A 135,927-nucleotide genomic window follows, 5' to 3' on the forward strand; every position below is an offset into this window, starting at 1 on the left:
TTGCCCCCTCCACACTTTTTGACGTTGTAAGGTCGACCACAGGCACATTGCGGGATTTGGACAGTAAATAAGCTTTTTTGCTTGTCAGATAATTTGGGAAGTCCCCCCCCCCCCCCAACTTTTTTTTTTTTTGCTTGTCAGATATTTTTGGGAAGTTGGCACCCCCACTTTATAAACCTTATAGAGAATGATCCTTTGAATATTCCGTCTCCGTAATTAATATATAGGGCTCTCGGCGGGTTTCACTGATCGACGGGGGATGCTTACTCCTCCTAGGTACCTGATCCCATCTCTGGAATTTCTGGGAATCCGTGATTTTTGCCCTGTTTACAGCTCTGAAACGAAGGTCATAGGCGTCAGAAGCAAATTGAAAGGGGGGGGGGCTAATTGAAAATTGAAGGGGGGGGGGGCTAAACCAAAACAAAAACGTTTAGGGACTAAGCCCCAATTTTCAATGTCTATATTATGTCTGTCTTTGCCCAAAAAAGTGGGGTGGAGGACAAAGCCCCCTAGCCCCCCACCCCCGGTTCCGACGCCTATGAAGGTTCAAAAGAGATTTTCTGATCACCTAATTTTCGTCCTCTGACCGTCTGTTTAGCTGTCTGTCTGTCCAATATAATTAAACTTCACATTTTTGTCTTTTTTCTACAAAACAGTTGAACCAGTTTTAACAAAACTTGTCACAAAATATCCTTGATTGATGATTATTCAAGTTTTAAAAGAATAAAAAAAAAGCTCTGTTAAGGGTGATTATAAAGAAATGGTATGCGAAAAGTCACTGGAGTGGCTATTATTGGAGAAAATTCGAAGAACTGTTTTGTCTTCATGTACTTGGGCTCTAAATCTAAAAAAAAAAATTCTCTGTATGTATACTAAAAGGGAAAAAATGCAGGGCCAACTTTTGATGTGATTTAATGATATTTTTTTTAAAGTATTTTCCAATATTGTTTTCTAACATTTACATATATCTTTAATCAACAAGTTAAGAAAATTTCATTTGATTTAGACGAATAATTCCAGAGAATTTGAAACTCATTTAACGGTACCCCCACAAAAGTGAAATCGAAAATGTAGTCAATATCTCCTATGCCTCTCTTACGCATCGATCACAGCCTTAATACTCCTGTGCATGGAGATCTTCGGTGCATTTATCTCCCTCAAAGGGATATTATCCAATCCTTCCAACAAGGTAGCCCTTAGCTGGTCAAGAGGGGCTGAGATATTCTGACGCATTTTTACTCTACAGTCCAGTTATAATTAGTCCCACAAATGTTCTATTGGAGACAAATGTGAATTGTACAGACACAGTCGGGTAGGTTAAAGTGATTTTTAGCTAGAAAGTCTTAATATACCCCGGCTACATTGGGTGGGGGTAAACATGCTGAAAAATAGGCATACAGCGCTCACGTGCACATTTGAGACGAACACCTCTGTAAAGTTGACAAGCTCGCAGACGAAACTCGCCCAATCGGTTTCTTCCAGTTTTTTTTTTTTTGTTTTTTTTTGGGGGGGGGGGGGGGGAGAGAGTGAAGATTGTGATTGCCTACTATATTATAAGCGGTTTTGGTGGTATGACGTCGCGATTACGCATGTGGTAGGATAGAAAGCCCTGTCTTACGCGCTGACTTCCCGTCGCCGTTGGTCAAAATCCCTTCCACTCTTTCTCTGGGGAATATGTCTTATGGTAGAAATTCACAACAAAATTAACAACAACCTATTGTTGCCTATGTTTGCTCTCAGGCAATGCAAAAGGCAGACAATACTGAACTTCCGTCAGCCATACCAATATTGAAGAAATTCAAATTGACTTTAAACAGCGAAAAACAATATGTATACTTCCAGAGTATCAACTTGTATTACAAATTTGTTGACATAACTGTCATCGATTTGGTTTTTTACCACTTTCCCTGCCTGAGTGATGTCATACCTTTCACGGTTGAGTAATTTTGAACACCAATTTAGGTGCAAAATGACCAAAATACTTCCCAGACAAATTTTCATAATTTTCGGTCAAGTAGTAAAATAATTATCGAATATTATGTTACCCTGCGTTTCTTTTTCCTTTCAGTATATTTTTTTTACATTACTTTGTTTTTCAATAATTTATTCCTACATAGCCTGCAAGAAATGATTTTTAGCCGGGCTCATTGCTCGAAGAGCAATGGCCGGCTTATGTTACGGTGTTCAACCGGAAATGCTGCTTCCTCAGCGCCAAATCAAATACGAGTAAGAATATAGTACGTATGCTCAACCACCTTTGAGGCAATACAAACACTAAATTAAACAAATTAAACTTAACTAATAAAGAATTTCTCTACACAAAACATGCCAAGGAAAGGTACGCATTCTAGTTTTAGAGCGAACTCAATAAAAGCGGAATTAGCGTTAATCTGTGATTTTTCCCCAGGGAGATGTGTGCGAGGCAATTAATGTCAGCAGTTTTGAGGGAAGGATCTTAAGTTTTACTGGTTTGAAATTAAAGCTAGAATACTTATTATTTAGAAGCCTTTGCACCTTTTTACCTGTTGTTTGTTTTTTTTTTAAAAAGGGGGGGGGGATTTTCCATGCAAATCATATGCGGTTAAAAAAGTAAAAAAAGAAGAAAAAGAAAGTGAAATAAATTGTAGTGAACTAATTAATTGTTCAGTAAAAATTAAACGCCTTTCAAATTTTTCAGTGTTTATATATCAAAATATCGGCCACGACAGACCTAAGTCGATAAAAAAATAGGTAGCAACTGTTTCTTCGCCATGCGCTCGGCACTTTGGAGTGAAAGTTGCGGGTCTTTCGGATGAGACCTTAAAAACCGAGGCCCCGTGTCACGGCAGGCGTTGGCACGATAAAGATCCCTCACTGCTCAATGGCCCTGAGTGCCGAGTAAAGGTCAAAATTTGAAGCCCTTCACCGGTATATGGTGACGTCTCAATATGAGCGAAAAATTCTCGAATGGGACGTAAAACAATATACAATCAATCAATCAACCTAGTATAAATTAACATCGGGCACGATGAACTTGGTTGTTGTGGAAGTCTCGCGCCTTACTTTAAGGTATCATACCGGTAATTGACCAATGAAAATGAACTAAGTCAATTGTAGTTCCATACATATAAAATTATTATTTTTTCCTTTTGAATTTTATTTTAATTTCCTTCCAGTCTATTTTTACAATTTTGGTACCTGTGTCTAGTGCATTTTACATATTTTGTAAATAAATAAAGGTTTTTGACAGGAACTATTTTTTTCAGGGCATAGGAGGCTACTTCCTGGGGTAGAAGTTTATTTTTCTTTGACTAAGAAAACGGAAAACTTAGGATCCACTCCCTCAAATCTGCTGCCGTTAATTGTCTCGCCAGCGTTAGGGGAATATGGGTGATTTGCATCAATTACACTTTTATTGACTCCATCGCTGTGGAAAAATGGACGGGATTTCTTGGCATGCAAAACAAAACATTAATGGTAATATACTTTCTCCATATTTCTTCGATTAATTATTTGTTAGAAATTTTTCACCAGATCTCCTTGTCTGGGTCACGTTCTATAAATAAAGGTTGTTGTTACCAGGCTAACACTGATGCGGGGAGCATGTGACCCGACATACACCTGGATGCAAAACTCCCCACTGAGGACTCATCTGTACATAAACGTTTGACCTTCTGCATCAATGTTCATTTACTTATGTAAGTGGTATAAGACCCGAAACAATAAAAAATGTTAAATTCAAACTGCGTTTTATTAATTTTTTTTAAACATTTCATATTTTACTATATTATGCAATATATTTTTTTTTGTGTGTTACATATTCTTCCAGTGTCTGAACTCGTTGTTGTTTATCTGTTATTACAATGTACATATATGAGGCGCCGTTTTGGTATTTACTGCCAAAAAGTGATATCACCTATTCGAATAGGTGATATCACTTATTCGAATAGGTGATATCACCTATTCAACTTGAATTGGTGATATCACCTATTCGAATAAGTGATATCACCTATTCTAATAGGTGATATCACCTATTCGAATAGGTGATATCACCTATTCATTTTGAATTGGTGATATCACCTATTCGAATAAGTGATATCACCTATTCGAATAGGTGATATCACCTATTCGAATAGGTGATATCACCTATTCATTTTGAATTGGTGATATCACCTATTCGAATAAGTGATATCACCTATTCGAATAGGTGATATCACCTATTCAAAATGAATAGGTGATATCACCTATTCGAATAGGTGATATCACCCATTCGCATTTCATATTATATTAAATAATGAATGGTCCCTTCTTTGAGACAAACACTCGGTACACCTCGACCGATTCGTGAAGGAAGTAGAATTATCCGCGGTTTGCCTAGTGCAAGACTAATATGGCAGCTGCGGAAGCAAAGGATGACATCTTAAAGAGTATTCAGAGAATAATTCTGTCTTCTCAGCGGTGCTTCAATAATGAGGACGTTGATTGTCAAATTATTTTACAAAATTTACAAAATGGAATGCGATCGCTGAATTCTATTAAAGAATCTCTTGATTTGTTGAACTTTAGAGCCATACACAGCGCCATTTCAGGATTAATAGATCAAATACAGTTAAAGATGCGCAATAATACAGAAAGCTTCTCATTTTCGGCACCAAGGGGAAACAATTTGGGTAAGTTTTACACATAAGTTAGTAAACAGTCAGTGGTAAAGGCTACCAACAAACCATTTTCAACAGGTCCATGTAATATTTTCATTTCGTAAATACTGAGCAAATTCGGACTGGACATTTACATGCACACGATCGCCACATGTCAATTTTGCTATATTATTTATATACAGAGATGGAATACTCCTTATACAGCATCTATATACGCTTGCAGTGCCTGCAAACGTGTGAGGTTTATAATTAATCTGCTTGTCATTCTTATAGTAATTCTCAGGCATTGTAAATTATGTTGAATTTACGAACTTCGAAGCTTGATTGAAGGTAAATAATATGTAAATCTGAGAGATATATTTACTCTCACTCCAGTAATCCCAGGATAAGTTAGTTTACTGAGAAATTGTCACTTAATGCTGATTCAGAAATTGTTCGATTTAGATTTATATCGATTTCGCGTTACTTTTGACACATGTTTAAATTTCTGTATTTGTCTGTTTGTAATAAAAATTTGTATGCATTAAACCAGGAAATGGTGGAAGACCAAAAGTAAACATCACAGAAGACCAACTGAAGATGTTGCATAATTTGAATTTTACTGCAAAGCAAATGGCAGAACATTTTCAATGTTCTCCTGAGGTTGTTTACAGAAGGCTGAAAGCAATTGGGCTGCACCAGAGGGACAAATATTCTACGATGTCAGATGAAGAGCTAGACATAGAAGTTCAGGAACTCCAAAAAAAATTTCCAAATGCTGGAAGTGTGGTATGTCTTTGATTACATCTTTTTTTTTTTTTTTTTTTTTTTTTTTTTTTTTTTTTTTTTTTTTTTTTTTTATACATATATTAATTTTAATTGAACATTTATTGTCTTAAAAAAAAATAGCAGTATCATGATATTAAAGCAAGCAAATATCAGGGACCTATATACTTATAGTTAGTATATAGGTCCCTGCAAATATATAACAGACTAAATGTATCGAATTGAAAACATCATGCATGTATGTCACTTCCATACAAAACTGGGAAGCCTGTTTTGTCATAATAAATGGACTTGGCATTGCATTTTTGGTACTTTGTTTAATATTAATTTTAGAAATTATAATTAGAGTATTTTCAATCTGATTAAAATCAGCTGTTCTGATACCCTACCGCTTACTTTCGTAAGGGGTAGCGTATCAGAACAGCTGATTTAATCAGATTGGAGTATTTTTGTTCAGCATTCTCCTAAAATAATTCTCCTAAATAGTTGTGTTATAGTATATGATATCGATTTATGTACTTTTTTAAGCTCACACAAGCCAAAGGATTTTAAAAGTGAGTTTTTCTGATCGAAGATTGTCAGTTTGTTGTATGTCATCTGTAAACTTTTCAGATTTTTAACTTTTTTTCCCCATAACCACTGGACCAAGTTCAACTAAACTTACCACAAAGTATCATTGGGTAAAGGAGTATTCAGATTTTTTTTTCAAATGAAGGGTCGCACCCCCTTTCAAGGGGAGATGCATGATTAAGATGCAGTGAGAAATTGCATGGTTGCATCTTTCAACAAGGGCACCGCAAAGCAAAGCATCCCCTCGAAAAGAGCATATATATCTATAAATCAAAACAGCATTGGACATCGATCCTGATGCAGATTACTACACTTCTGTTTCGTACAGCCCTTTCTTATTCACTCACTCAAAAACTGAACACACACGATTGCCTTACTATATCCCCTCCATGTCCATTGTGAGGGGATAAAAATCTTATTTAAGAACCATTGGCCAGAAAAAACACTTTTGTGGAAGCTTTCTTAACAAGTGTAGATTTGTTCAAATACATGTCATTCAAATCATGACTCCTTTGTATGTAGGTAGGGGCAACAAAAGGGAATCAAAGTTTAACATTAGGATAAATATGAAAACATCTTTAAAATTCTTACTCTCAAGAACAGCAAGGCTATGATTTGGGTTGGGGCAACAATACAAGATCAAAGTTTTTCCAAGATATATTGATAAGCAAGCATTCTCCGGTAGTGCAGATTTAAGTTGGTACAAATAACCCCCCCTCCCCCTCACACACACACACACACACACACACACACACACACACACACACACACACACACACTAGGATGAGGCCAACTTATTAAAGTTTTATTTGCAATATATAAGGGGAAAAAATCTTTAAAAATCTTCTGCTCAGGTGAGCACTGTGGTCCATGGGCCTTTCTTTCATTGTAATGTTATATGTTACAAATTTTACTGTACTGTCACACTGTAAATTTGAATTTACTGCCTCCTGTTAATTTCAGTACATGTACTTAATACATGTAGTAGATCAATAATCTCATGAATCATTGTTTCCAGATGATGTATGGTCTATTGAGGACAAAGGGCATACAAGTTCAAAGAAAGAGAGTCAGGGACAGCATTTCAAGAGTATGTCCAGTGCCTGTAGCTCAGCGTTTGGGAACAACAGTATCGAGAAGACAATACCAAGTTCATATGAGCAACTCCTTGTGGCATATGGATGGCCATATGAAGCTTGCAAGGTATAATATATGAATATAAACTTCAAACCATCCTTATCCCCAAATAGCAATGGTCATTTCTGACATAAAGGAATGGTTTTCACAAAATGTTGAGTTTATCTAAAAATTATGCATGTTGATGCCTATTCCGTGATGGAAATGACAGGAAAATACAAGTTGGTTTTCTTTGTAAGGCATAGACATTAAATATATATATTTAAAAACACTTTTTTTTTGCCAAATTCCACTGATGAAGCTCAATACCTGAAGTTCATTGATCATATAACTTAATTTGTTTTAGATGGGGCATATCAACACATGGATGCATTGATGGCTACAGTCGGATTGTTGTGTTTCTAAAGGCAGACATAAATAACAAAGCTAAAACAGTTCTTCAACATTTTGTAAATGCCTGTGAGCAGTATGGGATCCCATCTCGTGTTCGCTCAGATTATGGCAAAGAAAACATCATGGTATCTATGTTTATTACTATGGTAAACGGACAAGATAGACATAGCCATATCACTGGCAGGTCGGTGCATAATCAACGTGTTGAAAGACTTTGGAGGGATGTTCATTCTCAAGTGATACAACAGTATTATGACAAATTTTACAGAATGGAAGACCAAGGCCTGCTGGATCCCGAGAACAAATAGACATCTGCTTGCTGTCCAGTATGCTTTTTTACAAGATATAAATGCTCAGCTGGAAACCTTTAGAGCAGCATGGAATGACCACAAGTTATCTTCAGAGAACAACTTGTGTCCTCACCAGCTCTGGATAAATGGTATTTTAAAGAATGTGAATTCATCCTGTATGGCAGTAAGAAACTTGTATGGACCTTCACTGATACAAATCATGGAAGACTGCATTTCAAAATATGAGATTGATCCTAATCTCAACATTGAAAGAGATGTGGAGGAGAATGCACTGACTAGAGCACAAGAGGAACAACTAAAGAATAGATTGGAAGGTGCAGCTACACCTGAACAGTGTTTTCAGAATTGTTTAAACTATTTTGATGAGGTCCAAATACTCTAAATCATGTAAATTTGTGCTCATTGTAAATTAACTGAAAAGATACCAATCTATTTTATAGTTAATGTAGCAAAATTCTGGGCTTAACTTCAAAGTAATATTAAAGTTATTTATACTTGTTATATTTGACTACAATGATGTATGTTTTCACTGAAAAATTTATATTTCTTGCAGGAGGGAAAATCATTTCTTAAAATTTGTTATGAAAACTATTGAAAAGATGGAGATAACTCGATCTGTACAAGTGTACAATTTTCATATTTTAAGGAGTGCCATTTTAAAAAATTATAATTTGAAGATATCATCATTTCTTTTATTTGCAAATGGTCAAGAAAAACTGAAATCTTTAGTCAAATTTCTGTGCATGGGCATTAATGAAATTGTTGATAGGATTATGTATTTGCTGAATAATCAATTTTTGCTATCTTCAAATGATTTCACAGTAATGATATCAACAAGTAAATTGATGCGAGCTATACGAATTCGATTAAAGACAGCAATAAAACCATAAATATATGTATTTCTTTGGTGACCATTTCTACTGAATTCCTAATCTTGGTACATGTATCATGTTGATATATATATAATGTTTTTCCATTATGTTGAATCTGCACTTGTGATGTTATTTTGATAAATCTTCTTTAAAGGTGATCTTGAAACTTGTCACATGCATTTCATCTTCATGTATTTGTTAGCTGAATCAAGTTTTTTTTTTTTTTTTTTTTTTTTTTTTTTACTCCTAGGACCTTCAAGTCCTATTTTCATTTTCATCAAGTCACTCAGACAGAGATAGTGGAACTCTTATGATGAGGAAATTTAATTGATAGAAACAAACTTCTTAATATCAATATAAAGATTGGTTGTAGCTGCATAATTTTTAGCATGTTATGGATGAATTATTATTAATTGCAGCTTCATGCTATCTTTCACTTAACTTTTGGCTCTTAATTGTCTTTTTTAGCTCACCTCAACAAAATTGGGGGAGCTTATGTGATATATAAACCCTTGGCTCCCAGATTAAGTTTTGTTATAAAGTACTTCAAAGCCCAACAATAATCAGAGATGCATAAAAGATGCTTATAGCGTGGTTCGTTGTACCAGTCAAGGTTTCAGATGCTGCAATTTCAGCTAAGGAATGACCAGGTTAATGTTTTTGGGGCAGGTAAAGGTTTTTGAGAAGGTTAATGTTTTTGGAGCAGGTTTCATTTCAATTAACTTTGAGCCCTCTGTTGACCAAACTTGCATGAATTAACATCTATTAAAGAATGCAAATTACCAGGCTTACTTTGAATGCTGGATCTGACCTATATTTTTGGATGAGTGACCAGGTTAAATTTTGAGCTGGTTTATTTCCAAGGTAACTATAAGCCATATGTTGACCAAACTTGCATGGATGATACATCTAAGGATGCACAATTGTAGGCTTCCTTTGGATGCTGGATCTGACCTACATTTTCCAGACAACTGACCAGGCTAAAGTTTTTGGTGCAGGTTAATTGCCAATGAAAGCAACAAAAGAGTCATCAATTAAACAAAACGTTTTCTTTGGTTGTTAGTATGGGAATTTATGTTGCAGAAAAAATGCATAACCCACATATGCTGGTTATGTAATTTTTTTCTGCAACATTTATTCCCATACAAACAACCAAAGAAAGACATTTTGTTTATAGATGCACAAATAATCCTCTAAAGTAGGACTTAGCAAATTAAACATTTTATTATTGATGTGCATGTCATTATGTTTCATTAGAGTTATATCCACTGAATATTATCGCCTTTATTTCTTAAGAAAACCATTGCCATTTATCAGTCGGTAAACACCACTAAGTATATCACCTCCACAGATTTCTTAAGCAGTGGCTGATTCATCAATGAAACTCACAATAACATACATAAACAATAAAATGTCACTGCAGCTATTGCCATTTACTTACATGTAACATTGATTATCTCAGTGATACATATAATTAAATAAGCAAAGAAAGATTATAAAGCATTGAAGAGAATTTAATCACTTTATTTTAAACTGAATTAAAACCACAAGGGCCTCAACGGTCACCATAGCTTCTTAATACATGTACTTGCTTGACAAAATGAAAATATCTCTAAAGTTTTCCTCTTTCTAGAGATGTTGCATCTCAAATTGATTAACAACACGATAGCAAACAAAAAAAAAGATAGTAATACATCATGAGACTTGGATGAGCTTGTGAACAAGAGAATACATAAAATTAACAGATGGAATACTGTCTCTCACTTAGGGCCAAGTTTATAAAGTAATGCAATCTGAAGGCTACAGCATACCCTGTAGGAAATGCATTAACTTGCATGCTGTATATATAATTTTCTTGACAATCCTCTAAAATCATTTGCTAAATAGTAGGTAAAATAAAAGAGTAATGCATGATATTCAAATGAGTTCAATCATGACTATACCAAAGCTATATGATGACCTTAACCTTTGATCTGTGACCTTAAGTTTTGAGCCTTCATGATAGTAAACACATGAAGTATGAAAATATACTAAGTTTTGAGCTTTGATGCTAGCCAACACATGAAGTATGAAAAATGTACAGGAAAACGGAACTGCTTTTCATTACCTGGAGGAGAATATTTCATTCATTGATGCATAATAAATAATCAATTTATGTCATTTTGAACATGCTTAAAGTTGTTTAACAATATTAAAGTTAAAGATCAGTAACAACTTTGACCTTTGTTCTTAGGTGGGGGTGATGGCCAATTAAATGGACATTATTTGCCTCAACAAAAAATTTTTGGCACTGCAAAAAAAACACCAAAAAAAAAAAAAACAAACAAACAAACAAACAAACAAACAAAAAAAAAATAAAGAAAATCACCATACATTGGTATAAAATGCAATTAAAATTGTAACATGAATATTACTGACAAAAATTTAACAAAAACATAATACATGTAAAAAGAAATTCCATTATACTATTCCAGGCAAAAAATGACCTTGGTTAAAAAGAAAAGCAGATAAATGAACAACTCCCTAAAAGTTGATAAACAAGCAGGCATAAAAAATAAGCTTCTGCACTAGCATTTTGATTTCAATGTCCAAGTGGCAAGTGTAGAGACCCATGGGCCACAATGCTCCCCTGAGTAAATATGGTCCTCCTTGTTCTTCATCAGTATTCTTCTTTCTATATACATTGTATTCCTATTTTAATCTACACTAGCTGAAGATGCATTCTATTGGTATAAGCTGACAGGTTCACAATTCCAACTCTGTAGTTCTTAAAATGTATGCATGTAAACCTTAATTTGTTAATTGTAAATCATAATTTCGTCAATTGTTCTATCAATATTTGACAATATGAAACTATCCAACATATCTTGAGAATTAAGTGTGAAATGTACAATGCTCAAGTGTAGGTTGATCGTATACTTGCCATTTGTCAACTTGTGAAATGTAAATTGTATTTTTGAACTATGCAAGGTTGCATTATGCTAATGCCTATCAAGACAAAAGATGGTGCTATTAGGGTGTCATGTTATAATCAACTCAAAGCTAAAAAATATACCGGTACTAAACTGAACTGAGTTTTGTAATAAGCATGCATATTATGCCTTTAATCGGTTTCTGGCCCCATGCTTTTTGAAATTTTAAGGTATTTCAACCATCCTGTGATGTCATAGGTTTTTTTTAAATTTTATGTTGTGATAATAAATTATTACTCTTCCTATTCTCTGTGTAACCAGAAGTCTCTGATGAGACTGTAGCTCTACTGCTCTGTTTGTATAACAAAAGAAAAGTAGCACTTGGATTTGAAACATTGCAACATGCAACAATAAATAGAATTATGTATCTTAATGTAGTCTACTTTTGTGACAAGTTATATTGAAATCAAATGAAAACTAGGAGTAGTAGCGTTTTGAAAGTATTTCACGGAAATTTCTATTTTTAGTAACCATGACAACACCATTCACCCAAATAAAAAAAAAACAGAAATACATATTATGTATCGTAGTGTATTCTAACTGTGTGCCAAATTAGATTGAAATCAGACCAAAATTGTAGGAGGAGTAACGTTTAATGGGAATTTCACAAAAATTTCTATTTTAAGTAACCATGGCAACACTGTTCATCGAATTCAAAAACCAATGCAAAAAATTATGTATAGTATAGTCTTCTTGTATGCCTATTTGAAGCAGACTAAAACTGTAGCAGGAGTAGCGTTTTAAAGAAATTTCACAGAAATTTCTATTTTTAGTAACCATGGCAACACCGTCCATCGAAATCAAAAACCGATGCACTAAATTGTGTATCTTAGTGTAGTCTACTTGTGTGCCAAGTTATACTGAATCGGACTAAAACTGTAGGAGGAATAGCGTTTTAAAGGAATTTCACAGAAATTTATATTTTTAGTAACCATGGCAACACCATCCATCGAAATCAAAAACCGATGCACTAAATTATGTATCTTAGTGTAGTCTACTTGTGTGCCAAGTTATATTGAAATCGGACCAAAACTGTAGGGGGAGTAGCGTTTTAAAGGAATTTCACAGAAATTTCTATTTTTAGTAACCATGGCAACACCGTCCATCGAAATCAAAAACCGATGCACTAAATTATGTATCTTAGTGTAGTCTACTTGTGTGCCAAGTTATATTGAAATCGTACCAAAACTGTAGGAGGAGTAGCGTTTTAAAGGAATTTCACAGAAATTTCTATTTTTAGTAACCATGGCAACATCGTCCATCGAAATCAAAAACCGATGCACTAAATTATGTATCTTAGTGTAGTCTACTTGTGTGCCAAGTTATATTGAAATCGGACCAAAACTGTAGGAGGAGTAGCGTTTTGAAAAATTGTTTACAGACGGACGGACGACGGACACCTTACTATCGCATAAGCTCTTCTGGTCTCTGACCAGTAGAGCTAAAAATTTCTTCATATGATCTACCCTAAATATTTTTTCTGAAGAAAAAAAGGTGCTTCATACCTCATAGAATTTTTCATTTGAATCTAATTCTATAGTTCTTGATGAATTATGATGCGAATAGTAATTAATTTAAACTATATTCAGTGAAAATCTTTTTTTCTACTCTGAATCCATAAAATTTTGAGGGTGGAAATACACTGTACCATAAATGACCCCATCCAATTTTACTCAAGTATTTCTTGATTATATCCCCTTGGGAGAGGGTATGTCTCCCTTCATTTGAACAAACTTGAATTCCCTTTGCCCAAGGATACTCTAGCTGTTTGGTTGAAATTGGCTCAGTTGTTCTGGAAAATGTAAAAAAAACAAGAAGTCTGTGAACCAATGCTCACTAATAATACCCCTACTCTCATGTGGATACACAAGTTCAGTTATGGACAGACACAGTGATAAACAGGAAGTTGACATTGGACTTGTACAAAAATGAATACCACCATATGGCATGCCTAAACAAAGAATGTACGTGCTAAAATTTCAAGTATCTGCGATGAGTAGTTGCTGAGAAAACTGCCACCAAAATTTGTTATGGACAGACACACAGAAACACAAGGGTAAAACAGCATATCCCCTTCTCCTTCAGAGCGGGGGTATAAAAATGTTTACAATGAACTTATCTACAACAATGACAACAGACAATTGACAAATTTTGATCTAAAAAAGAAATTTGTAATCTTCAATACAGAGCTAAAAAAAAAAGCAAAGTTCACTCCAAAAGGAACCCTTCCTTATTTACTCCAAAAGGAACCCTTCTGTATTGAGGATTCCAAACTCCAAATTGAAAACAAATTCCTCAAAGTCACATGTTTGTAATGGAAGTATTAAATTGTTTGTGCAGGTTATTCCTTTTGGAAATCTTTGGTAATGAAAAGATATGGTAGGTTTCGGATGAAACCCCAAAGGTGGAATAACTTTGGACCCTGTACAGAACTGTAGTATTTTGGAAAAGGTGACTTTTGCTTTACCACCTGTAAAAGAACAACATGTGATCTATCACTATCTTTAAAGATTAATACTCATTTTATTTTTTTCTTGATAATGCACATTCCACTTACTTTCTACGTCCTCTAAGAAGTCTCGCCACAGGGCGACAATTGCAGTTTCCCTTTGTCTGGTGTTGCTCATTTCAGGAGATAATGTATATGTAAAGATTTCCTCAAATATGACCCTATTCAAAGTTACATTCTTCTCCAAGAACAGTTCTTTCAGACTGCTCAAATTTTCCAGGACACCCAATGTTTGCAGTCCACATCTAAATCTTCACACATAGAAACTAACTATAATGACCATATTTTACATTGGACAACATTTATATCTGTTTTATGATAAGAAAACAATCATGGAAATTTTAAAAATTTTGATATATGTTCCATATTATAGCTCATTGAAAATTACATGAAAGGAAAACTTTAATAGTCTCAGAACATTTAACTTATCTTGAAGTGAAAAGTTGCATTAAATTCAGTTCTGTCCAAATATGAAATTTTCAATTTACCATTTAATTTTTTAAAGTTCAATTAATCAAATCAGGTTACCTCTCAAATGATTGACTTGCTCTGTCAAACAGGTATGCATGTACAACTTTGCTGACAAGAGAGTTGGCCTGCTCAGGGGAACAAGTATAATAATCAATTCCTGCATAATTTAAAAATGGTATATCCTCCAATGCCTTGTGCAGGTCTTGTTGGGATCTAGCATCAAGTACCTGGAAAAAAGTTCATTGCAAGTTATTGTTAAGCTACCTACATCTCAAATCCCTCCCTTCTCCATAAGCTTGGAGACCCAAGAAATGCCAACTTCTTCCATCTAAACTTGAAAATCTTCAGGATTCAAATCCCTTCATAAGAATGTACATGTATGTTAGGTATTTGAATTATTGGAGCTACATTTAGCTCGAAACTTCAGAAAGAGTCAAATATTATACACTTATTTCATAACTGCGAGGGGAACTGTCAAACTGTTGTCCCGAGGTAATGGGGCAGACCTGGGAAACTGTTGCCCGAGGCCGAAGGCTTGTTATTGATTCAGCAGTTCAGAGAATAAGTTGAAAATGTTCCAATGTTAATGCAGGACATGACATTTAATTTTAAACTATCTGATGATGCTTCCATGTCAATATAACAAATGTCAAGTTTGGTTGAAATTGGCCCAGTGGTTCTGGGTACAATCCTACCTACTTTGAAATTGGCCCAGTGGTTCTGGAGAAGAAGTCGAAAATGTGAAAAGTTTACAGACAGACGGACGGACAGACGGACAACAGACAAAATGTGATCAGAAAAGCTCACTTGAGCTTTCAGCTCAGGTGAGCTGAAAAGGTGTTCTTGTCCTCTTCTTTCAAAGGATATTAAAATTGAATACATGTTTATATGGGTATCAGGATTACTCTTCAAATAATAATTTCAAATTTTTTGCCATGAAAATGCTTCAATTTATACATGATTCAATATTATAGCTGTAAAGTATGGGAAATTAATTATGACGTCATAATGGATTAGTTCAGCCATGCAACAGTTCATTCTGTGACCAGATAAACAGTTTTGACTGTTTCATGATGTGCAAAAAACATTTAAGTGAATCAGGAAACAGTTCAAAATGCTTATAATTACAATTTAAACAGTAGGTTAGGTAATAATAAGAACTATCATATACATCATGGAAAAACATTTGCCAGTGTTGCTTTACTTCTTTTGCCCCCCTCCCAATAAAACCTTGGTCTATAAAAGGCAATAACCTTTTCCAATTGTGTCTTTAACTCAGGATCCGGCATATCCTTCAAAAAAACCTTTGTGTGCATGGGTCCTTTCTCCAAGGCCTCTACGAGACATGGGGCAAAACAGTGTGGTGCCGGTCCCCCATGAACTAAACAAACTGCTATCATTAACCCAGCATAGAAGTATTCATCTTTGTCATTTGCTGCAAGGTAAAAAGAAAAATAGATTACAGCTAGTGCTGTAACTGTAACGGATTTTATTACAGATGTTCCACATAGGCTCCCCTTCTCACTTTTGATGGGCTATTCCCTATATAAGCTCATATCTGGCAAAATCTTAATTTGTATAATAAACTAAAACACACTGCATTTATTTCAAAAATGAACTAAAACACACTGCATCTATTTTATAGTTTTTTACGAAAAAAGAATTTAAAGGTCAGTGGGATTTACAGATAATTTTTTATCATCAAAAAGTGTTCAACAGATATAATACACAGTACAAAAGATGGAATTAAAATAAATCAAATGAAACTAGAACTGTCCAAAAGGGACAAATACCCCCCGCTGGGTTTTTCAGAGAAGGTACCAAATCACTACTGTTTTCTAGATGTGAGAGGTGTTCACAATTTGCTAAAACATTTAGAGTGAAAATTTAATTACTCAGTATTTTTTTTTTTAATGAATGAAACTAAGGTGCAGCCTAATAAAACATCAATACTAGTAATTACAGTGTTTTTTTATTACATTGAAAACATAGTTTGCAACTATCTGTCATCTTTGTGAGACATGACACTCTGCAAATTGATTGTTGAAAAAAAAATATCATAATTAATTATACAAAATCAAATTGATCTTAATACCTTTATATCAAACTCATTTTAAAAATAAAAGGCTGGTTCCAGTAACTATGTATTTTGACAGACATAAATTACAATTAAGAGACTTAGACAACAGAGATCTTTATTTCTTTCTGCCCAATTCCCAGGAGATATAGATAAGAGCTGCTTGATCAGAGATGCCCTAACAGCTTCCCACACTGAACTCATTAATTAATCTTTAACTGGATGCATGTCCACTCATTACTCCCAAGGGACAAATGGATTTACACTATCTGCTGTGTAATGTAAAAACTGTTTTTAATACTTTGTGATTTTTTTTTAGTTCTAATGAGTAGTTTTAAGCTGTAGTTCACATTTTTGTTCAGATGTTCTAGATTCTATGTCTCAAACCTTAGACATGAACCCGAAATGACTAAGTCAATAAAAATGAAAAAAAAAAAAACACCTGCAAAATGCAGAAAAATTATCAAATAATGTTGAAAATACCAGGTGCACATCTTCATAAGGTAAATAATAAGTGTACAAATTTTCATACAAATCTATGCAATAGTCTCTGGGAACAGATCCAGACAAAACAACATAACAAAAATGAAAAAAACACCTGTAAAATGCAAAAAAATTATCCAATCATGATGAAAATACCAGGTGCACACCTTCATATGGCAAAGAATAAGTATACAAATTTTCAGACAAATCCTTGCAACAGTTTCCAAGAAATGGTCCGGACAAAATCTCGTCTACAGACAGACGGACAGACAGACAGACGGACAGACAGACGGACAAGCTGATTCCAATATACCCCCCCTAAACTTCGTTTGCGGGGGGTATAATTATATGCATAACTTGTTTGATATAATTTATTTAGCTAACTGGGTATTTACAATGATATTGCCTTACTAATTGATTTTTCCCATTATGTCCAATTTTTTTTTTAAAGAATGTAAAAAAGCAGTGGAGTACTTGTGTTTAGAATCGGAATGTTTTTAACAGATGACTATATTCAAAAAATGTAACAATTTCCGATAATAGTTCTCACCTGATTTGAGCCAAGAGAGTGTCTTACTATTGTCTGGTCCTTCAAATAGTTTGGAATTCATGATGTATTCCAGAATAAGACTTAAATATTCCCTTTTAGGGCCTCCTTGGTCAATTCCAACTTCAGTGGAACCAAAGTCATCTGAGAATTTAATAAGTAGTTCATTATTTGGGTCAAAGTCTTCCCTCTTTAACTTTCTCAGGGTACACTCCCAAATTGTTGGTCTGTGAATGTTAAATCTGGTGACTTGATCTTTCTTGATAGTTGATGATAGCTTTGTCAAGACAAAAGACATATCTTCTCTGAAAATGACAGTAAATTGACTGAAATCAAATGATTAAATTCTCCTATATGTAACGTATTTTTGGCGTAATATGGAGAATTTAGCCTCAGAAAGAAAAGTATAAAAAGTTAGTGCTTAGCATATTTTGGTAGAATTTAAATATTTTTATTACAAGTATTCATTTCACTGAAATTGAATTCTTTACTGTTTAAATGTTTCATCCATCTCTAACAGCTAATTTTTCTGCTGAAAAAAAGCTCAGTAAACAATATACTATAAACAATGTCAGACTCCTCAGTCCAACACCTCCTCGACCCATTGACATTTGGCCCAGTGACATTTCCGCTCAGACAGGTCGGACCATACATAAAAAACCTCGGCCCAAGCAAAATCTTACTATGAAATGTATATATCTTTATACGATAAATTATATAGACATATAGATCTACATGTATATAAGCAATAAAATGTCTTTCTTTCTTTTTTTGTTAAGACAAGATTAACGGTCGCAACCATGATATTGCAGAAAAAAATTTACTTTTTCCAAAAGAAATAGATGTAAATGAAAGAATGATCTAGATAAGTTGGAAAATATAAAACTGTTATCTATCAAAGAACTCCCCACCATCCCCCATTTTTTTTAAATTGTTTAATCATCAGAAAGAATAATTACACCATTACTAATAAAAATTCAAATGATGGGTTAAACTATTTTTTTTCCATCATAAAAAATTTTGCCTGGGCCAAGGGGTCTTTTATATGGGCCAAGATGTCAACAATCTTGGGCGAGATGTCGAGCGTGACGGGCTGAGGTGTCCTTAGGTCGAGATGTCCACTTACCGAATTCATCACCTCATAAATAAATGTCCAAAAAAACTGTTGTACACAGATACAGAACTGATGGGAGGCTTTACTTCTTGCTATGCATTTAAGTTAGCATCAAAAAATGATCAATTTTTCTCCTAACCTGACAAAATTTTATGGAACCACCTGTGGCCAGATTTGGCAAGGTAACTGCTACTAAGTATTAAGAACCTACATTTCTTGATTGTCATCTTGAACATCCCTAGATTTCTCCATATCAAATTCCTCCTCTGATTCATCAATACAAATGACATTTTCTACATAGTTTCTGAAATGCATAATCATTTTATATCAATGAAAAATAATCAACAGTGTGAATGCATAAACAACAAAAGTGTTATGTACAAACTACACATATAAATTAATGGACAATTCTAGAAATGCAATTAATATTTTGAATCCATAAAAAAGTAAAGTAAAATAGTACCAGCAGGGTTGTATAGCTAACCTGTATGTATCAGACACAACTGCCTGTGTTGCATGTCCTGGTATGCTTCGTTCTGCATGACTAACATTGTTATTTAACTAGAAAAACATTTAATCTAAAGTTTAAAGAATGCTGAATTGTAATAAATACAGATGTCCATGCATGTAAATGGATTTTCTCTTACATGTATCTAACATTCTTACCACTGAAAAACTTGCATTCTCTTCATCAGATGAGACAGGAAGTACTCTTGAAAGTTCATTTGTTCCCTATTATGAATATATAAAAACTCAAATCAATCTTAACTTTCTCTGATAGAATTTCACATGCACATGAAATTAACACTTATGCAGACAGGATGGGACATGGAAAAGAAAAAGGAACAAGAGGCCCAGGGGCCACATCGCTCACCTGAGCACTGTGGCTAGGAAAAAAGGAAAAATCAGTTCAGTATTGAAAAGCTTAAATGCATAAGTGGTCCCAACCTACCCCTAAAAGGGAGTGGGGGGGGGGGGGGGTACGATTTGAACAAAATTAAATCTACTCTAACTAAGGATGCTTGCATAAATTTTGACTGACTTTTTTCTCTACAAGTTTGAACTTTCATTGTGGCCCCACCCTACCCTTGGAGGTCACGATTTGAACAAACTTGAATCTACATCATCTGAGGATGCTTCCATATAAGTATGACCAATCAAAGCTTTGCTGTTCTTGAGAAGAAGATTTTTGAAGATGTTTCCTATATATTCCTATGTAAAACTTTGATCGTCCATTGTGGCCCCACCCTACCCCCAGGGGTCCTGATTTGAACAAACTTGAATGTACACTACCAGAGGATGCTTCCACATGAGTTTCATCTTTCCTGGCCCTGTGGTTCTTGAGAAGAAGATTTTTCAGTATTTCCATTTCTATTTGTTTTCTCTGTGATAACTCTTTAAAAATTAGGAGAGTTGATTTCTTGATCATTCTAATGGAATGCAAATTTCGCCAAGCGAAAGGTCAGGAGCTAAGAAGGCCTAATATGCATGTAATCCTCGTGCGGCTGTCTTTGTGTTTGACGTCAGTGGGCGGGGGCTATTGAAATTGACATGTGAGGCCTCGTATAATTTAAATCTATTAGTCTACATTTTTAAAATCTAAATTTACAATTTTATTTCACAATGAAATGGAAATATAAGGAATCACTATCTAGTTTGTAGAGTATGCCAGGGACATCAACGATAGTTTGAAACGTGGGATAATTTATGCATAACGGGCTTCGTCCGTTATGCAAATTATCCCACGTTTCCAACTATCGTTGATGCCCTGGCATACTCTACTAACTAGACAGTGATTCCTTAAATAATGCCATTAATTTTTTGCCATTTCGTAATTATCTCCCCTTGGAGGAGGGCGTGGCCCTTCATTTGAATAAACTTGAATCCCCCTTACCCAAGCATAATTTGTGTGTCAAGTTTGATTGAAATTGGCCCAGTAGTTCTGGAGAAGAAGATGAAAATGTGAAAAGTTAACGACAAAAACAACAGACAAATTTCGATCAGAAAAGCTTACTTAAGCCTTCGGCTCAGGTGCGCTAAAAAAACCTATCATTTTCTACAGGTAAGGAATCTAGGGGGGGGGGGGAGGGTATCACCCAAGGTCTCCATTGAGTTAACTGCAATACTGCCAGGACTGCTGCCAACTTTGACATGGAAAAGTATTTAAAGTCAAAAATATTTTGATTCTGTAAAACTGTCATCTTAGTAAAACATGAATTTCTACAATTTGGTTGCTGAGATCTAAAAATTAAATAAAATAAAAAAATATTACTTTAAACAATATCTAACTTAATATCATAAAATTTTATAAATAAAGGCTAGTCAACAAAAATTATTTCAAAATCACAGATACTAACAACTCCAATTAAGAGTCTAGATTCCTCTGCCCTTTATTCCCATGAGATATAAACACAAGCTTGATCAGAGATTCAATATACTACAGTTCAACTTTGTTATCTCGAACAATGATATCTAAATTACCATGAATATGTCAAAGAAATTTTGATGTCTCATTACTAATAGAAGTATTTTATTTTTGATATCTCGAATCCTAGGATATCTCATGGTTTTCTTCTCAGTCCTATTGAGTTTGAGATAATGAGATTTGACTGTATATGACACTGGGTACAATCCTACCTACTTTAGCAACTTACTCTGTTACACCATTCTCTAATGTGAGCACGGGCTCTTGATGCTGCTCTCCTCCTTCTTCTTTGTCTCACTGTCATTAACGGAAGATCTGCCTAGTAGTAAATAAATTAATAAACACAGACTGTGAAAATTGGATCTTCTGTATACCTCACTATCCTGAGAAAAGAGAACACTTCTAATGCAGGATAGAAAATAAGCTTTTAACAAAGCTAAAATATATTTACATGTACGTCTTGCTCAGTTGTAGATAAGGTGGAAAGTCCTGGATTACAATCATTGGTTGTATCCTGTTTTAAAAGAAAAGCACTGTAAATTTCACTATGAATAAAAGATTTTAATAGGAATTTATTCCTGTAATTTTTATCTATAAGAATACATAGTCATTTATAAGGATACTTGTATAAGATATACAAGTACATAGCTGGTCCATAACCTTAATATTATCAAATTGAACTTTCTTACCACTGATAAACTTGCTTCAGAAGAGATGGTGGCGGGAGGTGCTCTTGATATTTCAACCGTTCCCTATTTTGAAAATATAAACACCAAAATCAACCACAATTTCCTTTTTTTTAATCATATTTCATATTTTAGTCTACTTTGAGAAATTTTAGTTGTTAATTTGTCTGTTATTTCAATTTGGAGTTAATTCCTAAAAGTTTAACTTACTATTGAATTACATCAAGTTTGGTTCAAGTTTCTGTTAATATTTGGAGTCAATTACACAATACAAAGTACCACATGACAAAATCACTTTATGGTACAGTATAAGCCTGCTACAAAGCAAGCTAAATTAAGTGAAATGAAAAATAAAGATTTTCATAGCAAAATCCCTGATACCTTTGGCAGCCATTCAACCTGTATTACAGAGTTACTCTTGAGCCATTGAGAAAGTGTTCCTCTAGATGAGTGATCAATTTTGGATTTGTCTGGTAGGATAAGGTTAAAAAACTCAAATGCCTCATCAGAACTTCCCACATAGTCCAATACTGCCTGAATAACAAACAAAACTTTTTTTAACTGCATTTAACAAAAAAATGTACACTGCCTTATACATATTTTACAATTGTATGTTTGTTTTATGAAGAACTATCTACAGTTTGCAAATCCCTGTCACTTTCTCCCATAATTCATTAGAAAAGTATGTGTTAAAACAAGAGGACAATAGGCTCTAGCAACAAAGAAGTCATGCTATTATACTGAAATTTTTTGAAAATATTAACATTTAATCTGTGTGCAAGTCCCTTTAATGGATGACAAAAAACAAGGCTATATAAAAATAGTTCCTACTTAAGTGCAAGTTTTAATTCTTCATGAATTTGAACACCTTAATTGACAAGGGAATTTTTTTTTTTTACTTATTCAACTTGCATTTGATACAGTAATTCATTTAAATCTAGGTCAATCTAAGTAAAATTTTAACTGCATTGTGATTCTACGCTGAAAGTATAGTTAATATTAAGCTTTTATCCCTACATCTTGAAAAAACTGAATGGTATTTTTTTTCCTATCTGCAACTTGCCTGCACAGAGTCTGTGAGGTTAAATTTCCTCGTCTTTATATCCCAGCTTTTGCTGGTTTTGAACTTTAGAACAATGCCTTCTCTTGGCTCCTCCATAACTCTACCTCTTCTTTGTCTCCTTACCTAGGTTGAAATATTTTTACTTTTATTCTAGTTTTAGTCTATCTGTACTCAAATGCTCTATGTGATAGAAAAACGGCCGTTTTTCACCTGTTTTCTTCTTCAGTACATCAATAAAATTAAATGTAAGATTCGGTGAATATTGTTTAATTTTTTATTTTTAACATGCAAATATATGTGATATTTATTCTATTTTAATGATTATATTAAGATAATATTCGCTGTTAAAGTAAAAATTGCATTGAAACAAGAAATATGTCTATAGGACATGAATGCCCCGCTGAGGGTATATAAGTAATGCAACATGTGAATTTGTATTAGTGTATGAAATTGATGAGAATATCTTGAATAGTTTCTTTAAAATTGAAACTGAAATCTAAAAAGTTGGATATAGATGATAAATTCTCACCAAATTAAGTACAAGTGCATAAACCTACAAAAACATGTCTTAAATGGTTTCTTTAAAATTAAGCAAAATGAAAACCTAAGAAAAGTGAAGTCAAGGTCACAGAAAAGTTCAAGGTCAAATGTTTTTGATGCAGTTGAATACTTCTCACAAATACGTATCAGCATATTTCAGTTTCATAAAAATATTTTGAATGGTTTATTTAAAACTGAGCTAAACACTAGTTTAAAATAAATGAAGTTAAGGTCAAAGGAAAGGTCAAGGTCAAAAAATGTTGATGCAATTGAAAAAGTTACATCAGTATGTATTAGCATATGAAGTTTGATAAAAATTATCTTGGATAGTTTCTTTGAAACTGAGCTTTGAAGAGAGCTAAACACGAAGCGTGACGGAAAGACAGATGGAAGACGGACATGACAAACACTATATGCCCCGGCCATATTCATGGCGGGGCATAAAAACAAGGATTTTGATTTTACTGGTCGCTTGTTTATTGCCATGACGGCCGGTAAAATGGGTATGCAGTAACAAACACACATTTGAATATGGTATTTTTGACAGTTGTTGCAATAAAACAGTAAACTTTTGAATAATTCCGATGTTTCACTTGTGTTTTACCAGCTATGAAAATACATTTTTTTCAATAACAAGTGTTATTAGCTTGGTATGCCTTACAATAATCCCAGAGTTTTCAATTTGCTTGGGTTTGCTTACTCAATGTAATAGTTCACTTGTTTACAATCACTAGGGACTAAAACAGAGAGAAAAAGATTTTTAGTGCGCTGAAAAGTCGAGCAGACTATTCAATTTAACAAACACCGAAAATGGAAAATGCCGCCGACGGTCAATTTATTGCAGAGGAAATCGGCAGAAATACATGTAGGATAAAACTGTGTGCTAGTCAACTATTCAACAATATAAATATACCGTCTGTGAAAGGAATATCACGTGCTGAAAAATGATTTTATGTTGTTTTTTTTTTAAGTTCAAAAAGTCTACATCAGTTTTCAACCATCAAACATGGCAACTGGCTAGGCCGTTGGATGCTTTCCAACTATATATAGGCAAAGGATACCATGAGAGAGTGGGCGGGTCCTAATCAACCAATTAAAACACATGTTTTTAGGAATGTAACACGTGATTCAAATTGTTCAATTGTCAAATCCAATAGTGTCATCACTCAACAACAGTGTAGTGTATACTTCAAGCAAGATTTTCGATAAACCCCCATCGCCCAAAACTCTCACATACCTCATCTAAATGGGCATCTGTTTGACTTTCAATCTCTCCATCCTCCAAATATTGCAATGCCTAGTTAATGAAATTGTAAACACCTTTATTTTTTAAATTAAGTTTCATATCTTTAATATTTACAATTTAGGAATAGAAAACAAAAAAATTCAGTGTATATAACCAACCTTCTCCTGATCTCTTCTTAAAGACTCTTCAAATTCACTGTTCTGCTTGCAGATCAAGCAGAACGGTTCTTGATTTTCTAGTGTATGATGACACTGGGGACACTTCAAAATCAAAGTCAAAAATTTTACAATACAGAAACAAAATGCCTATGGGCCACAATGCTCACTTGAGTCACTTTAGCACTGTTGTTCTGCATAAGATTTTTTCACAATATATATGTATTCCTGTGTCAAATTTTGATTGCCATGTGGTCGAACAAAGGGGCCATGATTTAAACAAAAATGATTCTGCAAATCAGAGAAGGCTTCAATTATTATGATTCATCATGGCTTGGCTTTTTTTTTTTAAATAAAGCTGAGTTTTAAAGACTTTTCACCAAATAACCCCTATTTCCCCCCCCCCCCCAACAAAAAACACCGGGTAACAAAAATCTGAAAATTTATAAACTACACTACATCAGTATGGTTTTACCTAAACTTCATCTTTCCTGGTTTAATTGTTTTTTGAAAAGATTTCAAAAATATTTCAATGTAAAACTTTTGATTCCCTACTGTGGCCCCATCCTACCCTAGGAGACATAAGGTGAACAAATTACAATATAAACTACACCAGAAAGCTTTCACATCAGTTTCAGAATTTCTGGTTCTATGGTTCTTGAGAAGATTTTAAAATTATTTCAATGTAAACCTTTGATCCCCTATTGTGGCCCCATCCTACCCCTGGGAGGTCATGATTTGAACAATTTAGAATTCACACTTCCTATAAGTATCAGCTTTTCTGGCCATGTGATTCTTGAGATTTTTCTTTATATGATACTTCATTATCAATATATTTAACATGGCCTTGCTACTATTCTAGAAAAGATCTATAAAAATATTTTCCTTTATACTTGCATGCATCTTAAATAATCTTTCAGGTAATTTTAAAAAAATCAACAATTATAAAGTAAGCTGTTGCTTTACTTACAATATTCACAGTTGATGGTATGCTTTCAGTTTCATCAGATCCTGAACTTTCCTAAAATATTTTTTTTTAGATACTTTGAAAAATAATCTATTTTTATTGCAACATCCAGCCCCAAAATGAAATAAATATATCACTACAACTAAGACTGTCAAGGTTCCAAAATATTATGGATCCATTTTCATTAACAAACTTCTATCGTATAGAAAAATAAAAAAAATTGTCCACATTACAACTTATAACTTCCTAGTTTTCCTGTCGTTGTGTGCAAGACATTGCAATGTTTGGAAAATAGTCCTACAGTAAATTTGCCTAACAATTTTCCTGCTCAGATATACAGCTGGCTCCGGCCTTTGCACAGCCATTGTTTTCAACGTTGCTTGAGGTATTGATTGTGACTTCACAATGCCGCTGCACGCACTGACCCTTCAGTGAATACGGCTTCAAATCCAGTGAATATATAGTATTATGAACTGTTTGCGTTTGTATAGATTATATAGGGACTATTCATAAACTATATAATAAAAATCATTATCAAAAAAACCTGATTTGTTGCACTGAAATTATCAACTTTGATTAAGCCTGGACATTGGTGGTTACTACTAAGTCTACATATTAAAGACATGGCCCCTTTTGGTCATTTTGACACTTAATTATCCCATCCTTTCGCAACAATTGTTTTGTTATAAATGAAGTAGATATTGTTTAATATTTAGTTGTGATATATTTTACATAATGTGAACATTAATTGTCATTAAGTCCACACTTTTGTGATACGCATGTAATTTTTTTTTCAAAATGATTTTATAATTAATACATGTAATACAAACCAGACCTAAACTGAAATTTGAAAATGGAACCAAGACTGAACCGAAAAACTTTAACGGCATTTTTTAGTCATTTTTGGGAACCGTGACTGCCCTAACTGCAACTCCTTTCATGATGTAGGAGCTAGAGGCTGTAGATGACAAACAATATATCAAACAATAAATGTCCTTTACAGATGAAAAAGCAAGAAAATTAACTATGGTTTTATCATAAAATGCAATTTTTTTCCTTTAAAATTTTAAAGAAGAACATTAAATCTAATTCTGTACACATTACCTCCTCAGAATTTTCAATCTCATTTTCCATCTCATGATCTGAAATCTATATATAAAACATGTCGGCTAAGATCATACCATTATTATATATTTACATTTCCAAATGTGTTCTCTCATATAACACTACTTGAACAAGCGTTTTTACACCTGTGTAAAACAAGTTCGTTATGTGACCATAAATTGATTGTTTATATAGTCATAAACGATCTACGTAATTTCAACACATTCAATTTATACCGTTAAGTTTTGAAAAAATAAATCAGTTATAGGTTTAAAACTTTAATACATAATTATTTGTAATAAATCAGTCACAAATGTTAATAAAAGAAATAAGGTATCATTTTAAAAGTTTGATTGGGATATAAATACGAGTTGGCATGTGATCAAATCTACCATAAAGCCCTTCGGCTTTATGGGATATGATCACATGACCGACCCTATTTATATCCCAATCAAACTTTTAAAATGATACCTTATTTCTTAAATATTAATATTTGCCATGCAATTATATGGAGACAATATGTCTATTCAACATAAAACACTGGTACATATCCTATTTCTATTCTAAAATGTGTACTTACATCTGGCAAATCATCCTGGTAACTTGTTTCAGGCTCCATCAGAGTTCTTTTGGGTATAACAAATAATTTCCCCCTACGTACACTTTTTTTCAGTTGACTGACGGACTGAAAATCTACCTTTTCAATTTTCCTTGTTTTTGATGCCTTCCCCAAATTAAATCCAACCAGGTTTAATGGGATTCCTTCAAGACATAAATATAAAACAAAACTTTATAACTTTACTAGTATAGTCTGTATTTAGTAATGCAGTTTACCCTTTGGCAAATTACCATTTGCTTCAGCCTTGACAAAAAACAAAAAAACCACACACACACAAAAAAAAAAATGAACAACAACAAAAAAAAACAATGAACAAACAAACCAACACACAAAACTAAAAAAAAAACCCACACACATTAAAACCATACTTTAACCCACATCATGTAAACACTGTCAATTTTATAACAAGAGGCCCATGGGCCACATCGCTAACCTGAGCACAATGGCTAGGAAAATGCACAATCCAATTCAGTATTGAAAAGTTTACCGGGGGGGGGGGGGGGGGGGGGGGGATTTGCTGTTCTTGGGTAGAAGATTTTTAAAGATTTTTTCCTATATTTATATTCCTTTGTAAAAATTTGATACCCCATTGTGGCCCTCCCTACCCCCAGGGGTAATCATTTGAACAAACTTTAATCTACACTACCCAAGGATACTTCCATATCAATATGACTAAACATGGTTTGCTGTTCTTGAGAGAAAGATTTTTTCTTTTATATTCCTATGTAAAACTTTGATTCCCCATTATGACCCCACCCTACCCCTGGGGTCATAATTTGAACAAAATTGAATCTACTTTACCTGTCAGAGAATGCTTCCATATCAATGTGACTAAACATGGCTTTGTTGTTATTGAGAAGATTTTTAAATTTTTTCCTATATTTATATTCCTTTGTAAAACTTTGATTCCCCCTTGTGGCCCCACCCTACCACCAGGGGTCATGATTTGAAGAAACTTGAATCTACACTATATAAAAAAGGTTTCCTATAAGTTTCAAGTTTTTTGGGCCAATGGTTCTGGAGAAGAAGATTTTTAAAATATGCCACAAAATTTTCACTATTTCTGAACTATATACCTCCCCTTGAATGAGGGCATGGCCCTTCATTTGAACAAACTTAAATCCCCTTCACCCAAGGATGCAAGGAGGCAAGTTTGGTTGAAAATGGCCCAGTGGTTCTGGAGAAGACGACGACAACGTGAAAATTTTACAGACGGACGGACAGACAGAGGGACTGCAGACAAAATGCGATCAGAACAGATCATTTGAGCTTTCAGCTCAGATGAGCTGAAACCTGGTAGTAAATTAATTAAAGCCATTTTGTTGATTTGTTTAATATAACATTATATATGAACCCTTCTTTAATGCCCGTTAAGGTCTTTTAATTAAGACAGAGACCTGAACATATTTTGTTACATACGGAAATATGTACAAATATGAGCTGACAATATAAGCTAGCTGAAATTGTTTTTTCTGGATTTTTTAACGTGGCTTATCTCCGTTAGTCAGTAAAGCCCCCTCGCTGTTCAGATTTTTGACTGACCCTTGTAAATTGAGGAAAGAGTCTTATTCATTTGCAAATTAAAAAAATGTTGAAGTAGAAACTTATCAAGACTGTACAATGAATATAGTATTCTATCCTTTGTTTTACCTGGATACAAAGAAAGTATGTAGTCTTCAAGTTCCTTTGTTGTCCATGATTTTCTCAGTGAGCACCATTTTTCAGCATGTTTTGGTGAGCCTAGTATATGCAAATATTGCAAAGCATGATTATCTTTACAAAAGGCACGGTTGTTGAACCAGAAATTTATTACAAAAGGATCCCTTAGCTACATGTATTTGGATAAGGATGATTGGAATATTTCTGTAATTTTCAAGAATATATAAAACAACAAATTTTTAAACTTTGAATTGCTAGAATTGGTAAATTTCATTTTTAGTTATTTACCCATTCCTTGGTCTTTCTGACAACTTTCTTTGCAAATTTGTGGAAGGAAGACTGTCTGTTGGCTCCCCAAGAAGAAAAATTTTGAATTTTAACACTGCTTTGTGATGTCCTCTTCCTTTTCTTAAAGGTCCATCTGGACAAACAAAATCAAAAGTTTTACAAGGTAATTAAAAATTCAAATCATATTAATTTATTTTGAAACAAAAATGTTACCAAAACCTTAATGATGCAAATTAAATATCCAGGATTTAATGGCATAGAAAAGTACAAACACGATAAAGATACCTACATGTAGAATTTAGAAAACGTAGAAAGCATTCTCACTTTCTCCCCAATAGATGACTCTCACATTCTTATGAGTTATCTCAGATTTCTGGCAAAACACTCATTTTTCTCACTATATTTGTAACATGCCTGTAAATATTTTCAACCTTTAAAAGTGAACTATCCCTGTATTGCATGGCTTAATTGACCCTTTTTTGGTACAGGGTCCTGTGCCCTTTCAATTGAACAATTCGCAAAACTTTTAAGTATTGATGTACGTATCATATCAATTTTAATGTTTAATAATGAGTTAATTTGAAGGCTTATTCCCTATCCACATCTCCAATAATCATTAAAATCTCAAAAATTTAGTTAATATTAAAAACAATGAAAAATTCAATCTGCATGTCATTTGAGAATTTTTACCTAAATTTTGGGGGAAAAGAGAGTAAATTTTCAACTGGGAAAGGGTCCTTTCACAGGGCCTGGATGCAAGAGTTATTAAGCCCTGTATTGCCATGACAGACCTCATTTTAAAGTGTGGACACTTTTTTTTAATATAAATACTTTTGTCCCATGCAAGAGCTATGTTTGGTGAAATAATTGCCAACTTCGCTTTTCAAGAAGGAGAGAAGTTTCAGCTGCCATTCTATTTTCATTTACCATCAGAAAATCATCTTCCTTAAATTAATTAGAGAGAAGTCTTGAGAGTATAATAGATTCCCCCCCCCCCCCCCAGCCGTTTTTGTAGCAGCAGTTCTGAAAATCGTATCTAAATTAGTGATGCAAAACATATGGTATACAGTTGTTATTGAAGTATTTCATGCCATTTTGAGACACTTATATGATATAGCACTGATCAAGCAAAAAGAAAAAAAAAAGGAATATCATTTGCACAAAAGTATTCAGAAACAGTAATGTTTAAATGATGTTTGATTAAAATTGCTTTTTTTATTGGTCCATTATACAAATACGAAGAGTCACATACTTGCGACTTAAAAAAGCGATAAAGGCATAGGCCTAACGCTGCACAAATGCTGATGTAGTAGACCTACTTATTATTTATACTTTACCAGTGTTCAAGCTAGGGTGAAATGGAGGGGCTCCGCGCCCCACCCTTAAATCAGTGCACCCCTCTGCCCTCCCAGGTGCCCCTGTGTCCCCTACTAGTGGCCTGCATAATTCTGACTGTCCTTTTCCCTCATTAGATTAATTAGTGTGTTCTAATTAAAGTAGATTATCTATGGACAATCAGCAATGCACACCTCCTGCCATGGGTGATATTACGTAATGAAACTCGCATTAGGGTACCATGTACTATACAGGTGCCCTTTTTCAATTACAGGTGATTAGGTAATTACTTTGATCACTTGGCAGTCTGAATAGGGGTTAAAAGCTGAAATACTTTGAGAATGTCCAAGCTATCTGTTTTAATATAAAACAAGAGTCTTGTCTTATAGCGTTCTAAAAATAAACACGCAAGTGTAAGTAGCATTAACATTGACCTTTAATACTAATTATAAATTGTTGACGTTTTCTGAAAAATGAAGGAATTTAATATCTAAATAGCACAGAAAACAAGTACCGGGATATTATTTTCTCATTAATGAGGTAATTTGACACACTGAAAGGAATTTTAAAAGATTACAGATAATATGTAATTGTGTTCCATTTCATTGCAAAAGTTTAAAATTAATTAAATTAATTATTTGCCACCAACCTGATCAATATGAAAAAACAAGGAATATAACCTACAAATATTTAATCAATTTTAATACATTTGCCAGAAACATGCATACTCATTTAGCTATAGTACATGTATAGCTACATGTACTGCAATGATATGAGACACCAGCTAGTTTATATGAATTATGGTGCTATTATTGAAAATAGGAATCAAGAATAGAAGATGATTCAAAAAGAGAAAGAAAACTTACGTAACATTTATCCTAAGACGATCTTTAAAATTCTTTTTTTTATGTTTACATATTAGCTAAAATTAGTATGTGTTTATGTATCTTTCAAATCAATAAGGTTAAATAAATTAATAATATTGAAGGAGTTCAGTAACAAGGTATAATAAATTGATCATATTTGTAGGAGTTTAATATTATGAGGGTGAAGTAATGAGATAGGACTATGTAACAAAAGCTCGCGACAACGGTAAGTCGCAAAAAAGTGCCCTTCTCTTGCACCCCTCCATTTTCAGATCCTAGCTGGAACACTGTTTACCTTTAGGAGTAAAAATCTTAACAGTCTGTTGATAAAGATTTTCAGCAGCATCCACTGAAGTCGATGTTGTGGCATTTTCCTGGCCTCTTTCCGCCGTAATAGCGGAAAGGGCAGTTGACACCATCTCATGCAATTGCGACCTTCCCGCCATATTGTTTACAGTTTCAGTAGCTTCCCGCTCTTCTTTAAGGCCCCTGATTGGCGTACATATATTGATTAGAAAATTCTAAAAAAAAAATATCTATATATATATACTGAAAAATAAGGTGCTAATAATTCAGAATTATCCAAATTAAAAAAAAAATAAAATAAAATGCAACAGTGAAGTGTCTTTATGATCGAGATTAAAGGGCGGCCACTCTAGGAACATCATTCCTGGGAGCAGTAATTATTTCAGCTTTAGTTTGAATAGGTGATATCACCTATTCGAATTGGTGATATCACCTATTCATTTTGAATAGGTGATATCACCTATTCGAATAAGTGATATCACCTATTCGAATAGGTGATATCACCTATTCATTTTGAATAAGTGATATCACCTATTCGAATAGGTGATATCACTTATTCGAATAAGTGATATCACTTATTCGAATAGGTGATATCACCTATTCATTTTGAATAGGTGATATCACCTATTCGAATAGGTGATATCACTTATTCGAATAGGTGATATCACCTATTCGAATAGGTGATATCACCTATTCATTTTGAATAGGTGATATCACTCATTCGAATAGGTGATATCACCTATTCGAATAAGTGATATCACCTATTCAGAAGCTGAATAGGTGATATCACTTATTCGAATAGGTGATATCACTTATTGAATAGGTGATATCACCTATTCAAATAGGTGATATCACTTTATGACAGTAAATACCAAAACGGCGCCTCATATACATATATGTTTCATGTAAAACGGTCTTTGTTCACTGCTCTGTAAATGAGCCCGGCTCTCTGTACTTCTGAGTACTTTGATTTTTTTTCATGACACAATCAATAGTTTTGTGTTTAATTCAGTTTTGTAGATTTGTATATTTGATCAAAATATTAAATGAGATACAATATTATTTATGCAAAATTCAAGCTAATATATAAGAGGAAAAGTAGAAACTTCATTATGACTCTTAATGTAAAAAGGGTTTTATATTAAGGGTATTTTTAACACTTACAATTGCAATGTATAAAATAATTAAACTGAATACAATGAAATATGTTTTGAGTTTTTAGCTCACCTGAGCTGAAAGCTCAAGTGAGCTTTTCTGCATGATCACCCGTTGTCCGTCGTCCGTCCGTCCGTCTGTCCGTCCGTCTGTAAACTTTTCACATTTTCGACTTCTTCTCAAGAACCACTGGGCCAATTTTAACCAAACTTGGTACAAAGCAACCCTGGGTGAAGAGGAGTTTAAATTGTTTTAAAAAATGAGGGGCCAAGTCCCCTTCAAAGGGGAGATAATCAAGAAAATACAAAAATTGGGTGGGATCATTAAAAAATCTTCTTCTCAAGAACCACTGGGCCAGAAAAGCTGAAACTTATCTGGAAGCATCCTAAGGTAGTGTAGATTCTAAATTGTTCAAATCATGACCCCCGGGGGTAGGGCGGGGCCACAATAGGGAATCCAAGTTTTACATTGAAATATGTAGTAAAAATCTTTAAAAATCTTCTTCTCAAGAACCACTGGGCCAGAAAAGCTGAAACTTACTTGGAAGCATGCTGGGGGAGTGTAGATTCTAAATTGTTCAAATCATGACCCCCGGGGGTAGGGCGGGGCCACAATAGGGAATCCAAGTTTTACATTGAAATATGTAGTAAAAATCTTCTTCTCAAGAACCACTGGGCCAGAAAAGCTGAAACTTACTTGGAAGCATTCTGGGGAAGTGTAGATTCCAAATTGTTCAAATCATGACCCCCGGGGGTAGGGCGGGGCCACAATAGGGAATCCAAGTTTTACATTGAAATATATAGGAAAAATCTTTAAAAATCTTCTTCTCAAGAACCACTGGACCTGAAAAGCTGAAACTTAAGTGGAAGCATCCTGGGGTAGTGTAGATTCCAAATTGTTCAAATCATGACCCCCGGGGGTAGGGCGGGGCCACAATAGGGAATCCAAGTTTTACATTGAAATATATAGGAAAAATCTTTAAAAATCTTCTTCTCAAGAACCACTGGACCTGAAAAGCTGAAACTTATGTGGAAGCATCCTGGGGTAGTGTAGATTCTAAATTGTTCAAATCATGACCCCCTGGGTAGGGCGGGGCCACAATAGGGAATCCAAGTTTTACATTGAAATATATAGGAAAAATCTTTAAAAATCTTCTTCTCAAGAACCACTGGACCTGAAAAGCTGAAACTTATGTGGAAGCATCCTGGGGTAGTGTAGATTCTAAATTGTTCAAATCATGACCCCCTGGGTAGGGCGGGGCCACAATAGGGAATCCAAGTTTTACATTGAAATATATAGGAAAAATCTTTAAAAATCTTCTTCTCAAGAACCACTGGGCCAGATAAGCTGAAACTTACTTAGAAGCATCCTGGGGTAGTGTAGATTCCAATTGATCAAATCATGACCCCTGGGGATAGGGCGGGGCCACAATAAGTACTACAGGGGGGAGAAATCAGGTGAAAAACAGCAAGGCCAAAGTTACTCAGGTGAGCGCTGTGGCCCATGGGCCTCTTGTTATTATTATTAACTTAATCTACATTTTATTATAGGGTTGTGAAGAAATATCTATATTTTTTGTCGAAATGAGAGAGAAAAATATATATGTAATGTTGTCTGATTTTTCATGTCTTACAACGTCAGATCTAGAAATTGTAATTAACACACTGGTTTCTTTTTTATGGCGCTGTTTGAAAGCCAGATAAAAAAAAATATTTACTTGTTCGGACATTAGATATTCGTTCGGACAAAATAGATATTCGTTCGGACGAATTAGATATTTGCTCGGACAAATTAGTACTTTGAGATAACCAGGGTAAAACGCTTAAAGAATAAGAGGTTGGTACTTATAAATCACTTCGACATACCCATGGTATTCGAGATATCAGTGTATTAACGCACATTTAATTTACAATAACTCTAAAACTATATGTACATAGCTGTCCAAAGTCAAGAAATACACTTTATCCTACACTAACCCGGATGGAAATTGTCAATCGGCAAACCTCGGCTGATTCCGTCACCTTCATGGATGAGGTACGAATCGGCCGAGGTGTGCCGAGTGGGAAATCTGTCTCTAAGCATACATATTATACCTCCTCTCCTAGCAGCAACAGCGCGCTAGACCACTCAGCTGTCTATGCAAATCAGACTTGTTTTCGATGCCGATGGAACTTTTGACTTGCCTAGATAGTCGAGAAGTCTAGCGGGCTGTTCCTGCACTGTTACACAGGATGAACCTACATGTACACCATTCAGTCAACTGAATGGTCACTGAAAGGTCTGGAAAGGTCACTGAAATGCAGAGTTCTGCCATTCAGTCACCTTTCAGTTACTAAGCAACTAAGCAACTGAATGGCAGAGTTTCATCCTGTCACATGTAGGAGACAGATTCCGCGGGTCGAACGTTCAACCACAGTTTGGGGGCGGGGATGAGTAAAAAATATATTTAAAAAATATTAGTTCATTTTTGCACAAACAGCTAACAAGAAAACATTATGCGTACACCTTTGTTAAATTTCAGTCAGGTGAGCTCATTTATGGGTGTTAAGTAGATGTTACGAGATGAGATGTGCTTGCCTTTTGATAATGGACCTGATAACAAAGTTAACGCTATTAGAAGAAATTCTGAAGTGGCTAAAAGATTACTAGGAAAAAGATTATCTGTTTTATGTTGACTAGCGTTTTTTTCATAGTTTGGTATACTTTAGACATGCAGATATAATGTACCGTAACGGTTTTAAATAATATGTCATTGCATGAGACGATTCTCATTGTATGAGATGGCATGTCAGTCAAACAACTAAATATCTGGTTTGTACAACATAGTCTCGTTTCGCCACTTGGAATGAAAAATTCACAGGTACTTGTGGACAAATTATCTTTATGACACATTTTATCATGTGTTCCACAAGAAAGCCCTACAATAATCGTTCCACAACAAAAATTACCCCACTGTACATTATAAGAGAGAACTCTCTCTTAATCTTTTAATACTAGTATATGGTGAGGTATTTTTTGTGGAACGATTACTTTAGGGTTTTCATGATTTTCCCCCAATGTACATCTGGCAGCAGCCAGATAAAATATTTTCAGAACCTGGCACCTACTGGCTTCCGTATTAGTGTGATAAATACAATTGTGAAAAAAAGTCTAACAAGCCCTGGGGTTGATCGGGGGGGGGGGGGGGGGGGGGATATGTTCTTGTCCACAAATAAGAAATGTGGAGAAATTATGTCTGTTACACGTTTTATTGTGTTCGCTCGACTTCTGCTGTTTGCTTGAGTAAAAATTATTTCTTGCGTATGACCTTTTCTTTTTTTGCATGACTTTATTTGCAGCCAGATGATATTCTTATTGCTATAATAAGTCGAAATAATAAATCGTAAGTCGTAATTACGAAATACATGTAAGTTGCACTCGTGATCGACATAATAACTCTAACTTTTAATTACGAGATAATGTGTCGTACAAATGCTATATACTAAGTCTTATGAACGACATTAAACACTGCAAGTTGTTAAAATGAGATCCCCACCCCTGAACTCGATTTCATCAGTGTGCAGTCTACAGAGAAGTGCATTTGTTGTAGGTAATTCAACCCTTGTGTGAAGTCGTCGATTTTTGCGAAATCTTTCATATATTTTACTTAGTGCCCAACAGAAATGAATCTTTTGGAAGAATGTTTTCAAATATGTGCTATTAAAAATATTGTTTAAATATGAAATATTGTTAATGAAAAGATTTTTTTTAAATATTTCCAAGATAAAAATTCAATTATTTTACCAAAAAGTGTGATAAGGGCAATTACTCTTACCTGCTTTCTCTTATTACAAGTACATGCAAGTACATTTCTAATGAATTTAAAGTTACACAATTATTAAAATTCATTATTAAAATTTTGTTATTTGGAACAGTTTGTAAATGATTTTCAATGTGCTTTTTATACAAAAAATGGCATTTTTTTTATCCTAACAGTCAGCAACAGATACGCATTTATCTTTGTCCTACACTTAACAAAGGTGTCAACCTTAAAAATTTTTTTGTAATTAATGATTTTAAACAATGGAAATTAATGCCAACTCTGAACTCATAAAAGTGTGAAAATGGAATCACTTAAAAAAAAACTTTCATAAATCATTATATTATGTATGATAAAAATGTATGATAAAAAATTGGAGGGTGGTGTACTCAATACATTGATAACAATTAAGACTTAAATTAAAATCAATTTTAAAAATCTGTTTTCTGTAAAGTTTCTCTGTTACTTTCCCCATATGCTCAAGATATTATTCATTATTCATCTCTGTCTTGCAACAAGGCTGAAATGACAATTACAAATAAAGTAAAAATAAGTTGTTTTTTCTGTCATAATTTTTATTGGCTAAAAATAATTTACAGTTTCATTCTTTAAAATGATAGAAATATTGAAAGACACTGGGTGTGAGTAGGATTGCTTGAGCCTATGAAATGACCGCTCTGTACGGCCGTATACTGTCCACACTGGGAATGTTCATCTGACATCTCGGACACGAGAAGTTTGGATCAGCCTTAAAGTTACTCTACAAGAAAAGACAACCACAAATATATCAAATATTTAAAATAAACAGTGGTAAAGTGGTTCATTCCAAAATAAATTATTGTACAATAATTATGTATACATGTAAAAAAAAATTATTTTTATTAACATGATTTTTTATTATCATGATGGTAATTAGTTTATAAATTGTTGCTGTTATTTTTATCTTAAATACTCCCTTGAACTGAGAAGTATATTAAGATATAAACAGAGAGCTGCAGATGCATGTATCCTTGAACAGGATGTCAAGTATATACCCTGTTGACCCATTTTTATTTGAGAAAACTTAATTTTCCCATAACTACAAGCCTGTCTGCTCAAAAAAATTTTCATTCTCACATTTAATTCTATTATAAAGATTATATGCAACAATCAACAAAATTCATGAAACAGAATTATCTCGCAGAAATAAGGTGTCAAATAAATTTTTACAATTCAAAGTACTGTAGATCACTAAATTTTCGTGACACCATATTTTCGCTAAGTAGACAATTACTCTTTATTAGAGAGAAAAAATTTTCACGAATTGTAGTTACTGCTCTATATAACCTTAAGGAATGCTATTATACATGAGAATGATATTTTTGTTAGCAAACTGTCTCGCGTAATTACTCGAAAATAAAGTTCTCGCAAATAAAAAGTGATTTAGAGTATATGTACATTATTTGTCCAAGCCTTAAGGGCTTGAATTTTAAACTACCTGATGATGCTTCCATGTCAATAAGACTAAACATAGCTTTTCTGTTTTTGAGAAGAAATATTTTTTCTATATGTTCTTATGTAAAACTTTCGACCCCCATTGTGGCCCGACCCTATCCCCGGGGGTCATCATTTTAACAAACTTGAATTTACAATACCTGAGGATGCTTCCATATCAAATTGACTAATCATGGCTTTGCAGTTCTACAGAAGTAGATATTTTCCTTTATATTTCTATTTAAGACTTTGATCCTCCATTGTGGCCCCACCCTGTCCCCAGGGGTCATGATTTGAACAAAATATAATCTACACTACCTGAGGATGCTTCCACTTAAATATGATCAATCAGGGCTTTGTTGTTCCTGAGAAGAAGATTTTTAAAGATTTTTCCTATATATTTTTATGTAAAACTTTGATCCTCCATTGTGGCCCCACCCTACCCCTGGGGGTCATGATTTGAATAAATTTGAATCTACACTACCTGAGGATGCTTCCATATAAATATGACCAATCAGGGCTATGCTGTTCCTGAGAAGAAGATTTTTAAAGATTTTTCGTATATATTTCTATGTAAAACTTTGATAGTCCATTGTGGCCCCGCCCTACCCCTAGGGGTCATGATTTGAACAAACTTGTATGTACATTACCTGAGGATGCTTCCATATAAATATGACTCATCATGGCTTTGCTGTTCTTGAGAAGAAGTTTTTTCCTATATATTTCTATGTAAAACTTTGATAGTCCATTGTGGCCCCGCCTTACCCCCGGGGGTCATGATTTGAACAAACTTGAATCTACACTACCTGAGGATGCTTCCATATAAATATGACTCATCATGGCTTTGCTGTTCTTGAGAAGAAGATTTTTAAAGATTTTTCGTATATATTTCTATGTAAAACTTTGATCCTCCATTGTGGCCCCGCCCTACCCCCGGGGGTCCTGATTTGAACAAACTTGAATCTACACTACCTGAGGATGCTTCCACATAAATATGACTCATCATGGCTATGCTGTTCTTGAGAAGAAGATTTTTAAAGATTTTTACTATATATTTCTTTGTAAAACTTTGATCATCCATTGTGGCCCCTACCTACCCCTAGGGGTCATGACTTGAACAAACTTGAATCTACACTACCTGATGAATGCTTCCACATGAATTTCATCTTTCAGGCCCTGTAGTTCTTGAGAAGAAAATTTTTAAAAGATGCTATTAATTTTTCACTAATTCTTTATTATCTCCCCTTGAAAGAGGGCATGGCCCTTCATTTGAACAAACTTGAATCCCCTTCACCCAAGGATACTTTGTGGCAAGTTTGGATGAAATTGGCCCAGTGGTTCTTGAGAAGAAGTCGAAAATGTGAAAAGTTTACAGACAGACAGCTAGACAGACGGATGGACGGACAGCTAGACAGACAGACGGATGCTGGAGAAAAAGTGATCAGAAAAGCTCACTTGAGCCTTTGGCTCAGGTGAGCTAAAAATGATTGGCAGATGGTAAAGGTTGAGTTTGGCATTATATTGTTTTTTTTTTTAGTGTGTACAAAAATCTGTTCTAAACATTTCTATTTCTATGATGTAAGTGGAGTGGAGATAAACAAACGGCAACATACCAATGTAACAGTCTATATATACAAACTGATTTATCAATATGTCAATGTTTTGATATATCTCAAATGATAAACACATTGAAAAAAAGAAATCATATCATATCCCCCCTTCCCGGATGAACAATTTACCTGTACACAATAGTAACAGAAGAGGTGGGGACAGCCGATTTCCTGGGGGTTTGTGGGTACGTCCTCACACACAGCACATTCCATCACCCTTAGGCCATCCTGGGCAGGGTCCTCATGTCTTGGCAGGACGTGACGATGCACAAAGTTCTTCACTCGTTGAAAATTGATCAGAGGAAGGGTGAAAAATAGAAATTCCTTTAAAAAAAATAATGAAAATTAGGTTTAATTGGAAAGCTCACTTTGAAAAGCTAGATATACATGTGTGTAGAATGTCTTAATTGTTGTACACTCAGTAAAAGAAAAAAATATGAAACTTTAATACATAGCTGTATTCATTTTGTTATAACTTACAGAAAAACCATGCCAGAGCAGCTCCCGACTCATGTATTCAAAACTGACCTGCAAAAATATTGATATCTGATGGAATGATTGAATACTATTAAAAGACAACATTCTCCTTACCAAAGATTTAATTTTCAACTTTAAAATATACATGTTCATATAAGTCCTATACTTGAGTGATTATAAATTCAAGACATATAATTATATGCAAATCTTTTACAACACATTAGGATATTTCTGTAGAATTTGATGAAGCACCTGTCGGATTCCTTGTCTGTTGGGGAACATTGCCTGGATTCCTAGCACCCTCTCTGCTATTGTCTGATACAATCCTCCCTGCAGGAACACCAGAAAGTTTACAACTGCTGCTACTTTCAGACTAATGTCCAGCCATTTTAAAAATTTTCGTATCTAAAGTGACAAAAGCACAAAATTTATTTTCATTTCAGTGTATTCTTTCATTTGGAACAAAATGTAACAAAAGTTGCCTGTTTGCTTTTCTACATAGATGTGGCACATTCATATGGTTTGAAGACAGTTAAAAAAATAAACCATTACAGTTTCTAAAAACTGTTATTGCAGCAACCAGTAACCACAATATCATATCCTGAACAATTCTATCATGTCATCCTTGCTATTATAAAATATTATCCAAACGCTCACACCAATTTTACATTTATTGATTCAGGTTTCTTAAACACTGAGTTTTTCACACAAATTCATGAAGAAAATCAATGTTTTTTTTCCTTTTAGTCTGTTCATTTACCTGCAATTGATACTGAGATAATCCCAAAACATTAACTAAGTTATCTGCCCTTTCTCTCAGCCATGGACAGAAGATTAGAATGAGTCCATACAGAATTTTCTGTCTTCTGCTCATCCATGATGTCTGCTGAGTGGTACCACTGTACTTCAGGTTCAGAATCTGTTGCCCAATGGTGCTGTCATGTACATAAATAGTGAACTGAAACAGAAAAAATAAGAGTTATTTCCCTTCTTCTGCAAGGTGCACAGAGATTCTTCACATCATTGTTAAAAATATCAATCAAACTCTTATGTGTTGTAATATTTATCATTTATGCACAATTGCTATGATACATTGGAAAAGACACATATGTAATAATTTTTTTTTTTTTTTTTGCATTTTTTTAAAACAGTAAATCAACTGTTACTCAGTGTGACCTTTTTCTTTTTCAAAAATACACTTAAAATCAGGATCACAATCAAATTTAAAAAAAATAATTGGTCATAAAATGTTAAAGCTCAGAAATTGATTTAAATGTCCAGAAGAGTATAGCTGTAACAAGATTTTCATCATCATTAAATTATAGGGTTGAGTTTCAAAGTATAGTATTTAAATCTACCTGACTGCTCTGACTGATTTTTTACAATATCAATTTAAAACTTTTCCCCACATAACTGTGAATGTGGTACTTGTCTGAATTTTTGAGTCATTATTGTATTTAAATGCTTCATTCATTGACAACCATCTTCAAGCTCAATCTTGCCCCCCATTGTTCACCATTACCTCTCCCTACATAACAGATCCCCCATTACTCTTGTGACTTACCAAGCCCATTAAGATTGCTAACACAGTAAACAATTTATTTGATTACCTTAATGAAAAGACCATTGTCAGATTTTTAGAACTTAAAAAATTTAAATCTAACAAAAAAGCTCAGCCTTTCTGTGAAGTTTAACCAATATGGAGAACAGCATCACAAAGAGAATATCTGTGGGGAAACGTCAAACTTTAATCACAAGGACCAGTCAATACCAAAATGATGTCATGGAAACCCAAACTCAGTCCTCTGAATCCTCTAAAACCAGTGGCTATGAAAGCTTTACCAATGGAAGTGTCTACAATGGTCAGCAAAGTACCACCCAATCAGCATCACTTTTACAAGGTCAAGGTACAGATTTGTTACAGTGCAGTGGATTGGACAAAGTAACATCACATGTGAGTAAAACATCACTTTCCAGACCCTGACTCTAATTTTGCTGACTTAGCTATATAGCAGATGTATAATTAGAAACAATGCAAAACAATACTATACTCCCAAGTGGTTGCATGTATCTATGCAAGTTCTGTCTAAAGAATCCCCAACCTCATCTTGTAATCTACCGTAATCTAAAATGTGCTGCTAAAAAGACATCCATTAATTAGAAGTTGAAAAAGAAGTCTCTGATGAGACTGTAGCTTTAATGGTTTGTACTAATATAAAAGAAAGAGGAAGGAGAATTTGGATTTGAAACACTTTTTATTATTTTACATTAATTTTACAGAATTATATATCCTGATGTTTTCTACACAGACTTGTACCAAGTTTTGTTACAATCAAATCTAAATGACAGAAGTAACATTTGAAGGATTTTCCATATTGTGTATCTAAGGCAACAACATTAACTGAAATTAAATGTCTTATTGGTAGCTTAATATACATGTACTTGGTTTTATTGAAATCAGACCAGAACCATATATTTATTGAATAAATTTCACACTTTATTTTTATTAACGAGTTCTGCAACATATTTCCTCCAAATTTCACTTTTTATTATAGTGTATGTATTAAACCTGCATTCAACATCCCTGGAATCAGAATAGTTCAATTTGTAGAAGCACTTGAAAGAATTTCATAGAAATTACTATTTTAGTTATGTACCATAGCAGAACTGTTTGTCTAAATCAAATGACAATTATAAAAGATTTGGGTATTTTAGTGTCGTCTAATTATAGTGACACTGAGTATTAAAGAAATTGGACCAAATCTGTACAAGAAGTAGCATTTTTGGGAAAAAATAATCATAGAAATTTATAATTTTAGTAATAATGGCAACATTAAAGTAGTTCATCAAAATTAAAAACTGATAAACAAAACATGTATTTTGGTAAAGTCTACCTGTGTACAAACTTTTTGAAAAAGAAACAATTTATAAGAGGCAACTTTTCAAAAAAAAAAATCCATTTGTCAAGTTAAGTAACAATAATTTGTAATCAATCAGAGCCCAAGTACAATTTTCATCATAATTTAAAACTAGAGGTACTGTGAGCACTGAGCTCACAAAATGATAACCCCTGCTCCCATATAGGAGTATTTAATGGCAAAATCCATGTTTTGCTACGGAAAAGAATATCTGTCTGATCAAAACATAAAACAGGATTTGCACAATGAAACTATGTAATAAAGATTCTAGGAAAGTATCATTAAATTTTATTCAGTGATATAGGAGGAGTTGTGGATGAGAGATGGGTACCCCCAGTATTATAGAAAGAGTGGCAGTGTCCATGTTTTCCTATGGGAAACCCAAAATATGTGTCTAATTAGAGCATAAAATAGGAGTTGTACATTGGCACTATGTAATAAAGATTCTGTGAAAGTCTCAATAAATTTTATTCATTGGTATAGATAAGAGATGGGTACCCCTAAGCAGAACGGACAGATGGAGACCCCATCACTACATACCCCCACTTTTCAATCAGGGAGTATAATAAAAGCCTTGATTCAGGATAACATCAATACAATATCATAGTAATATCAGACCAAGACTGGAAAAATATGTGTAATGTATAGAGAAACAGAAATGATAGAAATGAAATGACCTAAGCTGCAAGTTGTTATAAGTCAATACACCCTGGCTCTTATCAAAGGTTCATGTACTTTATATAGTGAAACAGGTGTCTAATCCGACATGCACTGGGAGACAAGTTATGTGTTGGAATAGACAGGGTGTCAGATTATACATTGTAAAATGACATGATAAATAGTACACTGCATGGGAATGAAAATAAAGGTCAGAATTCAAAGTGTAACAGATTGCACAGGTGTTGGATTAGATAGTTTTCACTGTATATATATATATATATATATATATATATATATATATATATATATATATATATATACACACATTCAACATGTATTTTCCTTATAAAGTGTGAGGAAAGCTACGGTACTCAAACCACCATAACACAGACAGGGGGTCAAAAGGTTAAAAGTATGCGTTTTATTTTGACGTCACAAACGTTCAACGCCATGGAAGTGCAACGTCATAAACGAAAATCAAAATTCACGCTCACATTGAACAGAAGCTGTTGCAAAGGCTCTTCCATTAATTATAACTTACCCAAAGGATAATACAGGGATTTTGAAATATAAATCACATTTGCAGTCAAGGTAAGGAGTTAAAAAATGTTAATATAAGCATTAAATCATTATTTTTTTAAAGATATAGTCTCATAACTGCAACGGTGTGTGCAAGCAAATTTTCATAACGCGCTAACGCGCGTTACTCAATTTCTTTGCACGCACCATTGCAGTTATGAGACTATACCTTTCAAAAAATAATGATTCAATGCTTAAATATACAACTGTATATGAAAGTATACAGTACATGAATTTACTTCACTTCAAACACTCATGTATATTTATTTGAAAGACACATAAAACTGCTTGCTGGTCTCTCACTTAGAGGATCATGAGGATTGTAAAATCAGAATCGTAAAATATTGATCATTTCCCACTGTTTCTGAGAAAAACAAATAAATTGTATTTAAGACAGGAACAGGATAACCATGTACATTATATGTCAAGATAATTATACACCTTGTACAGGTTAATGATACCTTGTACTTAAAGCTAGTGAATAATTCAAGATCTGGGTTAGGTCTGAAGAAATTGCCTGCACTGATATTCTGGTCAGATATTCATTCTGTATAGTTAATTTAAGTTATTTTGATATTGTTACATGTACTATTATGAGCAGTAAGCTGTATATTTATTAATACCAAATCTAAATTACTGAGAGGTGTAGCAATTCCTACAAACTTCATTAAGCATTAATTGATAAGTCACATACCAGGGTACATACAAGGCATGTACTTTAATACATGTTGAATATCATTTGAGACTGGAATATTAATGAGGTACACTTCCAGTATTTCATGCATAAATCTTGTTGTTCATAAAATATTGATAATGAGCACACACAATAAACCATAACATTTTGCAAAATGTTTGCTTGCACCCCATCATGATACAATGTTATGATTTCGGATTTTTAGAAATGCCAAACATAAATTTTCATCATAGCCGGTGGATATATTTTTTCAAATCTTCAAATCATCTGCTGATTCTTGAAAAATGCCTATTAAACTATTAAAAACTATTCATGTTTTATTTAAAGTACCATAATATTAACTAGATATTGATCAATGTTTGTGCAATGTGACAGAAAGATAGGATCTCAGACACTTAAGATAAAGAAAATCTTTACACAGCTAAAATCGTAGCTAAATCATATCAAGTAGTTCCCAACTACCACCCAGAGCCTTGTCTAAGATATTTATTTTATCCACCACAAATCGTCTGATCTCAAAATACATGTCCTTCACACATTTACTATTCTAATCCTCGTTGTAGAAGAAATGTCATTCAAAAAAAAAAAAGAACAAATACACCAGAACTTTTTTTTCTTTCAATATCTGTTGGAAATTTGTTACATATCTTAAAAGATTTAGGAAATGGCTATAAAGATATGATAGGGATTGAATTTATACCTTTTTGTGTTTATTTACAGTATTTGTCAAAGTCAAGCTGTAAAATTTATTCTCAGTCTGGCTTTGGGGTGTAGTGTTATACATCTTTTATAGTATGTTTCATTGTAGCAAAATGATTGTTGCTCATTTTAGCTGTAAATAACGTTGTCAGTCTCCAGTGTCCAATATGACATTTGTTTAAAATCATATATCACGTATTTTTTATAAGTTCAGACTAGCTAAAATTAAAAAGATCTTTCTATTTGTTTTATTAATTCATATAAGCATAGGACTTTCCTGTAAATTACACAATTTAAATCAATTCAAAGATATTAGAAATTTAAAACAATAACCGATTTATTTACCCACTCCGCATTTAATTAATAGACACAGTTTAAAATCAATTTAACTATGGAAACATGAGGTTATTCAAGTTCAAAATCAGTAAAAATTTTAATTTGAACATAAATAACATATATCATGTTTATCTGCACTCAATCTCGTATTTTTATTTTTTAGCTCAGATACGCCATATACAGCTTTAAACAAATCATGATATTACTAATATGTATAAATTTAGATTAAACATTTGAAAATTATATTTCAAGTTAATATTTTAATACAGTTAACTTGTTATTAGTTCACATCTAAATGCTACAGCTGCAGAGTGCATTCTAAAATGTTTCAACCGGTAAATAACATTTGTAGTGTTTTCTTGTTTTATTATGTTCTTAATCATGATTCAATGTATGCAAATATATTAGCATGCTGTGGCATGAAATTTAGCTATTGAAGTACAAAGACTGTGTATTTAACATTCAGCTGTGCACACTAAGCTCTTATTATTAGTTTGCCGACACTTAATCAGCCGATTGAGCGATATATTTAAATAAACAATTGTGAAGGGTAAAACAGTCTTGATATTTTAGAACATAAGTAAAACCCAGTACAAGGTACCATGATTTCTTGTTAGATATATTCAATTTATTTTCCTACATTTAAGTCTTTTTTTTTTTTTTGTTTATACTCAAACAAAATTAATGTCTGATTTTGTTTGTTTGCATATCTTTATCTACCAGTTGTTTAAAAAAAATCAATTTCAGATATATTATTCAAATTTTCAAATTCATTCCAATAGGTGTATTTCAAGTGTAATGTTTTCTGCTCTCTCTATTTTCATGGTTGGATTTTAAAGATTCAACATATACTGGGTAGCTTTAAACATGATAATAGACAATCATGCTCTAAATTTCAATTAAAATAAACCTATAAAGTATCCTGCTAGAGAACAGTGTTCATTTAAAATGTGCCTTATGGACTACCAATATTTCCTGCTATCGGCAAATCATCAAACTGAAAGTAATACAGATTTCCAACTTTGCATTCTGAGTCTCTCCAGATTTACCTTAATTCTTCACTGATAAGCATGGAGAACAAGATCAATGAATGTACCTGCAGTACACAATGAATCGATTCCTCTACCTTATTGGGAAAAAATCACTTAGAATTGGCACACGGCCATTTATACTGAGGAAACATGTGGCACTTAAAGTGACATAACCTTACATGACTTATTTGAAATAACAAGTGTTTGTCCATTTAAGATAAAAATACAGCATTGTGCAGCATTCAGAAGTGGACCATTTTCATTTTTTTTTAAAAAAGGGACACTGACATTCTTTGATTCTGTGTAGAAAAATTTGCATAATTCTGGAAATTTCAAAAGCTAAATATGGATGACAGAGACACTCAAGAGGCCAGTCAAGAGGTGATGAATGGCAGTGGGGCCTCAGGCAGGGAATCTGATGAAATCCCTGAGAAAATTATTATTGGGAGTGGGGCTACCAGTGGGCGAAGTTCAGCTGCAATAGAAATAGATGACATGGAAAATGGCAAGGATTTGCATGATGAGAAAGAAGACGAAGATACCGCTGAATCAAGAAGTCAGAATGAAAGTGCATACAGGTCACCAATAACTTGTCTTCAGGCTCAGGAAAATGAGTATGAAGATGATTTTGACACTGAATCAGAAGATGAGGAGAGGAGTGATGATAAAAGAAGACAGATGGATGGAAGTGATGATGATGACAACATAGGCAGTGTCAGTGATGGAGATGGAGATGTTTCCATTGATAATATTCAGAATGGGTATCTGGGACTGCAAGATAAAGAAAGGGCTCCTAGCTCTAGCACTGATGAACTTATGGCTGGCTACAAAGATGGGGGCTCTGTGGTTAGTGACATGTTTTCTGACTTCACAGGACGATACCACTCCCAGCCTAACACCTCCAATTCTGACCCCATGTCCACAAATCTTGGATCTAAATTTGACCGTTTGAGGTCAGCCTACACTCGTCCATCAAAGCAAAAACCACCAGCTCATTCAGTTGGACTGCCACAAGTTCAAAGGTCAAGGCCATCCTATGGTTATTACATGGAACCTGATGAATCTAAGGTATGAAAATATATGTAAGAAGAAAATAAGTATGCACTGAGTGCTGGTAATTCAATTAGAGCATCAAATAGACAACATGTACCTATAGTATCATATCTACCAGTACATGTCTTTTTAAAGCATTATGTAATTTTGACTTGGACACCAATACATTCTATTTTGTGATTCCTAGCAATACCTTCATAAATCATATAAATCCAAAAACCTCCTTAAAGCAAAGACAATACTAGGATAGTAAAACAATTTGTTGTTAAGCAGCAGCAAAATATGCATGATCAATATTGCCTTCTCTGAATTCAACACTTTAAGGATGTCTGCTTCTGTGTTCATTGCTTAATATATCAATGAATGCAATTTATACATGTTTAATATTTTGTATACATATTACATGTACATGTATTTAAAATATTTGATTCAAACCATATTTATATTATAATTTTTATTTCTTGAAACTTAGTTTCCCATTCAATGCTCCTCATGTCTATTAATGAATAAGAAACATATAGCAATCTAGCATTATAAATATATGTAAATGCAAGTAGTGAAACACAGGAAAAGTCATGGATGTTTGCACAAAATATTGTGTAACAAGCTAACTCAGAGAATTTGTGTCCCTAGCTTAAGGAAAAAAGAAGAGGGTGGAAGAACTAGAAAAAAATTGCAGATGGAAAAAAAGGGTCAACGTTCAGCTTTCAGCTTTTGGCCTTAAAGTCAATAGGATTCTTTTTAAAGTTAAAGAAATTCATGAACTTGCATTTTGCATAATCTTACAGAAAAACTAAAATCATTATCTGAAAACTCTATATGCAATACATATTTCTGACCTTAACCTTTGCTTTTTTTAAGGCCATGGGGAGCTGTGATATAAAATTTCTTTACAAAATCTCAAAGTATTTATAGAATATAGTTTGGGAAAAAAGTGTAACAAAGACAGAATGAATTTATGACCTTGACTTCTGGCCTTTTTACCATAAAATCTATAGGGTTCTTCTTAAGGCCACAGGGAGTTGTGATATTAAATTTTATCAAAGAAAGCTGAAAGAAAACTAAAGTCATCATCTGGAAAATGTTATTTGCAATATATGAATTTATTACCTTGACTTTTTGACCTCAAAATCAAAAGGGTTTTCTTTAGGCCATATGGAGTTGTGATATATAATTTCCTTTCAAAAGCTAAAAGACATTTTAAGATATCATCCTGAAACAAAAGTATTACACACAAACAGAATGTATGAATTTTGACCTTGACCTCTGACCTTTTGACCTCAAAATTGATAGGGGTCTTCCTCATGGCATAAGGAGTTGTGATATTAAATATTATTGAAGGAAGCTCAAAGAAAACTAAAGTTATCATATGGAAAATGTATATAACATATGATTTTTGACCTTTGACCTTTTGATCTTAAAATCAAAAGGGATCTTCTTTAGGCCATAAAGAGTTGTGATATGAAATTTCATTACAAAAGCTCAAAGACTTTTAAAGATATTGCCCGGAAACAAAAGTGCTATACACAAACAAAAGAATAAATTTATGACCTTGACCCTAGACCTTTTAACCTCAAAATCACTAGGAGTCTTCTTTAGGCCATAGGGAGTTGTGATACAGAATTTCATTGCAAAAGCTCAAAGGCTTCTTAAGATATCATCTGGAAACGAGTGTTGCACACAATCAGAATGTATAAATTTATGAACTTGACCTTTTACCTTTTGACCTTGAAATCAATAAGGTCTTCGTTAGGCCCCATGGAGTTGTGATATGAAATTTCATTGCAAACGCTCACAGGTTCTTGAGACATCATCCCAAAATGAAAGCGTTACACACAGACAGAATGTAAGAATTTATGACATTGACCTTTGACCTTTTAATCTCAATACAAATAAGGTCTTCCATAGGCCTCATGGAATAGCAGCATAAAATTTCATTGCAAAAGCTCAAAGGCTTCTTGAGATATTGCCCAGAAACAAAAGTGTTACACAGAGAGAGAATGTAAGAATTTATGACCTTGACCTTTCAACTTTTGACCTCAAAATCAATAGGAGTCTTCTTTAGGCCACATGGAGTTGTGATATAAAATTACATTGCAAAAGCTCAAAGGTTTCTCAAGATATCATCAGGAAACGAGTGTTATTTATACACACAGATAGAAGTACAGCTAGACAGACGGAAAGACAGACAGACCCAAATTAATACCCCCCCTCCACTTTCAGTGAAAGCGGAGGACAAAAATATTTGCTTTTCAACATAGCAGTGGTTACTGTTCCTTAACAAAACTAGGGAAAATTCTGTAAAGGATAAGTACTGCATGTACATGTACTATCACAATTTTAACATCTACAGTTTCTCTCAAATAATTTTCATGCTTATGATGAATTTCTTCTTTGTGAACACATTTACTTAGAATATTATTCACATGCACATGCTAGGGATATTCAGTCCTCTAGTTTGTATACATGCAATAATATAAATAAATCCATTAAGATTAACCATCCAAACATAGAGTCAGCTCCAATAAGATGTGCAAAAAGTAAGACAAGGTCCTAGGGACCACCTAAGACATACAAGTATGTATAGGATGAACACTGAAAATGATGAGCTTCCTTGCAGCTCAAAACATGAGTCTTATCTTATAAAACATGTATTGTTTTCACTTGCCAATGCATGAACATTTGCATCATTTATAATCTTATCATAGACATGATGGACATATGTACTCAGCAGTTTGAATTTTTTTTACTATGTTGCATCAAGGTATACAGTAATTCAGATTGTTTTATGATCCATTTAACTAGCTACATTGCATACTCACTGATAATGAATCTGAACCACTTTTAAAAAATACTGAGATCTTAAGTGTATTTAATTCTTTATTCAACAGTAATTTGCATGCAATAGAAATACATGGATACTTTTCTTGTATATGTACTGGTACATGTTGTACTGAATTTTTTCATTGTTGAATTATGAGTATCCATTTTCCAATCTACTACTTGTTTAAATGGAAGATTTTTAATTTAGAATATCTGACATTTTAGAGTACGTTCTGAACGATTTTAAGCAGGGTAAAACTGATACAATCTGCTTGGCACGTTTTAAGTTCAAATAGGGTCACCTATCACAGCTTGATAAGAGACTGTTGAAAACTTAACAATGCTGCATTAAATTCTTTGTATAAAAATAATTAAACAGCTAGCTTAGATATCCCTGAGAAACAGCATATATTTAAATCATTAACTGAATTTAAATTATTGCGCAGTATCATTTAAAACTTGTGATTCAGCATTTAATTTTTATTTATTTTTTTTTTTTTTTTGCATGCAGTGAAATAAATCACAGACGTTAAAACAATATGTCACAGACATTAAAACTCAGTTTATATGTAATAAACTAGTATGTGTGTCAAAGTTACAGTATATGCTTACTAAATATTTGTGCCTTTCTCGTACAAGTATACATTTATCATATGACATCAGCAGATAAAAGATCGGATAAAAGGAAACAAATCTTAAATCAATAGACAAGAACAAAACAAATTCTCCTTTTGGTTAGACAATGTTTTTTTTCTTAACTTCATGCAGAATGTGTCTCTTTCTCTCACATTAAACATGAACTTGATGTAACATCATAAACACTGCCTGCAGACTTTTTTTATATATGAGGATAAAAAGGCTATGCTAATATTTTTTGTACACTTGCAAGAAGACAAGTCTTCTCCAACTCAATTACCCCATTTTCTTATAAAATCAATCAGAAATGAGATACCATAGTCAGTAACTTTCAGTTTTCCTGTTCATCAATCAATAGTTAATTGAGATTTTATTGATTACAATGTATGTTATGTTTCTACTGGTTGTTGCTCGCTGCAGTTAAACAATGAAATAACTCACACCTTGTATTGATTACCCATAGCTTTATCTCTTGCATATCCAAAAATTTATTATATATTTATAAACAGTCTAGATATATACATGTTTATATTTTAATGTTGCAATTATAAACAATTCTGCACATAGAAATTGCTGACATGTCTAGGCACCATGATTGATTTGATTTTTCGATGTAACATAAACCATTTCTCTACTAAGCTTTTACACATCTAGCAGTCTTGATAGCACAAGTAATTCAAATGATGTAATATAAACCATTTCTCTACTAAGCTATTACACATCTAGCAGTCTTGATAGCACAAGTAATTCAAATGATGTAATATAAACCATTTCTCTACTAAGCTATTACACATCTAGCAGTCTTGATAGCACAAGTAATTCAAATGATGTAATATAAACCATTTCTCTACTAAGCTATTACACATCTAGCAGTCTTGATAGCACAAGTAATCAAAGAGAAATTGAAGAAGTAAAATATTGTAACATCCAGATTGATTCTTTATCAAATTTTCAGTGGCAATTTATGTAGAATGACATTCTCATTTCATTCACTTTTATTAAATGATTAATTATTCACCTGTATACACATGTATGAAAAATGCATTCTATAGTTTCTAAGATAAACAAAATGCAGAAAATGATCAAATGCATGTACAAGTCTTTCAGTATATCTATTTAATTTTTTAAATTTTGGCTCTTGTAATTTCTATAATCTCAAAGAATAAAATTGTTTCAATATTGATTTTTTAAGCATATATTTTAATATGTTTTATTGTTTAACTCCTCTTTCAATTCTTTTATTTGTCAATCTATAAAGCTAAGAGATTTATCTTTTTTTTTCTCAAAATGAGCACCTTTGTCATATATTTTTCTTGCACTCCTCAATTCAAAGCTTCAAGGGAGAAAACTCACATATATCATTCAATTATCCTCTTATCAATAATTCTTTATCTTTGAAAGCATTTATCAAAAGGTAATAAGTAAATGTTTCTATGTCAAACTAAACAGAAGTGTACATATCACATGAACAATATCAGCTTAGTGAGCAATTACTTAAAAAGTATTTTAAAACTTGTATATTTAAATCAATTAAATTTCCATTTAACCATACAGATCTGACTTTACAAATGGCCTCATTCTAAATTTGAGCAATGCGTAGAGGCTAGATGAAATTTCTTTAGCTTTAAAAGATGTTTATTGGTAAAACCTTTTAGACCTCAGTCCCCTGTGCACAGTACAAACAAACATCTCCACAAGGTTTTATTTTAGCAATTTGCATTTCTAGTCTAGTAAAGTTCAATCAAGATTTATTGTTAGAAGGCCTTCATGGGGACTGTTTGAACACAAAAAGCCACTAAAAGCAAAATTTATTTAAACCAGGGGTTCGACGAGTTTTAAATATATATAGTAGTACCATTTGTAACCAATTTTCTCATGTAGTTTAGCACTGTGACATCACATAATATTGTATTGTAATGATGTTACATAATATTGGTTGTAAAACATGAATATTTAACTTGTATGAATTTTACAGAAAAACTTTATAATATGTATAAGGTATGCTAGGCATGAAAATTTAAATCCAATGACCAGCCCTCTGTAAACATAGGTCATTAAAGATTAGGAAGCTCACCTTGACAAAAGTTATCTATAACTAAAGCACAGTTTCTCACCAAATAAATGTCCTGGGCCCGGTTGTTCAAAAGGTGGTTAAATTTAACACAGTGTTATCTCTGTGCTAACAAGTGTGTTAAATTTAACCACATGATTAAGTGTTGTTCAAAGGTGTGTTTGTGTTAACAAGGTGTTAAATCTGTGTTAAATTTAATCCACCTACGGTAGGTAGATTAAGAAGTTAACACCGTGATTAAATATGGCCGCTAATTTTCTTATTCATCCGCCTGGACCCAGAAAACAGCGTGTTTTTAGACTACACACAAATATAGACGGTTGGTCTGATGAAGAATTAAGAAGAAGGTACCGATTTGGTCAACATGGCATAAATTTTATTGGGGATGTCATCAGAAATGATTTAGAAAGAGCCACTAAAAGGAACAGCGCACTTAGCGTCCAAAATCAAGTAATGATAACCTTGCGCTACCTTGCAAGTGGTAGTTTTTTGCAGGTTGTCGGGGACACCCTAGGTACAATTAATAGAATACAGTACATACACTATGTAAATGTTAAAAATGAAGTTTAATTAAAGTTAAAAATAATAATGACACAGTGCATGGAAAATTTCATGGGTATATATCGCATGTATTAAACGTAAAACGCGGATTAAACAGTCTATCCATAATGAAAAAAATATATACAGATTACTCAAATTTGAACAGGGTTTGACAAAAGTACAGTCTCTCGCACCGTTAAAAGAGTCACAGAAGCACTGGTTGCTAGAGCTGACACATTTATAAAATGGCCCGACGCAACAGCAAAGTCTACTATCAAAACGGGCTTCTACCGGATGGCAGGTTTCCCCAATGTAATCGGGTGCATCGATGGGACTCATGTACGGATCCAGGCCCCTTCACACGACGAAAATTCCTTCGTGAATAGGAAAGGATTTCACAGCATCAATGTCCAAGCTGTATGTGACCACGAAGGTATCTATCACTGACCTTTCAAAGGCCCCTTGTGTCATTTTCGTTCGATGTTTTTTTTTTTTTAATGTCATAAAATTTATAATTTCTAGATACAATGAATTCAGAGGTTTTTCAATCCTCCTTCTACAATCCCTCTTTCATTATTATCGTATTAGTTGTACATTCAATGTTTTAAATGATTTTTTAAAGTGATATATGCATGTAATTTAGATTAACCTCCCCTTCGAAAAATAATGTGGCGGATCCAACCTTTGATTATTTATTTCACTACAATCAAGAAGACATCATTGTATTGGGACTGGACCCTACATGTACAAGAAAATAAATTCAATTTCATTTTTTTAAATAAAAATTAAAAAAGAGATTCATATCAGAATTTAAATATTAAAAATAACAGGGATCTATATACTAACGTTAGTATATAGGTCCCTGAAAATAATTTAAAAAATAATTAAAGTCCTATATGCCTTTCTTTATATACAATCTAGTCTTGATATATTTGTTCATTGAATTTTTTTTAATTATTTGGTTTCTGAATTTACAACATAGAATTTGGGACATGCAAGTACTTTCACATGGAATTTTTAGGTAATTAAAATGGGGTCCTATTACCTGTATAATAGGTATCTGATTATTTATTACCACTGCAATATATCTTGGTAAAATATATAAAATTGACCTTTGATTTATAGGAAAATTGAGAAACTGAATTATTTTGCACATTAATCAGCTCCAATCCCTATACTAGTGCAAGCTTTGAAAAAAAAAAATCCTGAAACATGCATGATCAATAATAATTATTATGTTTCTCTTGACTAGTAGAATGTTCCATTATTAATAATAATATATTGTATTTAAATGAAAAACAGAAATTTTAAAGAATAAAGCCTGTCCTCCATATTTATATTGCTATTAAATCATGCACCACCTGTCCCCCCCCCCTTCCTCACACAAAGTGTGTTTTAAATCAATTCAGTTACATTAAACTGAATATTATAACATTTATTGCAGGAAAGCTTACAAACATCAATGCATCTTGGCCTGGGTCTGTACATGATTCCCACATCTTCAGAACATCACAGGTATTGAAGTAATATCAGGGACCTATAGGTCCCTGGTTATATATTTATGATATTTTAAGAATGTTCTTCACCATGCAACACATGTCCTCACTCTCTCTCTCTCTCTCTCTCTCTCTCTAACTTCCATAATCTCTCATATTAGAGGCACATTATATCTCTTTCATGATTTTTATCTCTCTTTTGTTCTCTCATCATATGCATTAATATTTAGAGTCTAATGACTATTAGATTTTGGAGGTTGATTTGGAATATTGCAATCTAGCATAAGAAAAGCCTGATAATATTTATTTAATTATCAGATCAGAACATATTTGGAGGAGGAGGAGAATGGTCTATTTGAAAATGGAGTTTTGTTGGGAGACAGTGGATATGCTTGCAGACCATTTCTTCTAACTCCTTATGCCAATCCCCAGAATGAACCTGAGGAGAAGTACAATCAAGCCCATGCAAGAACGAGAAGTGAAATTGAGCGCACCTTTGGGCGACTTAAGCGGAGGTTTCATGTTCTCCACTCAGAGGTATCTTAATATTAAACATTCTAGTATATTTTTCACCAACATTTAATAGTGCAATTTATAGTGAAAGAAATTATATTTCATGCCCATTTTTTTTTTTTTTTGTATACATGTAAATTTACACTTCAAATGCATTTTGATTTGTGTAGATCCGAATGAAACCTGACAGGGCATGCAGAATCATCATAGCATGTGCTGTCCTCCACAACATCGCCATCAACCTTGGAGAGCCTGAGGATGAGGATGAAGTTGAAGAGGACCAGCCCCAGATGCCTGCCTTTCAAGGCCCTCAAGATGGAAGAGGAGTGCGGGACTATGTGAAGCAGCATTACTTCAGCTAATAACTGTTTTTTTTAACATTTAAAGAATTGTACCCATAATAGGATTTAAATTTCATATTATTATAATTATCCCTTAGGCCATGAAATATGCTAAAAAATATTATGAAGCATCAATAGTAGAAAAGGAATAAATTACCAAAACAATTCCATGGAAAGAGATTGATTCATTTAGTTATTAAGAGTGTCTGATTTCATTGACCAGTGTTTTTGTATACTTCACTTTCTATATTATGATTAAAATCAAGAGGAGATAACTCTTCAATAACAGGTCAATTTTAAGGTCACCAATTAATGCACACATACTCAAACACTATATACCAATAGTTTAAATGTAAATATTCATATATATATATATATATATATATAGAGAGAGAGAGAGAGAGAGAGTATTGAAACAAGTAGTATATGTCTGATATGCATAGAGTTAATTAAATTTATTTTTTATAGATTAATACATGTACCTTAAATAAGAATGATAGAAAACTTTATATGTAACATTTTATTTAACCAGTGATAATTGTACCAGTTTAACAATTGTATACACAGGTCAACAAAGGTATAAAGATAAAATGGATACCTTAATTAATATAATATTATGCTGAATGCAACAAACAGGTAACAGGTAAACTTTCCACTCCAAATATCACAATATAGCTAGCATGTTCTGAAACAATTAAAATTTGCACTGAATTCATACAGTGAAACAAAGTTTTAAGCACATTCCATAACAATAAACAGTTACTGGTAACTGTAAGGAACAATACAAACAAGCAAATTTAGAGAATCATGGTCTCCCACTCTTGATTTACAAAAAAGATTTTTAAAATTTTGAATTAAGGTACTTATATGTAGTACAAAACACCCATGAAATCCTTTTTACCTCATTTTTTATCAATTACACAAGAAAAAAAAAGAATGATATCACTATATTGTCAATAATCTATGATCTTTGAGAGCATACATGTATTTTGTTTAAAAATGTTAGAGACATTCTATATATTGGTCACTTGGGACCCTACATTTTAAATATGTGTTTATGCAATATAAATGCAGGCCCATAGAAAGTGTTGGGCTGGCCCCCTCACTTTTATCAGAGTATAGTATTTTGCTATAGTAAATTATAGTGAATTTTAGTATACTAAAATTTTCTTGAGATGCTGGTCCCCCCCACCCCCCATCATTTGCTGCTCTATGGTCGAGTACTGGCAAATTCCAGGATTTTGACAGTTCAATGGAAGATCACGTCTGATATTTGGACATATATATAAGGAGTCTTCCTTCTTTATGTACAATAAAGGTTAAGGTTATGTTAACAGATCAAAGGTCAAATATTGTGGCATCAACTACTGAATCTTTAAAATTTTTGGTATTGATTTTTTTGTTTAAACTGCCAAAATATCTGAAAAGAATGGTTCAATTTCCACATTTTGACAGTCATTATAATCTGATATCCATTTCCATCATTTTGTTGACTTTTTATAAAAATGAATACATGTAATACATTTTCTCTAAAGAGAACTTAAAGTGTAGGATATTTACATGTGAATTTTCAATTCTGGGAGAATGTATGTTTCTATTTTTATATCACATTTTACTAAAATTTATCAAATATCAATAACACAAATAATGCACATATGAAAAAAAGTGAAAGGACATCTCTTCTGGAGCAAAAGTTGTGGCCAAAGTTAAAATTTTTGTAACAGACTGACGGACGGACAGATGAATAAGATTCAATTTCCCCTAACCTTTGAAAGTGGGAGGCATGCAATAATGAATATGAATGGAGATGTTTATATACATTCACTTTAGGGTGAAAAATTAATTAAATTAAGATTGGGTGAGTCCTACTCCTATAGTTATATGCAGATATCAGAGACTAGGGGACTAAGTACATGTAATAAATGGAAAGCTTGGCAGTTATAATATTAAAGCATTATTTGGTTTACATGAAGGAGGCAAAGAGCTCTGTCTGGTCATAATCCTGTTTTTTAAGAATTGAATGAAGAAGTTGAATTTGCAGATCCAGCTTTTCCTTTTCCTTCTTGATCTTCTCTTTCTCCTCCTCAAGCACTTCACACTGCAACCTGTAAACATCTTCCACTGACTTTTTCCCACACTTGCGCTTCTCCCTGAAATAATTTTGATTTTCAATAAAATAAATCACTTCTTTTCTTTGAAAAAAAATCTAAATAGACAATGTGTGATTTTTATAAGGAAATGTATTCTGACATTGTATGTTATAGTGAGATAGTCATGAGTACGGTAGATTTAGTCTATTAATTTTTATGACTATTTTATGTACTTTATACAGATACTGCATGTAAATGTATATATGGAATAAAAAAATGTAGATATAAAATTGTCAACATTTTTTTTTCTTTATTTTTTGTGATACTCTTGTACAATTTATATACTGGTCCAGTACAGGTATGAGAAAGGAAAATTTAGAGAGAGAGAGAGAGAGTAACCTTACTTCTCCTTTCCTTGATATGGATACTGCCTTGTGTTTCTACTACAGCTAGGCAATGCTGTTTAAAATAAACATGAAATCAGTCAATGTTTAGCTTCAAGAGGGGATTGGTGCATTTAAATTGCTACAGTTTCATATAAGAAAAATATGAGTATCCAATCTAATTAGGGTCTTCCGTCTTCTGCGGAAGACCCTTCTATTATTCTATTGTTGATTTTTCACTTTTCTTTTTAGGGTCTTCCGTCTCCAACGGAAGACCCTTCTATTATTCTATTGTTTCTTTTTCACTTTTATTATTATTATTATTATTCTTTTTTTTTCTTTACAATTTTTGTGCAGAAGATTTCTCGGAGTTAGCTCGATCGATTTACTTGAAAATTTCAGGGAAGAAGTATCTTTGTCTGAAGCTTATACGTTTTTTTCATTTTTTTGAAATTCACTTCCGGTCGGAAGTTATCGCCCTTTAATCAAAATTCAGAGGACCTCCTTGTCTGCAATGGAACTAAAAAACGATTAAAGCTAGAGCACTGAAATTTTCAGTGATGATAGAGGACATGTTGCCATTGATCACCTGGGTGTTCAAATCTTCCGGAAGTGCCTAGTATGGAAGCTCGGTAGGGGTCGAAATTTAGGACACGAATCATGAGTGAATTTTAGAGACATTTCTTACGATAACTTTTTAACTATGAGTATTTTGTTAAAACATATTGAACAGGAATTGTGTAGAATTACGAGATCTTTTATATGATATCAAAGTAAAAGGGCTGACTCATCACATTAGGGGCTGAGAGGGGCCGAAAGTCTTTCTTCAATAACTCTTTAACGATCAATATTTTGTAATGCATTACTGAAGCAGAAATGTTTATCTCAACAATTTACAACTATATATTATGATATTCACATCATATGTTACATAATTAGGGGCCATAAGGGGCCAGAATGCTAAATATTTGACGCTCTATATCTCAAAAGTGGGAAATATTTTGATAAGCAATATTGAACAAAAGATGTTCAAAATAATGCTCTCAACAATATGCAACCTTTCATTTTTTGCTAAACGTCGCCATTAAGGAATTGAAGGGCCGGCCCCTAAATACTTCTTTTCCAAATATCTTAGAAACGAAAAAGAATTTCTGACTAGTTGTTGAACAAAAAGTGTTCAAAATCATGAGAGCTTTAAAGTGATATGAAGAAAAAGGGGCTGGACCCTCACAATAGGGGCTGAGAGGGGCTGAAAGTCTTTGAACAATAACTCTTTAACGATCAATATTTTGTAATGCATTACTGAAGCAAAAATGTTTATCTCAACAATTTACAACTATATATTATGATATTTACATCATTTGTTACATAATTAGGGGTCATAAGGGGCCAGAATACTAAATCTTTGACGCTTTATATCTCAAAAGTGGGAAATATTTTGATATGCAATATTGAACAAAAGATGTCCAAAATAATGTTCTAAACAATATGCAACCTTTCAATTTTTGCTTAATACCCCCCTTAAGGAGTTGAAGGGCCGGCCCCTAAATATTTCTTATGCAAATATCTTAGAAACGAAAAAGAATTTCTGAACAGTTATTGAACAAAAAGTGTTTAAAATCACAAGAGCTTTAAGGTGATATCAAGAAAAAAGGGGCTGGCCCCTCAAACTATGGACCGAAAGGGGTCGAAAGTCTTTAATCTATACCTCTTTAACGATCAATATTTTGTAATACATTACTGAAGCAAAAATGTTTATCTTAACAATCATCCACAACTATATATTATGATATTTACTTCATATGTTTCGTAATTAGGGGCCAGAAGGGGCCAGAATGCTAAATCTCTGATGCTTTATATCTCGAAAGTGGGAAATATTTTGATAAGCAATATTGAATAAAAGATGTTTAAAATAATGTTCTAAATAATATGCAACATTTCAAGTTTTCCTAAATGCCCCCCTTAGGGAGTTGAAGGGCCGGCCCCTAATTTTTTTTTTTTGCAAATACCTCTTAAACGAAAAAGAATTTCTGAACAATTGTTGAACAAAAATTGTTCAAAATCATAAGTCTAGCTTTAAGGTGATATCAAGAAAAAGGGACTGGCCCCTAAAAATACAGATCGAGAGGGCCTGAAAGTCTTCAATCTATAACTCTTTGATGATCAGTATTTTGTTGTACATTACTGAAGCGAAATTGTTTGTCTTAACAATTTATTTATATCATTATATTTGAACGAAAATCTCAATCAAATTCTTTTCTCATCTTTTCAAAAAATCGGACGGAAGACCCACTCGTTGCTCGCAACGAGATCGCATCTAGTTATTATTATTATTCTTTTTTTTTTCCTTACCGATTTTGTGCAGAAGATTTCTCGGAGATCTCTCGATCGATTTGCTTCAAATTTTCAGGGTTATTGCGTTGCTATCTGAAGTTTATAACACCGCTTCAGTTTTTGAAAAATCACTTCCGGTCAGAAGTTATCGCCCTTTGATCGATTTTTACATAGACCTTGTGTCTGCACAAAAACTCAAGAACGACAAATGCTAGAGTGTTGAAACTTTCAGTGGTGATAGAGGACATACTCTAGATGTGCACCTTGGTTTTCAAATTTTCCGGAAGTGCGATGTATGGAAGCTCGGTAGGGTAGAAATTTAGGATGTGATTTATGAGTGAATTTTAGAGACATTTCTGATAATAACATTTTAAATAGAAGTATTTTGTTAAAACATATTGAACAAAAAGTCTTCAAAATCACAAGACCTTTCATTTGATATCAGGAAAAAGGGGCTGACCCCTCAAATTAGGGGCTCAGAAGGGCCAAAAGTCTTTCATCTATAACTCTTTAATGATGAATATTTTGTTATAAGTCATTGAAGCAAAAATGTTTATCTTAAAATTCTACAACTATATATTATAAAATTTTGATCATATGTTACGTAATAAGGGGCCATAAGGGGCCAGAATGCTAAATCTTTGACACGTTATATCTCGAAAAGGGGAAATATTTTGATAAACAATATTGAACAAAAGATGTTCAAAATAATGTTCTAAACAATATACATCCTTTTAATTTTTGTAAGACATCCCCATTAAGGAGTTGGAGGGCTGGCCCCTAAATAGTGTTATTCTATATATCTCTTAAACGAAAGGAAATTTCTGAATAGTTGTTGAACAAAAAGTCTTCAAAATCACAAGACCTTTCATTTGATATCAAGAAAAAGGGGGTGACCCCTCAAATTAGGGGCTCAGAAGGGCCAAAAGTCTTTCATCTATAACTCTTTAATGATGAATATTTTGTTATAAGTCATTGAAGCAAAAATGTTTATCTTAAAATTCTACAACTATATATTATAAAATTTTGATCATATGTTACGTAATAAGGGGCCATAAGGGGCCAGAATGCTAAATCTTTGACACGTTATATCTCGAAAAGGGGAAATATTTTGATAAACAATATTGAACAAAAGATGTTCAAAATAATGTTCTAAACAATATACACCCTTTTAATTTTTGTAAGACACCCCCATTAAGGAGTTGGAGGGCTGGCCCCTAAATAGTGTTATTCTATATATCTCTTAAACGAAAGGAAATTTCTGAATAGTTGTTGAACAAAAAGTCTTCAAAATCACAAGACCTTTCATTTGATATCAAGAAAAAGGGGGTGACCCCTCAAATTAGGGGCTCAGAAGGGCCAAAAATTTTTCATCTATAACTCTTTAATGATGAATATTTTGTTATAAATTACTGAAGCAAAAATGTTTATCTTAAAATTCTACAACTATATATTATAAAATTTTGATCATATGTTACGTAAAATGGGGTCGCGAGGGGCCAAAATGCTAAATCTTTGACACTTTATATCTCGAAAAGGGGAAATATTTTGATAAACAATATTGAACAAAAGATGTTCAGAATTATGTTCTTAACAATAAACACCCTTTTAATTTTTGTAAGACATCCCCATTAAGGAGTTGGAGGGCTGGCCCCTAAATAGTGTTATTCTATATATCTCTTAAACGGAAGGAAATTTCTGAATAGTTGTTGAACAAAAAGTCTTCAAAATCACAAGACCTTTCATTTGATATCAAGAAAAAGGGGCTGACCCCTCAAATTAGGGGCTCAGAAGGGCCAAAAATTTTTCATCTATAATTCTTTCATGATCAATATTTTGTTATAAGTTATTGAAGCAAAAATGTTTATCTTAACATACTGCAACTACATATTATATAATTTTGATCATATGTTACGTAATAAGGGGCCAGAATGCTAAATCTTTGACACATTATATCTCGAAAAGGGGAAATATTTTGATAAACAATATTGAACAAAAGATGTTCAGAATAATATTCTAAACAATATACACCCTTATAATTTTTGCAAGATATCCCCATTAAGGAGTTGGAGGGCTGGCCCCTAAATATTCTTATTCTATATATCTCTTAAACGAAAGGAAATTTCTGAATAGTTGTTGAACAAAAAGTCTTCAAAATCACAAGACCTTTCATTTGATATCAAGAAAAAGGGGCTGACCCCTCAAATTAGGGCTCAGAAGGGCCAAAAGTCTTTCATCTATAACTCTTTAATGATGAATATTTTGTTATAAGTTACTGAAGCAAAAATGTTTATCTTAACATTCTGCAACTATATATTATAAAATTTTGATCATATGTTACGTAATAAGGGGCCATAAGGGGCCAGGATGCTAAATCTTTGACACCTCGAACAAGGGGAAATATTTTGATAAGCAATATTGAACAAAAGATGTTCAGAATAATGTTCTAAACAATATGCGTCCTTTCACTTTTTACAGACGAATATCTCAGTCAAGATCTTGACTAATCTTATCCAAAATCAGAGGGAAGACCCACTCGTTGCTCGCAACGAGAACCATCTAGTTTATATAATTGTTGTAATTAAACATGCCTCTCACAAGGAAATGGACCTGAGTATCATCCTTGGTCTTTATACCGGTAAATTAATTATAAGTCTTTCTGACTCTTAAATTGTTGTCCCCTTCTTTTACTTAATTTTTAATTTTTTTTCTTGCTTAAGCAATTGAGAGCCTGACAAATATTTAATTATATAGCTGCAATTTACATGAACTTGGTTGTTTTGGTGGACTAGGTGGGGAAAGGGGTTCCTCTAAGGGCGTCTCCATGACAATGAAAGCTTGACTTGCTGAGATAGGGGATTGGGAGGGCACAGGAAGGTCCTCACAAGCATCTTGCCATATGTCCATATCATGTTGATCCTTAGTTACAGTCTGAGTGGGAGATGCTGCCATGGAGGATAATACTATAGAAAACAAATATTCATTATTAGTCATTTTTATACACATGGGTAGTGTGTGGCTTCAGCAGTACTTGCAGCATAAATTCATCAGATTATTTATTTATATATTTTTTTAAAATTATAATTACTTTTTATAATTAGTACACATATATATTGTATGAGTGAAAATATGATTAATATATAATTTTCTATAATCTACACATGTATATTTATTATTCATTTATTTATTTTTCATCATTTTGTTTGTTTTTGATTTCTTTGGGGTTTTTTTTTCCTGATATTTGTTTTTTTTCTTTCCTTCTTTCCTTCTCTCTTTTTTAATCGATACAAACCCACATGTATAAATATGCATTTTTGAGATCAGAAAAATTTCAAAACCTTTTTTGCTTAGAGTGACAGAGTTGTCCTAAGGAAAAGACAAAGCAAGAATTCAACATTGGGGACTCCCCCCCCCCCCCAACCACCCCAAGGGAATTTTGTTTATTAGTTGGGTATTACTTCTCTTAAAATTCATTTATACCCCCTCCATAATAACACCATGTTTACTAAAACATTGGGTGAATGTAGTTTTTGAGGCTCTTCGGATTTAAAAAAAAAAAAAAAAAAAAAACTTGGATCCACTCCGATTCACGAACGTCAACAATCCACGTGTCTTGATTTCGCATTTGATCTCCGTACCTCCAATCTTCACATTTACATAGTTAAATTACTACGAGCACATATTTAATCTTATCTAAAATAATTAAATGTAATCATTCAAGATATAAGAAACATATTTTGTGCGAAGCTAATCAAACTTTTAACATGGAAAAAATTAGAAAGATGAAAGCACATGGTGATGGTGAGTTCGCCTCTTATTTTTCATTTTGACCTTAACAACACAAATGAAAGCTTAAAAAAGAGAATGTTAAGATCATTATTCATTCTTTAAAACTAAAAAACTACATTTTCGTTCACAATCCTACATGCATAGTAAATGTTATGATTATTTTCGATTTGCATATCCCCATGAAAAGGTCAAGGTCGTGTTATTGTGTAAACAAAATCGAAAGAAGGTTAGGAAACTTGTCAATATACCTATTCAAACACATAATTATAAAAATTTATTAGGCCTATTAAAAGAAGAAAAACAACAACAAAAATAAAATACCCAATCATTTTTAGGTCTAAAATATAAATTTTAACAATAAGATGTCATTTCTTCGAGCAGACGAAAATGTTCCTTGTTATTTTGACACATATCACTGTTTTGTTCAAATTAAATTACAAAATTTTAGGTCAAAGTAGTATTTTATATTGAATTAATAAAGTATTATTATATAATGAGTTAAATAGAGTAAAATCTTTGAAATGTGTGTACAGTGTCACAATGTGTGTATAACTGTATTGTTGGTGTAATATGAACACTGTTATAATCTTTTTACTTTATTTTATTATTTAATAAACATAAAATATAGAGATAACGAGCACATTAGATAAAAATTTGTTATTTAACACATAAAAGCCATATTTTACCAGAACATCCAGGCATTGAAGTTTCAATGCCCCCTTCAATCCCGTGGAAGGAACTGGCATCCCTGTACATGTCCACCACATCCTGCATTGTTTGGGAAAGAGGGGTAGGTGGAGGCCCTCCTCCTGTTTTTGTCATTTGTCTCCTGTTTTCCGTAAATTTCAATTTTGCTTCCCGACACATATTACGCCATTTATCTTTGACTTCTGTCAAACTCCTTTTTGCCACCCCCACAGCATTGACTTTTCTAACAATTTCAAGCCAAATGGCTTGCTTCTTAGCATTAGTAACAGTATTACTATGTTTTGCCTCCAGAATAGGATGGAGTTTCACCTGATTTTTAATAATTTCTATCTCTGTTAATGAGAAATTGGTGCTTCTTGCTTTCCTGTTCTTTTTTGAGCAGACGATGTCAGGATTGTCAGCCATGATTGTTTACAAAGGAAGAGAGGTGCATTTTGGGTAATCAAGTGGTTATTGAGTGATTAAGCAGTGAACACAATGTTAACACAGTGTTAGCTAACCATTGCGTTAAATTGCTTTTGAACAACAGAATTTAACCACTGCGTTAGCTAATCAAATGATTAAGGTTTAACACATAGTTATCCTTAACCACTGTGTTAAATTTAACCACCTTTTGAACAACCGGACCCTGGTAGTGTGCTGCCCTAGATGAATCTATACATGAATTGTTGGTCTCTATATGGCTTTCAGTTGCTTGGGAATGAACCTGCTCCAAAAACTTTAACCCTCATCATTCATCCAAAAACTGTAGGTCAGATCCAGCATTCAAAGCATATCTGGTACCATGAATCCCTATATACATCAACCATGCAAGTTTGGTCACTATAAGGCTTTTAGTTACTCTGGAACGGGCCAGCACCAAAACTTTTGGCCTGGACTTCATCTGGAAAATGTATCATGATAGATCTAGCATCCAAAGCTTTTCTGGTATGCATGCCTAGATGCATCAACAATGCAAGCTGAGTCACCAAAGTACTTTGATGCTGACACTGACATTGGAGGGTATACCATAAGCTCATCTCAACTTTGTCAAGGTGAGCTAAAAAGTGAAACATAAAGTCAAGAAACATCTAGAAATATGTCAATAGCAGTGTTTCCCCCATGAATCGACTACCGGTCAATTGACCGCTTCAATTGATAAAAAAAATGCCGATTTAAAATAAAAAAAATTAAATTTAATTATTGGAAGGTCCACAGAGATTTGCCATAAACTTCGACCCAAGCCTGTTACAATTGATCTCTAACCCTTTACTTTGAAATAAAGGGAAAACATTGCACTGGATATGAATGCTCTGCCCAATGGTGTTGCAACATTAAAAAATTGTACATCATTTCTTTGGTCTGAGTTACTAGCAATACATGATGAAAGAAGGAATAATTTTCTAGTTTCTTTGTAAGGAAATGTACAAGTAATCCTTTAAAGGGGCATGGACACACTTGCATTGCTGTTTTGTTAACATTTCTAAATTTCTATATTTATTACAAAAATAATTTTAGTTTAATTTACATGAAAATTCTTTATTTTTAATCACAATAGTTTTTTACAAACCTTTAATCCAACACCTGTGTTTGTAACCATGAGCATTAGCTCTGTTATTGTTTTTATTTAAATTTTACTGGGTGTATTCGATTTGCTAACACTGCACACGTCACTGAACACAAACAGGCAACATTGGTGTGTTTCTTTTGCATTCTTTCATTTTTAGCTGCAATAATGTAGCCCTCTCCGATTTTCTTTTTTCTTTTTTTTTGAGAGAGGGCTACCACTCCTTAGGATCTCCGTAATGGTGCAAGTGTGGGAGTGATTCACTACCGCACAGATTTTGGCTCAAATTATTAGTAAGTGGGTATTTTATTAACATATCTTACCTGAACTCATAAAATGTAGTTATGCAAGACATGAATTGATCCAAAAATATACAGAACAATCCGTATATTGGTTATTTTTCGTGTATGTCAACATCACAACTTGAATTTATCCGCCATATTTACTGACCTTGATCGATTTTATTTTTGGACAACCAATGAGAAATTGGGATCTAGGGGAGTGGATCATTTAGGATTTCCCTTATTTTAAGCATAAATATCACTGTTTATGAAAAAAATATCACATGGGATGCTTTTGTTTATCAATGTTTAGTGATATCATACAACAGAAACATTTATCAACACCGACATTTACTTTATCAAGTGCTTCTAAAATTCAAGCGCAAATCTCTGTACGTCACGCAAGAACTGTCATGGCTGCTGAAGAGATCAACTGGTAAACACGCAGATTTATTTTACTTGGTTTTAGCTTATAAAGAGCTATGATGTTGATAGTGAATAAAAATTCCATCTTATTGGAAGTAAGTTGAATGCAGAAACAATTTATTTTGCCTACAGTCGCCCGTATCTAAAAAATATATTTGCACCATTACGGAGATTCAGTGGAATTGTAGCCCTCTCCTGAAAATACAAGATTTAAAAAAATCAGAGAGGGCTACATTATTGCAGCTATTTCATTTCTATTCTAAATTTTCTTGATTATAGTTTTAGTATCTTTCATTGATGTATAATACATCACAAATTTCTCTTTTTCTTAAATATCAAGGATAAATCTTAGTTTGTGAAAATGCAAGGATTTACTGTAATATTACTTAATATTAAAAATATTACTTAATATTAAAATTTTTCTCTAGAAAGTTATCTCATATTGATAAGCAGGACAAAATTTTCATGAATTCTTGCAATTGCTGTACATAATCCTTAATAATACATACATATGTGAGAATAAAATTTTCGCAAGTAGACAGTCTTGCGTAATTACATGAAAATAAAGTTCTCACAAATAGTGATTTACAGTATTTTAATCAAACATGTCAGAAATTCATAGTTTTTAAAAATTGTCAGATGAAAGAAATTTCTAATCACACTTTTATTATACAGTGTATATCAGTCTGAAACACTCTCATAACACGTAAGATATGGAATTCTGCCAAACATTTTGATGGATATAAATGTCAAACCTATGCCCCTTTAAATATCTAAGACAAAAAAAGGAAGAAAAAGTTCAAGGTCATAGGGAATGTCAAGGTCAGAAAATTTTGACACAGCTCTCGATTTTATATTTATTATCTTTCTGTGAAGTTGGATGAAAATATCTTTAACAGTTTTTAGCTCACCTGAGCCAAAGGCTCAAGTGAGCTTTTCTGATCAAAATTTGTCCGTTGTCTGTCGTTGTTGGCATTGTCGTTGGCGTTGGCGTTGTTGTAAACTTTTCACATTTTCATCTTCTTCTCCAGAACTACTGGGCCAATATCAATCAAACTTGGCACAAAGTATCCCTGTGTGAAGGGGATTCAAGTTTCTTCAAATGAAGGGCCACGCCCTCCTCCAAGGGGAGATAATTACGATATAGCAAAAAATTAATGGCATTATTGAAAAATCTTCTCCCCAAGAATCAATGGGCCAGGAAAGATGAAACTCATGTGGAATTATTGTCAGGTAGTGTAGATTCAAGTTTGTTCAAATCATGACCCCCTGGGGTAGGGTGGGGCCACAATGGACGATCAAAGTTTTACATGGGAATATATAGGAAAAATCTTCTTCTCAAGAACAGCAAAGCTATGATTGGTCATATTTATATGGAAGCATCCTCAGGTGGTGTAGATTCAAGTTTGTTCAAATCATGACCCCCAGGGGTAGGGTGGGGCCACATTGGACGATCAAGGTATAACATAGGTGTATATGGGAAAAATCTTCAAAAATCTTTTTCTCAAGAACAGCAAAGCAATGATTGGTCATATTTACGTGGAAGCATCCTCAGGTGGTGTAGATTCAAGTTTGTTCAAATCATGACCCCCAGGGGTAGGGTGGGGCCACATTGGACAATCAAGGTATAACATAGGTGTATATAGGAAAAATCTTCAAAAATCTTTTTCTCAAGAACAGCAAAGCTATGATTGGTCATATTTATGTGGAAGCATCCTCAGGTGATGTAGATTCAAGTTTGTTTTAATCATGACCCCCAGGGGTAGGATGGGGCCACAATGGACGATCAAAGTTTAACATAGGTGTATATAGGAAAAATCTTCAAAAATCTTTTTCTCAAGAACAGCAAAGCTATGACTGGTCATATTTATGTGGAAGCATCCTCAGGTGGTGTAGATTCAAGTTTGTTCAAATCATGACCCCCAGGGGTAGGGTGGGGCCACAATGAACGATCAAAGTTTTACATAGGAATATATATAAAAAACCTTTAAAAATCTTCTCAAGAACCGCAAAGCCACTGTTTGTCATATTTATATGGAATTATCCTCAGATAGTGTAGATTCAAGTTTGTTCAAATCATGACCTCCAGGGGTAGGATGGGGCCACAATGAAAGTTCACACTTGTAGAGAAAAATGACACAGTAGTCAAAAATTTATGTAAGCATCCTTAGTAAATGTAGATTTAATTTTGTTCAAATCATACCCCCCACTCTCTTTTAAGGGTAGTTTGGGACCACTTATGCATTTAAACTTTTCAATACTAAACTGATTTTTTCTTCTTTTTTAGCCACAGTGCTCAGGATAGCGATGTGGCCCCTGGGCTTCTTGTTTTTTTATACTAAGTAAACCCAAAATATGAAAAACTTACTTCAAGATCATAGGGAAGATCAAGGTCAGAAAATTATTACACAGTAAGAGTTGAATTGCTCTATCCAATAAATATCTTTCAAAGAAGTTTGATTAATTAAAATGTAAAATAAGTCTGACAGTTTATTCCCAATTAGCCAACATTTTGAAAAATCCTATTCCCACATAGCCAACATTTTGATTTTTACACCTGAGTGATCAACAGGCTATAGTCTGTTTTCAGGTATATGTGCTTTACCTGAGAATTACTACCTTTGAAAAAAATAGTGTAAAAATAAATTCAAATGAAAACTTCAGTCAAAACATAAAAATAAAATTTAAATTTAAAAAAAATGAAGTTCTAGAAAAAAAGAATTAATTTATATAAATGTAGTAAAAAATAAATATAAATCTGCATTTTTTTAAAATTAAAAATTGAATATTGATAAAAGACAATATTGAAAATTAATTAAGAATTAAAATATTTTAAATGATACCAAAGAAAAGTGTATATTACATTGTAGAAACAATTTTGAACATTCTAAAATATATTATATTTATCAGTTGTGATTAAAAATATTTATCTGAGTATGTAATATTCGACTGTGATAATGATCACAGTAACAGAATCTTTTGATACAAACTGATTCATTATCTGATTTTAAAAAAATTTCATGCCTGATATTCACAACCCTGTCTTTTTTAACTATATACGATTCTAATAGGGCCTATATATTATTATATATCATAAAAATGATTTTTTTTTTTTCGGGGGGATTCCTGTCATTTTGTTTTATTTTTACTCTACCATGGTAAATGTTTAAAAAAAACTATAAATTTACTGAAGAATTAATGTTTGTACTTTTTTTTTTTTAAATTTCATATACAGTTTGAATATTTAATTCTATGTTGCAGCATATTATGTGTTTTCCATTTAAACTTTAAAATTTTAGGCTTGATTCAAGTTGAGCTATAATTTATTTAAAAAGAAGAAGGATATAATGATTAATAATTTAAATATATTCAATGATCGATTTTTGAATATTTATTTTATAATAAATATATTTAAAAACGTTTCCCGCCAAAGATGTTACAAATGTGACAAAGAAAATTAAAAATAAAAACAAATTGTGATACAACACAGCAATAAAGAAGAATAAAGCTGTTAATTATTCAAAATAATTAAATCACACTGAAATTAATATATCAATTATTATTATATTTTTAAGAAAAGATAATTTTGTACTTGCACTGAAACTCAATTCATCAAAAAAATATTACATTCATCATGGTGTTCTTATATGTACATGCTACAAATTAAATAAATTATTTTATTCAGCTTATACATGTAGCTTAAAACAGACTATAGCCTACATGTAATTTATTTCTTTTGTTCTCAGTCTGCACCCCATTCCCACTTAGCCAAGACACATTTACCTGTGTTTTACCTGTATTTTTTCAAAATGTTGGCTAAGTGGGAAAACACCAGTCTGACAGATGAATAAATAGAAAGTTGGAAGGATGGAGGAACAAAAGGGGAAAGAATGTCTAAAAATGGTCATGACATACAGTATATGCCCCCTGCCATATTCATGGTGGGGCATAAAAATTGATCAGTAAATTCCCTCAAAAACACTTTAAGCTCAGATGAGCTAAAAAGTGATGTCTTTTCCTGCATGTATTTTAACCTATAGAATCATCTGCAAAATAAGTAAATATAAGGACTTACTCTCCAGATAAGAGTCTTTATTATAGCTGTTACTTCAGGGTCATAGGTAACCAACACATTACTCTGTAAAGATAATTCAAAAAGGTGATATACTGTTCACTAAAGCAAAAACAACTCTCAATGATGTTATTCAAAGTTATCTAGCATTTAAGTTTACTTGTCAAATCAGAGCTCTGCTTATGATTCTCTAATTTTGAACTTTACAATGGCAGTGTTATACATACAATACAAATTAGGCTACATGTATGTTTAAAGTATCTGCATGTCAGTCTCCCACTCTCAAAATGTGCATTTCATTAATTGCTTGTCCCTGCCTTTGTTTCCTCTTTCATATCATTCCTTCTGAAATTTCTGAAGATAAAACTAACTGGGAGAATTCACAAAATGAAGCTGTAGATGACCTGATATTAAAATGATCCATTACCTTGTGATACCTGAATATCTTGTTCAGCTGTGCCTTTATGATGTGTACAACTTCACTTTCTAATTCTGAGGCATCCAACTGTAGGAGAAAAACAAAATGCAATATTATAGTTGATACATAATGTTCAAATATGAAAATCTCATATGTGTTTGAGTTTTCTGTTTGATATAAAAACATTCTTTAATATGTTTGATATTATTTTAAAAGTAGAACATGTAGAAATTATTAACTTTTAACATACATGTTTAATTCTAATAATGAAAAAAATTACTTTAACCTGAAGGGCAAGCTGAAATCAGATAATTAATGATATCTTGGACTGATTATCCGGTATTGCACTGTAGCAAGCGGCGCAAAGTGCCACTCACACTACAAGTTCTTAATACAATGCCTAGGTACAGAGAAAATTTTTACTGCTGCATCCAAAATAAATTTTTTTCTACAGTTGACCTCTGTATCTACATGCACCACAAAGTTCACAAATAAAACAACACACTTTGCTTAATTGGAAATTGCAGAGAGATACAAGGGTTGATCCAAAAATATTTACATTTGCAAATGCTTTCCCTTATATAACACTATTGAAAGCAATGCGTATCTATATCCGTATAAACACGGTACACGCGTCATAAACGTTCTACATAATTTCTCAGTGACGTCATAAAGGGTCGATGCGCAATCAATGGATTAGACACATGCTGTTGAGTTTGAAAAATAAAACACTTCACACGTTAAAAATTATAATTAGGCAAACATAAAATATAAATAAGTGACAAATGTAAATATAAGTAATAAGGTATCATTTTTAAACATCTATCGGGATATAAATACGGGTTGGTACGAGATCAAATTTACCACAAAGCCCTTCGGGCTTTACGGAATTCGTTCTCGTGACCAACCCGTATTTATATCCCTATAGATGTTTAAAAATCATACCTTATTTCTTAAGTAATTTCACAACTGCTACATGTATAAAATCTTTAATTATCGAAAGTTATCAACAATTTTTTTTTATATCAATCATGTTAATACCTCTATCTATTTTGACTTTTATTAATTTAAGATTTTATAGCACATGAGACATTACTTTTGGATCAACCCTCGTAGTAAATTAGATGCTCTTCATTATTAAGTATTTGCCTTTTTTCAAGACTTCATTTGGAAATACAACTAACATACCACGTCATGTGATGTCACAGATTAGGCCTTCCAAATATATTTTGCAATTTGAAGAGGAAGATATATCTAATTTAAAAGCAAATAAGTATCCAGTAATAAATTATACACAACTACACAGCCTTAATGGTTATGCTATCAACATTTTAATGGCAAGTGCAGTAAGCAGCACAAAGCACTGCTCTAAAGCAAGTTCTATAAACTAAATTGTAAGAACAAAGGAAATTTGAAATCAGTACATTCTTGTGCATCAAGCAAATTTTTATGTGAAACCTTCCCGAAATTCTTTTGCTGCCATGATTCCATGTGATAATGGTGAATATATCAGGCCCCCCAGTTATTTTGGGAAGATTTTCTTCTTGCAGAGAGTTTAAAAGGAACAAAAAATAACTGCATCTACTCTACAATGCCTTTTTTATAATTGTTAAAAATAGCACTATTTGGACTCTGTTATGAAATGCAACTTCATGGGACATAACAGTCTAGACTGGTGTCTCATGCAGTTTGAAGAGGCAGATCAAAGTTACATGTATAAGCTGTGTAAAGGTTTTTGATTGTACAACTGCACTCGCCCAAAAGGGTCACACTGTGAAAAATTACTGCAACATTTATTTTGGAAAAAAATGAAAAGAAACAAACAAGATTTAGATTGTGTGTGTATGTGCGCAGTGTTTGAAAGAAATGTGCACCCACTTTACAGCCCCTTTCAAGAAAGATGATGTAACAACTTGTTACATATGTAACATACCTAATTTTTGAAAAAGGCAATACGTGTACTTTTCCTGGGGTTAGAAGCATAGGGGCTTGTCTTCTGGATTGTAAAATGTAAAATAAATTAATAAAATTTTGAATGTACTTTAAATACACTTAAAAGTTGTTAAAATAAAAGATTCTGACACTTTCAGTCAAGAAAAACCACATTTAAAAAAGACCTATATACATAAACTCTACAAGGGACGAAAGCTCTCATCTTGGAAAAAATACCCCAACCCACTTCAGCACCTATTTCTGGACTCTAAAGCATTATTTTATTCTGTTGTCATGGTTCTGTCCCTTACAGGGATGATTTTCCTAAATGTTGATGCATTTGTCAGTCGTCAACACACGTTTAATCAACAGAAAACGAATACAATTTCTTTGGTGTGGCTTACAAGTTTTATCAGCAGTCAGCCCTACATGTCTAGCTAATTTTATAGTGAGTTTCAAACACTGGTGTGTTTGTGTTTTGTTTTTGTTTGCCTATGACCATATATTGTCTACATAAAACAAGCTCTGTGGCATATTATAGCTATAGATAGATGGTGAGATTGTGCAGGACTTAGTTTTATTGAAATATATCCCATGTGAATCACTGAGGGAAAAACCTCCCAGGATAAGTTTAGGTAGTATCTATCTAAAGGCAAGGCAATCAAATGACGAGTTGTCAGTCACTCACAAGATCAGCTACAAGTCTAAGACGTCATCCAGCATCAATAACTTGATTATGCATCAATGCAAATTAAATCACTCGTGATAAATCAATATCATTGAAACCTTGAGTCTTACCTTAGACTTCAAAAAAAGTTGACATACTTTTTTTCCTGTTTCATGTATAAATTACAACACTTACTTGGCTAACTCGAAGGGCTGGCGTTTTCTCGATAATGGAGTCCGCCATTTTGTACGAAAGACCAAACCTAACTTGTAAGCTTTATTGCCATTGGATAAAATTAGAATTTGTTAATTTTTCCCCATCACATCTACATATTTGCCTTTCTGATTTTTACGTAAATATCCTCATTTTTTTCTACAAAAGTAATTTTATATCTTGAATGATTCATTTTTTAAATGGAATTCTAAATCTGAACCCAGCACGAATTCTCTTTCCGGAAAGTCGCATTACTTTGGATGTTTCACATAAAAACTAATCCTAATGAAAATAAACTGTAGAAATTAAATTATTCCATGCTGTCATTTCATTTTTGTTTGTTAAAAACTTGTGTTTATAATTTAAAAAAAAATATGCTGTGTCTAAATGTCTGTCCAAAAAAAAAAAAAAAAAAAAAAAAAAATTATGAAAACACACTGACTGTCTGTATTTTTTGAACATGCAATCCAAGAAAATTTTCTGCTTCGAACCTTCTTACATACGTTTTAGATTTGGGCAGTAGACCATTCAATAGATAAAAATAATTTCAAGCTTCAGTAAGGAAAAACAATTTCATCATAAAATTATGAAATCTTGTATTGTCCCAGAGACAATATACATAGGTATTTTAAACAACAGCAATCTAAGATATATGTATGGCTGTGCCCCCCCCCCCCAACCTGAAATTGCTTCCTACGGGCCTGGTACATGTTTATATATGACATTAATTTTACTTAAATTCCTTGTGTTTAAAGTGTAATGTGGTAAATGTAAACTGAGATGTGAAAAGTTGGAATTATTGATAAACTTTCTATTTTCAATATAACAGTCGATAATTTAAGCGTCGGACCAATTATGTATTTTTTTTATTATTATTGCAATATACTGTTAAACCCTACGTGGCGCTTGTTCAATGGACGTGTATAAACATGCCTGAATATTAAAGTGCCAGCCATTATTGGAAAAAAGCAAAGACAGGTGTTTCGCGTTTCGATAAAAGTATCCACCGTGAGGTGTATTGAAGTGTGAGACAAATAACGGGGGGTTTTAGCTTCAGAGCTCCCTCCCAAAGGAAAAGTGAAGGAGTGGTCAGTTAATTTCACCTAGCAAAGCTTTGCCCTGTCATCGGGGACTCCATGTCAGCAGACGACCGACTTGAAAGGGTCATACAGGTGACATTTTAAGCAATAATGTTTTATCGATATTTTTGTCTCGACAGTTCTGAGGAACGCTTAAATGCCGAAATGTTGATTTGCAAAAGCATGGAAAATTCAGCTTTCGTTTTCTATATCTTTCAAGTTTTGCAGGTTTCATCGTAGTTTTTATTGCAATTTGTTTAAGAACTGTCACAATATCATAAGATTTAAATGCCTCCTCATCTGTCATTCAAAAGTGTATACACTATCAATTGTCTGTGGTGTTTGAATATATTTCGAGAGAAAAAAAAGCTTCATTCCCACGATTGTATTATACAGAGCATACTGCTGATTATGTTTCTAGCATTACATAATAATATTAATCTATTTATGAGATAACAGGCCATAACTTAGTTGTTGACAGGTGCGCGCTATATAAATGTTAGGGACGCCGTTACTATAGGAACATTTTTTCATAGCTGCGGGACTGTCATCGGTCCAAGAATCCCATTTTTACAATCACTTGATTACTTCCGGTTCTAAAGTTGATGAAGTTTTGGGAAAAAAGTTGGGCTAAAAGTGCTCGGAATGAGCCATTTGAAGTACCGCAGAGACTCTCCACCTGTTAAAGATTTATTTGGATCTTCGTCCTTTGATTCTGATGGTTCCATGGCGGGATATTCGCTTCTCCACTGGACGCAGCAAGAATTTAGTTTTAATGCACGGTTTTCGCCATGTATTCTTTATTTCCAGAATAAAAATAATAGTAAAAATTAATTCAGCAAGAAATACTAAGCACAAATGATTTTGTTAGGAATTAACAAATAGTAATGTTATGTGCTTTAAAATTTGTGTAAATCGGGGGGGGGGGGGTCTATTAAAAATATATCACTACATGATGAAGAATTACACGTTTAATGTTAGAAACTTTAAAAATTTTACTTTGTCTTTAAAACTGTACTTAAACAGGTTTTGTTGAGTATACATATACTCTTAAATTATTCTATTCCTTAGAATGATTTCAAATTTTCAGAACACGTCATTTGCCTACATGTTTACTCAAATCACAAAGCTCAATATTCATTCTGAGTTACCACAAAAGTTATTGAGCTTTGTTTATTTATCAGATGGGACTCATTTCCTATGCAAATATAACACAGTAAACCCTGTTAGTGTTTAGGTAAGGACCACAAAGGTCTTGGCTTTTATTCATCTAAATGGAAAACAAATTTTATGGTTGAGAAACACTGCTTTCTTTACAGTGATAATAAACTGTTGAAGCCTGTGTGGTAATAATTGCGTATTGATCTGTTTGTGTGAAATGATGTCAGGACTATTGTAAGGGACATAAAAAAAGCTGACTTTGCACAGTTTTTATCGATGCTAGAGTACTAGCCTACAGTGATGTGTTCAAATTCATAAATATACATAGGCATGCAAGCAACAGGAAGTTACGTTAAGTAATAAGGAAAGCATTAGCAAGTGTGTTGTAGCCATTTTAGTCTGAAAATTAATGTTTATGAACAGTTACGTGTGCCAACTGCCAAATGCATTTCTTAAATGAATTAATTATATTTGCATGCTCCTTTCTTCCAAAAGTTTAGGCACTAGTAAATAAAAAGAAAACATCTATGGAAATTGGTAGAAATTGGTCAAATTTCAAACTTCAAAACAAAATAGTTAGGGATCATTCATAGTTTATGCAAAATACCACAGGAGTTAAAGTTGTATACAACTTGTATTTTGAAGAATATTGTGTTTCAAAGTGTGAAATGATTGCTGCAGAAATGTCACTCTTACAGTATGTTTTCTTCAACATTCTGCATATGTAACTGGAAGTGAAAGTTGTACAAAAAAACACCTTATAGTGCACAGAAAGAATGGAACTTGTATATTCCTTAGTGTTTGAACAGCTTTGCAAGGCAACATTGGCTAAAACTGATACTTGACAGATTTATTTGTGAAGATTAATGTCAGAGGAGAGAGAGTAGTAGCTAGCAATATTTGTATAGCAAACAAAATGAATGAACACTGTAGGTATTGTCAATATCAATGGTTCCATTTCAAAATCGAGTTCAATAATAAAGTCTTCCCCATTTCCAATCAATATTCTTTTGTATTTGTTTTATTCAAATTAAAAATGATGATGATGTTAAAATTTCTTTGCATTCCACAAAGATTGAATAATAAATGGAGTTAAGTCTTTGAACAGTCACATTTATTAATGAGAGAGTTGAACAGTACAGATAATAAACCGCTGGGTGTGCAGTGTCATTTCTCAGAATAGCACAGCCTATTTCTGTTCATGAATCATTTATGCTTTTTGTAAAATTCAATGAAAAAAAAGGTGAATAGTAGGAAAATGAATTAAAATGGTAAAGATAATTATGTAAATTTTCTAATTGTTGCAAGCTTTACACTATTTAAACCACAAAAAATCTTGTAAGTATTTTCTCTACACACATTTATAATGCATTCATCATCATTCTAAATTCTTTTCTTAAGTAGAGCCTAATTACTTAACCGTTTAAAGTGAAAGTAAGATGTGGCTTTCAGATATGTTTGTTGTTTTTGGTATTTCCAAAGGTAAAGAATGGATTTCAAATAAAATTTTACCAATAAAACAAAGAAAGTAAGATTGTAAAGGCAGATAGATTCTGGATAAGTTTGTGGATGCAGGAATGAAATTTTATTTCAATTAGATAAGTGAGAGCTTGCATAAGTTGTGGCATGGAATATTGAGTTTACAGAGATACAGGATCTCTAATTGCCCTCCATTTGCAATATTGCCTAAATTTATTAACTCACATCAAACACTTAAGTAAAATGTATTACAATTCACTTACTGAAATGGAAATTGCCATGCATGAGTATTGATGTGTAGATTGTTTGAAATGTAAATGCTTTTATTTTATTACAGAGATTAGAGGACTCCGTGCTAAGAGATAGGGAGGATTTAACAGTCCTTGGTGAGGACAACCAACCATCAAAGCTTCCTGCTCGAGTCAGGGAGATCATCACCAAGCACCTGCCTGCTGAGGACCCAGATTATACCCCACCAAGGATGTCCACCACTCCCACTGTCTCACAGCTACAGGAGGAGAACAGGCTCCTCGCTGCAGAACTCAATCGCGTTGAGGACCTGCTGGCAGCGAGTCGAGCTGAGAGGGATGAGTTAGGAATCAAGTACAATGCCATCAGTGATAAGGTGAGTTTAGAGGAGTAGAGAGATAGAGGTTTGGTGTTTAGGTAAGTCAGTGTGTTGTGTCGATTTTTATAGCATTGTCAGTTTGTCAGCTTTCTTTATACAAATGTTGTATAATAGGTAATAATTCATATATTCAAATTCTTCAGAATGATGTTTCATTCAAGTTTTCCACTTCTGACTTCTGATATATTTTTGTTGGTTCAGCCACAAAGCATAATTAGAAAAAAGCAGATTTTACCTGTTATAACCCTGGATGATTCCATGATCCCTTTGTACAGAAAAGCACACAATTATATAGACTTGCTGTGATCATTCAAATGTTGGCATTGAGGAATAAATGTTATCAAATGATAATGTGTCCTCATCCATTGTATATTGAACAATGTTAGGTCAACACAATCTACTAAATTACGCAGGGTTTATCAAACATCATAATCCTTCTCTTTTACAGAAATAATGAAACATTTTAGCTCTGCAAGGAAAGAAGTGTATTTTTTTAAAGTGAAACTATCATTATGCATCCCCACAAAGCATATAACTATACACCGAATTTTATTTCATACAATTAAAAGCTCCTTGAGAAAGCTTCCAAACAATCCTGTCTTTAGTATATAATTTGATGATAGCTATTTTGAAATACATTCACAATCAAAAAACATACTAGCTAAACAGTCTTTAAATTTGTTTTACATGATTGATTTTAACCCACCATAATTTTTCATTATTATTGATTACCCAGTTCATCAGAGATTTTAAAAATATGCATTTGTTGACATATAATGCTCCTCTTGATGTATAACGTGCTGTTACTGTCTAATTACGGGAAGTGATCTCCAAATATATGTTAAAGTACTTCTTTCAGGGAAGAGGGGTTTTCAAAGTATAATCTTTATAGTTTAAAATACATTTAAAAAAAAATGGTTACAGTTTTTTCTTCTTGAAATAAAAATACATTGTAGTTCTAACAAAATAATAAAAAACAGAGATTGTGGAGAATGGATTGGTTGTCAACCCTAACCTTACACGTACCCAGACAAACATACATGTATAAATAGACATGATAAATTGTGTTGAATTTTCTTAACAGATAATCTGTAATATAAACACAGTTGTGTATTTAACTTGGTCTGTCCTGCCTCTATTGTTAACCAGGGCAGTGGGGTAAAACACATTCTACAGACAACGTTGTCTGTGCTACAAAAGTTCAAGTGTATCACATATTATTTCCCCAAAAAACAATGAATGCACTGCCTTCCTAGCAGGAGGGCTCAGATTAAATGATTTACAGTTTTAAGACCCTGAACAACAAATACATTAAAGTACATGCTATCTGTGGAATTTCCTCGAAAGTTCCGGGGTTCTTGCAAAATTCATCCATGAAATATTGTAATAAAACAGGACCAGCTTGGTTAATCATAGTAGGGAAAAAAAATCTAAATCAGCTGTCAAAATTTTCTTCTATGGTTCAGCAAAGTCAGGCCCCATTAATCCAAATCAAAGAAATTTAATGGTTAGATCTGAACTATTTACACCACTCAATGGCACTTTTTCTGTTATATTACAGTGCTTTAATATTCTAGGACCTTTATTTATGCAAATTTTTGGAGACTTCATTGAGTTGAAAAGGAATTTTTTTTCTTATTACTATATACAGGTAATTATACCCCCCGCAAACGAAGTTTAGGGGGGGTATATTGGAATCACCATGTCCGTCTGTCTGTCTGTCTGTCTGTCCGTCTGTCCGTCTGTCTGTAGACAAGATTTTGTCCTGAGCATTTCTCGGAAACTATTGCATAGATTTGTCTGAAAATTTGTACACTTATTATTCACCATATGAAGGTGTGCACCTGGTATTTTCATCATGATTGAATAATTTTTCTGCATTTTACAGGTGTTTTTTTCATTTTTATCATGTGTTTTGTACTTCCTTTACTCAAAGACTATTTCATAGAATTGTATGAAAATTTGTACACTCATTATTTACCATATGAAGATGTGCACCTGGTATTTTCAACATTATTTGATAATTTTTCTGCATTTTACAGGGTTTTTTTTTTTCATTTTTATTGACTTAGTCATTTTGGGTTTATTTCTAAGGTTTGAGACACAGAATCTAGAACATCTGTACAAAAATGTGAACTACAGCTTAAAACTATTCATTAAAACAAAAACAAAAAAAAAATCACCAAGTATTAAAAACAATTTTTACATTACACAGCAGATAGTGTAAATCCATTTGTCCCTTGGGAGTAATGAGTGGACATCATCCAGTTAGAGATAAATTAATGAGTTCAGTGTGGGAAGTTGTTAGGGCCTCTCTGATCAAGCATGTGTTATCTATATCTCCTGGGAATTTCAAGATCTCTGTTCTTTAATTCTCTTAATTGTAATTTATTGTCTGTCATAGTACATAGTTACTGGATGACCAGCCTTTCATTTTTAAAATGAATTTGATATAAAGTTATCAAGATTAATTTGATTCTGTAATTAATTGATTTTTTTTCAACAATCAATGCAGAATGTCATGTCTCAAAAAGATGACAGATAGTTGCAATTTATTTTTTCAATATATTAAAAAACAATGTAACTACAATGTATTGGTATTGATGTTTTATTAGGTTGTTCCTTGGTTTCATGCATTAAAAAAAATAAAATGAGCAATTATTTTTTCACTCTAAATGTTAATAAGAAAACACCTCTTAGATCCATAAAATATTAGTGATTTAGCACCTCTGAAAAACCCAGCGGGGGGTATTTGTCCCTTTTGGACAGTTCTAGTTTTAATTAGGAATGTATATGAATTGAACTTAATTAAATAACCTTGGTAAACAGAATATTTGAGGTTTGCTTATTTTTTTCCCCTGTCAAATGCAATGATATCCATGCATTACAAGAAACATATTGTATAAAGTGATAACGATATGAGATTTTTGTGCAACCAGGTTAAACTGTTGAAGTTTTTGAATAAGCTTATCAAATTTCAATATATATTGATCATTCCAAGTAATTATTGGCATATTTCATAATAAAATAACTGACTTTGTCATAAGGTCACGTGCAGGATTAAAAAAGTCTGTGAAGTTTTATGTCCTCATGTTGATTTGGGAATGTTGATTAATCATACTTCAAGCTATATACCGAACAGTATACTAATGGGGGATACTTCATAGTGACATTACTATTTGTTTTGATATGTGATCTATCTGTGCTCCTTGATTTTGATAAAAGTTGTTGAATACTTGCACTTTGTGGACCAAAGTTATTTCCATAGCTTGATTTTAAGAACCAATTCTGTGGCACTACAACATGTATTTGACCCAGCTTGATTTTAAGAAGTTCTCTCAGCCTGTATTTGACATTCAGTAAAAAGGTTCCTTGTTCCTCTAAGCTTAGAGAAGAGCATGCTAATACTTGAACTAAGTAACATATACCGGTATGTGTACAGTTAGTCTTTTAAGGTATCATTGTTCCAATCTTGGCAAAGATTGAAGTGGTTGTAAGTTTCGTATTATTCATACATGTATTATTTTAAATCCTGCAAAATTTAATTTTTGTATTGATTGAATATGTGCATTCTACTACTCTGGAAAATTCAAACTTTTTTTATCTTTTCCTGTTAAATGCATTTAGTTTGAATGTACATTAAACATTATTAAATCTGCAGTATTTGATATGCATCTATTTTAAAAATTTTCAAAATGCATTAGTCATTACTGATACATGTATATACCTCTATAAAAGAGCATGCAAGAGATTTATTAACTGATGGTTAAGATTATTTAGAAATCACGAAAAAAATCCAGGAAGTTGTTTCAACCAATTTTCGAAATTTAAATTTAAAAAATACACCAAATCACTCTTCTATCCTGATAGAGTTTTTCCAGTATACACAAATCACACAGTGAAATCAAGCAGAGACAAGTAATACAAGATCGTGCCAATTTTTGTTTAAGTGGACAAGTGAATTGAATTTTAGTTATTGCTTAAAGTAAATCACAAGGAGTGTAGAAAATTCAAATTTCACAAATTCAGACTTATCTTAAAGGAAGGTGGAACTGGAGTAATGACACTGAAAGTAAAAATGATTGAAATTTAAGGCTTGTTATAGATCAAAGTAATAAAGGGTTCCAAGGCTTTTAAAGGTTGTAATCGCATGTTTGAAGGTTCATGCCATGAGGTAATCCTCACATTTTAACTTATGGATATTAATGATTAGATCCCTAGGGTTGGTGTATTAGAATTGGTTTAATCAGGCCTAAAATGCTGTGAAATTTTGTCATCATTGTGAATTTTTTTCCCCCCTAAATTAAAGTATATACACATTTTGAAGGAACTGAGGTATAATACTTCATAGAAGATGTTTAACCAATTAAATAGCTAGATAACAATGTAAAATATTATTTTATTAGTTTACTAGATAATGAGTGCTATTTTTTATCACTATTACTACTGTAGATTCCTTATTTTACGCGAGTACTTAATTTCACGAAATGGCCGAAGGGTGTCAAATCGCGAGAACAATAATTCGCGAATGGGTGATTTATATAGAGATTTTACATACATTAAAGCACCATTAAAATAAAAGCGAATATTTTTATTTCGCGAGTGGTGCTTCTCGCGTAATTACACGATAATTTATTCCTCGCGTATATTTAGGAATCTACAGTATTAAAGGAATTGTGCAATTTTTGTAGTATGGCTGTCATACAACATTCTGTAGTGTTTGTAAAAAGTAATATTGGTTGATAGGGAAAAATATTCAGCTTCGTAGGGTGAAAGTCTCATCAAATACCAAAAAAATTATATGTCAGTATTTGCTGATTGTTGCTAGAATTCAATATCTTATGTACTGAGATAAACTTGACCAAATTTGAAAACACTCTCTGAGGGGCTCCAAACAGAAGCTAAATTCATGAATAGACCAATCTAATGGGTAAAAAGTAGATATTAATGGTTTCTATTATTCAGCTGTTACTATTTGATTAAGAGGTACTTATTCCTTTCTTATAGTCGTTAATTAATCAAACAAGAATTATGTAAGACTAACTGCAGGTTTATTGTTTGATAGTGTCACCCAAGCATGGGGTGTTTGATTGTGAAAAGACGTTTAAGAAATTAATTTCCTATCCTTTCATGATTTTATCGGTCAAAATGGGAAAGCTGCTTTTTCAATGCCAAAGTAGTCAAATATTCCTTGTGTTAATTCTGCATTTCATGGATATCTACATTTTCCACAAATCTCAAAAGTAACATGACTGTCTCTACAGTTAAAAAAAAAAATCTTACTAAAGTAAATTTCTGTTATTAATGTCTCTACTATAGGCTTAAAAGGTGAATGAATCTCTTCATTTTTTGCTAATCTCCTGTTTTCTGATTGCATACACTGAATAACATTAGCATATTTCAACTCTGTAATCTTTGGGGAAAAAATTATCATTGCAGTTACTTCCCTTTAATTTGCAGTCTGGCTGTTTATCCCGTCATCTGTTGTTAATGAGATCAGAATCATATGTCATACAACTTATTCTGTTTTTTACAGATGTTTATCTATTAAAGTCTGATTCATTTCTTTTGTGAAACACCACTTGACTGCAGTGTTGGCTAAGATTAAAGCTATATATTTATAGGGTTGGACATGGGTACTCAGTATTCGTACCATACAGTACGCGTAGTTGTTTCAACATTAGCAAAATACTGTTTCATTTCATAATGGTACCCATATTGGTATTTATACCTTAATTTTCTATGCAGTAAAACATGCTTATAACAAAGTGCCAGGGATGGGTGATTTTGCTTCATTATAATCGTAATTCATTATATCCAATAAGTTTACAATATATTTTAAAGTCATGGGGAATGAAAATCACTTCACTTTAAGCATCAATTCGTTATAAGCATGTTTTAATGTATATAGTTAATTCATTCGAGTTAATTCAACAAAAATGAATTGTTTTGAAAAGATACAATCAAAAATCAAATTTTACAATGTATAATGTAAGGTTATACTTATTAACAAAATGAGGTCTTCCTTAGTGAGTTGTTCGTCTTTTCAATTAATAATTGACAGGTTTATATTTCAATAAAGTATAAACTGATATTGCTTAAAAATTTTCTTGTTTTTTTTATAAACTACTAAATCCCAGAATGCTATAAAATAAAACCTATCACTCCCTAGTTTTTCATATACTCTGTATTGTGTTGTCTTTTAGTGTCACTATTATCAGGGTGTTAGCAACCTTGAGAAGCAGTTTATGTCAAACTTGTGAACTTGTCGTAATTGTGAATCTATAATTAAATTGTTACACATCATCGTTTCAGAGATATACTAAATTTGTTTGCTGTTTCTTATTAAAAATTTTTAAATGAAAGGAGAAGTGAAAAATATTTTTATAATGATTATGTACTTAAATCACATTGTTTTAAAAAATATATTGAAAGATTGAGGAATATTGGTTAAAAAGTACCATATCATTTCAAAATTACTGGTATGGTGTTATACCGTTTCATCCTGAATGGTATCCAACCCTATATATATATATTTATAAGTTAAGAAAGTTTCTACTTCTTTTCAAATCAGTGTTGCCTGGATGTTTGAAATAATGCATGTCAAGTCAATCATTATAAGACTTGCTTCTTCTTGTTAAAATGAAAAAGTCACATTTTGTTGGGCTAGATGTATGAGTATGCAATAACTTTATAGATAATGTTAAGATACAACAATTGAATATGCAATAACTTTATAGATAATGTTAAGATATCGATACATCAATCGAATATATCAAATTTCCTTCTGACAAATAAGCTTTTATGTCAAATATCAATTATGGACAAGAATGATTTTACGTGATGAGAAGAACTTTGGCCTGTTAATTATACTATACTACTTTATAATGTAGTTACTAAAATTAAGTTAAAAGCATTGATTACGATATCTAGATCTCTGACCACTATCATTTTTAAGGAATTCTGGGTAATTTAGTGGACTAAAATCTGCTAAATTACAGTTAAAGTTGTTCTCAACTTGGATTATAATCAGGATTTGTAAAAATTATGTAATTGTAGATTTTGATAAATATAGGAGGACCAAATCATTTTAATCTTGCTGATAATCGACAATGATTCAATCTTTCTTATCTGTGCTTCTTAAACTCTGCCAGGAATTAATTTTCTTTTGTGTTTTTTTGCATTAGAACTCAGACAGTCCTATCTCGGTTTACATCTATGAATTAAAGTGCTGATACCTTAAAATATGATTTACCCGTACGGCTGTTCATTGAAACGTACAGTCTACGAGAACTTCATTGTAATTAGGTTAACGGGGTTATAACTAGAACTTTAGAATCTCATTTGAATGGAGTTCTTCGGTAATTAATAGTTACCGGTACTAAATTTAGTTTTTGCTGCATGTAGTTTTTTGTTCTTGAAATCTATTAGAAATCTGGGTACGATTTACAGTGTTCTGTATGCAGTAAGTTTTCTTTTTCATTTAAATCTTTAATTAAAAACTTACATTTCCAAATTGTAAGTAAAGCTCCATTTTCATATTATAGTTATTTATTCTTGAAAATGAAATATCCATTTTGAGGAACCTTTTCAATTTTTCTTAGTGAGGACTTTGGCACGTACATGTAATTGCCAAAAGATTTTTTATTATTATTAATTTCCATCAGTACTTAAATTGTTATTAAGTTGAATGCATTGTGTGGCATGTGTTTCTTTGAAAGAAAATACATGAAGTTTTCTTTTTTCCAAACAGCTCATTTCTACATGAAGGCTTTTCTTGTTCAAGTTAGACTTTGATGTTTTGTGATATATTTGTTTGAGAACTGAAATTTAGGCAAACAGGATTAAAATTTTCTGTTTGTTTTACCATTGTTGCTCTAAAATATATGAGATTTTCTTGTGTATATTAGATATAATGCAGCTCATTCTGAATAGCAAATGCAGAGAAAGATTGCAGAGAAGTGTGCTAGAACCTGTAATGTATTTATATGTGATTCTGCAATGGTTCTAGCAATAAAAATATTTTCCATTTTTGAAAAAAAAAAAAAAGAGTCGCAGGTATTTAAAATGTTCACACCTACTAAAGTCACAAGTCACCTTCAGAATGGCAGATAGAAAGGACAAAAAACAACAAAGTATTAAAGCCACTAAATATGTAAGACTTTACAGAGAGTCGAATGATCGTCAACCCTTATCTGCCTTTATCTCATAATTCATTGAATTCAGTGTCCCCTGGCACATTGAATATCTTGTTCTCTGAAGCTTTGTTCAATTTAAATGTCATATTCCAACACTATGGCTTGAAATTAATCGTCCATTTTTCATTTTCAATAAAATACAAAGGGATTAAGTTTTAGCACAAGGGTTTAGCCTTCTATATATTTATTTTGTGTATGCAATATTTAAAAGCATACGGCCAACCACTGGCCAAAACAGAAAATGAAAATTAATCATTACTTAAGCTTTTATTTCACCTGGAATGCTGAAAACCTTTTAAATTTCAAACTTGATAAGACTAACCCTATTGTTAAGTCGGCAGCCCTTACTAGGGTGCAAATTTAAATGACCATAGCTAGCATGCAGATATCTACCAATAAACGAACCCAGCGGGAAATTCATAAAACATGTCTGTACAGAACTGCTGTGTGCACAGAAAGGTTACATGACATGAACACTCCGTGAGAGAAGACCTTAGCAGACACATTCAGGTGAATATCAATTATATTATCCTGCTTCAGTGGTTGTTAGAGATAAAGACAAGCCATTAGTATCAAAGGGAGATAACTTACGGCATCCAATGAGGGATGCTCTCTTTATTGAATAGGAGTTTCAGTAAGACCTGAGGTTTTCCTATCTCTTTAAATTTGTTGGGGAAAATTTATTGCCTCTTCACGACCAATTTAAGGCTAGTTTTAAAGGGATAATGGACTATGCTCAGGTATTTTGTTTGTTTGCTGATTTTAATTGCCGCAATCATTTAACATGTAAAACAGGACATAGTTTGTAGGCTTTGGTGATTTAATTTGAGGAGATTAGACAGACATGGACAGTATTTTTCTGTCATCTGATTTGAAAGATATGAATATTTTGCAATGATATTTTGCAGTTGTTTTTAAAAATCAAATGCAAAAGTATTAGTTTGTCCTTTGTTGATTAAAGTTATAATGAGAGATTTATTTTAAGTGCAGTATTCAGAGTGTTTGTTAGAGTTTCAGAAACACTATGTATATACATTGCCTCTTGATGGCATTGTTTCTTTATGTGTATTTGCTTTTAGAATACATTAAATTGCATAGTTTCCATAAACAGTTTTTGCTTACTCAGAATTTTCCACCAATAAAACTTTAATGTTTGATGGACAATTAGTCTGTGTATATATTTTGCAGACTTTTAGGAATGTAAATATTACAGTATGTGTTGTATCTAGGAAACCTGTAACATTACAGAATCTGTGGTCAAAAACAAATGGTATATAGAATTGTTGCAATTTCAGCTTTTAAACCAGCATTGATCTATGAGCTGTATTGTCCATCTTATTGGTTTTGGCACTTCTTTTGTATAGAGCATACAAAATATGAATTAGGTCAGATAAATGCTATGATATTGTTTCTAGAATAAGACACACCTGTCAAAGTCTAGGCTTAAGTGTATTTATTGAATCATGAAAATTATTAATTGTTCATCTAGAGGAAATTTAGTATTGTATTTAGGTTTTGGTGAAACAATGCATTCATTGGTTTGTGACAATGCCCATATATATGAGAATGTCATGCAATGTCAATGCATAGAAAACATTTGATTTTGCAACAATAGCAAAACAGTTAAAAGGTTTGTTAATAGCTTATGTTGTCATCAGATTTAAAAACTTTCTGCAGTGGATTACAAGTAACAGAAAATGCTTAGTAGACATTGTTCCAAAAGTGAAGGAAGGTAAAAAAGGAACCTGTGCATGCATATCAAAGTTTGAATTAATTATTATTTGGTTATGTGCAAAGCTTGCACCAGAAAAAGATTAATCCTTGCAAGGATTTACTTAAATGGCATGGACCCACGTACATTAGAAGAACAATCGATCAAGCTATTCTAATGGCATCTGTATTTGAAAACATATATATATATATAAAACCAAAGTTCTTTCCTTCTTATTTTTCTATTCAAATTAAGCAACAGACATTTCTTTGTCCATTGATTCCATACAAGAATTGCCTGAAGGCTAACACCATATAAGGATTTTTCCTACTAAAGTTCTATACCGTAAACCTGCTTTATCTGAATTTTTCCAAAAGTCGTACTGTCTGTTAACATTGTGGTAAAATATGGGAGTACTTTATAAGTAGTCGGACTGCACAGTTACAGTAAATATACTGTTACATAATATCACTTAACAGAGTGTATATTGGCAGAATTTTAGGAGCTAAATCAAACAGATTAGGTGTTTAGTGCAAAGTTATACAATGGCCCAGGTGTGATTTCCTGGTATACCTTTAAGCTGTCTGATGTGGTTACATAGGCAAATCCTATTAGTTCTTATTCTACTGCGCCATGCAAGCAAGATTGGTATAAGGCTGTACACGTTGGCTTTTCTGTTAAAATACTAATGAGAAAGCTTTTGATACAGGTTGGAGTCTTTATTCTTTAATACTAATATCATGTCAGAAATGAAATTTTATCGTAAATATATATTTCATTCATTCAAGTACTCTAAGCATCATGTCATAATTAAATCAAACATGACTTGAAGGAATTTTCCGAGTTTCTATATACCAAGAATAAATTGGATGAATTATTGAAGAACATATATGTACATGCACTTATTTGAGGACTTTTAACTAAGCCATCTTTCATCATACTTCAAAATGATATTCATCACACTTGAGAGGCTCAACTGACTCCAAAAGAGACATTAATCAACCTAGATATTGCAAATTTTATCCAGAGAAAGATATAAATTATTAGAAAGTACAAGTTATGTAGTTGCTAAAGGTTTAGAGTACAGAGACCTTTCCTACCCCCACAGACCACTACCCAGCATGTCTTGAGATAAGGTATAGGAAGTTTAGCTGTTTATATAGATGTGAAGAGCCTTGATAGATCTCAACAATCACTCCTTATTGAAGTATATATTGACATAAGTCCAATTCTTGAAGTGATTACAGCTGGTCAATTCTAGTGGTCTGTTTTGGAATGTGAGGGAACAGAACCAGTTTTATCTGTAGCAGGGTGTTAATTTGACTGGAATTGGTCAGTCCCTATAGAAATATTGTGTACTCTCTACTCACTTATCTCACAATTTACCACTCTACCCCCAGATATTATTGACTGTGGCCTAACATTATTTGAGAAGTTTGTATCCATGTTGCCCCCCTTTCTCTATTTGTGCTGGCCCTTTCGGTGTTTGACTTTGGTGATATGGCCAATCATCAGAGGTTTGACAAAACAGTTACATTTCCTGATAATAACTTCTGATATAGGATAGAAACCTGTCCAAGAGCATTAATGTATACAAGTTCTATAGACCTAAAGCTTCTTCATATGTCAAATTTCATAGGTGTACGATTATAATTTACACACAATGGTGTAATTACAAACCTTATGTATGCCAATTTTTCAAGCTTTCAAAGATTTATATTAATTGAACCTGAAGTATAATTAATTACAGTACCATTTCTTATATAATATATTGACGTTTAAGTGACAACTTGGTAGTTGTAAAAGATTTTACTAATGTGGTGTTTTTTTACATAAAGGGTAAATTCTTTGACAAAACTCGGCTTTAAAATCTGGTCCTCTTTAAGGGAACATTGCCCCTACTTTACTGGGAAAGCATCCATTTTATCAATGAAGATAAGGTTGTGATTTTTCAGATTTACCTAAGTTTAAATCAGATATAAAATGCTGTTATCAAAAATCCCCTATTCTGTAGGCTATATCCTCAACTGAAGACTGCTAGTGTTTGCATTTCAAAGGCTGAAGTAACCTATTGTTTTGAGTTGTATGATTTATGAAGCAATGCACTTTACCCTAATCTTTTCTGAGACTATGCAAATCATTTGAAGCCTTTTAAGTTAAGCAATTGTAGATATAAATTTGTCTGAGTCCTAGATGGGAGTGTTTGCCAAATTATTCTTTCTTGTTTGTGTCAGTCATTCCATTCATTTTGACCTGAATTTAAAATGTGGACATTCAGTCCCTATTGATTATCAGTAAGCATTCTGGTGACAGTGATGTTAGATCTTGTTCAGAAAAACACTTTACTGTTTAACTCCCCTGTCACTTATGAAAATGACTCTCCAATAAACTTGTCACTTGAACGTTATTTCCCAAAATTTCAGTCCATATCATTTTATGGGGTAATGTTTGTCATAATATTTCACATACTTTCTGAAATAAATCTACAATTAGTTGCATTGTTTTGAAGAGGTAGGATTATGTGCTTGACAGCTAGATTTCAAGTAAAATAATCTGCTTTTAACAAAGACATTTAATTAAATAAATCCATTTCTACATTGAAGTTTTTGTTTGCCCTGCAGTTCTTACTCAGCAAAACTGAAATAAATAAGTTCAACAGCCACTACAAGTAATCACTTAAGAATTTCAAATTGTTTAATTGATCGATCAGTATTATAACTGTCAGTCCTTCTCTTATAATATATATGTTTCCATCAGTGCAGGAAAGAGCACATAGTTATGATTCTTAAATGGCAAAGTCTTATAGTTTTGATCAAGGCATAAAAATTGAAGAAAATATGCATTACATATAGCAATATTTTCAACCCATTTTCCCTTTTTTGAGTGAAATTTTTCTTTAAGAACGTTTAATTTAGGTGTTAAATATTTATGTTCTAAGACTTGTGATCAATTTGGTACTCTGCAGATTAAAAATCAAAAGGAATTACTGAGGTAAATTAAAAGCTAAGCAGTTATTGCTGACTGGGGGGCAGTGCTATTTACTATGATATCAAAGGCTAACCCAATAAGGTCTTTAAGGTGCCATATATGTCACAAATGAGTGTATTTAAACTTAAGACAATAGACACAAAACACGTCAACACTTATCAAAAAGATTTACGACCAAGTCCCCATGATCCGTGACTTCTGAAAACTTTAATGCAGGGCCTAGTCTCTGTTTGCTTGGACTTTTTGTTTGTAGGACAATTTCCTGATTGCATAGTAACTCTACTGTCTTGAGCAATAACTCTTGTTTTAATAATTTTTTTTGTCAAGTAACTGAAGGGAGATCACTCTAGATCCTGACTGAAGGGAGATAATTTTAGATCCTGGGTACGGATTTACCGGTACTTGGCAATGTATTTGAGCAGAACATCTATTTCAGAAGTTTATTAATACTTACCAACAAAGAATTCTTTTGTGGACATTGAAAACACATTTAAGTGAAATAAATGATCATTTAAATTTTAAAGAATAGAATCTCTTTGGATGGATTAATATTTCTTTGTTGACGATTTCACTTCATAACTGCATTTGAGCCACAAAATCAATGGAATGACAGAGTTTTCTTTTACCTTTGTATTGAGTATTATGAATGGCTGTATGCACCTGAGACTAAACTCCTGTGGATTATTTGACCTTCATTGCATGTTGGTTAACTTTCTTTAAACAAACTGTTTTTAGCTTAAACTTCGTTTCTGATAAAATTCAGTTTAGTGGATTACTTGCTTAGAGAAAGGAAATAAGATAAGAATTGGACGTGTAAAGACTTAAAGAGCTCATTGAAGTTCTGACAGATCTCTTTGTGTGTATTTATTTCTTTCCAACCTTAGTCCTCTTTTGTGCAAGGACAACAATGTGAAATTGTGGAAAAAGTTTAAGTGCATTGATAAGTGCATCTGGAGGATTAATTTGGGAAAAAGAAAATCTCTGTGAAGGTGTATTGAGAGTCAGGAAATTAGTGAGTTGTGCATGTCTCTACCACCAAAAATATACTTGTGTTTTGGAGGAGCCAATTTCGTAGTCTTGTTGGACGTTCAGAAAGCTTGCTGATTGTGCAAATACGTGACTATAAAATGTACTTGTTCCCTCTCTGAAATGGCGGTTGAAGATTTATTGACAATTCAGTGTGAATATTGAGGTTTTCGAGTGGTCTTGATACACACTGACAGAATATTATTATCTTTTACTTGTTTTCAAAAGCTCGGGATATTGACCCATAGTAAACTCTACTTCTGAAGGGAAAACAAATACTGGGTTTCATTTCTGATCTCCAAACTTTATACACAAGTAGTGAACAAATTCTGGACTCAAAGACCTGGACAATAACAAATATTTGAAAGTAGGACTTATTATTTTATAAAAGAGATCCATTGAACAGATAAATTTGTTTATACCAGGGAAAATGTCAGAAGAACTCCAGATAGAAAATGATGGAAGTGACCAAGAATCTGTCCTGTCAGAAATTCCCAAGCCTGGATATGTCCGACAGAAAGTCGATGCAGTCAGTATCCCAAGATGCATTTAGAAGTGCATTGTCTTGTTTTCAGTGTTGTCACGCTAAGGGTATAGGGTCTCAGTTGACAGTGTATGGTTTAAGATTGCAATTACATATTTCTCTTATCATATTTAACTTCAACATATTACACTTAAGATAGGTAAAACCAATTTTAGGGGTTTTATGGGTCAGGGGATGACTTAATTATGCGATCAAAGATTATTTGTGTACTTTGTAATAAATGAATCCTGATTAATTCTATTGAATTACAAGTCTTGGATCATTATGTACGTAGTGCAAGTAAATACGTTATCTTTTGAGCTGGAAGGTAGCTTTTTTCAAGAAATTGATTTTGTACCCATTAAGCCTTACCATTCATTCTTAAAATCATACTGGTTGTTAAATATCACTACTTCCAAACATTCAAGACAGATTATTAGGCAAGTTATTATTATGGACCACATTATTTTTATTTGAAGAGGGGAGGGGGGCATCATTGGATCCCCTAATAGTTAAGTGTCATTGCACAGTTTTAAATGTTGCAAAATACATATTGTTAAGATAGAACATTGTAAATATTGAAATATCCTTTAATCCTAATATAGGGTATATGGAAGACAGATAAATGAATTAGTGGATTAGTATATAAATAATTAATCAAACATTGGTTCAAGTGAGACTTGATAGCCATCAGGTGTGGAACTACTTGTCTGTTAAATGAAGCAAGAAGGGTTAAGAGGTCACTTTAAAGGTTGATCAGCAGAATCTTTGTCACAATAGAGCATTAAAATTTAGCGTAGGAGAACAGGATATGGGGAGGGGATGAATGGTTCTCCCAACCCTGCCAGGGTTATGGTTTTTACAGATACTGAGATATAATTGAATCAGATATATATGTAAAGTATGCCTTAATGCTTTCATATACAGGGAGTGTATCAAATTCTACTTTGGGGTATCAGAGTGATTTTGAAGCAAAGCACCCAGAAGACTTAACATTAATATAAATGACTCCATAAAAATGTTCAAATTAAGTATTCAATAATTTTTTTTATATCTTTTAAATCACTGCTTCATGATGTATGAAATTTCAAACTGTGTTAGATTTGCTCTTGTATTGAATTTAATGTTCTGAGTTAAAGGATATAATGAAAAAAGTTTTCTTCTGAATTAGTCTTTAATTATTAGGGAGTACTGCAAATTATGGGGATAATGTATTAAAAGCTAATTCATGACCTTTTATAATCTGTAATGTTGTAATATTTCATGATGGCTATATCAGTATTTTAAATTGCTTAGATTGAGGTTCTTGCTGAATGTACATATTTGTTTAAGAACACATTTACAGGTAAACATAAAAGAGTTTTCCCATATAGCCAGTACAAATTCAGCAAAATTAATTAACAGTGTAATTTTAAATGGGACGTTTTTAATTGTGTAAGTGAAATTTTACTTGAACGAGACATGACATGTCTACCACGTAGTTACACCAGGGTTAATTTAATTACAGGTGACTATTGGGTATACAAAAGCTCACAGCCATGGCTTGTTATATGTGAGCAATTCCTACATTTATAGGATATTGAATTTCTATGATAGAACTCCTCTACCTGTACAAATAATCCCAGTTCCTAGTATGTCAGTAGTAATGATTATTTGATCAGATTTGTGTGAGAAAACCGTGACACTTGTTAAACACAGCTTCTGCTACTGAGGGAGCTGAACTAGAAAATGTACGTTATGTTATTGGACTTGTCAATCGGAGGGTGGATAAATTAAAAATGCAGTGAGCTGCTGACAGAAGTGTGTTTACTGAGTATAATAGATGATCTGTATAATGAATAATTGAGCATCTTCAGTGCATCATCATTGTTTCTAAATGAATACAGACTTTAAGTACTTTTTTGTGTCATATATTTTCTTTATTTAAATATGCTTTAAAGCAAATCCTTTAATATTTTTTTCAGTTGGAGCAGTCCTTGAGAGGACAGGGTGGTGAATCTTTAGAAGCCCCATCCAAAAACCTTGTCCAGCAAAATATTGAGCTACGCCGTAAACTTGAAGAGGAGCACGCAAGCTACAAACGAAAACTACAAGCTTATCAAGACGGACAACAACGGCAAGCTCAGCTTGTTCAAAAGCTACAGAGCAAGGTAATTCAATTGCATCCATATTGTAAATCTTTTACTAATAGCTTTGTAAAGTGGTCAATCACGTAAATTTTAAGTCATCAACCTGCATATTTGAATAACAGTAAATTGTGAGTTGAATGTTGAAATCTTTTACAAATCAATCTCACAAAAGTCTCACACAGTATAAAGTTAATTATCTACATGTACCTAGGTATATAAATATTTAAACTCAACTAAGACATAAGGTAGAAAATGAATCTTTTATGTACCTACATCTTAATGAGAAGGTAGAATTGTGAGGATGAATGAACGTTAGCTAGTTTTTGTTTGTGAGTAATTCACACAACATTCAAAGGAGAGCTCAGAGATGTATAGGTTGCCAAAATGTCAACCTGATAACTGTCTGCAGGTGTGTATATTGAAAGATTTATGAAAGTTTATTGTTGATAAAAATGAATTTTAATTTGCAGATTGAGATTAAAAGGGTGAATTTAGATTATTTTTACCTTAACTTTTGATGAAATTCTTAGTAGTTTTTATCATTACATAGTATTTTTTAAATGAAAGAAAATTAATTGCACTGAATAATAGAATATTTGATGAAGTTCACATGTTCTTATTTAGTGCAAATATTAGATACTACATGAAATAAAAAAAGGTTGCATGTAATTATATGTAGATTTATGTGTAATTTTGTTCTTTCGATTATTTTTATTACCCATTGCAGTATGAAAAGATCCTCTGCCTAAATATATTACTAACATATCTATCCTGGAGAGTTTTAAATATAGAAATGTACTGTAATAGATTTTGATTTTAACAGCTTTTACAATACAAGAAAAAATGTACGGACTTGGAAGATGTTATGCGCAGCAAAGATATTTATTGCCAAGTTACCAATCAGAAGGTAAAAGGCCACATAGAAAGGCCAAACCTCCATGTATATAATATTTATCTCTACATATAACCCTCATATACAACTCCAGGTCTTACAGTACAAGAAAAAGTGTGAGGATTTTGAAGCAGAAAACGGGGACTTAAAGGCCCGTTACGATAACCTTAAGTTGGTAAGGGAAGTGTGAAGGGTGCCACCTAGTGGCCGTTGTGTTCTCACTTATTACCAACTGTGACATCTGTAACTATTGTTGGTGTGCTTCTTTAAAACACTTGCATGATCAGGAATCAAATGGATGCGTTGGGTTGTTGGTAGCTTGTACTTCACATGACTATTCTGCAGCAGCATCGTCTTGTTTCATTTCATAGGTACTACAATACAAGCGTAAATGTTCAGATCTTGAGGGTCAAATAGAAAATAAAGTGAGTATAACTTCCCCTTGCGATCCTTTACGCCTTCAGACAACCTAATACAAAGTTAAATATCTAATCATAAATGGTGTGATTGGCTAGACTTACAAAACTAAAACCATCATTCTAGATTAATTCATGTCATTTCAGTTAACTGGGATTTTTGTTAAAAGAAAATTAAATGGAAATTCAATAAATTAAAAAATTTATGGTTAGTTAAATCTAAATTTTCTTTAAAATCAAAATGGAAATGAGACTTCCATCAAGACTTAATGAATATGAATATTGCAATTAATTTGGGAAATTAAGACAATTAAGAAAAACAGATCTTGTTTGAAATCCCCTCTCCTTTTCGGTGATGGTTTAGGTGGGTAGGGACAATATTTTTACTGCACAGCTTTTGCCTCTCTTCAGTCTTTTCCTTATCATTATATTTGACTATCACCTGTGTGTGACCTTCACTTCTGTCACCATCTTATATCAGTCACCTTTCTGCCTTACTTTTGCACCCTCTTTTATTTTTACCTTTGAACTTTTCCTTTCAATATTAATTCTATCCAAAGAGGTAAGATAAAAATGCTGCATTTTGCTGTGAAATTGTGAACTTTCATGAGTTGAAATTTTACTCCCTGCATCAACACAATCACTAGTAAAATTTTATGAGATTGTAGAGTGATGAAGAATGTAAAATATTTTATTCATGCAGTTAAATGATTTTTTTTTTTTAATTTTCCAGACTTGTATTTGTTTTATGATATTTAATAATGAGTGCTCATAATAATATTTAATATACATGTAATTTGGGCAGTAAAATTGAAAATTTATCTGTTATGATTTTTGATCGGAGCTACTTTATGATCAACATTAAATATGAATTTAAATTATTTCTTTCTAAACAATCTCTCTCATTTATCTATGTGGGGTAACTCCTGTTTTTTCTATCCTGTAGCTCCAATCCACAGAGGAATCATTCAAGAAAAGTCTGGAAGCTTCCGAGAGCCGCAACATGGACTTAGAGTCCACACTAATAAAGCTCGAGGAAGAGCAGCAAAGGTAACAAATCTAAGTAGCTTATCTTGTAAATAACCTTGAAAGGCCCCAGAATAGTTCACCTTGTAAGACCTCAGAATAGCTCACCTTGTAAAGCCTTGGAAAAGCTATCCTTGTAAGGCCCCAGAATAGCTTACCTTGAAGGGCCCCAGAATAGCTCATCTTGTAAGGCCGCAGAATAGCTCACCTTGTAAGGCCCTGGAATAGCGATCCTTGTAATTAACCTGTAACTCAATCTTTGAGCCATGAAAGCCCATTCTAAAAAGGAATTTGTATAGTTCATTATAAAAGAGGAAAGGATCCAAAGTAGTCTACCTCAAATTTTAATGGGCATGTATAGCCAACCATATAAGGTACCCATATTTAATCCTTAAGTCCACCTTGTAAAGGATTTGGACCTCACTTTGAAATGGACATTTTTACCCCACCATGAAAGGAACCCATATCTTGGGGGGAAGTCTAAAATTTCCTTAAGAATAGCAAAGATCATTTTACACAGAATTTATTATTAAGATGAGGCAGGCATTATTAACCACAACATAAAAATCTACCAGATAAAAGATTACTAAGAAAACTTTTCTTATATAAAATTTTTAAGGTTTTACCTATGTGTAGAGAAAAAATTTCCAAAAAAAGGGGGAATTAAAAAGAAAGTGAATACTTCTTATAAAAGTCATTTTGTTTTATAACTTAATACTTTTATAAATTAAGAACTTTTTCAGAAACGTTACTGTATACATTAAGTATTGACTTAACCCCCTTTTTTTTCTTTTTTTAATTCAAATTTATCTGACCTATAAATCATGATGCCAATAAAATTTACAATATTCAATAAGGCATTTGATCCATTTGTTTCATGTACTTGTCTTTAAATTTCAATTGAATTTTAAATAAAGGGTGTTGTCAGATCAGTGTTTGCTGAATCAGTTCTTGTAGATTACAGTTACAGATCACCAAGTTAAACGTGTTAGCTGCTGCCAAACAATTTAAAGGTTTAAAAGTCATGGAATCTAATACACTGACATTCTTTATTCTATTAAAAAAAATGCTTCAGTATTTGTGTGTTATTTTCTGGCACATAGGCACAAGATAAAAAGCAATTTTGTATTAATAATAGAAACAATTACTAGGGGCCTGCAGGGAAGGCTGAGATATCGCCAAGTAATTTACAGTGGAATGCAAGGACCACGGTTGGGTCATTACTTATTGAAAACAGCTACTTCAAAAGTCATGAAATCTTCTAAACTCTCTTAAAATGATTCTACTCACTTGCCTATATTTTGAAATAATTCTGTTTTCAATGGCCATACATATTTTATGTAGGTAGGTTTGACCAGCATTTATGGCTTCATGCTTTGCTAAGCATACAATAATTATACTTTTGTTTTACATCTTTCGAATGACTTTCACTTTATGTGGGTCTCTACAGTTTAAAAACTTTAGCAGATAGCCATTATTCTTTTTATTCACCTACGTTCAAATCTCTTGTGCATTATTGATGTTGCTTGAGGCAGGCGAACCCTTTTTTGGGGTGAATTATTTTTGCTGAGGCATCAGATGATATCTAAATGGATTGATTGAAATTATCAGTGCACCCTTTTCTGCTCCAAAGAACACAAGGCATGATTAGGAATATAATTTTAAAATATTAATGGTAGATAATATTCACTTATTAAACTAAAGATTAAAAAGAAACAAATTTTTAGAGCATGAAGAGTTATGTATTTTTCCAGAAACCAGATGAGACAGTAAAGATGTAGTTCCTATAAAAATGATATTCCCACAAAAAAATAAATAAATAAAATGCAGAAAGAAAAGATTTACTATGCTAAGGGTGTACATGTACATGTTTACTTTTAATTGACCACAAAAACTTACTTGTATGTATTTACCAGTATTGATTGTTGTATTCCAGGAGTGCCAGTTTGGCCCATGTGAATGCTATGCTGAGGGAGCAGCTGGACCAGGCAACCGCTGCTAATCAGTCCTTGACCTCTGACATCCACAAGCTGACCCAGGATTGGCAGGCTGCCAGGGAGGAGCTGGACCTCAAAGAGAGGGAATGGCGTGAAGAGGAACAGGTTAGTGTTAACATGGCAACAAGGTCATAAATGGATTTGGGGTTTTTTTGTTTGTTTTTTTTTTTTAGTATTTCTTTGAAAAAGAATTTGCAGATAAAACAAAAATTATCCATGCATTTTTTAGTCAGAAATATATACTATGTTTCTTTTTTTTTCAGTCCTTCAATGAATACTTCAGTGCAGAACATGGTCGACTTCTGGCTCTGTGGAGACAAGTCGTGGCCTTCCGTCGAGCATTTGGAGATCTCAAGACGGCAACGGAGCGTGATTTGTCCCACGTTAGGAATGATGTGACCCGTGCCTCCAGAAGTATGCACTCTGCCTGTCTGAATCTGGCTGCCAACCAAAGAAACACGGACACTCAGTCCCAGGTAAGAATCAAACCTCAAAATATATTTTCCTTATCTGCTCCTTTTTTATCGGGAGCCACATACACATAAAAGGTTGATGAAAGTAGATTAATTGATGGACATTTTGCTTAATTTGAACATTCATTTAGAATACAAGTAAATAGAGTTGATTTATTTCTTACTGTAGTGAGTAGTTATTGTCAGCTATATTTGTACATACATATTTTTGTCTTTAAAAAAATAAGAGATCTAAAAAAAATTTACTAATGTGGAAACATGGTCATTCAAAGATAATAAAAATCTTCTTAAAGGTGTCCTTGGACCGCGAGCGATCAGACAGAGCAGCCTTAGAGAACCAGCTGAGAGAGAAGAGCCGTGAAATCGCCGAACTTCAATCTCGATATGATGCTCATAGCTATGAACTGAATGCCAAGTAAGTCTTCAGTATAGACCACTTAAATGGGAGAAATATTACAAATCTAAAAACATATTTCATTTTTTATAGATAGCTAATTAAGAAAATAGTCTGAATCATCTTTCTGGATATCCCATCATGTTCAAAGTTGCAAAGTATGTAATGTACAAGAATGATTGTTCTAATTTTCAGGGTTAATGAGCTGACTATGATGAATGAAAAGCTGAAGATACAGCTTGAGGAGAGAGAGAAGTCGACGCAGTCCCTGCAGAGACAGATTAACAATCTGGAGACCAGACTCGGCGAGAGAACCAGCTATGACCTGCCAGAAACTGACACAGCCAGGCAAATCCGTACTGATAATGAGGCTCTTCATGAGGCTCTCCGTAACATCGCAGAAGCTGTCATTAATGATGCTGAGGACTATGAAGATGAGGAGGGTCGTAGGTCAATTTCCCCATCTAGGGCCAGGTCTGTCTCTCCATCAGCCAGGGCTCGATCTCCGTTGCTGAGGGACCGTTCCAAGTCACCGATGGCCAGAGCTAGATCCCCAGCAATGGCTGATGCTACCTTCTCTGCTGTCCAGGCAGCTCTAAACAAACGACAGCTTCAGTTATCTGAGGCCCGTGCTAAACTAAAGGCCAGCCAGGACCACAATGCAGCAGTCAGGAAGCAGATGGATGACCTTGACAATGAGCGTCGTCGTCTCGAGTTACAGGTTCTCCAACTGAAGGAGGATGTGGATATTCTGTAAGTGACCTGACACATTTACAATGTAGCAACCAACCAAATAAAGGAGGGAAGCCAAAATTATATTTTCTACAAAACAATCTTTATTTTTTATATGCTACAAGAAACTTCTGTAGTTCACAATGTATATTATTGTTTTCTACAGGAGAAGGGAAAGAGAGGATACATCTCGAGATCGTGACAGGGTGAAGAATGCTCTGAGTCTGACCGGCAGTGAGAAATCTCAGCTGGAGAAGATCAGGAATGAGCTGAATGAGCAGATTGAGATTATGCAGCATGAGAATGAGAAGCTTCAGGCCGCCAACACCGACCTCCAGAGACAGAGAGACCAGTTAGAGGACGAGAAAGAGGATATTACAAAAGACAAGGAGAGACAGATCAAGGAAAATGACAGATGGTAAGATAGAGGATGACTAAAGTAAGGGCATTTATAGGGCATTTGTTTTGAAAAAAAAATTTAAGAGTTGCTTTTCAGAAAGTTATAATGTACATTTGTTATGTGGGCATAATAAATGAAATTTTTTGTCATAGTGCTTTACACATAATTTTCACCAACTTAGTAATATAGCAAAGCATATTGCTACTGTAATAAAATAAAGTAGAGAGCAGATTTTTCAGTTGCCCACATAGAGTGACAAGTAACTCCTATATGATGTGTCTGTCTTTTAGTCACCGAGTGATTGACCAGCTGGAGCACAAGAATAGCACCATTAAGGAGGAGCTGGTCTCCACGAAGGAGGCTCTTAATAGAGCTCTCCTGGATAAGGAGGTTCTGGAACAACAGAAGGCTGAAGTCAGTAAGTATAGACACATATGACTGGAGAAATGAATGGTTATTGTATTTTGAAAGATCTTTTTAAAATGTATCGATACTTACTGTGATGTGCTTTAGATCAATATTTTTAATTATGCACAATATTGAACAAGATAATATTCAAAAAAGGTAATGTTCAAAATTCATTGATTTCTTTTTATAATAGTTTTGATTTTAGTGATGATTATATTTTAATCTGCCTCTGCTTAGGTGATGCTCTTTCTAAGGCTGAGCTTCAGAAGGCTGAGCTGGAGCTTGAGATAAACAAAGCTAAGACCGAAGAGGCAACACTGAAAGATGCCCTGCTGAAGATGCAGGCAATGAATGAAGGCTTGGGTCAGGACAAGGTCGAACTCAACAAGATTATCATGCAGGTAAGTTACTTGTAAAAGTAGTTTAAATAAATTGTTTATCATTGAGTGTATTTTTTGAGCAAAGCAAAAAGGTTTATGAAAGGGAAATAAAAAGTTGTAATAAAAGAGGGCATGAATATGCATGAGCTGTGATTGAACTGATAAGGATTTTATTGCCTACCTTCATAAAAATGAAAAATATTATTGAGTTAAGGCTTAGTTTGGAATTTTAAAAATGAGGATGAATCGGAAAAGCTCACTGTATGATGTCTTCCAGTCTGTTGGGAAAGAAGGATTGTTTTGAATGTTAGCTTATCCAAACTCTTCTACAATGTGCCTGATTTGTAGATGGAAGCAGAGAAGGCGAATCTGACAGGAGAGAAACAGGCTCTGGAGATGGAGAAGACAGGCATCAAAGAGGAGCTGGTACGAGTCGAGCAGGAGAAGATGGACCTTGACACAGAAAAGATGGGTATGGCAGATTCTAAAACATTTATATGGAGAGCTGCTGTCATGAAGCTTATCTCACATTAAGTGTTAGATGTGCGTGTAATAATTGTAAACTGAGCTATCGTGATAAGCACAGTTCTGCATAAATATATAATGATCAAGTAATACCGGATCATGCAAAGCCAATGAGTTCAAGAGATAGTGTTATCTTATAGCCATATTTAAAAGTTCATTTAATCCCATGAGGGATAGGAAATGGATGACAGGGGATTGATTGTCTTCAGTATCCCATATCACGTGTTATATTTACATGTTAGCTCGCTATGTTGTTTCTGTCTTTATGTGTTACTTATAATTACACTCTGAAAAGTTAAGTGCAGTGATTTAAATACATTTGTAGGTTGACAACACCTTTCCTTTTTATGTCTGTATATCTGTAGGACTGAATTAAACTCTGTCCATTTATAGGTCTGAACTAGACTACTTATCTGTAGGTCTGAACCGGACTCTGTTTATCCCGAAGACTGAACCAAACTCTGTTCATCTTAAGGTCTGAACCAGGTCAGAACATCTGAATCAAACTCTTTATTTGAAGGACTAAATCAAGTTCTCTTTATCTGTAGGTCTGAACCAGACTCTGGAGTTGAGTGAGATGACTCGTCAACAGTTGGAGGAGGAGATCCAGGCTCTCAACAGAGAGAAGGGTGACATCCAGGAACAACTCTCCTCTGTAAGGAAATCAAAATAAACACAAATACAATAATATAATCACACACACAAAACATTCAATATAGTAAAAAAGGTGTTGTAATAATCTTTTAAAATGACAAGTAAGGGCTATATTGTTTAATAAATTTTTACATCATTCACAAATGTGTTTTCAAAGAAAGATAGATTATATCCAAAGACAACTCTTCTACTTATAAGTAGATAATTTAAATTTTGTGTAAAGAAAGTAAATTATTTTAAAAATTGTTGTGTAGGTATCTAGACAGAAGCAGGCTTTGGCAGAGGAGTTGTTACAGGCTCGGCGTGAAGTAGAAAGACAGACTCAGAATTACGTCAAAGTGGCAAAGGAGAAGGAGATCTTGACTCAGGACAAGGGAGAACTTATTGTCCAGGTTACTGCCACAGGTAAGAGAGAGAAGTCATTCACTAGAAAGACACTAAAAAGAAAATTAAACTGAAAAGGACATAACTGAGTAAAAGAATACAGTACTTTCAGTAAAATTTGTAGAGTTTGTCCATTCAAAATAATTAGTGACTGAAGAGCAAGTTTCTGATACTCTTGGTTACAGAGCGTGAGAATCGCCAACAGAGTGAGGTTATCTCATCCCTCCGCAGTGACAAGGACAGTCTGGAGAGCGCCCTTTATGAATCTCAGCAGTCTGAACAACAATTAACAGTGAGAAAGGAACAACTAGAGGGAGAGAACCAGGAACTGATCCTTAGAAAAGAGAATCTGCAGAGTAAGCTCCCCCTATTTAGAAAAAATGTGATTTAAGAAAATCTACAGATTAGATTCTCGTTAATAGATTTTTCATTCTTGAGGCAATAAATCTACAGAGTAAGCTCCCTTACTTTTGTAATTTTAAAGTCATTATGAGAAAATTTCAGAAGTCTTCAGATGTTTATTAGATTCTGATCTTTAACCACCACAGGTGAGATCAATCGTCTGATTAAGGAGAAAGAGGCTGATCTGGAGAAGTTTGAGCACATTAAGGAGGACCTTCAGAGACGATTGGCTCAGCTCGAGCGTGAAATGCAGCTGGCACTCACACAGGAGAAACAGGCCCATGAGGATGATGTTGAGAGGCTGGTCAAGGAAAGGGTAAGATATGATCTTACACATGTATATGAACAGGTGGAACATGTTCTTGAAAAATTCCTATATATCAAAGAATTTTCTAATTAGATACAGCAAAATAATTAATTTGGTATTACAAGATTTGAAGGAAATGCAGAGAATTTTGTTATATTCAGTTAAAATAACATGCACTTTGCGAACACTGAGATATTCTGAATAGACAGTGTTATTACATTAAATTATTAAATCACATGGTATTTTTATGAAATAGGAGCAGCAGCGCCATGAGTTTGAGACTGAGAGAGATGAGATGGTCCACCAGAATGCCATGGAGAAAGAGGAAATGTTGAATCGATTTGACCGTGAGCGGGAGGACCTTCAGAATGAACTGGCCAACCTCCAGAGAGAGAGGGACAACCAGCTATTGATGGCTGAGAATGATAAACAACAGGTAATTTAAAGCAGGGACTTTAGAGAATTCACTTATGCAGGTGAAAGTTTTTAAAAGTTAAGTTTTGACTGCATAAAACTGACACCTTTATAATTTTATCATTTGCACAAAAATAATGATTTGTATTTAGTTTGTATACATGAGTTAAATATTTGAAATTGAGTAACTTTTGCTGTTTAATGTATTTTGGAAAGGTTTTATGTTTAAATTCACTATCTTAAGTGTTTTATTGCTATTATAAAATTTTAAAGATAACACATACAGGTACATTTACTAGTATTCCATAAATAGATGACACTTTCAGTCCTGTAAGTATGACAGTCTCTATATGCAGTGCTTCTGATTTGTTTTCTAGACTATGTCTCTCCTTGAACAAGAGAAGAGCACTCTAGCTGAGAAGAACAATAACCTGACAATGGAGCTGGCTAATGCTAATGTCGAGTATGAGCGACTGAAGCGTGAGTACCACGCTCGCCAGGAGCAGGACAGGAACAACATGAATGGACTCAACCAGGAACTCAGAAACCTCAGAGGACAATTTGAGGACACATGGTAAGTTTGACTGAATTATTTTTGATATATAAAGCATAATTTGTTATTTTGCATTCTTTTTCGAAAAAAAAAAATAAGCAATGAAATTTGGAAATGGTACCGATCTGAGTTCTAGAAGTTACGGTACTTGAAATAAACTTTTGTATGGAACAAGCTAATGCGTTACCATTTCACCACAGCATGAACCATGAGAAGGAGGTTAAGGATCTGACCAATCAAATCAGAGATCTGGAGAGACAGAGGGAGGCTGCCCTGAGAGAGGTTGCTGATCTCAAGACTCAACTCAAACTCGTGGAGGAAGCTCGAGATAATGTTCGCAGAGATCTGATTGACTCCAACAGGAAAGTCAGGGAAGGTCAGTATATAACATAGAAAAAGTATGTTCTTGGTTATGAAATTATCTGACTTAAAATAGAATTTTATTGAATGGTGATCCCACTACATTGAAATTATATTTCAAAGTTTAGATCTTAATCATGTTTTGTTTAACATTTTCATTCATGTACCATTGTTTTATTTTAGGTGAGGAGATGATGGAGCTGATGAGGAAGGATATGGTGGAGCTGAAGAGAAACCTGAATGATGAAGTCAGAGAGAAGGAACTGTTCTCCAAGACTAATGAGGAGCTGAGGGCCACTATTAAAAAGAATGAGACAGACAAGATCGAGCTCAACAGGGACCTGTGTGATCACAGACAAAGATGCAGCAGTAAGTATACAGATTCAAGGGAACAGCAGGATAGATTTTCTTTTCCATCTGTTTACTTGTTTTTTTTTTTTAAATCAATTAAAAATCATGAGTGGGGAAAAAAACTTGGTTTGAATTATAAAGAGTTTGGTTTTGGGGATGGACTACTTGAATCTGGATGATGTTTAACAAATTTTCTTTCCAGTCCTTGAAGAGCAGAAGGCTAATGTTCAGAAAGAGGCTGGTGACCTGAGAGCTAGTCTCCGAGAGGTTGAGAAAGCCCGTCTTGAGGCCAGGCGTGAACTGCAGGACCTCAGACGCCAGGTTAAGATGCTGGACAGTGAGCGATCTAAACTTGGTAAAGAAGTGGTGGATCTACAGGCACGTGTTGCAAAGGATGAAGAGAAAGAGGAGGAAGGCAGGAGACATGCCTTTGATCTCAAACAGAAGGTAGTCATTCTTTATCTTGAAGTCTTTGAAAATGTTGATACATTGTATCTTCCAAATACCCTTTTTCAAGGCAAAAAGAAGAGACTCAAACTTTTTAAAATAAGATTAAAATGCTTTTTTTCTCTTATTAGGAGGAGAAAGTGGTAAACTATTAAGAATGTTATAACTTTGTTTCCCAATTTGAGATTTTGATTATGTTATGAATTTCAGGAGTTTTACTTTGTGTGTATTGTTTATGACATGTTACTGGGGTTTTTTTAAAATAACTTTCAATGTATTTCGTCAAATACAACATTTTAGTAAAGACTACCACTTTCAATGAACTTTAACTGCATTGAATAGGTTGTTGAGACAGAGGCTAGTCGTGAAGCTGTACGAAAAGAACTTGCTAACCTTCAGCGTAAGATGGGTGAATTGATTGATGAATCCAGACTGAAGGAAAAAGACTACCAGATGGCCCTTGAAGACAGTCGCCGTCTCGAGAGGAAACTGGAGGACCAGCGCCGCAACCTGGAAATCAATCTTGAGAACACCAGTGCTGAGGCTGCTGAACTCAAACTGAGACTCAGTGGATCAGAGGGAAGAGTTAATGCCCTTGAGGCCCAGCTTGCTAGAATAGAGGGCGCTAAACAGGATGTTGAGTTTAAACTTAGCAGCATTGTGTCCAGCCTTAGGAGAACCATTGGATTCAGCCAGGAAATGCCCAGGGCCAGAAGTCCAGTGAGATCCCGTAGTAAGAGTCCTAGAAGATCCAGACCCAACTCCCCATCTAAGGGTATAGACTTAGTCTGCAAATTTTTACATTAGGATTAAAATGAGAAAAGCTGTTGACACAATTTGTCTATTGAAAAATCTAATGGTTCTGAATTATAAGTTAGTACTTGTACTTTTGATTTCCTTTGAAATTTACTAAAACTTGAGGCTTTATAATAAACTGTTGAAATTATTCTGTAGGATTTGACAATACTTATGCCACCACCACTGAGGGTCGTGGAAGCCCCATACCAAGGACTGGTTCCCCTGAGAGATCTGGCAGCCCTGTCCGTACTTCCTCTCGTGGAGTATCCCCTGTCAGGTTCGACAGAGGTGGAGAAATGAATGCCTTGGATGTAGACCCAGAGGCAGTCAGAATGGCCCTTAGAGATTTCGTACAACAACTTGCTGGAGCCGAGAGAGAAAGGGTGAGACAAATTTCTTAAAAATGATGCACTTCATGTGTTTGACAATTTACACAAAATCTTTAAGCAGAATATTTTTGGGAACTAATTGGTGCAATTTTGGTTTCTGATTGTAGGATGATGCACTTGCCAATGTACGTAGCATGGCTGTCCAGCTGAAGGAATTAGAAGAGGAGAAGGAGAGAACAGAAAGAAGACACCAGATCTTACAGAAGTCTCTAGGAGATGTAGAGGAAGGTAAGGGGACGTTATTATATCCTAAATAAATTATATATCACATGATAGTATTTTCTAGAGTTTGCACTTGCCCTTAATTTCAGAATATGAAATAAATGTTCATGTACACTCAGACATTTTATTACCAGCATTTGTCAATATTTTGCAATGAATGTAAACATTCTGTGTGTATGACAAAAGATTTTATGCCCCCTAAATCTTTTTATAAAAAGTAATAAATAGAAAATAAAATGGAAAGCATAGGTCTTTTTCTAGGAGTAACAACAACTCGTAATTCATGGTGTAGTATGCAACCTGTGCAAAAATATTTACTCCTAACACTTGTTTTACATCTACATTGTACCTGTACAGTTTATGCCCTGATCAAAAAGACATAATGCAAATTTATGTTGTATTTTGTTGTTGTTTTTTAATAACAAAATATGACTTATATGTGACATCATTGTCAAAATATAAACATATGATGTTGCTTTTATTTATGTGGATAAAATTTGCATATCAAAAAATCAGATTTTTGAAATACCTTGGAATATTAGAGTCAGTACCATTGGTTTACTGATTAGTCAGATAAAATAGATGAATTAAAGCAAATCTATAATTACCACAAAGTGTTGATCTTGAATGACATCAGTCAATCAGATAAGGAATTTAATTGCAGCAAATAATTTACCACAAAGTGTGAACTTGTATAAAGGTTAATGTTTAAAGCCATAATATCCTGCTAAAATTAATTAGTTTTTGGTAAACCTCATGTTGTATATACTGGTTAGAATGATTTTTGGTTCAAAGATTTTATTATTTTTCAATGAGTGCTTATGCAGAGCTGGCATGAGTGATATATTGTGTTCATTGACTGTTATTTGATATCAGAAAGTTGGCAATAACACACATTTGAATTGTTTCTTGGGGCATTAACATGTTTGGTCAGCTCTTAATAAAACTCATTCAGAAATCATTGGCTGATTTTAATGGTGTATAGCTATCATCAAAATCCTCTTACACAAAATGAAATTGATTTATCAAGATTAAATTGAATCCCATAGATTGTGGGATGTCGATTAAAGTGTGGAGGAGGTCAGCTTTATGTTTCTTTGGGTATTCATTTTTTCATAGATAATGCTGGATAGTGTAACAAGATAGACAAGCATTGATTATGTGTAGGTCATTGAGAACAGCAATGTAGAGACTAGTACAATCACTTTCATCATTCTGAGTTTGTCAGTCAAGTTACCCAGAAATTTTATTCACAGTCAGCTGTTTACCTTTTTGGAACTATATGTTAATAAGTTTTCTGCCAACCAATGCATGGAAATTCATAGAAAAAAAAAGAAGAAAAACTTATTTGGAAAAAAAATCTTCAAAAGAATTTCACAGTTAACTTTCCTGAACATATCTATTTTGCTTTAAATATATTTATTCACAGTATAAACTTATTCAAAATATTCTGATTCAAGTTTGATACTTTGATATGCAGAAACATTAAATAAAATCTAATGATTAATTTCAGTGGCTTATATTGATTTCAAGGTAAATAAATGTTAAGACACAGATTGGTTTGTTAAAATTTGCTTCATGATGTAATATTTCAAATCATACATTCATTTCTCAAATTTAAAGATTTGAAATGTTAACTCAGCAAATTGTTTTCAAATACTTGAACAAAACAGTGCTTGAATGTTATTTGATCAGGGTTCAAACTTTGGTAGAGTTAGTAAAAACACATTGAACAAAAATGTCCATTTACTCATTTATTATGTAGACCATTGTGGACATTGTATATTCTCCATTGTGTGGTACTGATCCCACGATAAACTATTGACACATTGCATTAGTTGTATATTAGTAGGTATAGAAATTCCCGCTCTATGTCAGAAAACTGCACGCATGTTGAAGCATGTCCTATGATCTAAAAATCAATAATGCCTATTTCTCCTTGTCTAAGGACCATAAAAGTTTAAAGGGAAATGCAGGTTATTGTTTTTCATGGCATAGATTTTAAGGAGAAATGGATGTTCGGTAAAGAGGACACCTCCCTTTAGGGGGGATGTAGGAGAAATGGACATTTTACATACAGATTTTTTGGGCAGCAATCATTGAATGAGAGTGTAGAGAGGAGGAAAGAAATTTATCTCAGGGATTTTTGTGATATTTTTTTTTTGTGATTGACGTTAATTTCCTGTCCCCATCATGGCATACAGAATTTATATGATGAACTATACTCCTCCAGAGAAGTTCCAAAATGTCACGGCAAAAGTGCCACTCAGCAAACCTCTTCCGTCTGTGCAATATTACGACATTTTCGGTATGTAGACCTAGTTATCAGTACAGTTGTATTTGTTTTGGCAAGCAAGACAGAAATAAAACTGATAATAGAAACATTATATCTCTATATTGATAAGAAATTCTATATCTAAAACATTTCTAAGAATTTTAAAATTCATCAATTAGGCAACATTTTGCAGATTGTAAAATAAAAATGTTGGCCAATACTTGAACTGTAAAAATTAAGAGATTACAAGGTTACTGATTGAAAGGAATTCTAGTCAGTTTTCTTGAATGGAATGCTCTCTAATCCCTTTTTACTGTTGGAAACTTTGTATTATTCATAATAGTGCTGAATAAGCTAATGCAAACTTTTGTTATTCTGCCAAATATTAAGTATTTCTGACAGAAATTATACTTCTATATTGACTTGAATGGAGATCAATTTTCACACCAAAATATAAAGATTATTACAGCTCTGGCCTTACAATTTGAATTTGTTTTCAAACATTTGTAACAACTTTGTTGTAAAAATAATTGTTTTTATCCATTTAAAGACCTAGTGGTTGTAAAAATAATTTTTGAAATTCCCATGGCCAATTTATGCAGAATGAATATGGTTTAAACCCCCAGGTGACAATTGAAGGTGTATAGGTGTATTGGAGATTGTGATCCAATTCTGCATTCCTTGTCTAAATTGTAGCTAATTATCAAGATATCCAAGAGTGCTGGGTCAATAGAAGGGGTCTAAAGGTTGAAATTCAATTAAGCTGAAACCCTGGGTACCCTGTATTTACAAGAAAAAGGGGGATAGTTCTTGTGTGTACATGACTTTTTGGAGACTTGTAGATAAGCCAAGTTGAAGATAAAATTGCTTAAGGATTCTCGCACGTTTATTTACTTATGATAGCTAGTTTTCTAACTGCATGAACAATATATCTTATCGAAAATTATTACCTATTGATATCTTATCAAAAATTATTTCCTATTGAATAAAAGATGACTAGTTTAAAAAGGGAAAAATCTTAATAGCTCCCAACTCCAGAAATGGATTTACTTTTGTTAAATATAAAAACTGATCCAAAAATAATGAAATCCTGCAATGTCATACATACAGATGCTTACTCGTTACTTTGTTCACATATTTCAAAACATTTCTAAACCATTTTAAGATTGATCAATGAAATACTTTGATGATTTTGGTGTTTCACAGACAAGAGAGGAATTGACAGTCGCCTCGCCAGTGCCCAGACTGCACTGATGTTACAGGAAGAAACCATCCGCAGAAATGAAAGGGAACGTAAAGTCATGGCGGACAAGATCAATAGCCTGGAGAGAAGTCTGGCGGCAGCAGATACGGAGAAGAGACAACAGGAGGTGAGCTGTCACCCACAGGAAGATCAAAGATCCATTAAAAAATCACAGCAATGCACTTATATGCTGGAAGCATTCGGTGTGACCTACTTAATATCAATATTTTTGTAATGCATCTTTACACATATCTGAATATGTTGCCAAATTCTGAAAAATTTCTTTTAAAAAAAAAGAAAAACAAACACATGTCATTATCAATATGTTTACTGCTCTTAGACTTTAAAAAAATGTAAAACCAATTAATCAGCATTGCATGCTTTTGTATTATCCTATGAAAAAAAAACTGGAAAACTGATAACATATATATGCATGGTCATGAATGATTTTGAACCCTGATTTCATCAAAGACAATGTAATCAACACTATCATCAATTATTGATAGTAATTGTTTTCCTCACACACACTCGAGTTTCTCGTTGTAACCTTAAATTACTGTAAAGGATCAATACTTTCAGTCAATACTACATACTACTGTACATTTTGTAAAAGATAGTACCAAAGCTCACAACTGTAAACAAATATGAATGCTTTATTATACAGTAGGTATACAGTGCATTTGTAAGAATCCTTTGTCGAAAATTTGAATATAAAGATCCATTGTATTTGTAGTTGTAAATATATTTATAAGTAAATATGCCTTTTTACATTAACAGGAGAAGATTAACAAGCTGCGAGCTAATGAGGCTAGACTGGAGGAAGATAAGAAGGCCCTGAGACTGGCCCTGGAAGATGCCGATAACCGCTGTACCAAATTAGAACTCGGAAAACGATCTCTGGAGGGTGACCTTCAGAGATTCAAACTGGTGATGAATGACAAGGACACTGAAAACCAGGTAAGAGGGGTGGATGTAAGTTTTATATTAAGATTGTGTGGTGTCTTTCATCAGTGATGTGGATTAGTCCTTCTTTCCTTAATGATGTAGATGTCCTTTGAGTGAGAAAGTCAAATCTTTTTCAATGCATGAACTTGCCACAGTTGGCATACATTATAATTCTCAATATCAATTCCTCCAAGTCTGCTCCTTGTACATGCTGACTTTTCTTTTGTGATTTCTGTTTATTAAGTCTCTCTTTTATATGGTTCCTTTGAATAATTGATTAGAAGGCAGGTGAGAGATAGCTCATCTTAGACAGGCTTAATGTATTATTGAAACCTAGGGCAAAGCCACATTCCCTCAACATATTGGTTTTTGTTCATTTTAACCCTTTGGTGCTTGATTGTTGGAATGGTGCATTGGTGAATTTATCTGGTGTTTTAAAATGTATACTCCTGATAAACCTCCTAATGGAAAAAGAATGAGGAGGGCAAATATCAACTCTGCACAGTATGATAGAGGTCCATACACAAGAGAAGAGATTTTTAACTGTCAGAATGACTTGTCTAAGAGACCAGTGCCTGATATCATGCTAAGACATTTGGAACAGGACAGGTTTAGGATGGTTTTTGTTGCAGAGGACTCTGAACTCAATACCAGTGGTGCTGAAATGAAACATTTTAAGGTTTAAGTTTTGATGAATTATATTCTTGACAAATGAAGCTGTGTGTACATGTACCAGCCTTGTGTTGTTTGAATTCATGGAGGAAAGTTGAGATATCTTAGAGTTCTAGCTCTGACTGTTTTAACTAATTTATGGCAAAGTGTTGATCACAGAAAAATGATAGGAAAATATTGTTCAAAATATGTTTACCTCATTTTGAAGGTTATTTTTTATGGAGTAGAAATGACATTTTTTGTACTCTTAACAGGTGCTCCAGGATCGCATTGAGAACCTGAACAAACAGATCCAGAATCTGGAATCTAAGTCCCAGTCTCTACAGCTGACCATTGATAGACTGACCGCCAGCCTCCAGAAGACCGAGGAGGAGGAATCTAACCAGAAGGACCGTGTCCAGTCCCTCAATCTGACCCTGTCAGACAACCAGGCCATCATTAACGAGCTCCAGGAAAGAATTAGTCAGCTCCAGAAAGGACTCACCAGCAGTGAGCATGACCGCCGAGTCCTTCAGGAGAGACTTGATTCCACCAGGTACAGAAATCTAAGTATCCAGACTTGTTTTAATACTAAAAGTGTCAGAGAACAGATTTTGTAGCAATGATACATATCTGTTTATAAAGTTTGACAAATCCAGAAATAATGTATTCATATCATCTATGATTGTAGACAAGCTTTGAATGAAGCAAAGAAACAGAACCACAATCTACTGGAGCGTGTCCAGGGACTCCAAAATGAAGTGGCTGATAACGATGTTCGTAGAGCGGAACTGGAGGGACAACTTCGTCAATCACACACAGTCAGTAGTCTGAAAAATGTCATCTGATGGAATGCAAAGATATTATTTAATAGAATTATACAGAACCTATATATGTGTATAAATATTGAATCAAGAAGAATCATGTTCTGTAGACTAGTTGTGAAGTTTCTTTCCAATTATGATTTTTCTGCATGTGTGATGCATTACAGAATAATCAATTTTAATAGATCAAGGTAATATTTGATTTCTAATGAAAATGTTTTATGTTTTCCAGTTGTTGGTGCAAAGACAAGAACGAGAACAGGACTTGAATCAGAACATCCAGAAAATCAGTAATGAGAAGCAACTGCTGCACGAAAGAGTGCAGGAACTCTCCCGATTAATGGCCAATCTCGAGACAGAGAAATCTGAGATGGAGCGTTCATCTGCCAGACTCGAGAAAGACAAGTCTGCCTTGAAGAAGACATTGGACAAGGTATGTAAAAATGAAATTATCCAACAGTCTCAAATAAATACTAACTAAAGGTAGATAGACAAGCAATGGAGTGTGTTATCGGTATACATGTATGTACCTCAAGATACAGGATAAGCATTTACCTGTCTGTTTTCATACAATAATGTACATTTACCACAATCTGTATATGTGATATGAAGCCATTTTTTTTTTCTTTATTCATAACCTGATAAATTCTTATCTAGGTTTTTTTAATTTTATCATAGGTTGAAAGAGAAAAGCTTCGCACAGAGGAGCTTGCCAGCAAATCTGTGTTGGAGAAAGGAAGTCTTGACCGCACACTGACCAGATTGGAGGAGGACAATACTGACCTCCAGAAACAGGTCCAGCAACTGCAGGCCCAGCTGGCCGAGGCAGAGCAGCAGCATGCTCAGAGGTAGGGGGACACAGCACACACAGATATGATACAGATTTATAGGATGGGGTTTTGAGATTGTGTCGTGTTGAATATTGTTATTGAACTGCACAAAGAAAACACATAATAATATCTATATACACTCAAGAACAGCCAAATTCCCAAATTTTGGAAAAAGTATTTCTGACTCAGGCAGTTTTGATTTTTTTTTTTAAATTGAGTTGGAAAAGGATAAACCTTTTTTTTCCCTGGACATTTATTTTTCAAAAAAATAGTCTGTGTTTAACATTATTTCCATAGCTTCAGTACAATGCAGACAGAACATATTTGGAGGTGTGGGTATATACAATGTTGTAAACTCCTCACATTTTGGAATGCAGAATATGTCACAGAAAACCCATCCTGATTTAATAAACACACAAATAGTCAAGTACTCACTGTATTCTTTTATTCAGTTTGAGCAGAACTTTCGTAAACAATTTATGGAGCAACCACCGTGCAAGTGTTGGACAAATGCAAGTTAAAAACCTTTTTATAGCAAACATTTTGCTGAAATTACAAGAGCTTTGAACTGGTTGCTAAGTTAGAAATTTTTGTAAAATGTCTCTGGCTTTGGGGAATGTGGAATAAGGCTCTGATTTGGTTCTGCTGGGAGAGATAATAGCGATAGATTCTGCTACTCAAAGTATATCTTTTTAAGACACATGGACTCTAGGTTTGAGGTGCTCCTGTCCTCACATAGTGAATGGTGTGTCAGGGACGTTGTCAAGTATGTCTGACGCATGAATCATTTTATTTTATTACTTCAGACTTATTTTAAAAGTTTTTTCTCTTTTTTTGACTTTTATGCATGCTGTTAGTAAGAATTTTTTTTAAGTTGATGGTTTATTGTTTGTAAATATTTAAATTTCTGAATCTCAGAATCTTACTGCTAAATTTGTCTTCAAACCTTATAATATTTAGATCCTAAAACCTACTGCCAAAATCAATTAAGCAGTAAATTTCTTCGTCTGTTAAAGGCTTTGAAAAACTACTGATTAACGAAAATTTTGTTTGAGCATGAAATACTTGTAAGCATTTAAGCTATCAAGTGGTTAGCTTGATTGATATATATGTAGGTTTGTGTCTTTAAGTGGAACAAGTTATTTCATGGTTTGAACTCTTTCCAGGTTGATTGATCTGACCACCAGACACAGAGCTGAGACTGAGATGGAGACAGAGAGACTGAGATCAGCTCAGATTCAAGCTGAGAGAATGCTTGAAACTCGTGAGCGTGCTCACAGAGCCAAGGTCAAGGGACTCGAAGAGACGGTACATAAATAACTAGCAAATATTGTTTTCCTTTCATTTTGCAGTCACAGTTTTAAACTTTTACTTTAATTGCATGATAATCAATTGATGTATCAAGTTTTTAAATTTGCTCATATAATAGATGTTCAGTACCGGTAATTTTTAAATGTGCCTATAGCACAAAACAGAAGTCTTGCTGTAAATGATGTGGTTTCTGAATTCGTATTTGTTGTTATTTCAGGTTGCCACACTGAAAGATCAGCTTGCCACAGAGATGAGGAAAAGGCAGCAGTACATCTCCAGGAGTGCCCGTGTAGGAGATGAAATCCGGGACACTCGTGGCATCCTTGACAGTTCTCTGACCAATGTCACACGTGACCAGTCCTTGGACCCCCTGCTGCTGGAAACAGAAACCAGGAAGTTAGATGATTCCATGAACTTCGAACGCAGTTATCCGACCCAGTCAGCTCCCAGAAGACGGTTGAGTCCGGGGCGGGATTTCAGCAGAAGATACGGCGGGCTGACTTCCACTCCCACTGTCCGTCGTAGTATGAGTCCACTGTCTCTCCGAAAGAAACTCCAGAAATAGCTGCCTTTTAATCATTTATATAGAAAAAAATTATATTTATTTTTGCTACATCTTGCTTAAAATCTATGCAAGAATGGGTTTTTACATGTGGGAAAGAAAGTGGTTTTGATGACTATAAGTTAGTGTGAATCTTTCATTCCATTTGAGAAAAAGACACATTCCAGCATTTAACAGCATATTATTGAGAGCTATGGCAGCGGTCATGTGACAGAAATAAAATCAAATGATTAGCTAGATTTATATTTAGGTTTTATATATTTTGTTGTCACTTTTAACCAGTAGTAATGATGCTTCACTTAAATAATCATAGCATCTGAGTGTCATTGTGAAAATTGGAAAGGGAAAACGTTTGAAATGGAAATTAAGAGTTTAATTTTTTTTATGTTGTGTGTCTTTAGGAATATATATATCCATCAGTATTATGTTATATTGTAGGTTCTATCTGTTTGTTAATTAATCATGAAGTCAATGCTGTGATATAATTACCAATTTCATTTTTATGGATTGGCTATTTTTATTATGAAATCCGTCCATTGAAGAAATGCTGATAAAAGCATGGATCTGTTTCGTGAAGGTGCTGGCCCGGGAAGTTTGGATTAATTTGTCTAAAATTTGTTAAATCTATGGAAAATTTTCGCCAATCAGTGATCCAAGTGATTCGGTTTGAGAATATTATTTTGGAAGAAAGTGATCCCTGCTTTTTGTATCGGCTATATGGAACTAGAAATCCACTTAAAGAACTGAGGCCTCTTGTTTCTAAGAGCAAAGAGATGCTGTATTTAGTTGTATTATTTATTTGATGTTACATGTAGATGTCTAGTTAATGATATTACAATATTGTAATAGATATTTGGCTTTGTTCCCAGCACAGAAAGTTACTATGGTAACAATGGAATAATCACTGGAAAAGTAATTCTACTTTAACATCTATTGTTTTGTATTTGTTGTGATTTATTATATGATTTTTTTTTATCTTGATTCAAGAGATTGAAATCAATTAATTTTAAATTGCGTATTTCTGTGATAAATTGAGGAAGTTTCCTTTTTTATGTTTACACAAATTAAGGCAATGAACGGATTGTGATGGGCTCCAGAACGAGTCAGAGTTTAAACTTAGTCACTTCATTTCGTCCAGTCTTTTTTTTTTATTTCTTTTTAGAATCTTTTTTATCTCTTTGCAGCAAAGTTTGCTTTTGTTTTTGATGTTGATTTTTTGCTATCTCTTTTATCATTGTGTTTTGTACAGCTATTATCTTCACTTTTAATCTTTATTTCTTCACAGCAGAGCAATGAATAAAGTGTGCATACATTTAACAGGCTTCTGTTATAGAAATTTAAAGAAAAGGGAGCTATCTTAAGAGTTTCTGGCTCAGTGGTTTTAGAAAAGATGTACATGTATGTGGTTGCACCCCATTTTAAAGTTACCCATCCTTGGAAGGGGCTTAATAATAAAATTGAACAAACTGAACACCATGATATGAGGAATTTTCCGAGATAACTTTGAGGATAATCAGTTGGCAAAGATGTCAGCATTTTAGAAATGTGAGGCAAACTTTGATTAGAGAGCTTAGTAGCCTCTGACACAGTTGCTCTTAATTATGCCAAGTTTTAATTATATAGAGAGAATTCCAGTAGCCCAAGGTGGTTGATGAAGTTACCATTTCAGATGTAAAAAACTCATTACTATGATGCCAGTAAGGATGGGTCATTGTGTTGCACAAAAATCAGATACATTTACAGTGACAGAATTGGACAGGAGCTAGGGTTGTCCAAAGTGTTTGTGGACTTCATTCATTTTGGATGAAAACAGAGACTCTCCAATAATAAAATAAACTTCAAGTATGGCAGAGAATAACAAGTACATGTGAAATGATGTATATATATGTAATTCCTGAAATAAGAAGCAGGTTAATGAGGTCCTGAAGTTGACATGATGTCTATAGACACGTTCATAAAGTTGATGTGATGTATAGACATGGTCGGTGAGTTGGATGTGATGTCTATAGACATGGTGATAAAGTTGATGTGTTGCCTAATAACACGATCATAAAGTTGATGTCTATAGATATGGTCATAAAGTTGATGTGATGTGTATCAACATGGTGGTAAAGTTGATGTGATGTCTACCTTTATCTAGTCAAATGATGCAATCTCTTATTTGATGGATGCAACTTTTCTAACTGCAGTGCAGTGCTTGTGTTGAATTATAACAATACAAATCTGTCATCATTTTTTTTTTAACTTTAGGTCTTTAATCTGTTATGTCTTTTGCTTACAAAATACACACTATTTGAACACTGTGGTTTTGTTAATTTTGTGGTTTTGGAATTAAACAATTTGATTGATATGTAAATTTCACGGATAACTACATGTACCTTGTGGTTTGATCATCATCTAAATTGTAGACTACCCGACTCAACCACAAAAACAATGAAAGTTGGGTGATCAGAACATAGTAAACACTATAGTTACAGTGAACATGCTATAAAGAAATTAAACCTACAGCAAAGTGATTTTTATTCAATGAAGTATTAAAACATATGAACTGAATGAATATAATGAATTACAAATTAAAAATTTTTTGTCCCTAGCACTTCGCCATAAGCATGTTTTACTGTATTAGGGATTTGATAATGTCATGCAGTGCCTTCCAGACAGACATTGTATAAACATCATATATAAACATACTTTCAGTATGACATCATATATAAACATACTTTCAGTATGACATCATATATAAACATACTTCCAGACTGACATCATATATAAACATACTTTCAGTATGACATCATATATAAACATACTTCCAGACTGACATCACATACAAACATACTTTCAATATCTTGCCAACTGTAGATGAGATTGGAGGTAAACTGGTCATGGTCACATAATTTTTTTTCTGAAAATATCTGACATGTTTAATACTTTAAGCATATACTTAGTAGTCATCTCCACTACCCAAAGCACATTTCTGTGTTTTAATGAATATAAGTACTTGTTAAGTTTGTTCGTGGCTATCTACAAAAAAATATTGCAGAATTGTCTACTTGTATGGAAATTCAGTATTTGTCCCTGATTTTAGTTTCAAAATATGGATGGTCCTCTAGAAATTAAGCATCTGGGTTATGCTTTCAATTCCAATGATAAGGATTCACTTAAAGACCTTCAATTTGGATTGTTATTTACACATGATACATGGGTTATGCTTTCAATTCCAATGATAAGGATTCACTTAAAGACCTTCAATTTGGATTGTTATTTACACATGATACATGCTAACAAATCAGATAATACTGTAATAATCCAACATCACTGGCATTCAAATCTAAAAGTTATCAAATGTACAGGAGAAAGCTAAGGTATTGCCAACGTGAAACTCAAATACGGACAGAAAGCATCATGTAAATTACTAAAAACTACAGAATGAGGTACACACCTCTGATATCAGGTTGCTCAATCTCATAGACAGAAGGTGATATATTTCTGTAGACAGTCACTAAGAAACCTGGTTAAGTGTTTTGTTTTGTTGATAACTAAAAACAGCAAATAAACCTACTGATCAATTACAACTATAAGATTTTCTCATCTCTGAAATTCTCCTTCACTTCTAAACTTGTTGAAAAGGGGCACTACACTATAGACCTAGGTTCACTTTATGCATAAAATGGACCTATTGATATACCAATTTATTTATTAACACTCTATGTCCCCTTTCAAACATCAATATAAAGTAGAGACTTAGTGCTTTCATTTCCTTTATAAAAGTTTTCTCTCAGAGTCCTGGTTTTGGAAAACAGGCTTTAGTTTGTAAAATTTCTTGAATTTTAAAGACAACAGGCTTATTTGAGTACCTTCAGCAAAGAAACAAAATATGAGTGCACCCCTCCATCCCAAAAATAAAATGTTTTGTAATCTTCAGAAACATCATTATATAATTGCACTTTTTAGATCAGAGGTTGTGCTTTACATGAAATATTTAAAATAGCTTAAAAGTTTGACCTTTTTTGTAGAAATTTGCAGGATATGGAAAAAATAATGATGCAATTCCTGACATCACAATGCATTGACTAACCAGAAAATTGTATAATTTTTGACAGTTACGCAGTCACCAAGGGTCTAAATATTTAATGCATTGCCAACTAAAACTAAGCAGGTTCACTTTTTTCAGAAATTTACAGGGCCAAGAAAGGACCTAAGTGAATCTTGTTCTTTATTTGTAGCATTGCCAAATAAGCAACCATGTGAATATATCAATTTCTTTTAAAAGCAAAAAATAATGCTAGCAAAATTATTTATGGATGATACAGCATCATTTCTTCAGTCATGTTGCCCTCTTTATTTTGTTTCTCATCGTCTGCAGTAACATAGAAACAGTAGACATGTGACTTTGTTATGTCTAGTCCCAGGCAAAACATATTACAACAGTATACTTTACAGTTGTATTCAGAAAGAAAATCCATGACTTGTGTGCTATAATCTATTTATTTAATTTATATATATTTATATATAGGTAATACCATGATTTAAGAATCATCAACAAGTTCAATAACAAATCTATAAAACATGTATCTTTGGAATGATTAGCAATCATAGAACTACAGAGTTCACAAAAGTGATACAGAAAATATTGGTCAAAAGTTCTGATCTACAGATCTGGCAGTCAACCTGAAAGAGAAAGGGAAATACTTTAGACTTCTAAATCAGGAGACTCTATCTACACTACAGAGACTCAAAATAACATTCATGATACTTAATCGTACAAGATGTACACGTTTATGCTAACAACTTTACATCATTCCTATTATGTATTATGTTCAATACTTTCAAACATTCATGCACATACGAAGGTCGAAGAATAAATCAGATTGATTGTAACCTAATTTTATGGGCATAAAGTGCATAAACAAGAGGCCCATGGGTCACATCCTCACCTGAGAAACTATGACCTTTCTGTTCTTTATCAGCAGATTTTTTCCCTATATATTCTTATGTAAAACTTAGATCACATATTGTAGCCCCACCCTACACCCAGGGGTCATGATTTGAAAACTACCCGAGGATGCTTCCACATAAATAAGACTAATCACAGCCTTGCAGTTTCACAGAAAAAAGATTTTTTAAAGATTTTTTCTATGTATTCCTATGTAAAACTTTGATCGCCCATTGTGGCCCTGCCTCCCTAACCCCAGGGGTCACAATTTGAAAAAAAACTAGAATCAACACTATCTGAGGATACTTTCATAAATATATGATTGATCATGACTTTGCTGTTCTTGAGAAGAAGATTTTTTTAAAAAGATTTTTCCCATATATTCCCATATAAAATTTAGTCATCCATAGCGGCCCCTCCTTAAACCCAGGGGTCATTAGTTGAACAAACTTAATTCTACACAATGAAATGAAGCTTTCACACAAGTGTCATTTTTTCTGGTCCAGTGGTTTTTGAGAAAATTTTTAAATGACTCCACCCAATTGTCACTGTTACTTAATTATCTCCCCTTGGAAGAGGGTGTGACCCTTCATTTGAATAAACCTTAATCCCATTCACCGAAGGACACTCTGTGCAGAATTTGCTTGAAATTGGCCTTGTAGTTCTGCAGAAGAAGAAATTGTTAAAAGTTCACAAAGACAACAACACCAACAACAGACAATGGACAACTTTTGATCAGAAAAGCTCACTTGAGCCTTCAGCTCAGGTGAGCTAAAAATTTGAATAGCATGGAAACTTCTGTTTACCTGTCATTATAAAACATGCTAATACACCCACTACAAACAAATCCAAAATTTTATCATTTTCTTTTAACTATATCTTTGTATATGTGTGACCCTATAATAAAGCAGTCTAATCTTGTCTTTTATACAAGGTCTATAACTCTGCGTACTTATTTAGAAGGACATACTTTATACAATCTTTAGTGCAATAATCCATGAACATTGTCAATATATGATTTAGGATCACAGGTAGTATGAAGATCCATGGCAGACAAAAAAGTTTTTCTGAATTGTCAGCAAAACACCAGCATTTAATCACTAAAACAAATGCATGTAAATTTACAATGCTCTTTTTCATTCTCAAAACTGTCCTTTAAAGAAAAAAAATAACTTGAACCTTTTTAAAGTGAGACAGATTAATTTGTTTATAGTAGGTGTGTCAATAACTGTATCAATCTATAACATATCAAACTGTAAAGACATAACACACACTCTGTAACACGGAATTTCATGCCATAAATTAAACACTGAACATGTTAGTAAAAAAATATAATTCAATGTCATCTTACCATTGGATAACCTCAACAGGGCAGAGGTCATTGGTATGGTAACCTCTGACCTCAAAATCAGTTATCACTCTGATAACTAGAGGATTTGGTTTTTATATTAATATACATTGTACAATCACCAAAAAAAAAATTACACAGCTTTAAATCAAAGATCTTACATCTACATATACATGTATATAACTTGTTAAAACAAAAAAAAAGAAAAAAAATTATATATACACATGTACTGGTTGGTAATAAGACCAGGACAACAAAATCAGATATGTTTCATTAATAAACATGTGAATGACATCAAACTTTTGGCATCCTTCAAACAAAGGAAATCATATAATCTACAGTATATTTACATTCTGTTTAGATTCTCATATATATAAAAAAATATATATGTATAAATATTTCCAACTCCTTTTGGAGATTCTATTAATGCTATTTTTCTACAAATACAATTGTCTTTTTGACAACCATTTATATAAAAACAACTAAATCTGCATCGAAAAAATATATTGAAAGACATTGATTACAAAAGGCTGTCAATAACCAAGGATTAGGTCTCTGATAGTTATGTATTGGTCCTCACACCTGTATCACATGACCTGTTAAGAGCTTAGTACCCATTAGTTGTCTATAATCTGCACTGGCGTTTACCTCTAACACTCTTTAATCCCTCGTCCAGAGCTTGGAGAACCTTCTGTACGTTCTCTGGTGTAGCATTGTATCCCATGATTCCAACTCGCCAAATCTTCCCTGCCTGAGCTCCAAGACCTCCTGATATCTCAACTTTGTACCTACAAAGGACCATAGATTTATATAAAAAATATGTGCTAGAAAATGGTTAAAATTGTTATGAAAATGCTAAGATACATGTAAATGCAAATAAATTCAAATGCATTTAAAAGATAAAACAATGGATGTAACAGCTATGCATGACAATCATGATTTAGACATGAGAAAATGTATGACTTGTAACTTCTGTTTTGTAAACAAATCCAACTTACGTCTTCATAGCGAAGTCTGACACATCCTTCCAGTTGACTCCTTCTGGAACTTTAATGCCTGTCACGCAGGGAAGTCTGTTGGCCTGAAACATAAACGCTGATTATAATAAATGTTACTTCTAAAGTGGATCTAGTAATGCACAGTGTGCATGTATTTACAAGAATATGCAGGAATATGGTTACATCAAGAGGATCCAATTCACACTTGAAATATTCATATATACAGTAAAAAAAGATAGCTGAATTTTGAAATGAAATGCTAAATTAAAACTGAAAAAAAAAAATTATGCCCTATTTAAGATAGGACTTCTGACTACACTGTATCTTTAGCCATTGTTCTTTTTCTTTCTGTTCTAAATTCTTCCTTCAGAATGTTTCACATTTACATTAAGCCCTGCTCTACTTACTTTGTCTTGGACCAGTAACTCCAAACCAAGTTTCTCCACACCCTCCCACAACATCTCAGCACATCTTTTGTGTGTTTCCCAGCTCTTCTCCAACCCCTGTCCAGAACAATGAAATAAGAATTGTCAAGATTCAAATTCATTTAAAGTTCAACATGCTGAGAAAGATAAAAAAAAATAAAGTTCTAACAAATTGCTTTCTTTTCAAAAGAATGGCTGAGTAAAAGGCAAACCTCCTCTGCTAGTCTTGCAAGTCCCTCTCGGATGGCATAAACACTAGAGATGGGTCCAGTGTGATGGTACCTAACGATTGTCAAAATGTCATATCACTACAATTATTGAATTATGAATTATCTCCCTTCTTTATTACATTCATACACATATTTTAAATTCTAAAGCTGGGATGCTTACCTCCGTGGTCCCTCATCACACCCCCAGTAGTTAGCCAGGTGGGACATGTCAAAGTAGTACGACCTCACCGGTGTCTTCCTGTTTAATACTTTACTCCTACAAATATAAAAACACTGAAAACTAGCTAAGGAACTCTCGAGTTGTAATAATGTTAGCTACATTATAAAGAATAATAATTCCTGACTATTTACACTGTATAGCTCTACCTCATTATATGACAGGTACTGTGTACTTTGACTTACTTGGCCCTATCAGAGAACGACACAGGACTGACTCCAGGCGGTGCACTTATTACTTTCTGTGCACCTGTGTAGATAGCATCAATCTCTGTAGTGGTCAATAAAAAAAATTATGTTATTTGGATAATATACTGTAAATTATGTTTTGTTTGCATGAACTTTATTTTGCTTAATTAGGCAGTACTGTCTGCCCTCAAAAATTCTTGCGCAGAATTGTATAATACAATAACCAGAATATTTGCTTGCTTATAAATACTAAATTATTATCTCCCTTAGAGAAGGTGTCATGAAGATTTGTTGCTCTTACTGTAACAGTAAGGACACACAGAAATAATGGACAAGAACTGACATACTTAACAGATATTTGCATATAAGTCCTACATACTTACTGACGTAAAAATATGACATGCAAATAAAAATCAAAGTTAAGCTTTGCAAAACTACAGCTATATCATTGAATTACATAGGAATCTGACATTACCCCACCCATTGACAAAGAGTAAAGGGATCATTGATAGGAATCTGACCCTACCCCACCCACTGACAAAGAGTGGAGTAGGTCATTGACTTAGGAATCTGACCTACCCCACTCATCAACAAAGAGTGGAGGGGTCATTGACATAGGAGTCTGACCTACCCCACTAATCAACAAAGAGTGGAGGGGTCATTGATATAGGAATCTGACCTACCCCACTCATCAACAAAGAGTGGAGGGGTCACTGATATAGGAATCTGACCTACTCCACTCATCAACAAAGAGTGAAGGGGTCACTGACATAGAAATCTGACCTACCCCACTCATCAACAAAGAGTGGAGGGGTCACTGACATAGGAATCTGACCTACCCCACTCATCAACAGAGTGAAAGGGTCACTGACATAGAAATCTGACCTTACTCCACTAATCAACAAAGAGTGAAGGGGTAACTGACATAGAAATCTGACCTACCCTACTCATCAACAAAGAGTGGAGGGGTCACTGACATAGGAATCTGACCTACCCCACTCATCAACGAAGAGTGGAGGGGTAATTGATAAAGAAATCTGACCTTACTCCACTAATCAACAAAGAGTGGAAGGGTCATTGATAAAGGAATCTGACATTACCCACTCATTAATAGAACTACAGCTATATTATTTACTGACATAGAAATCTGACCTTACCCCACTCATCAACAAAGAGCGGTACCCCTCCACAGGCTGCCACAGAGTCCACCAATAAGAGACTGTTATATCTGAGAAAAAATATCAGAAATCATTATATTTCTATAAAATGTCTACAAAATTAAATAAAAACTTTTTCAAGAATATTGCAGATAAGTGAAAGATAAATAAAAAGAGAAAATATTTCTTGTGATAACTGTACAGCAAGTTACAATCTCGGTCAGAAAAGATCATGAATTGTTCAATTTGCAACAAATCGCAGTCTTTTGAATTCATGGAAAGGAAAAATTATACAAAAACTTTTTTCATCACTCCAAGTATTTTCCTTGCATATTGTGTAGATTCTGAATCCAATTAAATTTTAATAACGAATCACCCGACTGATCCTGATTTGAAGTAAAAACATTGTATGATTTACAATGTTATGCATTCAGATAAATTTTCTTTTTCTTTCTTTTGGTTGTTTTTTCTTTCATTTTGACAAATATTTTTTAAATACCGGGTACATATGAGTATATACTTAAGTGATTTATTCAAGTGTTCTTAAGTCCCATCCAGCATGTAAAAAAGCCCTTCGGCGAGTGTTCGTTTATAGGTATGTTTGAGTATAAGAGTACAGAGTAGTGTTTACTGCAGTATATTTAAATCCACCCGAACCTAAATCAGTTAAAGTTATCAGTATCGTAGTCAAATTGTTGAACTCTTGATATAATTGAATTAATGTGTAAAGTAGCTGCAGAACTGTAGCATTATGGTTTTTTGATATTTTAGTCTTTGACCATAACTTGTCAAAGACTAAAATATAAAACCATAACGCTACAGTTATGCAGTTATGTGTAACAGTATTTTTTTTCCATGTTTTCTACGTAAGTGCCTCTGAGTCAATTAAAGGTAATGACCAAGTGATACGCATGGGTGAAATTTAACAATGCATGTTTAATAGGTAATTACATTGCACCTGTTCCGGGTGGCAAAATTGAATGTTAGTTATAGAAATTTATTTATCAGTTAAGCTTTAAAAACACCACCGTGTTAGTGATTGATGTACTCCTGCATGATTAGGAAGACAGTCTACATCTCCCCTATATTAATTACTGCTTTTATGTTTGCACAGACAAACAGAGATAACGAATCTAATCACAGACAACAGTAATATTTCAATTCGTCCTTATCAATTTTTAAAGAATTATTCCCTGTATGTTGAATTTGCAGAATTTATATTTCGGCAAATATAGCGAATATTAACACCACAAGTTAATTTCCTGCTGTACAGTATAAACCTTAACCATTAATTGAAGCTGTGAATAATAATGGCTTTGAAACTATATGTAACATAAACTCTTATATTCAATCTGCTGACTTAAATAAACACTTCAGATTTTATTTCATTAACCGTACTATCTAAGTGGACTCAACTATTACAGCATGCAATGATCACTTTGCAAACTGAGTTTTATGTCACACTATTATGAAATGTTGGATAGGTAAGTCAATACTTATTTACTTATGACAGAGCTGCCCCAGTCCCTCCAAGGGCTGGAGAGTAGCCCCAGAAGATTCACCATGTGTCACAAACACTAATACTGGCTTGTGCTGCTGCAGACCCTGCATGGCAAAGTTTAAAGTAAATAAAATATTAATTTAAATAATTATTTCATTGTCAGTAAAATGATACTATGACAATATCCACTGTATAATGCTGCCTGACAGATCAACTCACTGCCTCTACATCCTGGAGTGTGAATACTTGTCCCATCGGCTTGATTATTTTCTGAACAACAGCTCCTACAAAGTCATGAGGTAGATTTCACCACAGTCATGAAGAAAGAGTAGATTTCAGTATACACACTGAAATTTTTTAAATAAATCTACATTTGATTTAGCTAGAACTTATATCTTAAAAGAAACTTGCAAAACTGTAAAATATACATCAACAAAAATTATAAAGTCAGCAGGTCCACATGTAATTAACTTTGTAATATATACATTTATTCATCAGAATCTATAAGGAATAACATTTACTGTGATGGAGATAATAAATAGGATGCCCTTTTATAACATTAATTCTCACAACAGTTCATTTCTCACCGTTTCTTGTACACATGTCTGCAAACCTTTGACCCCAGAGTCCATTCTCACAAATTAGGACGGTTTCCCCGGGCTCAAGGAGGTTCGTACAGGCCGCCTCCATAGCAGCATGACCTTCAAAACATTAAAGTCAACATTGTACACAAATTTTTTACATATATCATATTTATTTACATAATAAATAGTATTGCTGACTACATCACTTATATAAAATTTTCAGGTAGAGGAGTATATACAATAATGATAAAAGATAGTGGGTCTATATAATTTTACAGCCAAAAAATTATTAACAATTAGAAAATTCAGATCATATTTACAGAAAAATTCTGTGACATTACAAATGTCATAAGTATTAATATTTATTAGGGAAGTCAAAATATTTATTTTCTTTAGTCGAATATTCAATTGCATTATTGGAACGAGAATCGAATATATTCGAAACTTTTATGGAAAATAAAATTTTATTTCAAACTTCATTGGTACATGACGTATTTAACCCCAAAACTCCTTTTCTTATATTAATTTAAATGTAACAACAAATGTATACACACAGATGTTCACATGCACCTAAAATGTGGATAGCGCGTTTATATTAACTAAATATATACCGCTAATTTCTCCAAAATTTATGATTTCCCCGTCAATCATTCCACAAATCGGTCTGTAAAGACGCGTATTTAGTAAGCAAAAAAATGTCAGTACTATATATTTTTTTTTAAAATAATTGGGGGGGGGGGGGGGGGGGTAACACACACTATATCCACATGCCAGGTGTCTGTGATAATGTTAAACAGTTGAATATACAATTTGTCCCGGCTATCAAAATGTTTTTAAAATTTGTAAAAGAATATTAATTTTATAATAATTATCGTAGTGTCCAAACATGTCACGGCTATAATGGGTACATGGGATGAGATCAAGTCCAATTAATAATTTTACAAAGCCCAGTATAGAGAGATAATTTTATTACTAAAACAACATATTAATTGACAAGTACTACTCACGGAAGTGAAGCATTTCTAAATACTGTACTTTCTACATGTAAAGTCAGCAGTTTTTAATGAGGAAAATTATCTTATCGACTGTGTCTGAGGAAAGACGGTTTCTCAATTTTAAGATAAGAATTCCATTTCTTCATCACTCTTTTACTGAATTTATTTATTCGAATGTCGTTTCGTTATTCGATCGTCGGTCCATTCGACTGATAGTCGAATAGTCGACTATTCGTTGACATCCCTAATATTTATTCTAGTTACACTTAATTATAACTCTTCATATCAATTCAATTTACAACAGTGTATCTCCAAGCTTTATAACTTTTAAGGGGCCTAGACAAAGTTGCGTTGTTTACATTTTAAATTTCTATGTTTATTCAAAAAAATAACTTCAGTTTAATGAATTGAACTTAAATGAATATTCTTAGAATTCAAAGACAACGACATTCTTTACAGTTTACCGGGTGTGTTCAATTTGTTAAACTCTGCACACATCACTGAGCACAGACTGATAATACTAGTGAGTTGGTTTTGCTTTCTCAAATTTCTACTCTGAATTTTCTGGATTATAGTTCTAATATTTTTCATTAATACACAACAAAATTTCTACTTTTCTTAAGTATTAAGAATAAAGTTTGCTTCATGAAAGTGCCAGGATGTGTGTCAATCAAACGTGTCACCAAATTTGTAGCAATAATCTCCAGATAAAAGAAGTTTCTAAGCATGCTTTTATTAAATTTCAGCGTGAAATGCTTTAGCAACATATGAGTCATGATATTATACTGAAAATTTGAGAAAATATTAACTTCTAATCTGTGTCCAAGCCCCTTTAATATTTCATCAGAACTAACTATTCACTAAAAACTGTATTCATCACATATGTATTGAGTTTAAATTTATTGGTGCCAGTAGTTACCTGTTCCAGAAACACAAACAGTCCATGTATTTTTGGTTTGGAATGCATACTGAATACCAGCTTTCACTTCATCCATTATCTGAAAGACCATATTTGACAAATCAATTCACAAATAATATGCATTTCACAACCAGTATATAGAGATGGAGTTGGCCACCTAACTGTGATAAATAGCTCAGAATAATTAAATCTCATTAGCTGCAGAACTGCATTATGGTTTCACATTTTAGTCTCTGATCATAACGATACAGATCCCGTAATGCAAATATGTTGTAATTTACAGCGCAAGATTTTCTTCGCACGATTGGGGAGAATTTCTCCACTTTCCAGCAGGGGTCAATCAACTACCTTTCACTCCCTAATTCTAGACTTATTCTTTAACCAACCTGTATATTTTATCCACCTCCTAACCCTTTATTTGAGTCATCTGTGCAAACCAATAAACTCGCTTGTTCTCAATTTTTTGTCGGATGGCAGAAAATTTGAAACAAGTGAGTTTATTGGTCATTGGTCTGTAGACCAATAATTACAAGTATGTTTTTCAAGATGACAACACTCCAGTTTACCATGCTTGCATTGTACAAGTAAATAGAGAAACTTAATTCCAGGTACATTTTGGCCAGAAAGGTCACCTGACGCAAAGATTATTGAAATATACTGATCGAAACACAGATTTTCCAACATTAATAACATCACTGACTTGGCGAGAAATATACACAACATCTCGAGTTACATACCCGTAACTTACATATGGAGTCTTTTTTGCAATGTAAATTTATATCCATTCAATCAAATCAAAAAAGTATAATATGCACAACAATGCTTATTGTGCAATAACATTACTTTGAGACGACCCCTCCTGTTCGACCTATAAACCTATCTAATGTAGACACCTCTACATAGAGTATTTCTATATGACTAGCCATCCATAACATAAATGCAACATCAGTCAACATTTTCTTCCTTTATATTTTAACTGTATTGTGTTTGTTTTCACGAGTTTCATCGGCATCCAACGAAATCAGTACCTGAGTAAATTCGGGGTGCAGGTGTCCTAATAATGGAAATGACTGGGCGTTTAGTACACGTGGAGGACAGTTGGAAGGCCCTGGTCCCATCAAAAGCTTATGAGGAAAATCCATGGGCTTCAACAAACTCTGAGGTGGGGGCGAGAGGATCGGCATTTTGGTTGACACACACCGTACACGCTCTAGTTGTGACTTCGTCACTCCGTTTAGCACGCAACTCCGGACAACAGTGTAGAGAGGGGAAACAACTCGCATTGCACACTTGTTCCCGTTTTCCCTGTGTTTCTAAATAAGCATCTGTAAAATGTATGGAATAACAATTCGGGTCACTTATCCTGAGTTATCCGACACCTCGATATCAAATGACCTGCGTCGCCAAAATTAAGCGTCAATACGATATATCCCGTGGTGGATCTTGAGAGGTTTTCGAGGGTTGCACCCAAGAGGCCCATGGGCCACAACGCTCACCTAAACACACTGACCAGAAAAAGCAGTTACAAGTTGCTGTCCTTTAAAAAAGGACCATGTGCACGTGTTTCTAAATGAAATTCAAAGAAAATTTCTAGTTTAGTGATTTTACAAAGGTGTAATTAAATTCATTATTTATGCCTGCTTAAATAGGCTGTAATGATAAAAAAAATCATGACCTTGAAATGATGTGAATACGAAATGTTGATCTAGGTATCTATCACAATTGTAAAGTAGCCTTTAAAATTAACAACAGAATTAAAAGAGGCTTAAGCGTGCAGGTATCGTAATGGTTGAATTTTAACTCCATTGGCGGATCCAGGGAGGTGGGAGGCTCGGGTGTTGGAACCCCCTTTATTTTTGCAGAAAGAGGAAAAGAGAGCATTTTTTTCTGTACCGGGTATTATATAGATATTTTTACGTCTAGTATTTTCAATAAAACAAGCATTCTGAGAGTATTGCATTAGCAATACTAGTCCCCTACCGGCAAGTGTAATCTGGTTCCGTTCCCGTTAAGAATTGAAAATGCCATAATTCCGTCAAAAATTAATGAAGCGGGACGAAATGCAAACTTGATCTATAACTAATCAAGGTAAAGCCACATACCAAAAATCAGCTCAATATCTACAAGCGTTTAGAAGAAAATTGCGGAAAACCCCTAAAAATTGCAAAGTCCGTAATTCCGTCAAAAATCAATGAAGCAAAACGAAATGCAAACTTGATCTGCAACTCATCAAGATACACTCACATACCAAAAATCAGCTCAATATCTGCAAGCGTTTAGGAAAAAAGTGCGGAAAACCAAGTGGGACAGACTGACAGACAGAGGAACAGACAGACGGACGGACGGACGGACAGACTCAGAGGAAACCTATAGTCCCCTCCGGTTTCACCGGTAGGGGACTAAAAATTACTGTTGCTAATCATGTGATGTCTACTTCTATTTTAAAAGATAAAATGTTTTTCTTTTTGCACAAAAAGATGTTACCATATCGGGTCTATCAGATGATTCTACCGAATTAATTGACATTATTAGTCCCCTACCGGTGAAACCGGAGGGGACTATAGGTTTCCTCTGAGTCTGTCCGTCCGTCTGTCTGTCTGTCTGTCTGTCTGTCCGTCTGTCCGTCTGTCTGTCTGTCCCTCTGTCTGTCTGTCAGTCTGTCCCACTTTGTTTTCCGCACTTTTTTCCTAAACGCTAGCAGATATTGAGCTGATTTTTGGTATGTGAGTGTATCTTGATGAGTTACAGATCAAGTTTGCATTTCGTTCCGCTTCATTGATTTTTGACGGAATTACGGCCTTTTCAATTTTTAGAGGTTTTCCGCAATTTTCTTCTAAACGCTTTCAGATATTGAGCTGATTTTTGGTATGTGACTTTACCTTGATTAGTTATAGATCAAGTTTGCATTTCGTCCCGCTTCATTGATTTTTGACGGAATAATGGCATTTTCAATTCTTAACGGGAACCAGATTACACTTGCCGGTAGGGGACTAGTATTGCTAATGCAATACTCTCAGAATGCTTGTTTAACTTAAATAGATATTGGCTAACCCGGATTTCCTCTGTTTTTCGTAATTTTTGAAGATATATTAGTTATTTTTTTTTATGCTTCTTATATTCAAATATTTCTTATTTTTACATATGTTAAAGAAGTCATATAAATATACTAAATGATACAAAAACAAAAAGCTTTGACCGTTTAGTAAGAGAGAAAAAACCCTTTTTACTGATTTTTTGCTCAAATCTGTTTTAAGGTTGGAGGCTTTCAAAAGCTAACAAGATTGTAGTTTGTTTAAAAAATCATTTTTATTTGCTATGTTTTAAAACTTTAGGGCATTATTTATAATTTTAGTTACATATCAAAATTTCTTCAAGTCTATGATTGTTTAAAAAAAAATTAACCACATGTAATGTTCTGTAAGTGATTTTGATAGGCAGAAAAGGAGATATTTTCATACGCCGCAGTTGCGCCAAAAATATAGTCCCTTATGGATTTCAAACTCAGTTTACCATTTTCTATTTAAAATTGTACAATTATGATGAGTAAAGAAAAATATGATCTCTTAAATACATTACAGCTAAGTTTATAAAACATACAAGCAAATATACTTGGGATATTTCGTCAAGTCAGAAACCAGATCTAGAGAAGAATCCCTCCTTAAGGTATGTCACTCGTCATCTTTTGGAAAATAATTTGGTCAGAACTCTTATACCAAAATTATCCAATTACGATTCAATTTTTAACAATACATTTGAATTAAGGATACATAATTCCCATAATCTCAGTTTTGTTCGAACTTCACATTTTTTTTTTTTATTTTTGCTCAATTTAAATAAAATGTTCAAAGACCGTCCGCTATGTTTAGAACACTAAGTCAATTAAATTGTTTGAAATAATCAGGTATCATTTATGATTATGCTAGTTGGAAAACAAAACTGATCGCCAAAGTGAACTTTTGAGATGATCCAGCTGATATATAAACCAATCAAATGGCTTCTTACAAACCTTGCTGCACTTGGAATTGGACTTCCGGATTACTTGACAGGTAAATAAACAGTAGCTGA

General features: G+C 33.4%; 8 protein-coding genes and 2 long non-coding RNA genes across 15 annotated transcripts; 3 read left to right on the plus strand and 7 right to left on the minus strand.

The window, feature by feature from the left end:
- Positions 1–4,358: 4,358 nt before the first annotated feature.
- LOC133205891 (uncharacterized) lies at positions 4,359–8,704 on the plus strand. The gene is made up of 4 exons (XM_061341783.1): positions 4,359–4,649; positions 5,170–5,405; positions 6,991–7,175; positions 7,456–8,704. The coding sequence occupies exons 1-4, from the start codon at positions 4,370–4,372 to the stop codon at positions 7,808–7,810; spliced, it is 1,056 nt and encodes a 351-aa protein (XP_061197767.1). The 5' UTR covers positions 4,359–4,369; the 3' UTR covers positions 7,811–8,704.
- Positions 8,705–13,896: 5,192 nt separating this feature from the next.
- LOC133171775 (uncharacterized) lies at positions 13,897–14,860 on the minus strand. The gene is made up of 3 exons (XR_009718867.1): positions 14,695–14,860; positions 14,215–14,417; positions 13,897–14,127 (listed from the first exon to the last, which is right to left on the minus strand). It is a non-coding gene; the product is annotated as an uncharacterized LOC133171775 (long non-coding RNA).
- Positions 14,861–15,809: 949 nt separating this feature from the next.
- Positions 15,810–18,042, minus strand: LOC133172056 (G2/M phase-specific E3 ubiquitin-protein ligase-like). Its single transcript, XM_061306863.1, has 2 exons — positions 17,748–18,042; positions 15,810–16,072 (listed from the first exon to the last, which is right to left on the minus strand). Exons 1-2 carry the CDS (start codon positions 18,040–18,042, stop codon positions 15,810–15,812), a joined length of 558 nt encoding a protein of 185 aa, XP_061162847.1.
- Positions 18,043–19,073: 1,031 nt separating this feature from the next.
- Positions 19,074–19,560, minus strand: LOC133206333 (uncharacterized). Its single transcript, XR_009723747.1, has 3 exons — positions 19,525–19,560; positions 19,343–19,419; positions 19,074–19,162 (listed from the first exon to the last, which is right to left on the minus strand). It is a non-coding gene; the product is annotated as an uncharacterized LOC133206333 (long non-coding RNA).
- Positions 19,561–26,833: 7,273 nt separating this feature from the next.
- On the minus strand, positions 26,834–29,684 carry LOC133172059 (uncharacterized). The gene is made up of 5 exons (XM_061306866.1): positions 29,611–29,684; positions 29,314–29,403; positions 27,625–27,806; positions 27,038–27,089; positions 26,834–26,898 (listed from the first exon to the last, which is right to left on the minus strand). Exons 1-5 carry the CDS (start codon positions 29,612–29,614, stop codon positions 26,834–26,836), a joined length of 393 nt encoding a protein of 130 aa, XP_061162850.1. The 5' UTR covers positions 29,615–29,684.
- Positions 29,685–37,625: 7,941 nt separating this feature from the next.
- LOC133206067 (peroxisome biogenesis factor 2-like) lies at positions 37,626–75,926 on the minus strand. The gene is made up of 8 exons (XM_061341994.1): positions 75,863–75,926; positions 73,078–73,155; positions 72,654–72,716; positions 41,392–41,589; positions 40,884–41,036; positions 40,635–40,682; positions 40,284–40,478; positions 37,626–37,831 (listed from the first exon to the last, which is right to left on the minus strand). The coding sequence occupies exons 1-8, from the start codon at positions 75,908–75,910 to the stop codon at positions 37,733–37,735; spliced, it is 882 nt and encodes a 293-aa protein (XP_061197978.1). The 5' UTR covers positions 75,911–75,926; the 3' UTR covers positions 37,626–37,732.
- LOC133206060 (rootletin-like) lies at positions 47,863–119,684 on the plus strand. 6 transcript variants are annotated; one of them, XM_061341976.1, is made up of 33 exons: positions 47,863–48,616; positions 79,937–80,224; positions 96,638–96,823; positions 97,626–97,709; positions 99,057–99,160; positions 101,073–101,238; positions 101,397–101,609; positions 101,900–102,021; positions 102,196–102,753; positions 102,899–103,150; positions 103,423–103,550; positions 103,778–103,941; positions 104,269–104,392; positions 104,994–105,100; positions 105,354–105,504; positions 105,669–105,839; positions 106,032–106,201; positions 106,449–106,628; positions 106,984–107,180; positions 107,360–107,535; positions 107,703–107,888; positions 108,073–108,317; positions 108,660–109,092; positions 109,272–109,498; positions 109,612–109,732; positions 113,208–113,371; positions 114,022–114,201; positions 115,116–115,396; positions 115,532–115,661; positions 115,897–116,097; positions 116,343–116,512; positions 117,661–117,802; positions 118,023–119,684. In XM_061341976.1, exons 1-33 carry the CDS (start codon positions 47,894–47,896, stop codon positions 118,368–118,370), a joined length of 7,092 nt encoding a protein of 2,363 aa, XP_061197960.1. In that variant the 5' UTR covers positions 47,863–47,893; the 3' UTR covers positions 118,371–119,684. The 6 variants fall into 6 exon arrangements, with proteins under 6 accessions (XP_061197960.1, XP_061197961.1, XP_061197962.1 ...); XM_061341977.1 differs by lacking the exon at positions 97,626–97,709 and adding an exon at positions 97,789–97,869; XM_061341978.1 differs by lacking the exon at positions 97,626–97,709 and adding an exon at positions 98,066–98,119.
- LOC133171560 (putative nuclease HARBI1) lies at positions 54,559–57,113 on the plus strand. The gene is made up of 5 exons (XM_061306327.1): positions 54,559–54,645; positions 54,838–55,104; positions 56,116–56,186; positions 56,486–56,704; positions 56,851–57,113. The coding sequence occupies exons 1-5, from the start codon at positions 54,585–54,587 to the stop codon at positions 57,040–57,042; spliced, it is 810 nt and encodes a 269-aa protein (XP_061162311.1). The 5' UTR covers positions 54,559–54,584; the 3' UTR covers positions 57,043–57,113.
- Positions 58,985–66,943, minus strand: LOC133172060 (nuclear apoptosis-inducing factor 1-like). Its single transcript, XM_061306867.1, has 4 exons — positions 66,304–66,943; positions 64,594–64,791; positions 59,516–59,570; positions 58,985–59,171 (listed from the first exon to the last, which is right to left on the minus strand). Exons 1-4 carry the CDS (start codon positions 66,728–66,730, stop codon positions 58,985–58,987), a joined length of 867 nt encoding a protein of 288 aa, XP_061162851.1. The 5' UTR covers positions 66,731–66,943.
- Positions 119,685–122,833: 3,149 nt separating the features above from the next.
- Positions 122,834–133,190, minus strand: LOC133205561 (alanine--glyoxylate aminotransferase-like). The gene is made up of 13 exons (XM_061341397.1): positions 132,891–133,190; positions 131,863–131,941; positions 129,952–130,065; positions 129,584–129,648; positions 129,368–129,468; positions 127,864–127,934; positions 126,704–126,788; positions 126,462–126,557; positions 126,284–126,353; positions 126,054–126,149; positions 125,647–125,729; positions 125,297–125,436; positions 122,834–123,035 (listed from the first exon to the last, which is right to left on the minus strand). Exons 1-13 carry the CDS (start codon positions 133,143–133,145, stop codon positions 123,031–123,033), a joined length of 1,260 nt encoding a protein of 419 aa, XP_061197381.1. The 5' UTR covers positions 133,146–133,190; the 3' UTR covers positions 122,834–123,030.
- Positions 133,191–135,927: the final 2,737 nt, after the last annotated feature.

This window comes from Saccostrea echinata, unplaced genomic scaffold (assembly GCF_033153115.1).
Source record: "Saccostrea echinata isolate AGI-Se365-2 ecotype Australia unplaced genomic scaffold, CSIRO_AGI_Sech_v1 ptg000054l, whole genome shotgun sequence".
Taxonomy (NCBI): domain Eukaryota; kingdom Metazoa; phylum Mollusca; class Bivalvia; order Ostreida; family Ostreidae; genus Saccostrea; species Saccostrea echinata.

Coding starts and splice junctions, on each gene's coding strand:
- LOC133205891 (XM_061341783.1), top strand. CDS start 4,370: ATGGCAGCTGCGGAAGCAAAGGATGACATCTTAAAGAGTATTCAGAGA. Junction 4,650..5,169: donor ACCAAGGGGAAACAATTTGG/GTAAGTTTTACA, acceptor GCATTAAACCAG/GAAATGGTGGAAGACCAAAA. Junction 5,406..6,990: donor TTCCAAATGCTGGAAGTGTG/GTATGTCTTTGA, acceptor CATTGTTTCCAG/ATGATGTATGGTCTATTGAG.
- LOC133172056 (XM_061306863.1), bottom strand. CDS start 18,042: ATGTCTTTTGTCTTGACAAAGCTATCATCAACTATCAAGAAAGATCAA. Junction 16,073..17,747: donor ACTCTCTTGGCTCAAATCAG/GTGAGAACTATT, acceptor TTTACCTTGCAG/CAAATGACAAAGATGAATAC.
- LOC133172059 (XM_061306866.1), bottom strand. Junction 27,807..29,313: donor CATACTTTCTTTGTATCCAG/GTAAAACAAAGG, acceptor TATGTCTTGAAG/GAATCCCATTAAACCTGGTT. Junction 27,090..27,624: donor ACCAGGATGATTTGCCAGAT/GTAAGTACACAT, acceptor TTTTATATATAG/ATTTCAGATCATGAGATGGA.
- LOC133206060 (XM_061341976.1), top strand. CDS start 47,894: ATGGATGACAGAGACACTCAAGAGGCCAGTCAAGAGGTGATGAATGGC. Junction 96,824..97,625: donor TTCAAAAGCTACAGAGCAAG/GTAATTCAATTG, acceptor TGATTTTAACAG/CTTTTACAATACAAGAAAAA. Junction 103,942..104,268: donor TCAACAAGATTATCATGCAG/GTAAGTTACTTG, acceptor CCTGATTTGTAG/ATGGAAGCAGAGAAGGCGAA.
- LOC133171560 (XM_061306327.1), top strand. CDS start 54,585: ATGATAACCTTGCGCTACCTTGCAAGTGGTAGTTTTTTGCAGGTTGTC. Junction 54,646..54,837: donor GGTTGTCGGGGACACCCTAG/GTACAATTAATA, acceptor AAATTTGAACAG/GGTTTGACAAAAGTACAGTC. Junction 56,187..56,485: donor ACATCTTCAGAACATCACAG/GTATTGAAGTAA, acceptor TTTAATTATCAG/ATCAGAACATATTTGGAGGA.
- LOC133172060 (XM_061306867.1), bottom strand. CDS start 66,730: ATGGCTGACAATCCTGACATCGTCTGCTCAAAAAAGAACAGGAAAGCA. Junction 64,792..66,303: donor TTCAATGCCTGGATGTTCTG/GTAAAATATGGC, acceptor TGTTTTCTATAG/TATTATCCTCCATGGCAGCA. Junction 59,172..59,515: donor CCATATCAAGGAAAGGAGAA/GTAAGGTTACTC, acceptor AAATTATTTCAG/GGAGAAGCGCAAGTGTGGGA.
- LOC133206067 (XM_061341994.1), bottom strand. CDS start 75,910: ATGGCGGACTCCATTATCGAGAAAACGCCAGCCCTTCGAGTTAGCCAA. Junction 41,590..72,653: donor TAAAGACTCTTATCTGGAGA/GTAAGTCCTTAT, acceptor TTTCTGTTTCAG/TTCACTATTTATGTACATGA. Junction 37,832..40,283: donor TCTGTTACTATTGTGTACAG/GTAAATTGTTCA, acceptor CTTTTCTTGTAG/AGTAACTTTAAGGCTGATCC.
- LOC133205561 (XM_061341397.1), bottom strand. CDS start 133,145: ATGCGAGTTGTTTCCCCTCTCTACACTGTTGTCCGGAGTTGCGTGCTA. Junction 127,935..129,367: donor CTGGGGCAGCTCTGTCATAA/GTAAATAAGTAT, acceptor ATTTTTTCTCAG/ATATAACAGTCTCTTATTGG. Junction 126,150..126,283: donor TTGCAAGACTAGCAGAGGAG/GTTTGCCTTTTA, acceptor TGTTCTGGACAG/GGGTTGGAGAAGAGCTGGGA.